We start from the raw sequence: 143,568 nt of genomic DNA, 5'->3' as shown, positions 1-143,568 counted from the left end.
GCAACTGCAAGTTAGGCAAGGCTCTGCCAGGCCAAAACGGAACCACTGGGGCTCAGACTTCCACCAAAAAAGTGTTCAAGCATGAGACAACCCTGGTGACAAAGTCCTTGACCTGCACATCCCTCACTCCAGCAGAGCCTCTGCTGAACAGCACCACAACTGCTGTCACGGCTTGCATGGCACAAGAACCCATGAGAAATCATCCTCGTGGGGAGCAAGGGTCTGGCTTGCTTGATACAGGCAAGAAAAGGGTGTTCACAAGCTCAAGAAGCACAAGAACAGGCAGCAAATCAATGACAGACCTTCAGGACCTTTTCTTGAAAGGAATCATCCTCTGCTCCTCTCTATCAGCTCCTGCTGAGTGCTCCCACTGATTGTGCTCCTCAGAGGACCTGGAAGAGTGGCTCAATCAAATCTCACCCAACATCACTTATTTTTCAAAAGATTTTAGACTTATAATCAAATTTGTGACACACACCCACCCCCACACACACTTTTCAAGCATTTTCCCAGATTCCTGGATGCTTTCACTTTACTACCCCAGCAGAAAGGGACATTTCCACCTGACACAAGTTAAGCACAGCAACCCTTGGTACAAGATTTTGTAGATAGCACACAGGGAGGGGCAGGATCACCCACTCTGGTGCCCACTAAAAACATTCTAAAACATCCTTCCAAGCCCTGCTTAGATCAAACCCAACTGTGGCAAAGTACACAAGGCACCAGGCAAAATCAAGGGGAAATACATTTAAGGGGAATTATCTGGGAAGCCAATGAGTACACATAGCAGATGCAGTTTGTCTGGGGAATCTCAGAGTCCACAGAGATCAGACACCCAAAACATGAACCCCAGAAACAGCTTACTCCCACCTATAATGTAGAAACACAAACAGCTTACTCCCACCTATAATGAAGAAACAGGATCCACCCTGTGCTCAGATTTCTGTTCCTTGCACCACCACCAGTGCCAGCAGAATTATCCTCCAACAAAACCCCATCCTTACCAGACTCTTCTTTCTGCAACCACTCAGGTGGAACTAACAGCTCATCTGCAAGGAATCTACAACCATCATCTTGTCCAAGAGCCACTTCAGGGCTGGCCAAAACTTGAAATGTGTTTTTAAGGCCATTGCCCAAATGTCCCTTAACATCTGACAGGCTTGAAGCAGTAGGCACCTCTCCAGGAGGGTTCTTACAAACACAGAAAGGTTGTTCCAGTGCTTGACCACCCATATTCGTGTCTCTGGACATCCTTTTCTAACGGTGGAGTCCAGAAGCAGGCACAGCACTCCAGCACCACCTCTAAACACAGAGGGACACCCACCTTTGTGTTTTTCCTGCCCAGGATGTGGTTTGCCCTCGTGGCTCCTATGGAACTGCTGCCGCACACACCCCCAAACCTTTCTGCAGGGCTGTTCCCCAGCCATTCCCCTCCCAGTTTCTTGTTAGAACTACCAGTTCTCTTGTCCCTCAACACAGTCCACAGCACCTACCAGTTTATCATCAGCAAACTCACTCATAGTGCATTCAGCTCCTGTATCCAGATCACTGATAAAAATATTGACCAGAACTGGGCAGGAATGTGAATCCATGCTGCATGCACCTAATGATTTCATTGTCTTTTAAATGCCTTTAATAGTGCCCAGTGTGATCCTCTCCATCTTATTTTCCCCAGGCACTGAGCTTAGGCTAACAGGGCTGTAGACTCCTGGATTTTCCCTCATGCTCTCCTTGTAAATTGGAATAATCCTGGCTGGCTTCCAGTCAGCTGGGACCTCCCCAATCTCCCAAGGCCTTTGTAGAGGACATGCTCCAGCTCCTTCAGTACTCTGGGATGAATCCCACCCAGCCAGGTCAATTTATGGATGTACAGCTGATGATAACTTGCAGCTGATTCTCGTTAATCTTCACGCAGCTCGTGGTGGGAGAGGTTGGTTGATCTGACCTTCCTGAAGGTACTTGCAGAGATTCCTCCTCTTCTACCACACCAGACCCTGCCCAGCTGCAGAAAGAGCAGCTCATCTCCTTGGTGGGCTCCCAGCACGTGGAATTCCTGTGGTTTGTTGTGTGCTCACAGCTTGGCAGGACACACCTCCCCATCCCACCACACGCAGAACAAACACTGATCCACACTGCAAGTTTTCCTTCCAGTAAAGTCTGGGAGCTTTCCTAACCTGACTTCAAATAGGCTAAACCCTAAAAAGGTGGGTTAGAGCACTACTGGCTGACCTGTTTTAAAATAAAACCATGAAACACAGTATGGAACTCATCCCTGAGGAATCTCCATGGGCTATAGCAGTCCCAGCAGGATGCAGCCAGAATCTGTGGACACTGAGAGCTGTGGAGAGCAAAGCCCTGATTCTGCAAGGTGTCCTTGGAGCCCCATTATTTGTGATTAATAAGGCATGATGCAAACACTTAGTTAAATCAGATTAGATCAATAGTACACCATGAATCACTTCTATAGGTTTCCTATAATATTTATATAGACTGCAGTTATCAGCAAGAATCTCCTGTAAAATTGTCTGTGATGAAATTTATTTGAAAAAGTACCTTTTATACTCTATTAAAAAAAGCAAACTGACTTTTTTATTCTCTCGTAGAGCCGAACTTCCCAGGCAAAAGCTCAGGGAACAGCATGTGGCTTTGCAAAACAAACATTTTGAGACTGCTGCCTGTTTTGTCACCTCCTGGAATGGGAATTCCACCTCCATCCCTGTTCCTCCTCAGCTTCTTACACACGTACAGTGAAAAAGAAATGTTTCAGCTATCTCTGCTCACTGTTGGGAGGGCACAGGAGTGTGACAGAGCCAGCAAGGGGTGGGAAAGCCAGCACACTTCCACACTGCTCCAGTAACGACAAAAAAACATCGTGGCAAAGATTTTCATGGGGTTTCAGAAACTCCTTGTGCACTAAATCAAGGCAGCGAATTTACAGCAAATTAATGAAACTAATTTTCTGACTGGAATCATCATCTGTGAATTATTGTGTCTTTACTCATTAAATAAATTATCTGTGTCTTCCAAGACATTAAGAATGCATCATAAATTACAGCCCTTCATAAATAATTTGCTTTTTGCCTGGGTTTAAATATAGAAGGAGAATAAAGCAAGGGTAAGACAAGAATACAAGAAATAAGAGAAGCAAAGAGGCAAAAAAAGAAAGCACAAAGAGAAGGGAAGAGAATGAAACTGAGAACAAAATGAGTGAAGAGAGGAAAAAAAACAGGTGAAAATGAAGACACATATGTCCAGCTCAGAAGGGAAGGAAATGAGGAAGGAGAAAAGGAAGTGAAGGATGAAAGAGGACAGACAGGACAAATAGCCCTGTGCAATTTTTCAGGTCGGTGTTAATTGCGACTCGGTGAACGTGGCAGGAAATGAAGCGCCAATATCCAAAGGCTCTCGTGACTTTTATAAATGATTTCATTCCCATTGAGCTTGTTCCATGTCAATGAGTACAAACATTCTGTCTGAGAGATCTCTGCAAAGGGACGCCAGCAAGGGAAACACACTTTGTCATGGAGCAGTGACAGCAGTGACTGAGAGGGCCCCAGATCTGTAAATGACAACAGAAGCCATGGCTGACTTGTCAAAGAGGGGCAAAACAACAGCCCTGGATTTGTGCTGTGGGATCCTGCCCCAGGCTGGGCCAGAGCAGGCAGAGCCAGACCTCATCCCTGCCCTGCCTCCAGCCTGGCTTGGCTCAAGGAGATGGTGCTGACAGACACAGCACCTGCACACAGCTGAAACCTCCTTGGGACACCAAGGTGATTCAGGTGCAGACCTGTGCCATATCCAGCAGGATTTCTGTCCAGACATCAGCCAGGACACTGGTAGCCATCCCTTAATGCTGAAGGATCACAGGAGAACCTGAGCTGGAAGGGACCCACAAGGAGCAGAGTCCAACTCCTGGCCCTGCCCAGGACACTCCCAGAGTAATTACAGCTTTTAAGACTTACCAGAGGCTGCCAAAGGAGCAGCCAAACCACTGTGACACAGCGGCCAGAACAGCTTCCTTCTCAGGCAGGCCCTTGGTTCCTTCCAGTTTCCCCCTCAGTTCAAGGGCCACCAGGACAGAGCTGGGCAGCAGCAGTGGCATCCCCTTCCTGCCACATTGCAAGAAATGGACCCAGGCCAGTGAAGAACAGGTTTGGTGCCTGTTTGCCTGCACTCTGGGAGACCATCTCTGCCTGGAGAGCATTCCTACGGAGTAACACCCTTGTCCTAAAAAAAAAAATCAAGAGCTGCAGTTTAGGGAGATTTCTGATGAGAAGTGGAATGAAGTTAGTACTCACAATGCTAGTGAAGAGGCCCGTGGGACACAGCACAGCCATATGACTTCTCACCAGCAGGTCTGAGCTCATTTGAGATGACCAGAAGTCATGCAGGAAAACTAGAGGAGCTCCAAGCCAAGCATTTTGCTCCTCAGTGGGACTCCTTAGCTCAGCACCACAGCCACAATGACCTTTCTGTGACCAGCTCAGAGCACAGGCAAACATCTGCCTCCAAAACCTGATGTGGCCATTCCCCTGCTGAGCTGCCCAAAACCAGCTGTGGTTTACACCCTGGCCTGGTGACACTGAGTGTCCTGTCCTACTTCCTGGGATTTGGCTGTGTCAGCTCTGCAGCCGGGCTGGGGACAGGGCAGGGTCACAGCAGCTGGCTCACCTCTGGCTCCCTGCAAGCAGAAGGGTGTTTCTGCAGGAAGCTGGAGGGTGGCCAGTCCTGGGAGCTCTTGGAGAATGAGCACAATGGCAGCTGTTTCCTCTTTGGAAGTGGAAGAGCTGTGATCTCATGATGTCATGTCACCGGTCAGGACAAAAGGAATGTTTTCCTCCTTCTTCCCAGCCCAAACCCAGCCCAGGGTACATGGAGCCTCAAAGTCTTCTCTGCAGCCAGCAGATCTGCTGGTTAAGAAGTAACAGCAACACCAAGGCAATGGTGAAAGGGAATTCACAGCAGGGTAAGTCCCAGAAAACAACAATGATCCAAGAAAACATCTCTGGGAAACTCCTGGCCAGGTGACAGCACACACAGCCTTACCACTGAGTCACACAGTGGGTTAGGAGGGACCTTAAAAACCATCTCATTCCAACCCCTGCCCTGAGCAGGGACACCTCTCTCTAGAGCAGGTTGCTCAGAGCCTCATCCAAGTCACAGGGCTTGAGTTTAAAGAGTGTATCTGAAGGATTTGGGTTTGAGAGCCTACCAGGTGTATTTGAAGCAACTCCATGAAGTTGCTGGTGAAGAGCTGCAAATGTCAGAGCCAAACACAGCACTTCTGTACAACCTTCACGGCACCAGAAACCTGCCTGCTGACCTGGGCATCTTCTGCCTTAAACTCCAGGTGCTGAACTCCCCATGCCATGCACAAAACATCCCTAAACTTGAACCACTGCAGCACAACCCTTCCTTCTGTTTGGATTTACCCAATCTGAAGTATTGGGTAAAAAATTGGATTTTCCCCATCTGGAAATGGTTTCCCCAACTCATTTGACCATTAGCATAGCAGCCAGGTTCACCACCTCGAGTCACCACCTAGGGATCCTGGTGCTAAATCAAACCTTTTGGGTGCTCAAGAGATCCTGAGCAATCCATCCAGGAGGCAGGAGAGAAGGGAAAGAAGAGGAACACAAACACCTCGCAGGAAGAAGGAAATAATTCATCTTCATCTCTTTCTGGGGGAGTTTAGCTGGGTAAGTGACCTCCACAAGCTTTCCCTAGCTCCCCACCATGCCTGCTCACAGGGCTGAGCAGAGGGGAGGCCATAGAGTGACACTCACCTGGAGCACCCCTCTCTTCCCTGGCCTCCAGCCAGCCTCCCCCAGCAGCACCCAGGTCATACAGCACCATGTAAGCTTTTCTTGGGAAAAAATGCTTTCCTTTCTCTGCCCACAACATCCACAGGGTCACATCACACAGGCTTTTCACACCTCTTAAACTGCACAATTCCCTCCCGCTTCCAACTTGGCTGCTTCTCAAAGAAAGGACCCCGAATCCCGTGCAAGCTGCAGTATAACCTGAGCCTGCCCTTTCCATCCTTTCCATCCCTGATGCCAGCAGAACACCTCCAACTCCAGCTGCTCGTCCCACACAAGTCCAGCTCCAACTCCCACATCCTCCTTCCCCATGCTGCTCTGATGTTCCTGCAGTCAGCCAGCCCTCAAGGGAGGTAACATTTCACCAACTCAAATAACTCAGGATGGAGATCAGCTAGTAATGGAAAAGTCTTTCCCAGAACAGTCTCCAGCTGATTTTGGAAAGGGTCAGAGCAGCCAGCCTAGATCCCACCACCTCCATGCAGTCAGCATCATCCCTGGAAATATTTACCTCCCTTTCCTTGGGTAAAGACCTCTGTTCTGCTCTCTGTACCCAAGGGCTCTGCAGAAGAATTTTTCCACTGCCAGCTCAGTCTGTTTTGAAACAAAAAAGGGGATTTTCCATCAGTTCCTGAAGCAACAAGTGAGTCCAGCCAAGTGCGAAGCAGGTCACCCTCCTCCTTCACACCTTTTCACACCGTGAGTTTCGTGTCAGGCCCGTGACAAGGGCTGGCCTTGGGGACGTGGAGGAGGCACTGTCGCAGCCTCTGTGAGCCAGCAGCTCCCTTCCCTGGCTCCCGAGCCAGCACACATCTGCCCCACAGCAGGAGCACCATTCCTTCCTCCCAAACCAGCAGAATGGAGAGCCAGAGATTTATGTACTCCGAGGTTTTTATGTGCTCTCAAGAAGGGCTGCGGAGGGAAAACTCCACCACTCACAAAAGCCTCCATCTGTGAGTTTATTTATCCGTGCTGGGAAGGCTGTTTATTCTGTTTCAGGGTGGAAACTACACTGGGATTGCAGCTTAATTGTACTGTTTGTTGAATTAATTGCTCTGTTTGATCGGCCTTTCTCCCATCATGCTTGGGAATGGAATGGCTTTGCTGCAATGTGGGAATGGAGAGGGTTGGAGCTGTTTCTCCTGGCAGCCAGCACACAGTGAGCAAGAGGGGCTGTTTTGGGGACAGCACGAGGTACCTGATGCAGACCTTGCTGCAGAGGGTGTCCAGGGAGGTCAAGCATCCTGGGAATAGGGTACAGGCCAAAGGCAGAGAAGCATGTGGATAGATAGGATGCTTGGTTGGCCTTTTGCTTCATTTTCCAGCTGATCCCTGCCCAGCCAACCACCCCAGGATCCATGTGCCCCAACAGTGCCCTGCTGTCCAGGCTGGCCCTTCCATGACTGGCAGCCTCTAACCACCTCTCCTGCAATGAGAGTGAACATTGTGAATTTTCCAGGTCACCTGATGAATCATGGGATGCAGAGCAAACCTCAGCATTATTTTCATATTGGAACATTTCTTCCCTCACTTTCATTCACTGGTTTTTTTTTTTCTTTTCCCTTTCAGGTTTTGCCAGCAAACATCCAGCTCGAGCAAAATCCAGATTGTTTCACATTCCTTTTTTCCACTTCCATAATCACAGCCATCAACTTTTTAGGTTTTGTTCCTGCCTCTCCCACTTCCCACACACACTTCCTTCTGCCCACTGGCCTTTGGCTGAAGCACAATGACCAGTGGCATTTCCCACACACATTTTTTCAGTTCCCCTCTCCCTCTCTCTCCAAAGTGAGTCAGGATTCCATGGGGATGTCATTGCTCCTCTGCCAGCACAGATGGGACACCTCTCCCTGAGCCACACCGGTCTGGGGAGCCTTCCCAACACAAGAACCAGGCACTAAAGGGAATCAACCCCATGGCCACCCTTCCCACCATGTTGGCAACATCCCAACACAGACTGATTTGTCCCACTAATTAGACATCCCAGTGGAGTTCAGGGAGTATCTCAAGCCAGGAAGACACAATCCCCGGAAGACCAGCCCTCCCCACCTAATCCTGCCCCTTTCCCTGGAACCTGCAGGCTCTGGGAATCTGCCTTCCATGACAGAGAGTGAGCTGCTGGAGACAGCAAGATGTTTCAATCAGCAGATCTCTGGTGTCTGAGGCAAACCCATTCCTTGCTGATAAGGAATGAATACTGTCTGTGTCTGTCCGGGTACGTGTTTCTCTCTCTCTCTATTTCTCTTTTCTCCTTCATAAAGCTGTCAGACCAAAAATAACATATTAGTGGAAGGAAGGAATGTCAGCTGTAATACAATAACGTGGTTGGGAGGCTGGGGGATGTGCGTGCCTGGCTGCTGTGCCAGAGTCTCTCTGTACTGAGCTATGGCTCAGGAGGGCCTTTCCCTCCTCCTCACCTTGTTCTCCCACCAGACATGGAAAATGAGATGACAAATAGGAGGGAGTGCTTATTCAGCACCATTCCACTGCCAAAATCCACCTGTGCTTGACACTGCAGGAAGATCACACCTCCCCAGGACAGAGACTGAGGAATGTCAGCCCACTGATAATTCACCCCTGAAAGTGCTCAAGGCCTGGCTGGACAGGGCCCTGAGCAACCTGCTCCGGTGGGTGGTGTCCCTATCCACGGCAAGGGGTGGGACTGGATGATCTTCAAGCTCCATTCCAACCCAAACCACTCTGGAATTCTGTGAACAAGGCAGACCACACCAGGCTCAGGCTGGGGCACTGACACAGGGCACAGCTTGAAAATCCAGTCCCCAGTGTTGACTGGAACAGGGTCTGAGACAAAACACATGCTAAGGTCACCTCTTGATTGTAAGGCCAGGAGGGCCTGATGCTTCTTCTCTGGCCTATCCAACAAGCTCCTGGCAAAATGCCCTCCATGGAAAACCAATGACACCTGAGGGACCACGTCTTGTTCATAGGTACCCATCACCTCAGGAATGGTTTCCAGCTGGACAGAACTGATTGCATCTCCTGCTTATCTGTTCCAGCATCCAGAGACCTCTGCTGCAAAGGAAAAGAGGAAATACATAAAGAAGGAAAAGCCTCTTGCCCCACACACTGTGAATGGGTGGGTCCCATTCTGACACCACCAGGCAGGAGCCCTCAGGTGTCAGGCTCTTCTCTCACCTTCCACACTTCAGGAAGCAGCACTGCCTATTCCAGCCCTTCCCACAGACCCACCCTGGGGCACAGCACTAACACATTTCACAGCAGCACAGGTCCTCCAGTCCCGGGCTGTGCCATGAACTGAAATGGCTGCAGGAGTGCCAGGGCTGGGCTCCAGCCCCGTGCCCTGCTCCGAGGGAGGCTGGTGCAGCCCTGCTGGCTGCCAGCCCACTGCAGAGATGTTCCTCCTTCCCACTAAATGCTCTCCAGTTCCTCCTCATTTCCTCCACCCTGCCACCACAAGTGCAGGACCGGGTGAACTGACAGGCAGGAGCAGGCACATGGACATCTTGTCCAGTGTCCAATTTGGGGATGTGCCAGACTGAAGGATAAGATTCCTACCGACAGCACATATGCAAATCAGGGCTCCTTCTGCAGTTTTTAATAGCCCAAAACTGATTTAACTCTTCAAACACAAAGACCAAAATCCCTTTCAAAATGTGTTACTGTTCCAAAAATTCTGGCTACTTTTGATATGCAAATACCAACCCAGCCTCCTTATAAAACTTGCCAAGTTCTTCTTCATTTCATTTTCTTAATTCCATCCAGTAGCACTGAAGTTGCACAGAAAGATGCAAAGTGTTTCTTCTAGCAGCTCCTAATTAATTCACTGCCTGCTCCATTCTGTAGGTTGTTTTCCAGCCCCCCTCCTTTTCAACCTGGTCAGTTGTTGGAGGCATCTGAGGTATCCATGAAAACTAATGGGGCAGGAAAGTCACTGTGATGACTCTTCAATTAGCTGGACAAGGATGTGCAGCGTCACGGAAAAATGTTTCTTCTGCTAACGAGAACTAACGATCCCTTACCTGGGGGATTCTGTGCCCTGATCAAAGAAGCCCAATCAAAACCTCTGCAAATTTCTGATTAAACCAGACAAAAGAGGGGAGAAAGGCACCAAGTCAGATGCTGAATAGATAATAAAATTCACTTCCCTTTTTCCTTCCCAGAAAATGGTAAATCTAATGGGCATGACTAAGCAGCTGTGAGGGAAGACGTGAACAAATTTGTAAAGCAAAGGGGAGTTTAAAGTTCATCTCATTTTCCCCTTCTGCAACATTGTCTGCAATCATATTATGATTTAAAGGCCACCTTTCCCCCAGTGGGAAGCGGGTGAGAAGGGTATGATTCAATTTTGCATGCCAAATGTGATGGGAGAAGGAGAAAGGCCAGGAGGCACAGGCAGAACAGCCACATCCCCTTGGCACTGTTAAATGTGTGTCGCTTTTTCCTCGAGGTACAGGGGGGGAAATAAAATAATGGCACAGTGGCATTTTCTATCTCAGTTTGTACATGGGAAAACTGCACCTTTCACTACTGGGAATGAAGCCAGAACAAATTCTGATTCAACCAACACCAACCTTGGGACACCCTGGTCCACCTTGAGAAACCCCCGGGAAGGCAAATGACAGCCCTGCCCTTTTCCAGGAGCTGTCACCGCTCCCTGCTGCATTTCCAGCTCACCAGAAAATGCTCCTGCTGCTGGGGGCTTGCACCTTTCTCACTTGGCAGCAGGATTAATCTCAGCTCCATGTCACTGCATTCCAGGGTGGCCATTCCCGGGTGGCAGTTGGGCCATTCTGCTTTGAGGGAATAGGAAAGGATTATCCCAGAGGCTGTAGAGGAAGGAAGCAAAGCAACATGTACCTCTGCCCAGGAGAGCTCTGCCTGCCACTCCTGGCCCCTAATTTCCTGGTAGGTAACATTTTTCTGCAGATTATGTCCAAGACCAAAGGTTTCATGTCAGTTAATGGTGATATTGAACCACAAGAAGAGAGGAGTAAATGGAGGGAAGGGGTTGTTTGCAGGAAGGGGAAGTGCCAGTGAAAGAGATTTAAGACGGGGTGACCTTTCAAGAACAGAGCAGATCTGGATGCCAGGGGGTCTCCACAAGTCCCTGACAGGAGGGTGCAGCCAGGGCAGAGGTCAGGCTCTGGTCCCAGAGAACAAGGGACAGGACAAGGGGAAACAGCCTCAAGCTATGCCAGGGAAGGCTCAGGCTGGACAGCAGGAGGAATTTCTTCCTGGAAAGGGTGGTCAGGCCCTGGAAAGGCCTGCACAGGGAGGTGTGGAGTCCCCATCCCTGCAGATGTCCAAGGAATGCCTGGACATGGCACTCAGTGCTCTGGGCTGGTGACAAGGTGGAGATCAAAGGTTGAGCTCAATGATCCTGGAGATCTTTTCCAACCTCAGTGAGGTTCTTTCTGGATATCTCTTGTCACTGCCCTTCTGCAAGTCCACAGGCAAGTCCCTGTGTTTGGCTCCAATTGTCCCTTCCCCCCATGGTGGGTTCACCTTATTCACATCATGGCCCTGCACAGGGATCCCCCTCATGCCAAGCACAGTCCAGGGTGTGCAATGGTCAGAATTCCCAGTGCCCACCACCCCCCTAAGGAATGCTCTGAGCAGCCACCAGTCCTCACCAAGAGGGCAACCCCAGCAAGGGAAAGAGCAGCTCACACTCCCTGGCTGCACACACCTGCATCCCCCAGCTCAATAAAACATCATAAAAGCAGAGAAGTTCCACGCTAAGCACAAATAGATCAATAGCATCAGAGCTGCTCTTAATGGCTGCCTCAGGTTTTTCATGCAACGCCTTCCAAAATGTCCAGTAGAGAGTAATTAATGACCAAACCAAGTAATTGCTTTCTTGATTTTTCTCAAAACTAGAATTCACTGAAAGAACTTAGAGCTTTACTGGTGCTACACAGTAAATTAATTCAGTAAGTGCTGATATTACAAGTCTGGGCTGCCTGTTAAAAAAACACAGCCGTGCTGTAGAGTCTGGCTTTTCTTGCTGTCTGAGGTAACCCTTTCCAGGCTGCTCCAGCTGCCTGCCAGAAAGGACAGGCTCTTCTGCACATCAACCTGCACAGATTTTGCTCCTGGGGGAGCAGCTTGTCTTAGAGGAGATGCCAGGATCTCACAAACAGGGATTAAGGCAAATTTTCCCCTCACAATTTGGGGGTGGGATCAGGAGCATGGGGGCTTCTCAGAAGGCAGACCAAAGCTGGAATTGGGACCACAGTGACTGCCAGATACCTTTGACCTGTTTTCATCATATCCATCGAGCAGGATGTCTCCCATGGTACTGGCAACTCCAGCTTAATCCAGGGACTTCTACCCCTTGAGGAGAGGTAAGAGAGGAACCAAAAGGGGTGACAAAATAGCAGCAGATGAGGAGCACAAAGGGAGCAAAGGGAAAAAGGCAGAGATCAGAGAGCCTGTCTGTCTCTCCATCACTCCTGGAGCAAGAGGATGAATGTGGCTCCAGTTTCCTGCCACATCTTCTATTCCATATGCTCAGTTTCTGCTGAATGACATCTCTGAAAACAGCCTGAGGTGTCACCTCAAAGGTGATCCATCACTTGTCAGCTGTGCCTGCTGATCCACTGCAGAAACCCAGGACACAGACTCCTGGCAGCCCTGGCACAGCCTGCACACAGCTGAAAGCAAACTGTGCAAAAAACTTCCAACATATCCATTTTTACTCCTTTATGGATCTACACAACTTCAGCCACCACCTACCCCCCACCACAGGAGGAATTGCATGTAGAGCTCTTCAGGGGCAGTGAACAGAGGCACAAACTCTGATCTACCCTCACACTGCCTGCCTGGGATGCTCACACAACCTTAGGCACCCAAAGAGGAAGAGGATGATGAGCAATTCAAGACACCCTTCACCCATGGCACGGCCCAGAGAGAAATCCACATAAAAGTACAGGTCCTAAGAGGGAAGGGGAGGTGCAAGTCCAAATCCTCCAATACCTCAAGTTTTCCTCACCTGGCCTGTCTTTCTCACCACAGGGCATCTCAGTTAGGGAAAGTTACCCCAACAACCCAAAATTTTCACCATCTGCAGCAAGAGACACTCATAAAGTGAGTATTGTGAATACATATGTGCCCTCATGAGAGAGAGGGCAAGACAATGAGCAAATTACTGAAGTAATCCTTCCATCCCCCCAGTAATGAATGATTTTTTTCCCCTGCTCCCAGGAGCATGGTTGTAGCCTGGGAGCTTAGCATTCAATCTGACATGGACCTGCAGCACACACTGCTAATCCCTCTAAGCACAGTGACAGCTCCCAACAAGCCCCTGAAGCAGAGGAAGCACCATGTTTCTTCCCCATCTTTCCATTACCATATTTTTAATTGGCTGTGAATATCCTTTTGCTTTTGTCAAAACATGTTCTGCTAAACCAGCTCTTCGGATATGAACAGGGGAGCCAGGAATGGTGAGAGAGAAGCCAAGAAAATCCCTCTGTAAATGAAGATTTGTGTCGAGGGAGGCACAGCCAGAAGGAGCAGGATCAGCTCATCCCCGTGGGCATCACCAGCCATACAAGCAGTCCTAGGATTGCAGGAGTCCACATAGAGGTCCAGAGATCATCAGCTGAGTGAGACAGAGCTTGGAGTACAATGAGCCAACAGGCAGTGCTACAGAGAAATCAATTTTAAGAGCACTGGAAGCAGAAGGCCCTGGAAGGGATATTCTGTCAGAGGGAAGAAGGAAGCAAAAGGAAAGAGCACACAAATCATGCTCGTGCACACAGGTACCTGACATGAGTTAGAGGCTTCTCCCTTGTTTCCTCTCTTCACTTCTCAAAGGAAAATGAGGTCTTGACAAAAGCTAAACTTTATGAAAAATCTTCCAATTTTCTGTTTCTTGCTTTTGGTTTTAAAGGAAATTCTTTCCCTTTTGAAAAAAGGGGGGAAAGACAACCTCTTTCTTCTAAAGAAAAACATTTTTCAGAAGGATGTCATGGAAAACAACCCAAGCTGAAGCTGCTGGCCAGGCAGGGAGGCAGGTTTCCCTCCAGCACTGTATTCCCCATGTCCTGGATCTCCCAGGCTGACTGCCTAGCATGGCCAGCAAGAAGTGTGAATACAGCCCTGAGCAATTTCATCAGACCCACCCTCACAGCCAGGCTCAGTAAGGAAAAATCCACTCAGTCTTGCAGGCAGGGAGGCTGGGACAGGGAGAGAAGTTGTGTAAATGCTCTCTCACACAGCAAATCCCACTGCAGTCCATGACAAGTGGCATATGGAAACCTCTCCCTTGCCTAAGCATCCCACTGAGCCCTTTCCCTTGGGATGGGGCAAGGAGATGCAGCCAGGCTGAACAGGCTCATGGCACTTTGGGAAGAGCCAGGACAGGGAGCTCAGAGGTCCCTGTGCTCATCCCAGGACAGACAGCTTTGGCTCACATCTTGGTCTGGTTTCCATCCTTAACACATCAACCAAAAACCATCCTCACCCCCACAAAAGGTCCAGTACAGTCCCCAGGGACACAGTGGGAAGTGACAGCCCTGATTTGTTTCTTGCTCTGCTGGAGACTCTGTGGGGCAGCAGAGGCTCTTAGATCAGGTCCCAGCCACTGCTGAGATGGCAACTGCAGAAAAATCAACCCTGACTTTGTTCACACAGTGAAATGGGGAGAAAACACTTGTGGAAAGAACCTGACAGAGAAAACACTTGTGGAAAGAACCTGACAGGGGAAGGATTCAAGGCCAGAATGGGTGGGACTTTGAGCAACCTCATCTAATGAAGGTTGTCCTTGCCCATCCAACCCTATCCCTGCAGGGGAGTTGAAACCAGATGATCTTTAAGGTCTCTTCCCACCCCAGCTATCCAATGATTACCAGCAAACACACATTTCCAGAAGCTTCAGTGTGTCACTTGCAAGCCCAGGGAGGGTTGACTTCTCTGTGTTTGAGTAGCTCTTCTTTTGTTCTTGACTTTTTTAGCACAAAATGATTCTAAATAAATCAGCAGTGCACAGTATGTGTGCAGAAGGAGCAGCAGGGCCACTGCACAAAGGCTCTGAATGGCTCAGTGTCCTCAGAGATGTGGGGAGCCAGCTGCTTCACCAGCCTGCTCCTGCAAGGTGATTGTCCTGCCCTTTTATTCCAACAGGCAGCCCCCACACTCATTTGTGGCTACTCAGCAAGGGCTGTACACCCCAGTGTGGGCTTGGAGTGTGCTCAGTATCCCTGCCCTGGCACTGGGCAGGAATCTGGGGCTGACCCAGGGATGTGACCCACAGCCAAGCAGAGTTCCCAGCTCCCTGAGTCCTTCCCAGAGCCCAGCAGCTGCTGTGCACCAGCACCCTCACAGGAGAGCTGTAAAACATGGAGATAATTCTCCTAATGTCCCCAGCATTTAAAGGCTGATTAGTGCTGCTTCTGAGAGAGCTGGGCCAGGGACTGAAGTGGTGTGAGACAGCTGGCCCAGGATTTCAGTGCAGGTGTCAAAGGAGATGCTGCCAGCACAGAGACTAGGCTCCATCCTCCTCCCTCATCTCTTGGCTCCAACCCCAAGCCATCAGGAGACCCGAGGGGAATTTACACACTGGAGATGTGAATTGTGCCCCCGCAGATCAGCTCCTGGCCTCCTCCTGTGCTCAGCAGAGTCCTGCTAAAACTGTTTTGCACAAGAGCAAGTTAAACAGCCAAAAATTTGAGCAGCTCCCATGAGGCCATGCAGGTGAGACCCTCTGTCACCCCTGAATGGGGAGGGTGGCCCTGCCACACGGGGGAAGTGACAGCTTGGGGTAAGTCACACCTTGCATGTGCCTGCTTGGGGACCAGGGGATCTTTCCAAATATCAGATCTGGGCCTCTGGGTGCAGTTAGACATGTTGAGGGTTTTCCCTTCACATAAGCCTGGAGAGGGAGCAAAACACACAGGGCAAGGAGGACAACCAAACCTTCTCAGAGACTGCTGCAGAGCACACCTCCACCAACAGTCACAGAGAGAAATTGAATCTAGAAATGGAGAATGGAAATTGGATATGGAAAACTTCCCAGCACAGAAGATACTTGCCCATCAGCTGACATGTCACCCAGACAAAGCTCCTCATCCAGGCTGCCAGCCCCAGAAGTAAAACAGGTAAGGCAGTATGTTACTGGAGAGAAAAAGGCCGGATCTGCCTTTTTGCAGAGCTGCCTGGAACAAGGACATGACTTCAGGAGCAGCTGCATTACAAAGCGGACAGCGTGTGCCCCGCAGCACGAAACTCAATATCCCCTCATCGGAACTGCAGACTTATCTTTGGAGGGTCTCTCCATCCTGGGAACACGTGCAGCAGGGCTGGCAGCCATCCCACCCCACACCTGCCCAAACACACATCTGCTCTGCATCACTGCAGCACAGAGCCCGACAGGTGGGCTTGGTTTGGATCTCAGCCACTGCCAGGGAGGATTTCCCCTCTGGGAGTCCCTCCTGCCCCGCTGTGCAGAGCTGGGGTGCTTGTACCTCTTGGGGTGCCCCTCATGGAATGACAATGGGAACTTGGGAAACAGTAAATTAATGCTTGAGGTTTCTGGTTGAGATTTTTTTAACCAAATCCAAGGCTCAGATTCTGATTCTGAGCGTTCAGCTCCTTGGAAATTTAATCCCTCTGCTGAAGCTGAATGCAGAGAGAAAGCAGCCAAGCCCACTAACCTGAATTTTCTGAGTGAGGGAAGCAAATCCTTCCTATTCTCCTAACAGAGCTAAATCCTGATCCCACAGAGCTTCTGAGCACAGCCCACCACTGACCAGGAGTCTGTCTGCCCACCCCCACACAAAGCCATTCCCAAACTTCCCCACCACCACCCCAATGCTCTGTCATGGCCCAGCTCAAGCAGCCAGGAGGCAGAGTCCTGCATTCAAGCACTTCCCACCCCAAGAGGATCCTTCTGTGGATCCCACTGCCAGCTGCTAAAGCCAACCAGCCCCTGGCACAAACCCCCACCCAGGGATTTCCAAAAGATGTGGGGTTTTCTGGAGATGCCAATGACAGCTCCGTGATGGCACAGCCAGATTGCTCTGCACTCAGGAAGACAGGTCAGGGAGCTCAGGGGATGAAACTAAATCCCCCACAACCAAAGCAATTACTCCCTCAGGCTTTTCTCCCTGGTATCCAGCAGAGGGGTGAGTGGGAATTGTTCAAAGCTGCACCAGGGAAGGTTTAGGCTGGACATCAGAAAGCATTTCTTTACCAAAAATGTGTTCAAACCCTGGAACAGGGCAGTTAACCTCTCAAGCCTGTCAGTATTTAAGAGACATTTGGCCAATGCCCTTAACAGAATCCCAGGAAGGTTTGGGTTGGAAGGGACCTTAAAAGTCATCTTGTTCCACTCCCTGCCATGGGAGGAACACCTTCCACTAGACCAGGTTGTTCCAAGGCCTGTCCAGCCTGGCTGTAACTTTTGGTCAGCCCTGAAAAGGGCAGGAGGTTGGACAGGATGAACATCATAGGTCCCTTCCAACTGGAATATTCTATCCCTTGCAGCCACCCCTGCTCCAGGGATTTTAGCACAAACCCAGAAAAGGAACAGTGAGTGGGGTCAGTCAGGCACAACCCAGGACATTCCAGGTCAGGTTTAGTCTGAGAAAGTATCCCAGGGGAGCCTGCAGATAGATGAGCAATCCACATACACCAGGAGCTGGGAGCTGGAACAGCACCTGGATTCACCTTGGGAAAGCTGCAACAAGGCTGAAAACCAAGCTAAAAGCATGGGGCACAGATCAAACCCAGTACACAAGCCATGGAGAGAAACACCCAGAGATAACAGCCTGTGGTGCCCCTGGGAGTCCAGCCCATGGTGCTCACCGCCCTCTAAGGTGAACCTCCCCCAGCTCATCCAGCTAAATCCAGGTGAAAGCCAAATACCAAGGAACAAAAAGAGAGGGGAGACCTGCACTTTCTAACCCACAGTTAGTACTTGGGATTCTCTCCAGATATTTCTATGCCAGGCTCATTTCCACTGTGAAAGTCCGAGAGGCTTTAAAAGCATGAATTTTTCCAGGCCTGGAAGACACTTGGTTGACAGCCCCAGAGAGAAATCTTGTGTGCACAGGAAGAACAAAGAAAACCCACATTATTTTAGCATCACTGTAGAGATACAGGACTCAGAGAATAAAGATTACCCAGGCAGGCCTTGGGAGCTCAGTTGAGACCCCTCCAAAGGGAACAATTCTCTTGCCCTACCAACTGCGCTGCCTCCCCTGCAGCTGAGCTCCTTCCTCTCTCACTGCCATCACTTCTCCACCTTTCTCCAAGCTTAAAAAACAGCTTCATTCTTCTGCAGCTCAGAGATTTGGCTCCTGACCTTACATCTTGCATCTCCAAACTACAGTCACCTCCTGCCTTGATCTCAGCTTCCCAAGCCATTTGGGAACTAGTCTGGGCTCTGACAACAGCAGCTTCACTCCATTTGCTTTTCTGAATTTATCTTTGAGTAACTTCCCTGAATTTTCTCTCCTGGAAACCAAATTCCTTCTTATTTTCCTTCCCTACACAACTACTCCAGAGTGCTGCAGGGACTGTTTACAGCCCTTGTGCTCTGCTCACATCCTCAAATCCCAGCAGTTAACCCAGAGGAGCCCCTTCCTGCTCTCTGAGCTCAGCACTCCTAGAAGCCAGGGCAGCTATAAAATTGATTTCTACAGTCCCTGCCTGCAAAATAAAGTGAGCCACATCTCCCCAACCTGCTTTAAGCACCTGGCCAAGGGTTTGCCATTTATAACTGATGGAGATGGGCAGCACCTGCCCAGAACCCATTTCCCCCTCAGCCATAAATCACCACATCTGGGAGGCCCTGGAGCAATTGCCTCCTCATTCCAGGGGCTGGGAGGGAGCCAGGAGATGGAGTTTGTACCAACTACTGGTGCCCCACATTTCCCAGCCTGTGCTCACACCCCAGAAGTCCTGACCTGCCTTCCCAGCTGCTGCTTGGTGGCTGAGGATGGAACCAGCTGAAGTTTGATGATCCCAGCAGCAGCTCCCACCCCCATATTGCAGCTGGACGAAACAAAACAAACCTAGTGAGTGGCTGATATGGGTGCAGGGAGAGAAATCACCACTCTGGGCACAGAGATGGGCTCTCCTCCTTCCCCAGAGTTCAGGATGCTAAATCTTTCCCTATCTGCCATGTCCATCACTGAGGCTCTGAGCCTCAGCAGCCAGAGATCTGTTTCCTATAAATTTTCTGCACAGTGCCTACAACAGTTGTAGTCTCTCTAAAATAATGATTGGAGGGTGGATAGAGGAGAACAAACAGTTCAGCTGAACAGTTTATCTGATGAATTTAACCTCTTCTCCTGTTCCTGCAATATCAGGTGGACAAATCCAATTTCCTCAAATGCATTTGTTGTTTGAGTTTATTTGACAAATACTTCCCCAAACAATTGCCTCTACATTCACTTAGCAAATATTTAAAATATGAACTGTGCTGTTTAGTGAATCCCCTGGCACTGCACTAGTCCCCAGTGGAGCAGAAAAGTTAGGTTTTCCCCAATATTAGTTATTTCTGCTTTTCAAATTAAATTTTTTGCCAGTTCTCATTCTGTTGCTGATAACACCAAATGATTTGGTGGTGCTTATTAGGAAAGGAGCTGGTCAGTTGTCTCCCAATGAAATTGAGTTTTCCTGGGAAGCAATAACCCATTGAAGCAGACACATTTCATCAGAAAGCCCCCACAATCAAATGACTTTCAGCAGCTGAGGAAAGGCTGCCTGGCAAATCCAGCTCTCAGAAATCCCTGTGGGTTGTTCTCCCAGGCTCCAGCCCTGCACTGGTGTCAGTCACCTGTCAGCTCCACATCTCCAGCTGAAAACTGGGATACTGGGGCTTGGTTGACTTCTTTGAGCTGGGGGAGCTCTGTGACAAGCATGACAATGTAAGGGATCCAGAGAAAAGCATGTCCCGGGCATTTTTTGCCCCAAAAGAAGGCCAAGGGAGCTGGGCTTAGGGACACTTCACAGTCTAATTCCCACCTGCAGATAGCAAGAAGCAGGAACCAGGGGTTTTCCAGCAAGAGGGAGATGGGAGACAGGAGGCCTAAGCAGAAACAAGCAGAGATAAACACTGGGTATAACAGCAGGTGGGCAAACGTGGTACTGGTTGCCCCAAGAGCCTGTGCAGTCTCCCATCCTTGGAGGCTTTCAAACCCTGCTCTGATCCCAAAGCTAACCCTGGTGCAAGATGATGCTGGACAAAAGACTTCCTGAGTCCCTTCCCACCCAAATCACTGCAATCTGTGATCCTGGGAAACCCTGTACAAGTACAGATCAAGTTAACAGAAATGAAGGTTACACAGAGGTGGAGGGATGTAACATCATACCTTGGCTAAGGTTTAGTTCTAGGACTGCCTGTTTATAATGAAATTTGGGGGGAAATAATAATAACATCCAGTTTTGGTCCAAACTGGACCAGAACCAACACTTGAAGAAATGCTGAGGAACAAACATCTGCATTTCAGAAAACTCAGCTACAAAGACTCATCATTTCAGACCTAAGGAAAATCAGTTTCCAGGTCTCATGATTACAAAGAATAACTCAAGAGCTTGAAGAGTTCAACCAGAACCAGAAGGCAAATAAAAAGAAATCACAATTCATTATTCATCAAAATCTTCACCAATCTGTTTTAAGACCATGTCAGGATATTTTAGCACTGCAGGTATCAATAGTGCTAAAAAAACCTGCAAATGTGACTTTGAAATTTGCCTCTTTTTTTGTTTTGTTTTCTGCCAGTGAAAATCTCATTGCTTGAATGTTCTTGGAAAGTCACCAGGGAAAGGTTGGGAATATCGCCCAAGCAAATTCACTTAAGAATTCAAACAAACACATCAGGACACAATTTTGCTTTTGTCACCCAGCTCTGAGGGAGAGCTTTCAAAACCCAGTTAAGGAGAGGGCAGTAAAAAAACAAATGCTTCATTAAACCTGGTTTTGGGCAGAGGAACAGCAGACAACCCATTACTGGAACAGCCTCTCCTGCTCTCCAGTCAACCAGGAGCCTTTGAACACAACATTGACTTGGACAGCAGCTCTTCATATCCCAATTATTTATTCTGCCACTCGGAGGGATGCAGCCAGGACAGCCCATCCTTCTAAGCTGTGTACCACTGTGGAAGAGGGAGGAATTTCATATTCTCATTCCACAAACTCCCACTCACTGCCAAGAGCGGCAAATGACACATGAGTACACCAGGCAGGCAGACAAAGAGAATCAAACAGGCTTCCAGAGACACCAGGAATTCCTTCCCTTACCACTGGGATACTTTTTGCACCCAGAAAAAACAAAAAATGGCAGCAGGGGGTGCCTCTGGAAGAGCATTTTCTGGTTCTTTTAACCTTCATAGCAGCCATGTCAAATGTTCAGAGCACTGGGTATGGGGAAAGATGAGGTGATGCACTGGGGTTTTCATTCAGAGCTCTATGGCCAGGGCTTGATTTTGGATGCAAATCTATGTTCCTTCCTTGCCTCAAGGGGAGACAAAGCACCAGCAACCTTGCTGCAAAAACCACAGTTTCTCTAGGCTGAGCTGTCCAAAAGTTTTCCTACAGAAAGCTGGGTTGTCAGCCAGGCATGGAACAGAACCATTCCTCTACCGAGCACCAAGACCTTCAGCTAAGGGCTCCCTCACCTCCTGGGAGATGTGAAAATGCCTCTGTGAGCCCATCTCTGGCCTCACAGAGCTAAAATAATTGGGATCTACAGCCTGAAATTAGATTTTTCCAATTCTCCATCCCTAGGAGCTTAGTTTTTGTTAGGTGGCTTGGAGAAGTCATGCTTAGTTCAAAGGGGCTGCAATTGCTCCCGGATGTCCTCTAATCCCTGTCTCCATCTCTGCCTCAGCTTCTCCTGAACACTCCATAATGGACTGGCTCACTCTGGCTACATCCTTTATATCTCTTTAGCTCTGTAAGCAGATGGAGTCGAGGGACAGCAGAATTTATGCTTCTTGCTCGAGTTGCAGCATGTCTGGGTGGAAATAAAAAATGGGAAAGGACAGGGAAATGGCATCATAACAGCATTTACCCCCTGGGCTTTAGAGCCTCTCTTTATCCAGGTAGTGCTTGTATTGTCAACATTAATCCTGTGCCTTCCTCCCCAGCTGAGGAGGAGCAGGCCCAAGGGATGGTCCTCCTCCCTAGCCCATGAGATGGATGGAAGGAGCTTCCAGAAGTGTGGAATACTCTGCTGACAGAGCCTGTGCATCAGTGCTGCTTTATACCAGCAGATAATCCAGCCCAGACCATTTCCTTCAGGGCATGCAAGGGAAAACCAGGAAATGTTTCTGACCTCTGAGGGCTTTAAAGGGAGAGAAAAGGAGGCAGAGGTATGAAAGCAAGCAGGGAGATTGACAGGGGCTCAGGAAGGAGCAGCATAATAGGCCCCTAAACTCTTTACCTTTCTCCACGTTTTGTACAATCGAAGGGGAGAAACAAAATGAGGAGAGGGAGGGAATTATAATGAACGTGAAAGCTTCCCAGATTAATTAATTACCCCTTTTAGTTTGTGAAAAAGGAGGCTAGAAATATCCACGTCTGCTCCTCTTGGAAGGCAACCCTGGCTCTTGCTCCGAACCCCCCCCAGCCCGCCTGTGCGCGGGGATAATTAATCCATGACGGGATGGATCCTGCCGTTCTGCCGTAAAAAAGAGATCTATTTCTCCTCTGCTTTCCCCTCCTCCCAAAGAGACATCTGAAACGGATCATGTAATAACTGTTTCTTGGATGGAAGGAGAGGTATTGTTCTCTTGCCGTGGAAACAATCCCAGCAATGGGGCCAGCCAGGAGGGAGCGGGGCCGGATACTTCACTCGGCAGCTCTTATGACATCCTGTATGGCAGGGCAGCCTCCAGGGGACATGTTTTGTGATGTCCTCTCTGCAAAGCAGCACTCAGGAGGCAGGGTGAGCTAGTTCTGACCAAGGGGGACAAGCCCAGACTGCTCACTAAGGTCTGTGGGGGCTGGAGGTGGCTTGCCTCTGTGGAGACATCCAAGCAGGCAATGGGATGCTCTACAGACAGAGAGGGGCCTAGAGTCCATCCCAACATACCCAAAAGAACACCTCTGACCACACCCTTCCAACCCAGCATCACAACACACCCAAAAGAACATCTCTGACCACACCCTTCCAACCCAGCATCCATCCCTCTCCATCAGGTGGGCTGCTCCCCACCTGGAATGCAGCCCAGGTGGGGAGCAGCTGCCTTGCACAGCTCCAGGCAAAGATCAGCCTTTCCACAGGCACCTCTCCTCCAGTTTGAGGCTTCTCTTTTGTCCAAGGGACCTGGAAACAAGCTGCACTGGACTCACCGTGTCCAGCTTGAATGGAACAGATCCTCATCCACCAAGTGTTTTTTATTCCTGGCCAGCCCTGCTCGCTATCCAAGGTGAGATGTTTCACTCACCTTTGTCACCCCCTGCCCCACACTCAGAAGGGCAGGAGCTCTCCTTTGCTGCACACACAGCACAAAGGCTGCTGCAGCAGGATATGGATTTCCCTACCCTCTCTAATTAACAAAACCTTGGGTGGACCAAAACCAGGGATTCCCTGAAGGGTTTCCCCAGGAGGATGGGGTGGGCTGCCCATTACCTGCCCAAGACCCTTTGCTCTGCGGGGGTTGGGTACCCATAAAACATGGAAATTGCATGACATCAGAGCTCCCCAGCACTGATCCCAGCATCCCATTTGCATCAGTTTATCAGAAACATTGCCGCTTGCTGCTCACATCCAAATATTCCTTGCATGGAGGAGCTGCTGACATTTATTCCTGAACTGCCACATTGCAGGAGCTTTGGCTAAGACTCCTGTTATATGGGAAGAAAGAAGGGACCTTGTTACTTGCTGAAGATAAGTCTTCTGCAGCCTATCAGTCTAGATTAGATTTGGGTCACTTCCTTTATTCATTTCCCTGGATGATTTTTTTAAGTCTCTTTCAAAGAAACACTCGGAGCTCAGTACAATGTTCTTGATTGCAACCAGAACTGGCTGAAAAATGCTGAACTAATTGAAAGAAATTTTCATTTTCATTCCTTCCTCAAAACATTTCCAGGGTTTCTGGTCAGGACTTGGAACTGTGAAAAACCCCCCAGACTCTGCTGTACAACAGCAAAAGCTTTTTCCACTGCGTCAGCAGCATTTCAAAATTCTGTGAGCTTATCTTAGGGCAGCAAAGTGACTTCTCTGTCTATCAAAGGCACAGGGATGTCACGACACCTGTGTGTTTTCATCACAACACCCCTCTAACAGACACCCAGCACATGGAGGAAAGTTCCCCTACCAGTTTTCCATCACCACATGCTCTGAGCATGACCTAAGTCTTCTAAGAGCAGTTGGCATCATTAATCCTCTGTTTCATGAGGAAACTGAGGCATGGGGTGGCAGCAGCTCCAACAGCACAGAATCATTGAATCATTCAGGTGGGAAAAGACAAGAACATCAAGTCCAGCCTTTGACTGAATTCCTCTTTGCCCACTAAGCCACATCATAAAGTGCCACATCTCCTAATTTTTCAAATACTTCCAGGAATGGTGGCTCCACCACCTCCCAGGGGACCTTGTTCCAGTGCCTAGCTGCTCTTTCAGTGAAGAACTTTTTCCTAATATCAATCCTGAACCTTTCCTGGAGGCAGAAATCTGTCACCAGGGGATCTCCACATGCCATGGCAGGAGGGTCCTACCACACACAAACCTCCACATCCTTCCCAAAGCCACAATAACACAGACCTGGCAAGACCATCTGTGCCTCCACCCCATAGCTTCCTCCTGGGGCTCTCACTGGCCCATTCCTCCTTTTCTGTGGCTCCCAGGAAGATGGCAAATTTCACCTCCAATAAGAAGCAAACCAAACAACTCCCACTCACAACACCCAAGCTCTCTGGCAGAGGGGAGAGGTTTCTGCATTGCTCATTTTCTGTCAAGTTAACACCAGCTGAACAATCTCCTTTCTTCCCTGGTGGTTCCCCCTCCCCTGCCTTTCTTTTTCCATTTCAACCACCTCAAGCAGAAGGCCCTCCAAGGCACTGGTGACTTCAAAGACACCAGGTCCAATGTGCAGCAAGTGATAAAAACCTACACAGCAAGCATTGAGCAAATTAATATCCCCTCCAGAGCCACCAGCTCTCCAGTCCCAGCAGCCCCATAATGAGATGCTGTACTGAAGGGGAAGGGGGGGCTCGGTGCAGAAGGGGAGATGCATTTAATGTATGCAAATTGACTCACATGCAAATTGCCACTAAGTTAAAAATAACGCATTGCATGAGGAGTCGGGTCTTTTAAAACATTTGTTTATTCATTAGGGTAATCTCTGTTATCAGTCACCTCTTTCCTTGCACATTAAGTGCTCAGTTTGAGGGAAGTTTGTGTATTACAGGTCTGGGGGGTAGCTGGGACTTCCTGCTGATCTCAACCACCACATAACTCCAGTTTTCTTCCCCTTCCTCTCATAGACTACAGGGGTTAAAATCACCCTTCCTCAGAGGGGAGATGCTCAAAGTGATCAACTTCAAGGATAAAAGTTGTCAGAGCCACCCAGAGCGGCTCTTGACAGCCTGAGCCTTCCCCAGGGCCAGACCAGAGCATCTGTCCCAGCTGGGCTCAGGGTGACCAAGCTGGATGGAAGGAACAACATCAACTTTGCAGCTTCCCTTCCCTCTGCTGACCAGGGATGGGACCCCAGGGAACATCTGGAGCTGTGCCAGAGGGTATTAAGTTGGATATCAGGAAAAGGTTCTTCCCCCAGAGGGTGCTGGGGCACTGTCCAGGCTCCCCAGGGAATGGGCACAGCTCACGGGAGTTTGAGCAGGGCATGGGAAGTGGAGTGAGAATGGGTGGTGGATGCCATTTCAGGATAATGGGTGCAGTCCTACTGCCAGGGGGTTATTCAGACACCAAGAACATGTGGGGGTTTTTTTGATACTGAGCCTTTGCTGCAGCCTTAGGAAGGGTCTCAGGTGGGATCTACATGGAGAGCAGTTCTCCATCCAGCCATGCTGGAATGTGTAAACACTTTGCAGTCTTTAGACATCCAAAGCCCTGGGAGATGGGAGGGAGGGGTATCCTCTGGACTGAAGCACAGAAGAAGCCCTGGTGTCCTGCTTTCACTGGGATAGAGTTAATATCTTCGTAGTAGTTAATATATTCACCACCAGTTGCAAAGGTGCAGAAGAAGAGTGGCCCTAGACAGAAGCTCCAGCCATCCCAAGCAAGAGAACAATCCAGAAAAATCTCTGCTTCAGCTGTACCAAATTGTCATGGCCAGAGCTGCTACAGCTGGACTATCTCCAGGTCCCAGAGGAGCATGTTCTGCCATTCCTGTTTTGATAATTTCATACTACTCAGCCCAGCACTGATGAAGTTACAGTGTTAGCACAACCCTCCAGCACCTGCCAATGACCAGGAACTTTCTTACTTCATTAGCTAACTCCACTCCTCTTGGGAACCTTATTCTTCTGTCCTGTGCATGTCAAGAGCTGTAAAAACAGAGACTAAAGGGAATCTAAGGACAGCAATAAGCATTACTCATTTTCCTTCAGCTGGAATTCTAAATCAACATTCAAACAGAGATTCACCCTGCCAAGAACCAGGACTCCTGCTCTGGGCAAAGAGGAGCAGCAGGGCTGAGCTCCCCTCTCCAAGCACTGCACACTGGGAGCAGCCTGCTCCTCCTCTGCCTCACCAAGGGACAGGCCTGAGCAGGGATGTTGATGGAAATCCCTCCTCACAAAAGCAAGGGCAGGTTTAAAGTGATTGGATTAAACTGCATTAACCTCTGTGGGGACATGGTCACTCCAGATTTAAGTGGCCATTGCTCAGTTTAGCAGGAGCCACTTCAATGTGACCTAATTCACCACCTGAGTAAATAAGGCAAACCAAATAAAGGTCAATGACTGTGAAGAAGTGGCTTCGCAGAGGAGAGTGACCCACTCAGAGCCTACCTATCAACACAGATTAACAGCAGACACCATCTCTCATTCCTCTGCCTGGAGCTCCAGCTTGGAAAAGCCACTGAGTCCTGGGTGGGAGCAGGACACCCAGAGTCAGGGGGTCATCCTTAATTCAGGCAGAAGCAAAGATCACAAGTCACGTCAGCAAGAACAAACTCTCATTTCCAGGAGCTCAGCCCGTGCCTCAGCCAAGGAGTTTCAGCTTGCCAAGAGATGGGAACAGAGAGATCTTCCCACACACAGGGATGTGGCAGAGCACCACACTGAGCTGCACCTCCCTCCAGGTGCCAGGTTATGGCCATCCCAGTTTGAGCTGGAGGAAGCTGAAGTTTGTGACCTGTCATGAAGATGCAAGTGATGATTAAATGGTAGGGAGCACCCCACAACACTTTCAACCTTCCCAATCTCCTTCACCAGGGAAGGCTGGGAGAGGGAGGTTCCTGAACCCTCATACAGAGGTGATGGCAAAACACCAAACTCAGCTGGAATATGGGGAATGGGAAATCACCATCAAAGCATGGGGCCAGCAGGCAGCAAAATGGGATTATGCAGATTCATGGACTGGAGATTAAAAAAAAAAAAAAAAAAAAAGATTACAGAAAAAGTGATTACAGGGACAAGACAGAGATACTTTTACTACACCCTTCCAGTGACTGGGGATTCTGGGCACAACTGGAATGGATGCTAAGAGAGACCATTCCTATTCTCTTTACAGAGCACCCATTGCTGCAGCTGCTGCTGGAGGCAGGGACCTGGGCGAGGTGACCCACTGCTCTGTCCCAGTCAGGCATTTCTGTCCCAAATGGCCCGACTTGCAGGCTGCTCCTGGCCCCAACAACTCCATGTCCACAGCTCCTGGTCCCCAGGCAGCACATCCCCACTGCTGTGGTGGGCAGGAGTCTCTTGTCTGCCCATCCAGAACAGGATGGACAACAGTAATTATTCATGCAACAGCAGCTGCTCTTTCAGCTTTCCCTGAGCTCAGCAAGTCAGATGTTTCTTCTCCCTGTGCCATCCCCCTCTCCCCACCCCGTGCTCCTTCCCCCCCCAGTTTGTCATTCCCAGTGACATGCCCCACTGGTGACCATCTCTTTCCGTCACCAAGGGTCAGGGTGAGTGTTCCTGCCAGGTGCTGCATTTTCCAGAGGATGAAGAGCAACTGAGCCTGAATCCTAACAAGCTGCCACCCCTCCACTGGGGTTCAGTGATGCTTTCCCAGTGTCAATCAAGCATAAACAGATTATCCTGCCTGGCCTGAAGTGCAGGGACCACCTCCCTTTCCCATTTGTGAAGCCCCAGCAGCTGCTGGTGAGAAAACATAGAATAATTGCTCTCCAGAACTACCTAAAGAAGGTTGGTCTCTTCTCCCAAATAACAGCCAATAGGAAGAGAGGAAATGGCCTCAAGCTGTGCTAGTGGAGGTTTAGGTTGGATATTCTGGAAAATTTTTTCACAGAAAGGGTGGTCAAGCACTGGCACAGGCAGCCAAGGCAGCAGGGGAGTCCCCACCCCGGAGGGATTTCACAGACACATGGGTGTGGCACCTGGGGACATGGGGCAGTGGTGGCCTTGGCAGTGCTGGGTTAATGGTTGGACTCAATAGCCTGAGAGGGCTTTTCCAGCCTAAAGGATTCTGTGACTCTCTAAGGAGCACCACTGGACCATGCGTGGTGCTAACCTGCTGCCCTCACGGCATGTTCAGGTCAGGGGTCCCACTTCTGAGTGTGGGAGCTTCTCCTGGAGCTCCAGGGCACAGCCCAGTCCCACCACAGAGCTCACCTGACCCCAAAGGACAGGTTTGCTCTCTGCCATACCCAACTGATCTGTTTCCCCACAGCTCCCAGCAAGAGCAGCTGCTGCTGCCCTGCTGTGTGGAGAGAGCTCAGAGCTGGTGAGGAATTTGTTTCCCCCTGAACTCCACATTGTCCATCCTGCTCTGAGTCCATGAAGGAACACACAGGCAGCAATGCCAGGCCAAGGACAGACCAACTCCTCCACTCTCAGCTGATTCTCTCTTTTCTGTTCACTGGTGCCAATGATCACAGGAGGGCCTGCAATTGAGACTGAAGGGTTAGAGTATGGTGAATTTGAGCTCATCCCAAATCAGGGAGCGGTGTCAGGAATTCCTGCATTCCCCGCAGGGTCTGTTCTCTCCTAGCATTGCTGAACAGCCTGGATATGCTCCCCAAATGGCACAAACTGGAATGCTTCCTAATTAACTGCATGGGAAAGGATAAAAATTTCCCTGCTCTTCCCAATCCTGCAGAAGTCAGGGATGTGAGGAAAGACACCAGAGCAGCAGAGATGGAGTGGCCATGGTGGAACATGTACCCACCAGCATGGAAACTCCAGCTTAATCACCTACATTAGGTGTCCATTTCCATGAGATGGAGCACACACACAGGGCCAAATAGCAGGGCCTGAAATTTGGAAACATCACAGCTCAAGGCACAGGGATGTGCTCTGTGAAACTCTAATTGCCGGATGTTGGGCAGGACTGTCAAACAGCTGGCACAGCCACCCTGTCACCTCCAGGCCTGCTGCTACCTGACCCGAGCCTGCAACCACAGCATCCCTTTCCAGACCCATTAATTGCTGCCAAACACTGCAGCGCTGGAGCAAGGCAGAGAGGAAAGAAGGCAGCTTGCTAATGCTCATCACATCCCCAGCCCAAAGCTGTGGCAGTGCTCTCCACCAGCCCCACACCCAATTCTCAGCTGCTGGAGGGGCTCTGATGTTTGAAAAGCTCTGCCCCTGCCTGACCTTTGGCTCAGGATCACAAGGTCACAGTTAAGGAGGCTCTGGGCTCCTCGTGGCTGTCACTGCTCCTTGCTGAAGCTGTTTCATCCCAGCTGCTCTGGTTGCAGGGGCTGTTACTGGGTTCAGGTCCCAGTTTTCCCTCCCTCTGTCCAGGAACAGCACATCCTGCTCTGGCAGGGAAATCAAGGCGCCGCAGCAGCCATGAATTATTGCTCACAAAAAGGGCCTGGTGCCCTGCAGCTCCAGGGTGCAGTGACCTCCATGAATACCTGTGCACACACCCCCTTTGAGGATTTGGTGTGTGAGCACCAAGGCTGCACAGTAAACCAGAGATTAATGCACAGCTGAGCAGAGCAATCCTAGGCAAGAATACAAAGCAGAACAAAGGCCTTGTCATGCCTTCAGTCTCTTCCCCACGGTTTCATTTATTTATTTCATTTACTTTGGAAAAAACTTCCTGTGCACAACTTCCAGCTTACAGCCCTGGCTTTGCAAAACTCCAGTGTGCAATAGAAGCCTCCTTCCTTTGCAGGAAGCAAATCTCCTGGAAAGCCAAGTCCCCAGCAGACTTTCCAGGCAGTCAGCACATTTTGGAAGCCTCTTGCTGCTTCCAGGGGGTCTGTCCAGGCAGAGCCACTCAGGAAATCTACCCCTTAATGCCAGTCATCTGCACCACGGAGGTGTAGAGAGCACCTGGACATTCAGCAAAACCCATTAAAGTCTTGGACCCTTGGCAGGAGCCAGGGAAGGCATTTTGGGATCACTCTTCCACCTGGCTTCAAAGCATGGCAAAGCAGAGCCAAGAGCAAGAAGGAGAGCTCAGCTGAGTGTGGGGCTTCACATCAAACCTTACCAGAAGGAGATAGTCAGAATCACTGAGTCATCAAGGTTGAAAGAGCCATCTAAGATCATAATGTCCCCAACACTGCCAGGCCCACCAGTGACCCTTGTCCCACATCCATGCTTATTTTGCCCTTCTCAGGGCAACCTCCTCCATGCCTTACTCTACTTACAGAACATTCTGAATGCAGGTGCTGTAGAGGTTTTCCTGTCAGAAGAAGGTTTTCAAGATCTTCTCCTTGCATCCAAACAGCACAGAATTACAGGATGGTTTAGGCTGGAAAAGCTCTTTAAGTTCATTGAGTCTGACTATTTCCCCAGCACTGACCCATGTCCCCAAGTGCCACATCCACGTGTCTGGCAGCTGTCTGCAGCACAGGTTGGGTGCTGGCAGGGTAATCCTCTGAGAGGAGCACAGAGATACAAACACACTTGTGACTGTTTTCCAAACAATAACACAGGGTGGAAAGCACCCTCCTGGATTTGGATGGTGGAGAAGCTTGATGCCAACACAACAACTGGGCCTGACCTCTTGACATTTCTGCAGGCTCCCCATTCCTGCATGGGGGCTGTCACTTTAAATTTGAATTGCCTGGGTATTTTCTATCACAACAGCCTGATATTTTTTTCCTCATGAAGAATAAATATTTACAAACCTTCACTCTCGCCAACAAAAGCATTCTGTTCCAGAATTTTCTTGGGGTTTTGTTCTGTTTTTTAACAGTTTCAGAAATCATTGCCCAAAAATTTAATTTCTCTTACTAAAACAAGCGAGGCAGTAAAAAGATGCACAAACCAGGGGAAGGATCACGGCAACTCTCGGCTCATGTTCAAGGGTTTTCAGTGGCGGGTGGAAAAATGGCTGAGAGCATCTGTAGGAAATGCAAAGGATAACAGCACAGTAACTCCAGCCAAGGACAGGTCACCAGGCTGTAGGAAATGTGTTTTCTTGGTAAACTAATGAGGATTCAACCACTTCATACAACATGAGGTTGTAAGCAGATGAAACAAAATGCGGCAGCACTGCTCTCCAGCCAGAAGAGCCAACTCCACATTCCTCAAACATCTCAAGGGCTTGCAAACAAAAGCAGAGCCCAGCAAAGCAGTGACCAGCTCACCCTTTATCCACCCCAAAGTCTGTCATCCCTAAGGACCTGGCAGCCCACCCACATGCAATGTCCTTGCCAGTGCAGCTCACTTCAGTGGGACGTGAGGGGGCTCAGAAAGGGAAGGTCAGGGTGGACACCTGGCTGAACACAAGCTTCCAGCACCAAGCTGAGCCACCCACACCCCCTGCCCAGTAGAGTACAAAGGGAATTATGTTTCACATCACTAGCTGGTGCTGGCAAGAACATTTTGTCCAGCTTTTGTATTCACACCTACCAAAAAAAAAAAAAAAAAAAAAAAGTCTTGTCAGAAACAGCAAGTTCAGACAATAGCTACAATAATAAATTTTGGGTGTGAAAAACCAGTCTTGAGGTGAGAACCTGAAAGAGTTCAGTCAATTCAGTTTGCTAAGAAGGTTAAAAAGCAACTTGACTGCAATCCAGGCATTGCTACCCAAAACAATGCTAGTGGCTCTTTGCTCTTGTTCACTGCAATCCAACAGCCGCAGGCTGGAGTTGCAATGTCCAAATCCAGACCTGAGGTGAAAATTGCTGCCATATGGGTCCACGAGACTCAGATGTCTTTCCAGAGGAGAGGTTCCTACTCAATTGACCACACAACCAAAATTTGGGGGTGTATCCTCCTGCCTGTGTGATGCTGAAGCCAAGACCACTCTTTGTGATTTCCCCAGAGTCCCACCCCTCATCCATCCTGGCTCCAGAGGTGATGCTGGAGAGCAGCTCAGAGCCTCCATGGGCTGCAAAGCCCAGGGTGAAGAGGCCACCCAGGTCTGGCTCCAGAGGTGATTCTGGAGACCAGCTTAGACCCTACATGGGCTGCAAAGCCCAGGGTGAGGAGGTCATCCAGACCACACAGCCACAGGAGCCTCTGCTGTCTGGGAGTTTGTTGTAGGATATCTCATGGACAAATAGGGACATGGCCATGGCTGAGCTGCTGGGGGATAGCCAAGGGATACCCAGAACCAGAGCAGAACTCCAGCACTTTTCCATTTCAGCCACTGCCAGAAGGGAGCAGCCAGAATGGGCAACCAGGCAGCTCCTGTGGACAGAGAGATGAAGAGCCTAGGCTGGGAGCGATGAGATAAATTCTGGAGATAGATGATTTATTGCATAACCCCCACAATATGGAGCTGCTTGACTCTATTAGGTGGATGGATGGCAGGGAATTTAAGAAGAGAAATAGATTTTTTACTCAGCTAATTAGCTAAAAAGGCTTGTCTGGAAACACGGGCCCCATTGTGTCTGAAGTCTGCTGACACACGGCTCAGAGCCACATTTTTCTTCCCTGTTATTACTCTGCCTCCCAGAACATCCCTCGGAGACACAGAGGGTGGGGTGGGATCCCTGCAGCAAACCACTGGCACCCAAGACACCCAAAAAATGTTAAAGTGACATAATAAATACCTGAGTTTATGTGTCTATACATAAATAGCTGCGTACACTTCCAGTTATATTCATGCACCTAAAGATATACACAAACATATTACTTATTAAAACACTGTATACATGTTAAATATCCATACACTAAAAAAAATAAACTTCATGAAAGAGCCAAGTTTGCCATCAAAACCAGTTTGCTCCCTCACATTAGCCTTCCCCATAATTTAAAAGCAAACTAGGGGCACCTGATGAAACAAAAGGGCTGTAGATTGAAGAGAAATAAAAGAAAAATATGACTTGACCCAGCACAGTCACTCCTGGAATCCACTACCCCAGGAAGTCATGGAGACGCACACCAGTGAAACAGACATTTTAAAGGACTGGATAATTTTATGAGCATTAATAACATTTGCAGCTATGCAAGCTAATAAAATGTTACAAGGGTAATCAAACTTCATGCTTCAACGTGTAAGTTGATCACCTGTGAGCGCTTGGAAGGAATTTCCTCTCTGGTGCTGTTGCACTGAGCAAGTAGCCAGCTGCACCACAGGGGTGCACTTTTAATAAAAAAAAAATTAAAATACTAAAAAAATAAGAATCAGTGTCACTGCTATGTCTTTGCTTGGGTTTCCTCCTTCTGCAATAGCTGGCACTCACCAGAGACACTGAATATCAGTGAGATCTTTGATGTTAACTTCCTAAGGTTTGCTGATGCAGTTTTGGGGAAGCACATCCAGCACAATCCAACAATAATATCACTTTACTCCTGGAGGGTTGTTCCTATAAGTTGGCAGCAGGAATTACACCAAGCTTAACCTGTCATCCCCACACCATGGATCCCACATGGACTTTTTATATTTCCATACTGGACAAGTTGTGTTGGCCACCTAAGCACAGGCTCTTCCAGTAACTCTGAGCCCCATCACAGAGGAGATCCAGGTATTCCCAGGAAAACCTGGCAGCTTTTGAGCTCTCTACCAATTCAAAACTATCCAACATGTTATTTATAACATCCAAGCAGCAACCTTGGTGTTTCCAGTGTTTTCTAGCCTCGGAAGTTAATGCCCTCGTAATTAATGAGCTGACAGCAAACACTGCAATCTGCTGCCACAAGCTTTGCAAAAGAAAGACAGACTTTGCTCCTGTGCCTACCCTTCTGTTCCAGGGAATCCAGGCTCAGTTCAGCCAGCTGGGGAGGACACTGAAGGGAGGATGGGACATAGCAGAAGCATCAAAATAAACCTTTCAGTACTAAATAACAAGCACAGTGGGGTTACAGATACAAATTCAAAGGGCTAGAGGGGACAAGGGTGTGCTCAAACAAGGGAGCAGCTCTTGGAGCCTATCCTCTCCAAAACAAAAAGAGAAAACAGGTATTGCATAGAAGGAATATTGGTAAAACACATGCTCTGGGCTCTCCACCATGGGCAGACCACAACAGGGTCTGGTGAGCTCTCCTGTGAAGCACAGGCCTTGGGAACACAGGATACAGCTCCCTGCCACACCCCTCCCCTCCACCATGGCTTAAACCTGTCACAGCACGTCACAGTTGTGAGGACCACAATATACAGTGCCACCACACAATTTCAGATAGCTTTAAGCATTTCCCCAAACAAAGTAACACCTTACCTCACCAGAAGGCTTCAGTCATCTGTCCATACACAGTAACATCACAGCACTTCAGAAGGCTGCAAGCATCTGCCCTCCTTGTTCTTTGTCCCAACCTTTTATCCCCTCCTGTTAATGCACTGCACCTGTGTGCCCTCTGCTCCCTTTGGTGGTTGGTCAGTGCCCCTGGGCACTCAGTGGCTCATTGCTGTCAGTGCTGCTCACCTGCTGCTCACAGCTGTAGCCCATTGGGGATGGGGCTCAGCCCCACTACCAACCACCACAAACTCTGTGCCTCCAAAACCCCTCATGTATCACCATGGTAAGCATACCTGAACCATCCACTAAATCCAAGCAGCCAACACCCAGGCCTGGCTTTGCTGCCTGGGCTCCTCCTGCCCTTGGGAGCACCTTTCCCTGGGTCCCAGATCCAGGGGTTGGAAGTGGCAATACACACTTTCCTGGGACAGGAGGAAAATGCATCTCATCAGAACTAAGGGGTGAACCACTTATCACCTGGGGAGGGTCATTCACAGATTCCTCTTTTGAGCACAAGGTGTGTTTGAAGGAGAACATGAGGATCCATTAACCAGCCTGGCCCTGAACAGTCCATGTTTCCTCTCCTTTCTATTTGTCCTTAGAGGAAAGCTGTTCAATATTCCTTTGGGAGAGAGGAGGCAAAGGACACAAGGATTACATGTGTCAGTCACCCTTTCAGTCCCAAACAATCATTCTCGCTGTGACAGTGTCCCCCAGGCCACAAAACCCATATTTTTCTGAATACAGAGCACTGAGAATTGCACTCACTGCCCTCCAAAGACCTTTCCAAATGACATTCCCTCCTCAGCCAGGACAGCATTTGGCCTGGAACACAATATGCCCCAGGAAAGCCATAACTTTTCCATCAGGAGAGGAAAGCACTTTAAATCACGGTGAGAGGAGCGCCGTCATCAGAGCCCAGAGCTGAAACCCCATGTGATGTCACACACATGAACCCAGCACGCTGACAACAGCCATGGGGTTTAGAGTTACAGGCAATAAAGTATGACATCATGATGACATCATGGAAGGAGAAATTCAATTCCCAGCCCAGGGGCTATCAGTTACTGCTTTATTCGAAAACCTGTCACTGTGTGCATGAGCAATGAGCAGAATCCATCATTTCCACAGGTTTTTATGGCCACCATAAATTTGGAACACTTAGGCCTCAGCCACCTCCCCGTGTCTCTCTGAGCCCATCTGTCAGTTCCTGCAACGCTCCCTCCAGATCCCAGCACTACAAATCCCATTTCTGGGAAAACCAAAGCAGCTCAGGGCTGCCATGAGATCACACAGATTTGGCTTTGGGGTGAGCAGGTACCTGTCAGCTCTGCACGTGTTTTCCCTCACTGCTGGGCTGACACAGCTGGATGCACCATGGACAAACCCTCTGACCCTTGCACAACCACTAAAAGCAACTTTAAAATCTGTTTTGATGAGCACTCCCAGGCAGATGCTTTGAGAAGATCTCCTGGTGCAGGCTGCCCATCTCACCCCTGCCAAGGCACTCAGCAATGCATGTTAATAAAGCATTAATTTCACAGATATTTAGCCGGTCACAGAGGCAGAGGTGAACATGCTCTCCAGTGAGGCAGGTGGAATATTTTGGGGTGTTTTTTATGATTAGATGATATCAATCTGTCTACTCTCACAAATATGATCTGCCTCATGTGGTCATACACACATTTAACTCAGTCTTCATAACACCTCAGGCAGCGATAAGGGATGGATTTCTCATAAGATTCCTGACACAGAAGAGGTGTCCTTTGTCTTTGCCTCTTTTTATTGCTTTTATTTCACCTGTTCCTGCAAGAAACAAAGCAGTGCCATGACCCAACAGATATTTCCTGAAGTATATCAGAGACTCTTGACTGTCATTTCCAGTCATGAGCAGGGAAACTTCTCCACTGCAATGAGCCCCTACTTCCAATTTCCTGACCTCCATAGCATTAGATTAGACCAGTCTGATCTTTACTAGATACCTTGAAAATACAGAAATGTCCTCTGCTCACTCCCACTCAGGACACAATTCCCCAAAGTATTAAAGAAAAATTTAAAAATTACCCATTTCCATCCACTGCAGCTGCATTTGTCCTGCTCCCCTCTCACAGGTTCCCTGCAAAAATGTCATCCCATGCAAAAGTGACCTCCCTACATTATCAATGTGATTGCCAGTCCCTTGGGACCTTCTAGATATCCTTGACTCAACCCCAAAATCCCTGCCCAGCATGCTTAAAGGTGGTGCCTTTAAGGGAGTTCAGCTGATAGACATCAAACACTATATCAAGTTATGACACATTTTTAACTGTTGTTGATGCCCAGAATAACCTTGTTGATGCCCAGAATAACCTTGTTGATGCATAATCCCCGACAAAAAATAAATAAAAGTCACAGTGACAGCTGGGCACAAAAAATTCAAGTTCTGCTAAGGATCTGGCAATATCAGCTGGATCATAACCTAGAGCAGAGTTCACTTCATTTTCAAGACATTTCATGAGACAGCCTTTACACTATCTCAGTTCATTACTTCTGTGGAAAGATCAAGGATAACACTGGGGTTTGGAGATGAAAGAACTTGGCAAGTCACCTTCTCTCAGGCAGTGAATAACCAAAGAAAAAAGCCACCTCTTTTTAGAAGGGCTGTTGGACAAGTCACTTTTGAGAGAGTCTGCTGGTACTTAGGGAGGGCAAGGAGCTGCTAAAATTCCTCACATAACCACCCCCTTCAGTTCCCAGGTCTTGCAGTCCCCAAATCCACTGTATCATTTCAGCTCTGCACCTCTGATTACTCGAAGGTTTTCCTGAAGTGTGACTGTGCACTAATACCCAGCACTGAGAAGGATTTTAAAATGCCAGTGAGTTTTTCTTAACCCAATTTCCACGGTCCCCATCAGTTACACACAATTAAGAGGTAATTACAGGCAGGTTCTGAGACAGCAGCCTGCGTGCAACATTCCCCCTGCCCAACGTGCCTAACACACCATGCAGCTCCACCTTCACCAGCCAGGAGACAGGAAAAATGGGAAAGGGATTGACTCAATAATCTGAGACTTGCTGCAAAAATGTTTCTCTAAGTTAAACATTCAGAGCATACACGACCAGAGCACCAGCAATTACTGGATTTGTTACTGCCTCAACTATCATGACAGGCATTGAAATAAATCTCATTTATATGACATACAATCTTCTAGAAATGCTTTTTTTTTTTTTTTTTAAAGAAATTCTTTTAAGATGTCAATGCACTACACATGGCTCCGTTTTGAGACCTCTCCAGACTGGAGATCAGACAAGATATACAAGCCTTTCAGCCTGCCAAGTTTCATACTTGTTAGGAGAAGCCTGAATTTGGAATTTTCTACTCAGTGCCTCCGTGAATGTGATTAAGGAAAGCCTCTTGCCACTAAACGTTGGCTGTGGGGATCCAGCTCCCCCTCTCCCACCATCCTGCAGCGCTCCCTGAAGGCTGGGCTCATCCAGACTTTCATGTTGCATTTCCCTCTCTAGCTCAGGCCTGGGTTGTTTCCCTGGAGCCTGAAGCACAGCCCAGATGTTTCTCCTGGCCCTGCAGGCATCCCCATCATGTCTGGTACCCCCCAAGCCCTTGCTCACCACACTGGCACAATCACAGCAGGCTGGAAGACAGAGTGGGCTGGGGAGTCTCTCAGCTGTTCTGGGCCACAGATGCCAAGATCTGAGCAGCAGGTCACTGATGTCCAAACCTGTGCCAGGGAAGGGTTAAGCTGGATATCAGGGAAAGGTTCTTCACCTAGAGGGTGGTCAGGGTTTGAACAGGCTCCCCAGGGAATGGGCACAGCCCCAGGGCTGCCAGAGCTCCAGGAGCATTTGGACAATGCTCTCAGGGATACACAGGGTGGGATTGTTGGGGTGTCCTGGGCAGGGCCAGGAGTTGGACTTTGATCCTTGTTGGTCCCTTCCAGCTCAGCCTATTTCATAGTTCTATGAAACTCAAGAGCATCTCCCTCAAAAGGTCGTGCTCCACTGGCATTCCTGAAAAACATGATCTTATGGCAACAGCTTCACCTTCACATCATTCTTTCCTTAAACACTTTGGAAAGGGTCATTGGGGCAGATGCTATAGCTGGGAATCATCACATCCACCCACCAAGCAGCAAAGAAAACCACTTGTTACCTTCCTCCCCTTACGTATCGCGCTCCCACAAATTACAGCTCAATTAGGCTCTCCTAGAATCCATCAAACAGCTCCAGGAGAATGTGGTCCCAGCAACTGCCTCTACAGGCAAGCTGAGGCAGTAAATAGAAAGGGCTAATTGGGGAAGGGGGGAGATGCTGTTTCCTGATGTAAAAATAACTGACACTTCCAGGAAATAATGGTATAAATAGAAAATTAAGCCATTCCTCCTCCAAAAATATTTCATAATTATGTGTCATAAAAATAATTAGGTTATGGTGAATTAGTACAAATGTTTACAACAAAATTGCCATGCAAAACATTATGGGTAATAACATGCTAATTGCTGTAGAAGCAAAAGCTGATTATGTTTCAGCAATATTAAAAGTTGCCAACTCAGCGCTACCATCCAAGCTCCGACATCTCTGAGCAGCACTGAGGACACAGGGAGAGCTGGTGAGGAGAGAAGGACATGGCAGGAGGGCAGTCTGAGCCCTGCCCTGCCATACACTTCCTGTGCTGGGTGGCAATTCCCAGAAAGCTCACACCAGGTAATCCTCAGGGAGCACTCCCGGAGGACGAGGCATCACCTTGGCTCCCTAGTAAGACTAAGGGAACCTGGAACAGCCAGGAGGGGACTGGCTGGGGCTGCCCAAGAGGTAGCTGAGATCTAGTCCTGCACAGCCAGCTCCCAGCCAGAACCAGATGGGATCTGGATCCTGCTCTGTGCAGATCCTGTTCCATGCAGAGCAGCTGCTCTGCCCCACAGCAGCCAGCCAGGCCTCCAGGACCCCATCCCTAAGCCTGGGCTGGATGGTGTGAAGCTGAGCTGATGTGCATTTTTCACCCCAAGGCCCTGCAGGGTGGATCACTCTGTCTCTGCACCTGCTCACTGCCTGGCACATCCCAGTTCTTCCCATCGCTTCTGATATAGGGACATTTGTAGAGGGTGATCTTGTCCCCCAGTGAGTTACAGCTGGGTCAGTTGCTGAAGATTGGAGGTGGGCCTGATCTTAACAGGCCACACCTGCAATCAATAAGAACTAGTGCTATATAAGAGTAAGGAAAGAGGAGTGAGGGGAATCAGATTACTGTGAGGACCTGGAGAACTCAGTGTGTAGAGGAGCTGCCTGTATCAAGAAGGTATGAAGCTCTGATAATATGAAATCCTCGTACTATGATGATGATGATAGGACCTTTGTCATCTAAGACAACAGACATTCCTCATGTTCCTGCCACACAGCTGTCCCAGAGGGGTCAGGTCCTGCCACCAAAGGATGGTCACAGCCCCTGGCCAATCCCAGGGCAACACCTGCCTTGCTCTGCCTTCAGTTCCCTCTGCCCAGCAGGTTCCACAGGTGTCTGAGGGTGAGCTGCTTGTGCTGGGAGCCTGCCACGGGATCTGTGGGATCTACAGCAGCAGCAGACTCTGCCTGAAGATGGCTTTTTGACAGCATCAATGGCCTCCTGTGTGTAGGAGCCAAGCTGTCTGCACACACATCTCCACAGCTCACCCAACCCAATGATTTTTGGGTTGGATCTCCTTGATCCAAGATGTCTCAGGAGAATTGGGGTCTGAGTATTTCTAGAGCATGGGCAGAAGTTTTTTACACCTGCCCATAAATCTGTTTGGTTCCTTGTCCCCTTGTCAGCAGATGTGGCAAACTGCTCAAGGGGAGCACTGGGTAAAGTTAAAGGTGTGAATTTAAAGCATACTGCTTTAAAGTTAGGAAATCCCTGCAGACTGTTCTCACTCAGACCTGATGTGACATTAATTGGGTTTACCAAGCTCATTTCCAACACAAATGCCGATAAACCAGATTACATTTCAGTGGGGGTGTTCACACAGAACTTCAAACTTCAACATCTTTTAGCTAATCCACTTTCTCAGTAAATTTGCCTTAAACCCTCCTAAGTGTCCCATATTACAGTTTCTCCTGCAGGGGAGTTGCTGAGTTGTACCATTGAAAACTTCATCATCTTTGTCCTTGTTTTGTTAGGTTGGAAATAAGTATCTTTCCAAAAGGCAGAAATTCCTCATTCCCCTTTTAGCAATGCCTGGAGCCGAGGCAGTTCTCAGACCATTACAGACTTGGGAGAATTGTCCCAAGAGCAGGTGAAGCCCATCCCTAGTGGGAGATGTGCCTGCCCACGGCTCGGGGGCTGGAACTGGATGATCTCTCAGGTCCTTCCAACCCAAACCACCCTGTGATTCTTTGTGTGGACCCCTGACAACTCTCCAAGCCCGGCACATCTCCGCAGGCTCCAGCGATGACCCTTGTGTGACACCGCGGGCACTGATGCCGCTCCCGAGTTTGCAAATACTGGATGAAAGGTGCCATGGAAATGGTGGGGTTTACGTCTTCTTTTTTTTTTTTTTTTCTTCTTTTTTTTAGACAAAGCGTCGTTTGAGATGCTAATTGGGACGCTGTTTAATGAGAGGCTGGGCGGTGAATGGGCTCGGAGCCGCTCTCTCGGCGCGGGTGCGGCGCGCTCGGAGCCGACCGTGCGCTGCGCCGCGCTCATTATGCACCGAGTCACACCGGGCAGCTCCCGGCAGAACGCTGAGACAGAGGTAAACCACTGTTTGGAAACAAAGGAGGGCTCTCTCCATCCTAATTAGCTGCAGGTTGCAGGGAGCAGCGGCGAAAGGCGAAGGTCACTTCCCACAAGGCTCGGCTCGGGATGCCAAAACACCCACTTAATTCAGGCGGCTCGGCGGGCAGAGTCAGACCAGAGCAATTACACTGCCTGGATTTCCCCACGGAAGGGTTTAACAATGCAACTCTTGGAAAGAAAGGTGACTGCAGGAGCTCTTTATTCTGCCACCTCGGAGCAGGGGGAAGCGCAGCCCACCGCGCTGCCGCTCCGGCACTGGCACGGCTGTGTCTTTGTGCCGCTACACCAGGAGCCGAGCTGGGAAGGCCGCCTTTCTCTCGGTATGCTTTCTCTCTATTTTTAACTTGAGAAGTGAATAAGAGTAAATTTTAACATTTAGAAACCAAAGACAAAAAGAACCACAAACGTGAAGACCCTTTGGAGTGGGTTGAGTTCCCTCTGAGTACTCCCAGTTTTCTTCCAGATGCTGCCGGTGAGAATTAACCTTTAAAGGAACCATCTGAGCATGAGCCCTGGGAGCCTTTTTGGGAGCAGCAGCTCCTCTGCAGGGGTAGTCCTTGCGTGGCTCAGCCCAGGGATTCAGCTGTTCTGTAAAACGGCTCACTGCACCCCAGCCACCTCACACAGACAGCTCTTCCAAAAGGTCAAAGAGTCTTTTTTGCCCTCAGCTGACATTTCCTCCCTGCACACACCGCGGGTGATGTGTGACCACATCTGCCCTCCTATCGCACCTCTCACAACTCCCCCTTCAAAGCATCTGCACCGCCCTTGGCACCTTCTGCTGATGGCAGGAGCAACTCCCGGGGGGCTGTGCAGGAATAAAACCACCTTCATCTCTTCCAAAGACTCCAGAACAGGGAATTTTCAGTGGGAAAGAAAGACTGAGATTTTTCTAAAGTTTTTATTTTTAGCCTGATAAACAAGGGATGCAGACACCATCTGGATCCCCCTTCAAAGGCTTCAGATCCAACATGTTGTCCAGACCCTTGTTCCCTGTTCCAGCTAACAGCAAGTGATCACCAGCACATACCGGGTAGGATCCACCCCAATTCATCCTTGGGTGGGAAAAACAGCTCCAGCCAGCAGCTCAGCAGGAGGCAGAGCAGCCATGGGATTAGTGCAGCTTTCTTTGACTCATTTGTGAAATACATTTCAGATCACAACCTAGAATCCTAGCTCTTCTTTCCCTCCAACATGCTCCATGCTTTTCACAATCCTCCCCCAGCATAGAGGAGTCCAGCAGACTGCTGCACTCTCCCAAGCTTCCCACTCCTGAGCCACAGCTGCCTTGTGCTCCACAATCCCTCCCTTGATGCTGGACCAGAGATGCCCAAAACATCTTTCAGAGCTGCAATCCCCCCTTATTTCCTCTCCCAGCTGCATCAGTAGTAACTAATACTGAGCACTGGCATTACAGGGCTTTCCAACTGTTTCCAAGCAGCCCATAAAACAGCTGGCAGTGCTTGAGAGAGCTCTGGTGTCTGTGTGTCACAGCCATGCCCACTGTTCCCAGCACAAGGAGCAAGCTGGCCCTGGCACAGGGCTGGGGACACATTGGGTGGATCTCAACAACGTGCCAGTCCTGCTAGGTCACAGGCTGGCACCTATCCTGGCACATCTCTTGGCATCAGGCTGACTTTGCAGATCTGGGTGGCTGGAGATGAAAGTTGGAGTTTTCTTGTTCAGGAGATGTTTCCAGGTCCTTTCAGAGAGTGCTGAGACACTGTTTTAGATGCAGGTCTGCCAGGAACAGAGATGTTCAGTGGAGAAGGGAGGTTTTCAAGCAGGTGTGTATGGCTCTCCACCAAGCTGGAGATCCCATCATGCCTCCCTCATTCCTATTAAAATGCTGTTTGTCCTCTGGCTGCACTCCCAGTGCCCCCTGGCCACAGCACTGGCCATTGTTCCCATAGGGATCCCATGGGGATGTCAGCAGCTGCTTCTATTTCTGGAGGTCAGGTTTGCTCCTCAAACCTCTCCCAAGTGATAAAACCCTCAGTCAGATGAAAGCATATCAGTACCACCACCATCCCCACCCCCAGCACACAGAGAAAAAACACACCTTTCCTTCCAGGTCTCCCTGACTCCAGGTGAAATTTGATTATCAACCAACACTCACATGAACCAAAATGCAGCCAGGGTCCCCTGTTTGCCTCTTCTCCCTGCTGAAAGCTAACTCAAAAAGTCACCAAGCTCATCACAACCAGCAATTCACAAAATTGGCCCCCTGCAACTTCCTTCCCCTTGACATTCATTGCCTGCAGAGCCCAGATGAAGAGCTGATATCTCTTCTTTTCTCCTCCACACCTCCAGAGCCTCTGCTCCAAGAAGTTTGAGCTGCTCCCTTCTTCATCCGTTCTCCCCAGCCCCACACGGTGCTGGGAGATCACTCAAGAGACAAGAAGCTGCTCAGCTCACCAAACCTCCTCCAAGCATTGCACAGGGCATCTGCTCAGCACAGCAGCCTGTCCCAACTCCATTCATGCCCTTTCTTTAGTGCATCTCTTGCCCCTACCTGGCTTGAGGAGAGGAGACAATTGCAGCCCAGCTCCCTCCCTTTGCAGAGCACCAGAGCCAGGGAAGACCCCTGGTGGATTTTTTCCAAGGACAGTGCTGGTAGGACACGAACACCAACAAGGAGCATCCCACAGTGGGCCAGCACTTCCAGGGATGTTCCTACACACCTGATCCACAGCTGCTGGAAACCACCTGGACTTCCACCTGCTCTCCTGATGGAAAACACTCTGCCTTCTGTCTCCAGTCCTGCAGGTGGGAGGAGATGCCCATGCTCAGTGCTCTGCTGGCCAGCACAACCCTCCTTGTTGAGGAACCTCAGGAACGCCCCTTCATCACCACCCACTCCTGCTCCTGAGCAATTAAACCCTGTCTGCCAGGGCTGGGCAAGATAAATGGTGTTTATTGGGATGGCTTTCCTGTGTGCCAAACATAAAACAAAATGCCAATCAATAGAGCTGCCTCACCTGATGGTTTTATTTCTCTTCTCCTCCCGCCCCCACTTTTAACTTTGCAGTGCTCTGGAGCTCTCGGCGGGGTTTGCACCGTGGTGATAAACCAACAGATCCTCATTAACCCGTGGGCAAGAGCAAGAATTTGCCTTTTCTCTCTCTTTCCCTTTTCCCTTTTTTATTTTTTTTAAAAACTCTCCCTCTATCAATATTTGATGAGGGTAATTTCAAAGACTTGTTTAGTATGATCTCCACATAAGGAGTCCTTGGGAGTGTTTATCACGTTCGAGGTATAATTACATTCAAATGCTGAGACACAGTTGCCAGGGTTACAGCTGCTGGTGGTTCCTCTAGCTTTTGTGTGTCTGGGGTTTCTCACCGCCCTCCGCACACCCCACGCGCTCCCCTCCTCTGGGGAAGCAGGGGAGGGGGGTGGATGGGAAGCTCAAGGAGCAGCCAGGGCAGGTCACACCAGCACTCCCAGCCTGAAGGAAAGCCAGCATTCCCTTCAGGGTGTACCAGTGCAGGGGTTTGGGGTCAGGGATGGGGTAGAGTTGAGCAGGGAGTTCAGTGTTGCTGACAAAAATATTACAGTAAATCCCTCCAGCCATTCCCTTGGGTGCTATCACTGGGGGAGGAGGGAGGTTTAGCTTGGATATCAGGGAAAGGCTCTTCCACAGAGTGCTGGGGCACTGCCCAGGCTCCCCAGGGAATGGCCATGGCCCCAAAGCTGCCAGAGCTCCAGGAGCATTTGGACAATGCTCTCAGGGATGTGCAGGGCAGGATTGTTGGGGTGTCTGTGCAGGGCCAGGAGCTGGCTTGATGATCCCTGTGGGTCCCTTTCAGCTCAGAATGTTCCATGAACTCAATGAACCTCAATGGCTGCAAAAGCTCCATGGAAGGAGAGGCAGCAATGCCTTTCCTTCATCCCTGGAATCCCCAAGTGAACTCTAAAGAGCCAAGGCATGAATTGCCATTGACAGAGGCCTGCAGAATTCCAAGGGAGAGGTCCAATGCTGCCAGCACTGGGACCTCCTTGCATTCTCAGCTTTCTCCACCCTGCCACAAGCTCCTCTGGTCTCACCAGCCCAGGATATTCTCCACAAGAGGTTCATGGTGCTCGAGGACACCAACTCTGTGTGTGCCAAAGTGGGGACACAAACTGCAGCTGAGACAACACTGCAGCTTAAACCTGGCTTAAAGGAGATACACACAGAGATTGGATGGATGGATGGATGGATGGATGGATGGATGGATGGATGGATGGATGGATGGATGGATGGATGGATGGATGGATGGATGGATGGATGGATGGATGGATGGATGGATGGATGGATGGATGGATGGATGGATGGATGGATGGATGGATGGATGGATGGATGGACGGATGGACGATCTGGGCTGTCTGCTGGAGATCTGGTCTCACACTGCTGGCCATGCAGAAAGAGAAGGAGCTGCCAGCTTGAGCTCTTTGCTGCCACTTGACCAAAGCCCAGCCCCAGCCCAGTGCTGTGTGTGTGAAGCCACCTGACCACCAGAGCTGGGAGCAGCCCGTGCCCCAGTCCCTGCTGCCAGTGTGGACCTACTGGAATGTCCCCAAGACTCTGCTGTACTGGGAAAAAATTAAAACCTGAGCATTTTCACCCCAACAGCACATCCCATCCGTGCTGCAGCAGCGACTTGGAGATCTCCAGGCCAAGGGCAGTGCTTAAGGAGGCACTAATACCAACCCTCAGGGAAGGGGCACCCAAGGATGAGCCATTCCCCACTCCTGGCCAGGCTCTGGGGCTATACTCAACCTGCCCAGCCAGATTCACCTCCCTTCCCCAGCCTGCAGACAGGCAGAGGCTCAGATCCTACCTGGCAATTCCTGGACAGCATCAGTAAATGCAGTTTCAGTCAGTAAATGGCAGCAAGGAACTGGGATTGAATTGCCTTTGTTCTAGTTCCAATTTTAAATAATATGAACCTTCCTACAATAGGCAGTGTTATCACTAATCCCCACAGTTGAGCCTGAAATAAGCTTACAAACCATGCAGTAGCACTGTGGGAAGAACAATTATTCCAACAAAGGATGGAGAGGGGAGGAAACAACCATAAGCTCCTTGGATTAGATGGAGGGTGAACACAATTGTTGTCAATTCACAATAAATAAATAATTATTTTTTTAAAAAAGCCACCAAAACACAAAACAAACAAACACCAAGAACAAATACAGTGTGAAAGCCCAGTAAAGTATTCACAATTATTTCAATGGAAAAAAAAAAGGTACCTCCTACAGTCAATAGGTTGTAAAACAAATTCAGATGGAAGCTATTGCTTACCCCTAAATCAGCTCTAATGCACTGGCAAATGTGATTATCAGCATTCTGCGGGGAGCAGCAGCATCAGCATTCATTCCAGGTGTGCTCAGTGAAGGCTCTCTTGGCCACAGGTTCATTTGTAATTATTAAAATGCACCTTGTTAGCCATGCAGCAAGTCCCAAATTTCTGGGCAGCGGCACATGCAGTGTTTGCTTTAATTTATTCTGTGCAATTTCTGCATTATTTTACTGTGTCAATGCCACAGTGCAAATGAGAAACTCCATCTCAAAGGCTGCAAAGGGAAGAGAGCTGAGCACTCCCTGTTACTGGTGACTTTGAGCTGGCATGTCCTTTGTTCCTGGGGAAAGCTTTTCATCAAGGACAAACAGCCAGAGAGCTGCCCGCCACCGTGGCTGTTCCCACTGCCACAGGTGGGAAAGGGACCAGCTCAGTGCCTGGGTGCACACCAGGGGGAAGGCAGTAATGTAGGGAAGGGAAAGAGTGGGTATCACCCAAGGACTCACAGCAGTGTGCTGGTGGGCCAGCCTGTTATCCAGAATAACAGCAAATACACAGAAGTGACAGAAAAACAGGGAAAGAAGACTTAAGATAGCTTGCAGCATGAGATATGAGAGATTACAAAATGGTTTTGGTGGAAAGGGACCTTAAAGCTCATCCAGTTCCACCTCTTGTCATGGGCAGGGACACCTTCCACTAGCCAAGGCTGCTCCAAGTCCTGACCAGCCTGGCTTTGGACACATCCAGGGATGGGGCAGCCACAGCTTCCCCAGGCAACCTGCGCCAGGACCTCACCACCCTCACAGGGAAGAATTTCTTCCTAACGCCCCATCTAAATCTTCCTCTGGCAGTTTAAAGCCTTTCCCTCTTGTCCAGCAACACCCCTGAGCCCCTTCTCTCAGGGCTGCTCTCCATCCTGTCCCCATCCAGCTATTTTAGAGCCCAGGAGTGCCCCAATCCAGATGCAGTACCTTGCACTTGGCCTTGCTGAACTTCACCAGAGGAATGCAGGATGCTTCACCTCACTTATCCAAGAGGAGAGCAATGGCAAATCCAGGTGAGAAACCCTAGAGCAGGTCTGCCTCAGCTGGAACCAGGAGCTTTTGAGGAGAGGAGCACCTGGGCACAGCTGCAAGGGAAGATAGGGTTCAGCATGGGGAGATAGAGAGTCATGGGATCCAAAATTCCCAAAAATGCCCACTACCATCCTCAAAGGAGAGGGCCAGGTGGAAATCTGATCCTAAGGATTTTTAAATATGAGGTAGGGAGGATGAAGACATTGGGATGAGGGTCCAGAGTGATGTAAAGAGCACTGCTTGGTGGCCTCACTCCCAAGGCAGTGGCACCAGGCATGCCACTTATCAGGGGAAGGGAAGGGGATTGAGGTGAGCACGGAGCATGTCTGAGCATTCAAATTACAAGCAGGGCTTGTAAGGGACAGGATCTGACATTTAATGCCTCTGTTTGCAAAGTGCTTGACATTCACGATAACAGGAGCAGCACAGGCAGGCGGGGAGAGCTCTGCATTCCTGGGAAAGTGAGTGAAAAACAGCCTGGTTTTCCCTCTCCACTGGCTGGGAACATCCCTGGGAGAGGCAAAGGCTGTGTGCCTCATACAAACACCTGCAGCACCCCTGGGATGGGCTGCCTGCAGACTCCTGGAAAAGTCACCTCATCCCCTGGTGTCTGAGCTTCCCTCCCCAGCAGATGGATCATCCATCCCTCTCACTGGATCCACAGGAGATGTGCCACATGTGTGAAGCACACACCCAAAGCAGCCAGGCTTTGATCTTATCTGGGGCTCTGAGGAGCCATTAGAAGAGAAATAAAGTTCAACACTCAGTCTTCTCTTGGAAATCTGCAGACTGGATGGAAATAACTTACTTTAAGGTGCCTCTCCTGACAGCAGTTCAGGGAGGGAAGAGGGGAAATCAGAGTTACAGCTAATGCCTGGCAGGAGCTGGAGGCTTGGAACCAGTTTTAATGCAGGGCTCAGCATATAGGTGCCACCACTGGTGTGGGCAACTGGGTCCTCAGCCTAGAGGTGCCCAAGTCCTGGGAGGTGCCCAGATTGTCTGGACAGGGCTTAGAGCACCTTGGGATAATGGAAGGGGCCCCTGCCCATGGCAGAGGTGGGACTGGATGAGCTCTGAGGCCCCTTCCAGCCCAAACTATTCCATTATTTCCTTCCCCAGGACAACTCTAATCCCACATTGGCCTCCAGAGGTTCTCCTGGCATGGCTGGAGAGTGGCCTGCAAGAGATCAGTTTCAGGCTGTCCCCCATTAGTCCCAGGTTTTACAGGGCAGGGCCTGGCAAAGCTGAGCTCAGGAAGGCTGATGACAAGACTACTCAGTATTGACACAAAACAGTGTTGTCACCACGTGTGAGCACTTAATTCCACTCTGGTGTTAAGGGACTGTCCAGCACAGAGACAGGGCTTGTGTAGTGGCAGGGGAGGGGACAGAGCCCAAGGTCCCCAGAGCACAGCACAGATCCTGCTCTCTCAGTCATCCATCCAGCCATGTCTGCTCTTAATTACATTAAAATAACACTCTCCCACCTCATTTTTTATTATTAGAAATGAACAGATTTAAAGCATTTCCCCTCAAATTATGGTTCACCTGAGTAGATAATTAAAGGAGATACACTTTTATGTATAATTACGCCTACTTCTGCTGCTGTATCAGGGCTTCAAAAATATTTGCAAAACAACTCAAAACTTTTATTTTGTCAGTGCAATAATTGCTGCTTGTCAGGGCTATCGGTGCCAGCATCTGCTCAAACAGGAGCAGCATCTCACAGGCAGCCTTGCTGGGAGAGGGAGGAGTGTGGAGCTGCAAAGCATCCCAGGAGATCTGCTGGCAGAACAGCTGTGCACACCCTGCCATGGAGCCAGCACTGAGCTCACCCAGAGAACAGCTCCTGGAAAGGAGAAGGATGTTTGTTTGAGTTCTGTGGGGAACCAGGAGGCTGGAGGGAGGATGTTCAAGCTCCTGGCCTAAGCAGTGCAAGGTTTCCCATCCATCAGGTTGTGGAGACCCACAGGGGCAAATCTCCACACACTGCTGGATGCATCTGGATTGGTTTGGCACACTGAAAGCTCAACACAGAATCAGAATTCCAGGATGGTTTGTGTTGGAAGTGAGCTGAAAGCTCATCCATTCCCACCCCATGCTATGGGCAGGGACACCTCCCACTATCCCAGGTTGCTCCAAGCTGACCTGGAACACCTCCAAGGATGGAGCAGCCACAGCTTCTCTGGGAAACCTGTGTCGGGGCCTCCCCATCCTCACAGCCAAGACTCTCTTCCAAAAATCTCACCTCAGCCATTCTCTCTTGTCCAAAGCCCCTCTCCAGCTCTCTTGCCCAGATCTCCTAACCCTGTTTATCCCCTCCCTGCATTTGGTGCTCCAGCAGAGGAGCTGCACCTATGTGCAGTGGCAGCACCCACACCTGGGTGCAGGAGTAGAGGGGTGTCCATCCTCCTGACAGGGACAGGGAATGGCTGTTTCTGCTCCTCAGGAGCTCCCTGAGCCCCGGGGATGGAGACCTGGCCACCTCTGCCAGCAGAGAGGAGTCCGGGCACTGGTGGTTGGTCTGTGTGGGATTCACATCCCCTGAACCTGAGAGAAGCAGTGAGAGAAGCAGAGAAAAGAATGATCAAAACAATTCTTATCTCATTCTCTGCTCCTGTGTTGTGCCAGAGTAGAATGCAGTATGGAGATAGTTCACCCAGAGTGATGGTTTTGTTTCTTTGGCCTGTCAGGGCCAGCTCTGTGTGTGTGTGTCGGGACTGTCGCCTGACAGTCACGAGATTCTGTGCAGTGGAGTTGAGTTGGGTGCTTGTGCCCGTTCAGTTCAGATGAAGTGTAAAATAGTATAGAATAATACAGTATAATAAAGTAATTAATTAGCCCACTGATAGTCCTCCTTGTCATTTCTCCTGCCGGGGGGGTCGCGTTGAATCCTATAGTCCGGGGAGGGCACCGGTCCCTCCGGGCACCCCGGGGGTGACACGGCACAGCCCAGCCCGGCCGGGCTCATTAATTAAGGCTCGGGGTAATTAGCAGAGCTCAGCGAGCGGGGCAGCGCTCGGCACTGCCAGCCCGGCCCGTCCCGGCCCTGCCTCACACCCCACAGCAGCCACCGAGCCAATTCTCCCTGAGGGCAGAGCCGGGAACTCTCCCTGAGGGCAGAGCCGGGAATTCTCCCTGAGGGCAGAGCAGGCCCGACACCTCCTCCGCTGCCCTCACAGCCCCGGTGAGGCCGCCAGGGCTCGGCAGGGGATGAAACCTGAAGGAAAGGGGCCCAGAAGAGGCTGTGGGGATACGCAAAGGAAGCAAACGGGGACAGAGCATGGGAAAAACGTTGCTGACTCAGCACAGCGAGGCCATCTGAAGAGCGAGGGAATGTGGGCAGGATGGGGAGCCTGGAGGTCCCAGGAGCTCTGGAGGGCAGAGAGGTCCAAGAGAGCAGCAAGGAAACACCTGGGGCACCTGGTGCAACTGGAAGGGAGCAAAGCTTGTCAAGGAATGCCTGCAGCAGCAAATGGGAAAGGGGATCAGGCTAGGACAGGGTGCTCGTGCACCCTGGGCAGCTCCTGGTGGGCCCACAGGTAATCCCAGGGATGCTGTTACAGCTACAGACACACCTGAGCTTCACAAAATCCACCAGTTTCTCCCTGACTTATAATCACAGAATCATGGAATGGGCTGAGTTGGAAAGGACCCACAGGGATCAGAGTGCAACACCTGGCCCTGCACAGACACCCCAACAATCCCACCCCGTGCATCCCTGAGAGCATTGTCCAAACTCTCCTGGAGCTCTGGCAGCCTTGAGGCTGTGCCCATTCCCCGGGGAGCCTGGGCAGTGCCCAGCACCCTCTGCGGGAAAAAACTTTTCCCTGATATCCAGCCTGAACATCCCCTGCGTTGTCCTGGGGGGAAACCCCCAATGGTGGATGAAGCTGCTGAGGTGATTTTGTGCTGCCTCTGGTTACTCTTGTTTTAAGGCACTGCCTGGTGAGCCTCACTGATCAAACCAGGAGCCACGTCAAGAACCAGCCCTGCACAATCTCCAGCTGGACCCCAATTTGGGGCCTGGCTGCCTTCCCAGAGTGCACACACTGCAGTCCCCTGGAGGGCCACCCACTGCCACCCGTGACATTGGACCCACCTAGCACTTTCAGAGCCAAGTGACCAAACAGACACTGAACAGAGAAGGAGAGGTGGGAGGATGGAGCTGCAGGGATGAAGGCTGAGCAGGGACCAGCAGCATGGGGCCAGCACCAGGCTGGACAAACTCCCCCGCTCTGTGCTGGGACACCCAGAGCCAGTGGCCACTGCTGGGTGCCAAACAGCCCTGGCTGTGGAACACCAGCTCTGCAGGCCTCCCAGGACTCCCCTGGCTGTGGAACACCAGCTCTGCAGGCCTCCCAGGCTGCTTTGAAGTCCCTAAATCCACACTTGAGCTAGCTGTGTATAGAGAAGATAAAATACCCCATCTCCCTCATAAGGGCATGGAGAAATAAATTCATTAGTGTTTATAAGGAGCTAAGAAACTCTGATTAGAGAGCCAGGGAAAGGGCCCATGAGGGAAATGAATAATTTGGCATGCAGGAAGAGGATGGTAAATAATGCATGGGCTGCCGTGGCACCAGGAGAGGAAGGGCTGGGGAGCAGCTCTGGGTGTGGCACAGGGCCAGGCAGGGAACACATCCCCTCGGCTGGGGTGGGGAATGCACCTCCCAGCCCTGCCTGGCACTTGAACGAGGGCACGTGGGCAGAACTGCTGAGCCTGCCTGGGTCTTGAGCCCGGATATTGTGGAGTTTTGGGAAGCTTTTCACTTCCCATGTTCCTTCAGAGGGGCACCAGTATCTCCAGTTGGGTCTGCAAGCAGCAGAGGCAGTCCCCAAAGCTGGGGTGACAGCAGAGACATTTTCCCACCTAGGTTAATTCCAGGGCACCTTACAGCAAAGCATTCCCACTCCTCCAGGGCCAGGTGCGTGTGAGAGGTGTTTCTGGGGGGCAGGTCCTGCTGGAAAATATCCTGAATCCTCCCCATTGCTGAGGGCAGGGGCAGAGGAGCCCAGCTCAGAGCACAGGAGCAGCTCAAACATGTCCTCCCATCCTGCCCAAATCCCAGGAGGTGGGATTAGCACAGCCAGCTAGGTGAGAGTGTGTATCTGGGAGCCTCCTGGAATCCTAGGAGGGTTTGGCTTGGAAGGGACCTTGAAGCTCATCCAAGCTCCCACTATCCCAGGTTACTCCAAGCCCTGTCCATTCTGGCCTTGGACGCTCCCAGGGATGGGGCAGTCACAGCTGCTCTGGGCAGCCTGTGCCAGGGCCTCACCACCCTCACAGGGAAGGATTCCTTCCCCATGTCCCATCTAACCCTGCCCTCTGGCAGTGGGAAGCCATTTCCCCTTGTCCTGTCCCTACATCCCTTTCCAAAGTCCCTCTCCAGCTCTCCTGGAGGCCCTTTAGGGGCTGGCAGGGCCTCTAAGGTGTCCCTGAAACCTTCCCTTCTCCAGGTGAACACCCCCAGCTCTCCCAGCCTGGCTCCAGAGCAGAGGGGCTCCCTTGGGAGCATCTCCATGGCCTCCTCTGGACTCATTCCAACAGTTCCACATACTTCTTATGCTGGAGGCCACAGAGCTGGATGCAGCACTGCAGGTGGGGTCTCACCTGAGCAGAGCAGAGGGGCAGAATCTCCTTCCTGGGTGCTGCTGGTGGCTTTGGGGCAGCAAAGGGGGCAGCTGTGCAGGTTTAATCAGGATAGTACCTGAAATTCAGCTAAAAGAACTGCCTGGAGTAAATCCTGCCCTGTCCCCATCACCCTGGAGCAGAGGGAGGTTGTGGTGTCACTTAGGAGGGGTATGTGGGGTGACCACAGGAACAGGAAGGAGCCATGTGACAAGAAAGTCACAGGAGGTGACTTTCTTGAGAGCATCCCTTAAAACTTCTCCAGAGGGCCTGGAAGAGATTTCAACACTGCAGCAGCCTCAGACCAGCTCCATCCGAGCCCTCCTGGCTCTGCAGCACTGCTGAGCCTCCCTGGCTTGTCCTCCAGGAAAATCCCAGCACTTTTAATAGGCTATGAGGCATCTCCAATAATTCCAGCAGATGCTGCCAGTTAATGTGGGTTGGCACAGAACTTTATCATCGGCCCATATTGCTCCAATTACAATTTAGCCTATGGTCCTCTTGGGCTCATCTTTTATTTGTCTTTCACTGCCAAGTGTGGGAGGGAGGGAGGGGAGGTGGGAGAGGCCAGGGGATGTGTGTCTGACCTCTCCCTCCTTTCCTGCCACATCTCTGCACAGCCAATACATTCCCAGCCACTCTCTTCCCATGGGAAGGGCTGACCTTGGGCCAGAGCTGTGCATTGGAATAAGAGCAAGAGTCTCTCACGAGAGCGCCCAGGGAAGTCCCTCATTGCACCCCATGGAGCTGAGCACAGTCCTGGCTCAGTTTTCTCCTTGCAGCGGGGTAAATAAGGATTTATTCCACTGCCAGGCTGGAGTTAGGCTGGCATCACTCTGCTGTGCTGGAGCGCCGGGTGCGTTGGGATTTCTGGGAGCTGCTGCAGGGTAATCAGAGCCAACACTCTGCTTCCATTTTTCAAACCTTAGAGCCATGAAGGAAAGATTTTTCATTCTGAGGGTTAGGCTCTGTTCTGGCAGTGACAGTCACCTGTGTCTGTATTGAAAGCTCAGGGAAAGTTTCTTTGGATGCTGTGTGGCCTCATAAATGACATCTTGCTCCAGCTGGGACACAGGCAGAGATGGTGACTGGTTATCCCCTGGGGGAAATCAAACACAGCCTCCAGAGCCTGCGGCTGTATAAACCTGAATCAGGGAGTGAGGGCCTGTCAGAGACTGGCTGGCCATATCCAGGCTCTGCCAAGGGGCTTTCAGCTCCCCAGGGTCCTTCAGAGCCCTCAGCAGAGCTCCCCCAGACCCTGTTAAAAGGCTCTCCGAAGGCAAACTACTTCAGGAAGTACTTCAAGCACTGCCTGTAAATGTCTATTGGTTACTTAAGGGGAAAACCTCATACTGACTTGTGTGAAGGATACATCCTCCCAGCATCCCAAATCCCAGAGGATTCAAGAAACATGAACACTCATTTAAACCACACCAGAAGCCCATTAAATCAAGTGCCTACTCAATTAAGGACACAAACAACTTCACCCTACCCTCCATCAGCTGCTGCCTATTTGCATCTTACATATCCAAAGATGGCAGAGACTCCCTGCTTTCATTTGTTGGGATGGGCTTGGCAAAAAAAAAAAAAAGCCATGCAAAACACCCAAAACTACAGTTCTGTCCCTGTGTGAAGTGTGTGGCAAACCTCACTGTGGTATGGAAGTCTGGGGCAGTGGAGTCCTGCCTGCAGGGACCTGGAGCAATCCCCACCAGCACATAGAACTCACTCACTCAAAAATCCCTGTAATAAAGACATCCCAGCTCTAATGGCCCTGGAGAAGCAGAAAGGACTTGGAAATCTGACAGGAGCCAGGAGAACACCCTATATCAACACCATCACTGGTGGGACAATCACAGGATGCCAGGGACCGCAGGGCTCTGCCAGCCCCATCTACAGCTGAAGCACTGCTTGCCTCCCTACTCAGGGCTCACCCCAAAACCCCAGCCATGGGAACCCCTAACCCCACCTCCAGAGCTCTCCCAGTAGCAGCTCCCCTTTCTGAACCCCAAATAACTCATTGGTGGCTGCATATTTTTAATTTACAAAACCTTTAGCCCCTGTTTCAGCCCCTGTTGTCAGCTGGAGGATGGTCCCAGTCTGGCAGGACCAGCTGCTCTCAGCATCACCTAGATCAGAGAATCAGAATATCCTGAGGTGGAAGGGACCCACAAGGATCATGGAGCCCAGCTCCTGAGCCTGCACAGGACCACCCCAAGAGTGTGTGTGACAGAGCTGGACGGGTTGTGTGATTGATCCCAGCAGGATGAAATGCCCAAGTGCAGGCAATGCACGAGGAAGAATCCATTTTCCAGCCATCATTTACAGTAATCCTTAAGGAAAGCAGGTTCAGGACGAGGTGCATGGACAGGCTCCAGCAGGACTCGGGAAGCTCGGAGCCAGCAGGGACGGCACTTTGATCCCAGGCAGCGCTTCCAGCGCGGCTTCCCTGAGCCATCGCCCAGCAGGGCTTTGAAAGGCGCTCCCCACAAACAGCCGCGCCAAGAAAACTCCTTCTCCCGGCTTTTTTGCTGCGAGCAAGCTCCGATAGGGATCGCCGAGAATAAAGTCACTTCATTTACAAACCGGGGAGCCAAATCTGATAGACATCAACATTCGAGGTAAAGTCAAGGAGCGGTGGAGCGCTGCCAGCTCCCCAAATGAATATTCATGGCAAACACTCCCCCAGCTCCGAGCTGAAGAGAAGCCGGCAGCAGGAAGGCTGCCCCTGGGAAGGGAAAGGCGAGGGACCAGGCTTATTTCATCCTTTTTATTGAGTGCAATTTTCTCTTTAGTACAATATTCTCTGAAAGATACTGTTACAAACTCCGACAATTTCAACACAATCAACAAATTGGGGAAGAAGGGGAGGGGGAGAGGGGAGCAAAAAAAAATTCCAAGGGTTGAAATCTTTTACAGACATCTCACTGGTTATGTACAGGACAGGGTAGGGCTGGCCCGGGACACGCCGCGGCTCGGGGGGACGGGGACCTGGGCGCTGCGGGACCTCCCGGAGCATCCTGGGCTGGGGAGCGGCCCCTGGGGCCCCTTCTCCGACGCTGCTGCCCCGCTGCAATGCTGCACTCCACGCCCCTGCAAGGCAAGAGGAAGACGAGGAGAGGGTGAGAATAGACACGTCCAGAGCTCAGAGAGCCACGCGTCCTTCCCCGCACCTAGAGAAACCCAAAGGCTTCTTACAGCACATCCAGCACCTCTCAATTTAAAAAAAAAAAAAAAAAAAAAAAAAAAAAAAAAAAAAAAAAGCAAGGATTAATTAATATGCTGTCAGAAAAGTGATGATTTCACTGAAAGCTCTCCATTTCTCTTCAGGGAGAAAAGAGATGGAATTCTTTGTGAAGCTGAGTTGCTTTAGGGAGTGGAGGCTGGGATGTGATCTTGGGGGTGGGAGGGTATCGGGTATCTGTGTCCCCCCGCAGCCAAGATGCCTTTCCACCCCCTCCCACTGCTCCCCCCCACTCACGGTGTAAAGCAGGAGCAAACCACAAGGCACCATCAAATCGCTTTTTCTAATGTAACAAAAATAAAATATCCCCATTTTCTCTGCTGCCAGGGGGAAACCAAAAGGTCTGGGAACCAGAGGAGCAGCCCCAGGAGCACCTTTTCCACACCCTATAACCAACAAGTACCACACAGCAGCAAAATGCCATTATTTAGCTACTTTGGAGAGGCAAAGATGCTTTTAATATACAATTGCACCTTGGAAACATAAAGGCAGCACATTAAATAACAAAGCAATTGACTGCTGGGTCCCTTTGCCAGGTCACAAAAAAAGGGGGCTCACTGGCTAATTATTGCTGGGCATCTCTGTGCCTCTCCAAACATACCAATGCTTTCAGAAACCCACCCCAGCTGTGCCTGACATTTCACTCCTATTAAAATTCATCATTCTCCTGAATGGAAATAATTTTTTTCTTTAGCAAACCCAGGTAGTAATGAAAGTTTTATTTAGTAATGTAATGTTTCATGGGAAAAGGGGCAGAGAAAAGGGAAGAGAAATTGAGATTATCTTTTAAAAAGGGAACTTGAGCTGGGGGGAAAAGATATTGCTGGCTATTTCTTGGGCGTAGGGGGCCACTTTTGGTGCCATGCTTGGAGGTTTGGTCTCACAGCTCTCGTTAACGTTAGTGGGATCAGAACAGCAAAACACTTGGAAAAAAAGCTGTAACAGAAACACGACTGATGTAAGGATGCTGAACTCGCTGCTAGAGCCGGGCGGGTCCCGGGGGCTGGGTGGAAAGAAATCCCCGCCACCCCATCTCTGGTGGGGTGGCGGGGATTTCTATCGGCTCCGGATTCTGCCACGTTAAAGACGGACTCGAGCATGGGTCCGGCCCCGGGCGCTGCTCCCGGCCCCGCCACCGCCTTCTCCCGCCGCATTCCCGGCTCTCAGCCCTCCTTCCCAACCCGCCCGGCAGAGCAGAGCTGCCCAAGGGTTTGGGGTTTATTTTCCCTGGGGAACCCGCGCCCTGCCGGGGGTGGTGGCTGCAGGCTCGGCTCTCCCACAGCAGCTGCAGCCCTTCTCTTCGTCGGGCAAAAATGATCCAGGGACAGCTAAGGATGATTTGTGCCGATCCCAAAGGATGGATCTCAAGAGACCCGAGGGACAGGTCACGAACAGCTTGATGAGGATTGGGGTGGGGGGGCTGGGGGCAGCGCAGCTCATCCACAGGTACGCAGCCACCGAGTCACCCCCTCATCCCACCTCCTCCTCCTCCCGGAGCGCCGGCGTGGGAACCCCTGCGAGGCGGGCAGGGCTTTGATCTCAGCCTCCGAGTGCTGCCGTGACACAAATAGCAATGAAAAGGCCACGTCTGTGCGGCGGAAGGAGCTGTCGAGCAGCGTGGCTGGGATGCAGGCACCGTATCACCCCCCGGGCCTCTCCCTTTCCACACTCCTGGGAATGGGCAGAATTGCAAATACCCAAAATAATCAAGGATGGGTGGCTCTGCAAACACAGCTGCTGTGCCCGTGTGATGCCATGGAAAAAGGTGGGAATTGGGAAGGATGGAGGCAACTCTGGGAGTGACCCAAAGCTGTCCCTGTATCCTGCAAGCCCCCCCTGAGCACCAGCCCAAAAGGAGTCTCATCTCACCCCCTTTTCCCTGGGGCCTCCCAGAGCCCCATCCCCATCCAGGCACCATCAGAAACATGACATGGCACTGCCACCCAGTCACTAACCCCAGTCTGAGCCCCTGACCACGGCAGCCTCTGGCTGTCTCCCAAATATTTAGGCTGTGGAATCTGAAGAGTTCAGCCAAAGCACAGTGGAGAAAAACAAGTAAACCAAGCAATATATGCACATTCCACATCTGCTTGTCCATGGAAGCCCCACAAGGATGTGATGTGAGGCTCACCTGGCTCCTCAGACAACACTTGCCATGGGCTGCACCTCCTGCTGTCAGTCCTGCTTGGCACTAATTAGCATTGATAATTGCACTGATGGTGACCATAATTTTCCTGCCCTCTCTCCCTACCTTCACACAAGGGTTCAATGGCCTAATGAGGCCCCTGAGGATAATCAGAGAGGAGCAGGTTCCCCCACCATGATGGCAGCTCCTGCACAACATGAGGGGATGGGAGAGCAGAGAAGGGAAAGGCACAGCCCAGCTGCTGGATGGGGAAAGCTCCGAGTCTTGTTTACTTGGGGACACAGAGAAAAGTTCACTCCAATTAATTTTTTTAAGTGGACGGGCGTTAATCCCCCTACACTTATCTGGAATTAACGCAGCCTTAAGGAGATTTTTGCCTAATCCACTTCCACATGCGCCCCAAAAGGGCACTGTCTGCTTTGGGAAGGAGCAGAGTTCAGCTAATCCACTTAAAATTCACAGGGCTGGTTTGTTCAGATTAACCTCCTCCAGCATTAATCCTCTAGAGACAGGCCAGGAGACCCCAACACCATCCTGCCTCTGCCACTGACGGGGCCACCCCCTCCATGGTGTGTCACCTGCAATGCAGCTGACCATGTGTTGGGGTCCACAAGGACACGGAGATGTCCCCAAAATTGCCACTACAGCAGAACAATGCAGCGGGGTGGGACAGCCAGGGGCTTTGGGGCTGTTTAAATTCCAATGCCCAGAGGAAGGAGAGCAGGAGCAGCAGCAGTGCTTGGACACAGACAGGGAGAAGGGGGCAGCTTTGGGGCTGTTTAAATTCCAATGGCCAGAGGAAGGAGAGCAGGAGCAGCAGCAGTGCTTGGACACAGACAGGGAGAAGGGGGCATCTGTGCCCCCTGGGCTGGAGGGGTGCTCACAGTGCTGGTCCGTGGAGGACAGCCAGCCAAAAGTGACAGTCCTGGGACGCCACCCAAGTGCCAGCAGCTCTGACAGCCCAAAAAGGCACAGGTGAAAGGCACCATGGTCACCAAGACAGGTGCACTTCCCTCCCCAGCACTGATCTGCTGCTCTGACAGGAACCAAGATATCACACTGATTGCCATGGATGCTCACGGTTCCCATCTTACATCTCTTCCTGCCAGGCAAAGCAGAGGTCCTCTCCTGAGGAGAGAAGCTCCCTTTTCCATGTCAAACTCTGGTAAGGCAACAGAGCCCATGAGGGCCCACTGGTGGAGATGAGCCAGCAGATCTCCCCTGAGACACAGAGCCAAACCCTGAGAACATCAAAAATGGGAGAGCACAACCCAACAGCAGCTCCCACACCTCCCAGACAGGCTTTGGAGGAGATTGAGCTCAGCTGGGAGAGGCAGAGCCATTCCCCCATGGCAGGAGGGTCAATGATCCAAGATGATCCCAAAGAACACCTCCAAAACCCCAAAAAAGGAAAAACATAAGGCAAAACAGGAGCAGCAAAGAAATCACTGATGGCATGAAAAAACTTGCCACAGGAGTCCTGTCAGTGTGGAGCTGGCTTCCCCCCCATCATCACTCAAGAAGTTTCTGGAACTTCCAAAATTCTGAGGAGACTCACTAGGAATGATCCAAGTACTGGATCACTATCCACCCTGGCAGCATCCTTCACAGAAGAGGCACCACAGCAGACAACAACCTGACCGCTAAACCCCCCTGCAGCTCCTCATGCAGCGGGGACACTGGGACAGCAGGGATGAGCAGCACCTCATGGGTGTTGGAGCTGGTTGTGACTCCCTGGGCCCCACCCTTTCCACCAGGAAAGGAGGACAGGTGGCCTTGGAGCTACAGAACATTTCTGGGTCTGTAAATCCATTCCTCGTCTCGGAAGCTGATTGATCCTTTTTTTTTTAACTCAAATTCAATGTTTAAGAGTAATGATTTCCAAGTGAACACAAAGTGGCTCAGATATATCGGCAGTTTTTATGGATCAGAGGCAAAAGCCTTAATTCAGACCTCAACAAAGGGAAACGTGTCTGTCCCCATCTCAGAACAATGGCAGGGGCTGATGGCAGTGCAAAAAACCTTTCATGGGTGATGCCCAATGATTTATCCTGGAACAAGGACCAACTGGGATGTTCCCACAGAGATGTCCTTGGGATGCAGGCAAACTTATTGCTGAGATTCTGCAACTCAACCCCTTTCTTCTCTCTGAATCAAACAGCTGGAAAAACAGAAAGCAGAAGAGGTCCTACGAGACTCAGGCAAGGGGGAAGGATGGCCCTGTTTTCTCCTTGGCAAAGGAGCATTAGAAGCACCAAGAGCTGACAGGCTCAGAAATAATGGTTTGAGATCACTCTTATTTAAAAACTGGCTGCCTGCTGTTTTCATTGCAAGCCCTGCTCTGACTTGCAGAAATATTTAAAATTAAATATACATAAGTGCTTTCAAAGAACTGTTAATTTGAAGGTCATTAAATGGCATAAAATACATTCTTTTTTTTTTTTTTCTGGAAAGAGGCACGTAATTATACCATTAATACATGCTCTTCTTCCGCATTCAAGCCTCAGAGATGCAAGGGTCTTGGGTGCACCTTCCCTGGCAGAGGCACCACATCTCCTTTTAATTACTGCTGTTGAGAAGCTTGCTGCTTCTCCATCACACGCAGGGATGGGGCTGTGGAAAAAGCATGGAAAAGCCCCAGGGGAGAACAACGCAGCTGAATTGCAAATGGGGATTTTTGGGGGATGAGGGAAGTAACAGCAGGGCTGGAAATGTGGAGCCACTTGGCAACACCCAGTCCAGTTGTGAGGAGGATCTTGCCCACTGCTTCTCACAGGAGACCTTGGGCCAAGCTCAGAGCAGGGGTTTGGTAGCCAAAAGTCCCTTTTTTGATTTAACACTCTGTGCAAAAAGGACAAACCAACCCAGGCACACACACAAAAAATCCCCTAAAAAGACACAAAAGGGTTGAGGTTTTTACAGTTGCCATAGAAATGGAGAGAAGGAGATGATGACTGCAGAGCACAAAGTGAAAGGCCAGGATCAGGGTGACGGTGAGGTGGGCTCACCCGGGCACGCAGCCACATCCATGCATGGATATTCATGTGGAATGCAGCAAAAGAGCAAGGCACTGTGACTGAGCTTCACTCATGAGCAGTGGCAGGGGTCAGGATCCAACCCGGCGGGGTCACCAGCAATGGGCCCCTCCCAGCACTTCCACATGGCACAGGAACCCATCAGGACCCTGTGTGATGCATGGAGCCTAGCCCAGAGGAAAAGCCTGTGCAGTTGGTCCTCTTTGATCCAAAACTCCTTTTTATTCCCTTTAAACCATAACTCTGCAGGCAGAAAACAGCTTCTGAGCCATCCCTTCTCCTCTGTGATCAAAGAAAGGAAGTCCAACACCAACCAGTTTGGATCAGATGTGAAACTGGAGTGTTCATCTTTAAACCAAGGAAAAGGCTCTCACCAGAGCAGGAGCAACAGAGCAGCATCAAAGAGGTGCCACCCAAGTCGAGGTGAGAGCCTCTTCCTTGGCATCAAACAAAGGAAAAGGAGGAGCAGGTCAAACACAACACTGCTGCCACGGCCAGGCAGGGATAGCACTATCACTTCCAGACAGGAAGGTTTCACAGTTTGGAAAACTGATTTTATGTGGAAGAAAGGCCTCTAAAGTAACAGAATGGTCTGTCAGAAATCATCTGAAATTTTTATGCTGGTTTTTTTCAATAAAAAGCAAAAACCAAACACGGCTATTTTGGACTTTCCCCTTTGTTTTCCACTAACAGACTGATGGCCTTTCATGAAATCTTCTGGTTGGGATAAAATGATTTTCATTGAAAGGCAAGAGAACAGGTGGCTCGTGGTGACCGTCCCTCAATTATCACCTAGACAGCAACTCCCTTGGCCCATGATGTCTCTTCACTGCAGGGATTTGTTTGAGCCCACCTGCATCCTCTTTGCTCAGCCCAGAGCATCACCAGTCTGCTGCTGGGCTCTTGCATGACCCTGGAGGGGACACATACCGGTCCCAGCACAAGGCCAAGATGTAGGGACAGCTGGTTAGGAGTGGTGGCATATGGGAATCATCTGCTCTGACACAGCTCAGGAGACATCAGATGTTGGACAGCTGGGAAAGGGCAACAGAATGGAAAGGCCACCAGCCCTGGCAATGCCCAGGAGCACTGCTGGTGGCTCAGAGCCAAGGAGCATCATGCCTGGGAAATGGAACCAAGAGGGTCTTGGCATCTCTGATAGCACCTGAGCACCCAGACAGCCTGTTTGATCCCTCAGGGATACTTGATCTGCTGAGTGGGATGGGCAGGAGTCAATGATTCCCATTTCATATTCATCACAAAATGGCCTCAAGCTGTGCTAGGGAAGGTTCAAATTGGACACCAATTCTTTCATTGAAGGAGTGATTAAACATTGGAATGGGAGGTGTTGAAGGAACAGTGGACATGGCACTCAGTTCTCAGGACTGACAAGGTGGGGATCAGTCACAGGTTGGACTCGATGGCCTCAGAGATCCATTCTCACCCTGTGACACTATAGTTCTGCATTAAAGGGTTTACACTAAACCAGGGTTGACGTGGTGTTCTGGGGTAGGGACAGCAGTGAGCAGGCAGTAGCAGCTGCCTCGCAGGTGCTCACAGGGCTGGCAATAGCGGCAGGGGAGCCATAAAGGTGCAGTATTGATATTTAGCCTGTGTGGCTGTCACTCGTTCCTTTAAACGCCTTTAGCTTCCTTCTAATAAAAGAGAAATCATAAAAAAACCCACAAAGGACCCTTCAGTGCCAGCGAATACCAATGTGGCGGGGCAGCGCATTAGCATGCACGGCGCCTGCTCCATCTGCATGTTGTGTTCCATGTGACAACATCCCAGAATACAGATTTGGGCCACCAGCATCCCGAGAGGTATTAGCAATCCTCTATCAGACAGGAAGAGGAACAGTCCCTGCTGTTGTAAACAAGGGGGGGTTTTTCTCTGCCCCTTTCTCTGGGGGGAGTTCAGTGAATTGAAACAAGCTCATTCCTGCATCATGTTAGTTCCTGTTCTTCAGCAGAGCACGGGTCACCTGCCTTGGGCAATGGAAGAAAAAAACCTGGAGGTGTAGAGAGCACCCCAAAGGATCCTTCACCTGCTGGTGGTGATGAACCATGAGCACAAACGTGTTCCTCATGAACCACCATGAACTGAGCATATGCTCCTCATGGGACACATGGGGGTCCACCCACAGAGGACCCTGACAGCCCCAATAGAGGAGGGACAGTGTTCCCACTCAGGAGATGTGGACAGGTGCTGGCAGCAAGCAGAGCACAGGCTTCTCTCCTTGTGTTCAGAGGCAGACAGCAAATTTGGTGAGGCATTTCCAGGCATAAATGGGAATGTGATGGGGCAGATGGACATGGAGCAATCCCATGGTGTAGTTGGATATGGGCAGCCCCATGGCAAAGAGAGACATGGGGAAAAAACACAGCCCACGTGGGCGTGAGCCATCCTCACAGCACTCATGGACACAGGACATCACCTTGGCACAGACAGACGTGGGCTGAGAAGTAAAGCAGCCCTTGTAACACAGCTGGACATGGGGCATCCCTGTGGCTCAGGAACACCCCCAGGACATGGATGGATGCAGGACATCCCCATGCCACAAGCAGATGTGGCATATTGCCACAGTGGGGATGGAAGAGTGAGAGGGATGGAGGGTGAGTGACAGAGGATCTCTATGTATATATGAGCCACCACAGCACCAAATCCCAGCTGGGACCTGCAGCCCCTGAGGCACAGCCACAGCCAGCTCATGCCACTGCTCCGCCACCACGCGGCACAGCGCCAGCGAGAGCACGGTGATGGATCATTGCAACTCATACACAGCCCTCTAAGTAAAAGCCTTATTAAGAGTTCATTCGTTTTATAAACTCCTGGCGCGATCCGCAGGGGAAGTCAGATGGCCCAGACTTACAATATTCTGGGTAAACACTGAACACGTGTTGGGCAATTTTAACCGGATCAATTTGCCTGGGAGACCAATGGAGGAACCAAAAAAAAAAAGAATAATAAAGATCAAATTAAATATGGGGAAACATCCACTGGGAGAGGCTATAAAGAAGAGCAGAAAAATATAGAGCAGGACGGATGGATGGACAGAGATACACAAGACACTCAGACCTACCTCTGAAGCCATGAAACCTAAGTCCATAAATCAATATCAAAATCCTTAGGTCCACAAGATGGGGGAAAAAGTCCTCCGTAGCCATCTTCCAGACATCATTGAGGCCCTGGAGACCTGAGCAGTCCATTTCCCAGAGCATCTCTCCTCCTCCAGCAGCCACCAACCCAGTCACAGCCACGCGGTGGCTCCTCCAGTCCCATCCCATCCCCACCGTGCCGGCCGGCCCTTGGCATCCTCCTGCCCATGTGCAGGATGCTGAGCACTTCCTTCTTCACCAGGTGCTTCCAGGCTGCCTCCTGCCCCTGGGGGCTGTGGGTACAACCCCTGGCCCCCCTGGGCCAGGGACCGGCCGGCCGCTGGTTGCAGGGTCAGCGCTGGTCTTCGGTCATGGACAAGCAGCGAGTCCACGGAAGGGTGACAACATACACAGGCGCACAAGCGCGCACACACACACGGGAACACCTCTTTCCATTTTCCAGGATGGAGAGTTTGTTTTTTTTTTTTTAAATCCTTTTTTTCCTTTTTGCAAAAAAAATGCAAGCAAAAGAGAAAAAAAAAAACCAAAACCCAAGGTTTTCTATTGAAGGTACATCTCTTCTTCAATATGAAGACATTAACTGGATTGAGTCGGATCCCCCATGCAGTGGTCAGTGAAGTCCTTTGGTAGTTGCCGGAGCGGCACCCGGGTGGGATGGCAGGGAGCTGCAGAGACATCTGAGGACGCTTCCACCCAGTCCGTGAGCAGAGAGGGGAGCGGCGTGAGCCGGGAGGGCCAGGGCAGGGAGGAAGGGCAAAAGAAGAAAAAGGAAGGTGGTTCTTCTGGACAGGATGCTCCATCTCATGCCTCTCCCCTCCCCAACAGCCCCTTCCTCCTTCTCAGTTTTGACCACTGCTCACTGGTGGTGGGATTGGAGTCTGGTCTCTAGGGTTTGGGTTTGCTTCCCCAACGCACATTGGTTTGTCTTCATTGTTTTTTATGATTTTTTTTGTTTTGCTTTGCTTTTTTAAATATATGATTTGTACATATTTATATGTATTTATACGCTGTCCCCCATGACATTGGTAAGTGTGCTTCTGTTGGTGAGGAACGGAAGTCACCAGTCAGAGGTGAGTCCCAGGAACATCCTCGGGCTGCAGTGGCAGTCCCCAGGCAGTGGCGGCTCCTCTGGCAGCGCTGCCCCGCGCCAGTTCCTCCCCTCCCACCTCTGCCCTCCCCGGCCCCTCCCCGTGGGACAAGGGATGTCATGCCATCGAGGTCGGAGACTGGCTCATCTGTACTCGCATGGACTGCACGCTGTTCAGGATCTTCTTCTGGTGCCCGGCCAAAGTCACCCCTATTCTCAGGAGGTCTCTGGAATACAGGCAGACAGAGGAAAGTCAATGGGAAGCTGAGGGTGGGGAACCTGTTTTGCTGTTGCTAAGGGACCTTATCACTCTACAGCTTCCTGAACGGTGGTTGTAGTCAGGGCGGGTTGGTCTCTTTCACCAGGCAGAACCAGAGGACACAGTCTCAAGGTGCGTCAAGGGAAACATAGCTTGGATATCAGGAAGAAGTTTTTTACAGAAAGGGTGATGAAGTTCTGGAATGGTCTACCCAGGGAGGTGGTGAGTCACCATCTCTGGATGTCTTAAAGACAGCACTCAGTGCCATGGTTTAGTTGAGGTGTTAGAGCATGGGTTGGACTCAATGATCTTTAAGGTCTCTTCCAACCCAGTAGAGGTAAGCTCAGCTGGAACATCCACAGAGCTCAAGTATGGCCCCATGAGCATCACTGAAAGCAGTGAGACATCCACACACTGACCCCCAAATAGTGAATGTGGCCACCTTCAGATTCTGAGTGACCAATCTAAGGGATGCTCACACCTGTCCTTTGCCCTGAACTGACCTCCCCACCTCCCCAGCTGGGCAGCACCCTGCTTTTGGGCGGCCCTGGCATGGCCAACTCACTCGGATGTCATCTGGGCCACCAGCTGCAGGGAGGTGAAGCCAGCAGTCAGGAAGCTGTCCCGGTACTGGCTCATCTTCACAGCACTCAGCCAGTCATCTACTGAGGTAAAGGCAGTGAAGTCGGGGATGGAGCGGTCGAGGAGGGGCTGAGAAGGCCTGAAACAGGAAACACCGCTGGAGACAAGCCTGGCTGGCACCAAGGGGCTGCCCTGCCTGAGCCTGGCCAGCACACAGACACACTCCCCAATCCACTCTCAGTATCCCTGTGCTCCCCCCAGCACACACCCATGGAAGGCCATGAGGAAGGCCTGTCCCATGAGAACACTGCTGTGCCAAGCAGTGCTTTGCAAGCTCACACGTTGTATTCCAGCTGCAGGAGCCACAGGGATCAGGCGTCAGCAGAGCAGCCACCACACCCAAATGGTCACAGACAATAAGAATCAATAGCAAAGAATTATTGCCGTTGCTTGGCTGAAAACTGCGTGTTCTTTGTCTGACTGTCAGGCAGAGTGAAGACAGAACCCCCCCGCCCCCATCTAAGGATTTATGGATCCTCGAGGCGCTCGGGGAACCTTTCCCCATGGCATGGGATGGTGGCAGGGAGCATCCCCACGGCCGGCACTCACACAGCGGTGATGGTCGCCACAGTTTTGAGGCTTGCCGGGTTGCGGATCATTTTGTCGAGGGTGTTGACGATCTCGGTGAAGCGCGGGCGGGTGTTGCGGTCCTTCTGCCAGCAGTCCAGCATCAGCTGGTGCAGGGCGGCCGGGCAGTCCATGGGCGGCGGGAGCCGGTAGTCCTGCTCGATGGCGTTGATGACCTGGGGACGGATGAGTGAGGGGGAAAGTGGATGAAGGGATAAAGGACTGGGAGGGCTCCCGGAGCTGCTTGGGCAGGCAGAGGGGCTGCAAGCAGCCAGGAAGGGACAGCCAGCCCGGCTGATCAGCAGCCAAGGGAGCGGGAGGAGCCGGGTGCTCCCCGAGGTTAATCTGTGCTCTGATGCTCCGCGGCTGCAGTTCCTCCCAGCAGAGAGCTGCCACTCATTATCTCGGCGGATCTTGCCAGAGTACAGCAGTCACACTTCCAAAGCTCCTTCCCCGCTCGTAAACCCTCTGAACATTTTCAAAGGCTCTGCAGCTTGCTGAAGTCCAATTACCAGCCCACTGGCTTTTCTTTCCAATTTCCCTCCTTGCATCCTCTCACTCACCAGCCTGTTTCATCTCCAAACCGAGTGCTCCTGAGGCTCCAGGAAGGAGCAGAGAGCACTTCAGGCAGGGATTTCTTTTGGGAATGATCACCCACCCCCTGGCCCCCAGAGCAGTGTGGATGACCCCCAGGGCTTACATCTTGGTTGGACATGTCCCAGTAGGGCCTCTCCCCGAACGACATCACCTCCCACATGACGATGCCGTAGCTCCAGACGTCGCTGGCCGAGGTGAACTTGCGGTAGGCGATGGCCTCCGGTGCTGTCCACCTGACAGGGATCTTGCCCCCCTACAGAAAAAGGGACTTCAGCTGAGAAATGTCTCCCTAGACAGAGGAGGCTGGATGCCCATGAGTGAGGGTTAGGGCCATTCCACACACCTCAAACCATGGTTTCCTGGGGACCCCCACCAAGGAACGGGCAGGTGGCACCTGATGGGACGAGGAGGCAGGAGCCAAAACAACTGCATGAATGTATCTGCCTAAAATGGCTTAGCTGAACAAAACAAATGGGTTTATCCAAGGATTTACCCCATTGACTGACACCACCCCACTCCAGCTGCCGTGCAGGACCCAGCACAACAGTGGCCTGTCCCCAGGTCCCTTCCCAGGGAGTCACCAGGTGACAAGGCTAAGCACAACTGGGCTAGTGCTTGTTATAGATGAGGAGCCACAGGCATCCCCATCCCTTGGCCTTCAATGGAAACAAGGATTAACTAAAAGCATCCTCTACAGATTCATCTGGACTCCACAGCTGCCAGAGGGTCCTTCCAGCCCTACGTTTGGAGTGGAAGGCAAAAAGCAAAACACCTTTAAAACCCAAAGGAAAGCACTGGTGTAGGAAAGTGCCTTTGGCAGTGAGCTCCTCATTTCTCCCAAAGGCTCAAAATAACACTCAGCATCTTAAGCCACCCCTCCAAGTCAGGGCAGATCCTAGGGCCAAAGGCCATGCCAAGGGCGCAGGGATGTGAGGAGGAGCAGCATGCACAGAGGGATTGCGCCCTGGGAAAGCTCCATAAAATAACCACAAAAAAAGCCAAGGGATAAGGAAAACCACAGACACACATGAATTTTCTGGGGGCAGGACTGCACTGTGAATCGTTTAGCACAATCATTTTCCACAGCCTTTCCGAGGACGCGTCAGCCGCTCTTGAAGGATGAATGGCAAAAAATTTGATTTGAATAACTACAAATGGAGAAATTAACTGCTAGGTTGTTTTTCCTGCCTTTTCCCCAGAGCGAAAAGCCTGCTGTGGGAGGCAGAGTGATGCAATCGCAGGCACAGCATCACTTCCCAGCTGCCAGGGAGATCTATTATGGCCTAAATTAAATAAAAACACAGATGAGATAATCTCTTTTTATCTCTGAAGGTGGGGAAAAGACTAATTCATGCCTCATCTCAACAGCTACTGCTGGGGTCTTTGAAGGAAAAATAAAAGCTGGGTGTCTGCTCAAAGGCTGCTGCCTACAGGAAGGGTCTGGGCAGGGAGTGGGGTAGGTCTGGGGGGAACAGGAACATCCCATTGAGCAGGGCAGGGACAGGGAGGAGCTGCAACTGGGCCAAAACATTGAGTCAACCTTAAATGCATGTCCCTGGCTTTCCCATTTTGGCAGCTCTGGAACTCAGGCAGAGCTCAGCAGCCCAAGGAACTTCTCTGGCAGGAGCTGGTGCAGCCTCGTGCCAGCACCCACCTCACACTCTTCTATTAATCCATTAGATGAGGCCAGCCTGCTGCTCATCCCTTTCCCCTCTGATCGTCCTTAACATCCCTCAGGGGCTCACAAGCAGGACAATGGCCACGGTGGGGAGCTGGGAGTCCCCTGGGGTAGCCAGGAGCAGGGGGAGAAGAGAGCTGCTGTTACCTACAAATGAGTTAATTAAGGAGGAGAAGAATGGCTGGGGAATGGCAGAGCTCCCGTTAGACTTGGCTCTTTAATTTATGCATGGAACAAGTTTTCAGCAGGAAAAAGCAGACCAGACTCAAAGCAGACCAGACCCAGTGCACTGGGGGAAGGGGTGTTAAAACACCATCGCTGCGCTGCCAGGAGATGCTGTGATCTCCCTGCCTCCCCTTCCTGTCTCTCCAGAGACTCCTCTGTGCACCTTTCCTCCACACAGGAGAGGGAAGAAGCTTATCTGTAAGCTGCAGAAGGCAGAACGGTTCTTAGGGAGGAGGGAGGTGGCAAACTTCTAAAAAGAAGGAAGAGAAAGGAGGGAAAAGAGGATAATTTGTGGAAACTACAGCCAGGACCTCTGGACCATGAGCCCTCTGTGGTGGGGACACTCATGAAGTACTCCCACCCATGGCAGACTGTACACCCAGCACCCTCCTCCCAGGTTCAGCAGGTGCAGGACACAGGGAGTGCTGGGCAGGAGAACATCCTGCAGGAGGTACCTACCAGGGAGCTGGTGTAGGTGGGGTCAGACGTGTCGTCCTGCAGGTAGCGCGAGAGGCCAAAGTCGGACACTTTGCACACCAGGTTGCTGTTGACCAGGATGTTCCTGGCAGCCAGATCTCGATGCACATAATTCATCTCCGCCAGGTACTTCATCCCAGCAGCAATCCCTCTGAGCATTCCCACCAGCTGGATCACTGTGAACTGCCCATCGTTTTGCTGCAAGCACAAAGAGCAGGCACTGGGGTGAGCCTGCAGATCCCACAGTGGGACCAGGGCCACTCAGGAGGATGCTGCACCTCCCCAGAGGACTCCAGCTGCCCCACCTGATTACAGCAGCAGTAAGCACCCCAAAAGACACATTTTGGAAATGTATGGCACACTCCAGCCAGCTCCCAAACTAAACAAACAGGCTGGGATTTACAAACAGGACACCAACATCTCATTCCCAAATCCCACAGCCCAGGTGGGCCCCACCTCATGGGGAATCACTTCCGAGCTGCCAGGGAGATCCATTACAGCCTAAATTACCCGCAGGAAGGAGTCCAAGGCGCCGTTCTCCATGAACTCTGTGATGATCATGACCGGTCGGCTCTTGGTGACCACCCCTTCGAGGCGAATGATGTTGGGGTGGTCGAACTGGCCCATGATGCTGGCCTCGCTCAGGAAATCGCGGCGCTGCTTCTCTGAGTAGCCAGCCTTGAGCGTCTTGATGGCCACGTAGATCTCCCGCTTGCCTGGCAGCTTCAGGCGCCCTTTGTACACCTCTCCAAACTCTCCTGTGAGCACAAGGGGGAAGCGTGTAGGTTGGAAATGACCTCCAAGATCACTGAGTCCAACCTCTGATCAATCAACACCAGAGTACCACCTCCATCCTCCACACTAAACATTGCAAAGAGCAAGGAGACTTTGCCCAGCTGAGAAATGGCAGCCAATTCACACTTCAGCAATGCTCTCCTCTACAAATCTGCCCACTGTCCTCTTTAAAAGGGCCAGTGTCTGCTACTGGGAACTTGTTTAGGTTTGCAACCTTCTTCAAGGTGACAGAGCCCAACATCGACACAGGCAGCCACCTGTGCAAACCCCCACAAGGAGGATTTGCAGGGAAAGTGCATCCACATTTAAGGACTATCTCAAATATCAGGTGTCAGTATTGTTAATCTTGGCTGCCTTTCTGCACATCACTTATCTTGGGGTGGGAAATAATTGGGCTGTTTACATTGCCGCTCTCTGATTTAAAATACAGAGAATGCAGGAGGGCTTTCACTTCACCAAAGCAAAATTTGCCTGTGGAGGGATTACATTTAAGCCATGTTTGCAGCCACTCTGCTTTGATAAGCAGCAAAGGGCAGGTGATACATTGCTGAACTTGATCCCAAACAAACTGACTCATTGCTTCCTCACAGCTTCCCCTCCCTGGCTTCTCACTTTCTCCTCTAAGAGTATGACACAGTTATTTAAAAATGGCAATAAAACAGCACAGATGACACACATACGCATGTGTGTGTATATATACATATGCAGGGGAGTATGGCACAGACTACAGTGAGGTCAAGCTTTTTTCTTGTTATCTCATGGAAAAGCCAGGTGGAAAATCCCAAGAAGCCCTATGGTCAACCAGTGAATACATTCTTGGAGCCTTTCCCCGCTCAGAGGAACTTTGAGGGCATGAAACAACCTCATGTCCACCGTAACCCACCACAAACCCAGGAAAGCCTGATGTTTCAAGGCTTCATTGAGGCCTTCCAGGTGAAGGACCACGTGTGCTCCCCCACAGAGTTGCTCCAGGTGGGTGCACAGCCACACAGGAGCAGCAGAGAGGGAAGGATGGGCTATAGGACACAGAGAGACCCACCTGCCCCAATGACTTCTTCAATCTTCACAAAGGACACATCAATCTCCTTGGCGAACTCTCGGACGGCTTCGTTGGGGTCCTCGTAGGTGAAGGGGTCGATGTAGATCTTCATCCCTGGAGACCCTTGTCACAGGGAAGATAGGAACAACAGCAAAAGGGAGAGAATTACAGAAACAGAGTTAATAGAATTGTTTGGGTTGGAAGGAGCTCAAAGTTTCCTCCATACCATCCCTCATGAGCAGGGACACCTTCCACTAAACCACTTGGCTCCAAGCCCCATCCGACGCGGTGTTGAACAATGCCAGATGCAGTGGATCCCCATGGTCTCTGGGCAGCCTGGAAAACCAACAGCAGTTGTACCAGGGCCAAGAACCAGAGACCCTTCTGTCCCCACACTCTCCACTAAGTGGCTACTATCTCTGTACTCACCGACCCAGACCCTTATCATCCCCCCTTCAGGCCACCAATTCACCCAACTCTGCCCTGCACTCCTCTCCCATTATCCTTCCTCCTTCTCCTCCATGGCAATGGGAGCAGTTACAGACCTGAACTACAGCACACTGGCTTTACAGTGAAGGCTTTACGAGGCTCCACGTGTTAGTGAAGAAATATTTATTTACCCAAAAAGGCCTCTGATGGCTTTGTGGCTGCTACTAAATTGACAGAGTGCAGCAATTATAACCAACAACCGGTGTGGATCCGTGAAATACGCCTTGGCTGGACGCCGGGACACACATGTGGTCCCAAGCCTGAGGCAATGTGTGGTCACAGGATCTGGCCACGCTGCAGGGACATGCAGAAAGTGGGCTCTTGCCCCTTTCCAAGGGGAAAAAGCAGAAACAGGTCCCCAGATATCCCAAATGGGTTTGCAGATGTCACGTTTGGATGGCAGGGGCTTACAGAGCTGCCAAGAGCACAGTGGCGAGGCACAATGAGGACACCAGTGTTGCAGTGCCACCCAAAAGGGACCTGCAACGGGCTGTGGTGTCCCCCTGGGGAGGTCAGCTTCCTGTGCCATTTCTCACCCAAAAAGGGGACTGTGGGTGGCACAGCAGCCCCCCAAGATCATCTCTGGAGGACACCAGGAGGGACATTGCTGCCCAGTCCCCTCCCCAAGGTACTTCGCCCTTATAGGGTTTAAGAGCCCTCAGTTACACCTCTCAGGACCTTTCCATGGCCATGATCCCATCACACCAGTGCTTCCCAGAGTCCCTCCAGAGCTGGCATACACTTGGATGCATGGACCACAGCATCACCTCTGCACCAAGAATCTAAATCAGCTCCCAGCTGTGAAATAATTCAGGAGGAAGCATGAAAGCCTCACAGTGGGCACTGCTAGGGCCAAACAGCCACCAGGAGAGAGCTGTGGGGCACTGAGGACTCAGGAAGGACCAGGCAGGAGCATCCTCACCCCCAAAAGGGGCCTTTGGGGCACAAGTTCTGCACCTCGGAGGCAGGGGAGGCTGCAATGAAGCCATCTGTGCATCTCCCACTTCATAAATCCCTTTATGGCTCTGTCTCATACACTTTAACTGCCCCATAAATTCTTTTACAAGAGCAGCTGATGCTCCAGCCAGGATTACAAAGGGATTTACAGGATCGTAACAGAGACTAGCTCACTGATCAAAATATTGAAAGAACAGAGGAGAAAACAATGCCCAAGTTTCCTCTTCCCTGCCAACACAGGCTGGTTTTCAAACACCCTCTGATGTGTCCATAGGCTCACTAATTGCCACGATGAGCTCCCCCCTCATCCCATCCAAATGAGGAATTGGGCACCTAAACCCACTCCTCATCTGTGCCAGTATTAACCCCATCTCATCATTCCCACCCCAGCAAAAGCTGGGTGAAATTCCAGGTACTGGAGTGCACCACCGAAGGCACCCATGGTGAGCCCACCTGCAAAGAGCTTTGTGCTCTTAAAATCATCCCAAGAATCCTGAAAACTGGATTAGGCCATTTTTCACTACTGCAGACATGGGCAAATTTTTTACCACTCTTCCAAAGTTGAAGCGCTCTGCACCATGACCCTGACTCCAGCAGCCAATTCCTCCTGGCATCATGCTTCCTTAGCAATAAATATCATGGGGACAGAGAAAAACCCTTCCTGTTGACTGCTGGTGCTTCAACAGGGCATTTTTTTCCTCTTTCCCCACTCTCAAAGCTCCCAGTGAAGCAATGGGAAGGATAAACCACAAAAAAATTACACCCTGAGACACCCCCATTTCACCCCAAAATCCACTTGGAGCACTCTACCAGCAGCAGGTGATCCCAGGGGGCTGCTGGAGGGATGGCAGAGCTGTGCTGGGAGGCTGTAATTGCTGTGCCACTGAACACATGGTGATTTGTTCCAGAGGATGCTCTCATTACTCCATTAGTTGCTCACCACAAATTTCCCACCTGTTTTGCTCCAGCCTCTGCACTGACAGAGTGCCCAGAGGCTCACTAACCTTGACAGGGTATTGCTGGCACCCTGGATTTCTGACACCAGTCATCACAGCCCTCAGGTTTAGAAACACAGGACAGGCACATGCTTCAAATGCTTCCCTGCCTAGGCTGAGCATCCTGAATTTTGGGGTGCTTGGAGCCAGCTAGGGATGCATATGTAGTAGGAAATGCTTCAAAACAGGGGGAAAATGTGAAAAATCAGTCTGTCTGCAGCCTAATGTGAGTTTATCCATCAGGCATCAAATTAACCTTGCCCTGCCCCCCACAGTGCAACAACATGGAGAAAAGAGGGAGGAAAAGCACAGGTCTGCCATCACCCAGTGATGTTTGGAAAACAGTTTATTGTTTGCCAGGAGGCTCAGGGCCCCCCAAAGTGCTGCCACCGGGGTCTAAAGAGATCCTGTGTGTTTTGCTTTTTTGGCTGGGTTCTCCTGCTTATCTCTACTCCCTCTTTAGCTCTCTCCAGCCCTCCTGTTCTTCTCAGCCAGGCTGACTGCTCCATCCCCATTCCTCCCCTCTGCTCACCCATACTGCTCCCTGCCTTCCCCACTCACCCTTCCTCCATCCCTGCATCCCACACCTCTTTCCCAAAAGGAGGCACCCAGGACCAAGATGGTTCTTCCCACAAGCAAACTGTACCTGGGAAGCAACTCTAGGAGAGTGTAAGTGGGATTTACATCCCACAAGGATGGGACATGGAAACCATGGACACCAAGAAAATCCTGGCCCCCAAACCTGCTCTTTATTTTCATTTGCAGTGCTGGCTGCTGGAGGGGCACCAGAGCAGACATTACACACAAATACATCAGAAATTAATTCTGGTGCACAGCTCCACCAGCCACAGAGGTCTCCTAGGAAAAGCTCAGGCTCTCCTAATTGTTTTCCAAGGGAATCAGCAGCCCAAAGCCAGTTAAACATTCCCAGTCACTGGCTGCACATCCTTCCCAGAGCAAGCATCAGCCACACAGCCAGGGCAGCAGCAATGCTAGCAACCCCAGCCAAGCTCCCAAAATCCAGAATCCCTCTAACAGCTCAGCATCAATCCAGACCCAGGCAGAGCCTGTGGTAGGAGATCAGGGGCTCACCTTCCCTCTGAACACCACCTTTCTCCCTTCTTTCCTCCTTTGGGACTCTTCACAGCATCATCAGCCCATCCCTTGTCCCCTACATCCCCCTTGCCCCTGACATACCCCTAAATCCATCATCATTCCCCAGATCCATCATCATTCTCCAGATCCCTCTTGGTACTCTTCTTTCCCACCCACAGTGCTGGACCACTGCAGCCCGCCCTCCCCCACACCCTGACAGACACATGTGGAAATCTCCACTCCCACCCTATGGTCCTGTCCATCTGCCATGGGGCTCCCACCACCCCCCAGTCCCCCTTGGAAGGGGAGAAGTGGGTGCAGGTTTGGGAGCGTCTCCCATTTGCTTTTCCCACTTTCCCTGCTCACCTCTGCCGGTGCTGTAGTGCTGCAGTTTATCACTGTACACGGCCTCCTTGCTGTAGGCACGCTTCCTGGGAGAACAGGGGAGACAACAGCCAGGATTCAGGCAGCAGCAGATGCTGGTGGCCCCAAACCACTCCCCTGCCACCAACACTCCATGAGCAGTGGCATCGTGCTGCTTCCCCTGGCCACATGGATCTTCCCACCCCACCCTTTCCACCCCTAATCTGCACCTTAGCACCACCCCCTTCCAGGGACACTGATCCCACAGGGACCCACCTGCTGCAGACGATGGAAATGGCCACCAGGGAGACGATGAAGACCACCCCGGCCGCTGCAGACCCCGCAATCAGGGGCAGCTGCTCTCTCAGCTCTGACTTGTAATCGTCTGTGAGGGAAGAGGGATGGGGTCAATCCTCCCTGGCACCTCACGGAGTGAGAGCAGCCCTTGGGAAGGGATCCCCTCTGATCCCAAGGGTGCTGCTCCCAAGGCAGTGGGACAAGGGGGGTCAGCTGAGTCAGGGGATGAGCCAGTGCCAGGTTGCAATGGGTAGGATTGCCAGGCTTGGCTCACACACCTTTGGCTTAAAGGCAGGGGTTAAGCCAGTGTCATGTTGAAATGGGCAGGACTGCCAGGCTTGGCTCACACACCTTTGGCTTAAAGGCAGGAGAGAGAAGATTCTGGAAGTAACATCCAATGTGCGTGGGCCCAGTTTCCCAAAGAGATTAGGTTTGCAAGGTGGCTTTGTCCATGGCTTTGGCATTTCTATTTCCTCAATAAATTCACGTATTGAGCAACCTGATCTACCAGAAGGTGTCTCTGCACATGGCAGAGGGTTGGAACAAGATGAGATTTAGGGTCCCTTCCAATCCAAACCTTTTTGAGACTCTATGATTTAAACCTGTTGGCCACTTACACCAATTTTAACATGGGGTCTCACAGACACAAAATTCCTACACATTGTAGGAAAGGAGGAGAACACCATTAATAAGCAAGCTAGCCAGAGAATGCTGTGCCAAGACTCCACCCAGATCAGACATCAGAGAGTTCACACAATTTATATCAAAGTTCATACAATGGTGAACTTTGGGAGTGAGGCTCAGGAGAACCTGGGAACCCTCACCACAGGTCTGCTTGTAGGTTTTAATATCTCAACATGAGACAAGTCCTTCTGCAGAGCCATGGCACCCACAGCATCCCTTCCCCACCAAGCATCCCTTGGAACCTCCTTTGTCTGCTCAGCCACCCCTGCATCCTTCAGCAGCAGGCTGGGGTGAAAGCCAAGGTAGCACTAGGAGGACTGGATATGCCTGGGGGAACTCCAAAAAGCTACAGGCACCCTCCATGTGTCTCTCCCATTTTTCCCTTCCCCATAACTGGTGTGGGTACTCCCAACAGGCAGTATCCAGTAGATCTCACATTCCTGGGGCTTCTACAGCATTCCAGAAATATCCCTCTCTCCAACTGCTCCATCAAGGTCTGCCAGGCTGTACCAGCAGCCACATGCAAGGGTTAAAATAAAACTCATCCAAAAGAAAGCATTTATCTGTATTTTCTACCTTTTATCTGTATTTTCTACTCTGCAGTTAATTACTGGCAACTAGATTTATCTCTTGCATGCTGCTTAAATCCTGAGAAATTCTCATCTAACAATCAATTATTATTTAATAAGCTACACAATCCATTCTTATTAAATTTCAATTAATTGCTTATTTGAGGCAGGATTTTTCTTCTCGCTTCTCTAATCCTGAATATTTGAGGCATTGGAGGGGGGTTTATTAACATTTCCTTCCCTTTGGTCACCCAGCATGGTTTTCCTCTTCCCACCCCAGCTGGCACTCAACATGAATGCATGCTTGGGGTGACCCATTTTAGGGAAGAAGAAAAGCCTTAGGAAAGACAGGCAGTGAGGCTGGGAGCCATGGATGTCACCTAAACAGAGAAGGAACCACACCAACAGCAACAGGGAATGGGCTCTCAGCTGGCCCAGGGGTAGAAGAATGCAGTTGTTTTGGTTCACCAATTCAAGATTTCCCCAATTTTGAAATTTCCCTAAATTCACTAATTTCACTTCCCTAAATTTCCTCCCATTCTGAACCATGACACAGGACCTGCTTCACTCACCAACTTCTGGATAAATTCTGAAGCTGGGATTAATGGAAAACACTCCCATGAGTTAGCAGTTTCTAAAGGAAGCCAGTGTTTGTGGGTGCAGGGAAGGGCTGGGGCCAGAAGAAGCCATGAAGGTCATGAGCTGGCCCAACACACCCCTCTGGCATGGGAAATCAGCCTTCAGATGGGTCTGACCATCCCAGCTTTGCCCTGATGGCTCAGATGGACTCCAAGTATCCCAGACTCTTCCTCCAAGAGTCTACAACCCTCCACCCATCCCATCACACCGTGCCAGACCCACAGCTGGTGCCAGGGGCATCTGTCCCCACAGCTCAAGGCAGCAGAGACAGAAATAAATAGCAGGGGAAAAGCTGGAGCTGGGAGATTGAGAGCGGATCGCTCCTCCCGCCGGCGGTTAATGAGACACCGCTGTAAATCACCCGCTCCTGCCACGCTGCCTGCTGGGACAGAGCTTTGTGCACACAGGCTCCTTCCATCCCATCAGAGCACGTGGAGACACTGCCATGCCACTGGGACAGAGCTTTGTACACACACAGGCTCCTTCCATCCCATCAGAGCACGTGGAGACACTGCCATGCCACTGGGACAGAGCTTTGTGCACACAAGCTCCTTCCATCCCATCAGAGCACAAAGCTGGAGGTATCACCACGCCACTGGGACAGAGCTTTGTGCACACAAGCTCCTTCCCTCCCAGCAGAGCACGAGGCTGGAGCACCCCGGCCGCACTCACCGTCGGTGAGGGTCTGGAAGCACATCTTGCCGCTGTACTTGCCGTAGCCGGCCACGGTGCGGGCGCGCACCTGCACCACGTAGACCATGCCGGGCCGCAGCCCCTCCAGCCGCGCCGTGTTCGTCTGGCTGCGCGCCATGGACGAGTTGTACTCGTTGTGGTCCTGCGGGCACCCAGAGAGAGCCACCCTCAGTGGGACAGGGACACTGGGAGGGCAGCGGGAATGCAGCCCAGCTGTCCCTGTTGAGGGCGGGGATGGGTTTTGGCTGAAGGGGGATAAGGGAGAGGCTCTGGTTCTGTGTCAGAAGCGTCCCCGACTCAGAGGATCCCACAGGAAAGGACGGGAGAATTGGGATTGTTCAGCCTGGAGAAGGCTTTGGGGTGACCTAACTGTGGCTTTCTAGTATCTGGAGGGAGCTGCAAGAAGGGATATTTATAAGGACCTGAAGTGACAGGACAAGGGGGCATGGCAGAGAGTACATTTAGGTTGGATATTCAGAAGAGATTCTCCCTGTGAGGGAAGTGAGGCCAGAGCAGCTGTGGCTGCCCTTGATCCCTGGGAGTGTCCAAGGCCAGGCTGGGGCTTAGAGCAACCTGGGCTAGTGGAAAGTCTCCCTGCCCATGGCAGGGGGTGGAATAAGATGAGCTTCAAGGTCCCTTCAACTCAGGACATTCTATGATTTAATAAAACAGGACCCATGAGGAACTGGGGAGGCCCCTGCAGCATGTGCCTCCCAGGCAGCCCCCGGGTCCCACCAGAGCAGGGAGCATGGAGTAGCAGAGGGAAACAATAAAATCATCCAGAGCAAAAATAATTTATGAACAACAGATTCCTCCTCTTCAAATGATTGACGTCCTTGTGCATTTCAGAAACATCCCACAGTTATGGAAACCTCATGTCCCTGCCCACAGCACGGGGGTTGGAACTGAACGAACTTTAAGGTCTCTTCCAACCCAAACCATTCTGTTATTCCACTAAACACCATAATGTGCCCTATGAGACCCTGCTCAAGCAGGTTCAAGGGCAACTCTCTGCTGAGATCCCCAGCCCCTGCAGTCCTGCTCTGCTGGCACAGGTCCTTGGCCTAGACCTGGCTGGAAACCTCATGCGTCTCCACTGTCATTTTTTACCACGTTCCCCAGTGCTTTGCTGGTAAGAGGCTGCTGGTGAGATCATCTAATTATTCATACTTAGAGGAATTCATTAGAGCTGGCGAGACACAGGAGAGATGGAACAGCTTGGACCAGGCACGGTTCATCGCAGGGGTTGGAAGCGTGACCCCTGCAGGACAGGACAGCTGCCAGGGACAGCACCATAGCAGGCAGTGACCTGGGTCAGGGACAACCTCCATAACCTTCCCAGGTCCTCTCCAACCCCCTCCCCTCCTCCTGATGCCATCCCCATGATTCAGGTCCCTGCTCATCCTAGCAAATACCAGAGCCAAGGCAGCCACAGGCACTGGTGTGCTGGACAAATGCTGCCACAGGGAAGGAATGGCTCAGGTCAGACAGGGCTCTGAGCAACCCGACCTAGTGAAAGGTGTCCTATGGCAGGGGGGGTGGAACTAGCTGAGCTTTAAGATCCTTTCCAACTCAAGCTGCTCTGTGACTCCGGTTCTGTGATTTAGCTTCTGCAGTCACAACCCACTCCCACCTTCTGGAGGCAGCTCAGGTGACCTGGTGCCTGTCCTGCCTGCCCATTCCCAGCAGAGCCTGTCTCAGAGCCCATTGCTGTTGCCCCTGCCCCGATGCCCCAGCCCAGCCCCCAGGGCAGGGCTCCCCTGGGCTCACCGGGGCCGGCCTGGAGCCCACGGTGCTGCCCACGTCGGGCGTGCAGATGCGGCTCAGCTTCTCGTAGTAGCGGATCTCGTAGTCCAGGATGATGCCGTTGGGCTGCTCAGGCTGGGGCCAGGACAGAGTGATGCTCCTCATGGTGGCACTCACCTGGTGCATGATGGGCACGGTGGAGGGGGCTGCCAAGGAAGAGGGGAGCGAGGGAAAATTAATGGAGAGGGGTGGGAAAGTGGCCTTGCAGGGGGGGAAATCCCCACGGCATCCCAGATCTCCCATGCCTGTGGTTGGATTCCCCTCGGGAGCAGCTCACTCATTAGCAGTGGGAAGACTGGCATCTCAGCAGTTTTACATGGAAGCAGAACAGCAAGTCACTGAGGGAATTCTGCTATTTAAACCAACTGCTCCTTTTAATTAGGGGCCTGGAAATCCTTGGTGTTCCTTCTCCCTGGGACTGCTTGCTCCAAGGATGTCTCCCATGGTGGAAGAAACACAGCAAAGCTCTCCCTACTGAGGCAAACGAAGGTTTGGTGACAGGGTCCAGCTGTGTGTGACATCTTTTGCTGTAACAGCCTCTCTGGGGAGCCAGCACTCAGCACCCAGGGAGCTGTACCACAACTGCCATCCCATGTGCTCTCAGACATGGGATGTGGGAGCAAAAATCTGCCCACCCTGAGGACAGTGACAGAGAACCAGGGCAGGGACATCCCAGCCTAACTTTGGCTCCAGAGAAGCTGCTGGGGCTGCTCTTAGGGGCTCTCAGGGGATGCTTATCCTCAGCACCCAAATGTGCTTCTCCCAGGAAAACAGCAACACTGTCCTTCCACCATTAAAGGCATTGAGCCACTAAATCAGTCAGGAGACCCTTTTCCAAATGCTTTGTGCCCTCCAAGCTACAATTATAAGGGGCAGAGCCAGCCAATACAGCCCTAATCCTGCATTTAATCCTATCAAAAGAAAGGTATCCAAGTCTGTCCACACCCAAAGGGGCACTGGCATGTCCTGTCCACAGAGTCAGCTCCCAGTCCAGCCATCTCTGCCCTCCTCCTCCCCCTCACCAGGCCTACAGTGCTGGGCAGGGAAAATGCCTCCCGTGTGTGAATCCAGGGAATACCTGAACCCAGCACAACCAGCCTGGGGCACAGGCTCATGCCATGGAGGGAACCTGGGGGTGGCAGGAGCCCCGTTTCTGATGGTTCCAATGGAAGATGTGGATAGTTCAGCACTGCCTTTGTTTACTCAGAATACTTAATCCTGTATTATTTTTTTAATCTCTCCACATCTGCTCCAGGAATATGCTCGTGGGCTGAAATTAGGCACTCAGATTGATTGCTGTTTTATTAACTCCCATTAGTTTGGATAGGGCTGGGGAAATGCTTGGAAAAACCCTCTGCAAAGCCAAAGAGATTTTAGAGGGAGAGCACCAACGCCATGGATATCCCTGGTGAATTTCCAGCCCAGCATTTCCATGTTTGTAATCAGCCTCTGCAAAACAAACAGGGACCACTGGGGTACAGACAGACAGATGAGGGTGACCTGGCTCTTCCCACCTTCCCATGGTGGGAGAAGAGCTAAGAAACACCCCCAAAATCCACCCCAGGAAAAAAAAAAAGCCTGAAAACAAGAGGCAGGTTTGGCTGTACATGGTTCAGCAGGCAGTGATGCCAGCCAGGCACAAGTGTAGATTTGTATTCCTTGGAGCCAGGAGACTGAAATATTTACACTGGTTTACACTGAAATATTTACACTGAAATATTTACACCAGGTTTCTCCATTGTGCTATCCAGAGGGAGCAGGATGGTGAAGGCTGCCTGCCCTGGCACAAAGCAGGAATTCCCATTCCCCTTTTAAACACAGAGCCCATGGGTTTCCATCCCCTCTGATCCTCAGGGCAGCCCAGGACCAGCTGCCCCCTTGCCATCTGCACACCCACTCCTCCAGCATCCCTGTTTGACCCAAAGCTGCTCATTCAGCTCCTGATGCCTGACTGGGGACAGGAAAGGGAGCAGGGGAGCCTGGAAAAGGAGACATGAGGAAAATGATGGGAGAGGGACGTGCCAGAGGAGACAGAGCCTGCACTCAGCCCCGGAATGCTGCTCCCTCTGTGCTGTAACACAGTCAGTGTTTTAAGGCTGGATTCACCCCATCTCCCTTCTCCCAACTGGCAAAATGGTGATGCCATTTCATCCCCAAGCAATCTAGAGGGGGATAGAAGCAGGTGTCAGATAACCCTCCCACCCTGCCCAGGGCACAGGCAACCCTTCCCATCCCCATTCCTCTTCCTCCCTCTTCTCCTGGCTGTTCTCCCCACTCAGAGCTGGGGGCACCAGAGCCATCACACACCCTCACACCCTGGGAGCTTTTCCTTTTGGACCCAGAGCTTGCAGCTGGCACCAGGACAGCCGAACTCCCCGGCACCACCCGGACTCACCGGCCTGGTTGGTGGTGATGTTGACAGAGACGTGCTGCTGAGGGAAGGGGCTCTTGCTGGACACGCCATTGACAGCCTGGATCTCGAAGGTGTAGGGGGTGTGAGCCCACAGGTTGCTGATGAAGACGCGGGTGTCGGTGAGCCCCAGCTGGCGGGGCACGAAGTCCACGTTGTCATCGCAGCGGGAGCAGGCGCGCCGGTCCGAGCGGCATTTCTTGCACACGATGTTGTAGGTGACATCGTCCCGGCCGCCCGTCTCCCGCGGCGGGTGCCACTCCAGGATGATGGACGTCTCGTTGACGATGGAGATGACGTTGCGGGGACCAGATGGGACACCTGTGGGAAAGGAGAGGCACTGAGACAGGTCCCTGCCCTCCCACAGAGGCTCCAGCACAGGAAGGACACCCCAGGGCTCTGCAGTATCCACACCTCCTCCCTCAGGAGGGATTTATGTCCACAGCTTTGCTTAGCTCAGGATCAACTTCCCACATTGGCAACACCAACCACCTGCAATGCAAACAAGTTTCCCAGATGGAGACAACAACTCTTGTGGTATTTTTGGGGTCCCCCATCGTGGAAAGGAAAGATGAATCTGACTTCATGTTTTTAAAAGGCTAATTTATTATTTTATTATACAATATAATATTATATTAAAGAATGCTATCCTAAAACTATACTAAAAAATAGAGAAAGGATACTTACAGAAGGCTTTAAAAGATACTAATGAAAAACTCGTGACTCTCTCCCTGACGCAGCTGGACCGTGATTGGTCATTAAGTTAAAACAACTCACATGAAGCCAATCAAGCAATGACCAGCTGGTAAACAATGTCCAGACCACATTCCAAAGCAGAAAAACACAGGAGAAGTGGATCAATAACTATTGTTTTCATTTTTCTCTGAGGCTTCTCAGCTTCTCAGGAGAAGAAATCCTGGCAAAGGGATTTTTCAGAAAACATTATGGCAACAAATTCCCATGCCACAAACCCACTTAAGCCTCCAAAAAAACTCCATGTAGAATGCACACAGATCCATCCATGAAGTTGGACCCATTTTAATCCCACCAGGAGATACTGAGATAACTGCAGTGCTCACATGGAGAAGCACCTCGAGCAGATTATCCCAGCAAGAGAAAAATCACTTAGCCAGCACCATGGAGAACCAGAGAAGCAGCAGGAGAAGAGAGAGTCAAAAATGGAAAGTGGCTATTAAGGGTTCAATATCTCAAGCTGGAAACCCGGGAATTTCGCACCATGGAGGAAAGCCTGCACCATTCCATGGTTTGCAAGCAGCTCCCATGTTGGACAAGAGATGAAAATTGCATTGATCAGAGCTGCCAGGAGCCACTGCAAATGCTTCAGAGGATGGGAATTGAATGCGCTCCGATTGCAAGCGCTGCCGGATCGGGGCTGCAGGCCCTTCAGGAGGAACCCAGGAGAGCAGCCCTGAGGTACAAACACACGACTGCACAGACCCACGGACTGATCTGGGGTCAGCCAGGATGGCTCCGCAGCCAAAACCACAAAATTCAGCTGCTTGGTTATACTAAATAAGGAAAGCAGAAATTCCTCATGCTGTCTGGGCTGGGGGCTGCACTTCCAAGAAAGAAAAAGGACTTTGCCATGATACAGGGAGCAATAAAAATGATGGAGGACTTGACCTGCAAGGAAGGGTTAAGAGAGAGAAGCACACTCTGTCTTGGGGAAACCCATCCCACGGGAGCCCTCCTCATGTGTGTGTGCCAGGGAACATCGTTAGGGCTGTGGATAAATCAGCCCTGTTGAGTGGCCAGGGATGGGCTGGACAGGGACAGATTCATCAGCACCATGGTGACATGGCTGGTGGGATGGAGAGGTCATTCTGCATGGAGACACTCTGGGAGCCTCTCTAAGCTGCTCCCATGGATAATGCAGATGAAAGATTTTGTTAAAATGCCCAGAGAAATGGCAGCTTTAAAAAAAAAATAGGATAATATTATTCCATTCCCTTTAACCCTTTTCCTCTTTAGGAGTCAAAGCGTCTGTCGTGGAGCAGCCAGCAGTGCAGCATCCTTGCTGGAAAGGGCTTTCCTGTACCTGAGGCACCACAGCATTACCAAGCTCCCCCATGCTGGAGATGTCACAGAGAGTTACAGGAGGGTTGTAGGGGCCACAGCAGGGACAGCAGCAGAGAGAAGGACCTTGATTCCCCAGGGGAACAAGGCTGCAGGACTCACAAAGGCTCAACAGGATCGATATGAGTGAGTCACCCCCAAAAATCTGCAACCTGTCTCACCAGCCTTAATGCAAATCCTCCCTCCATACCTCAAGCAGTTAGTATCTTTTCAAGAAAAAGGAAAAAAACCCTTATTTCTTCCCTTTCCCAGCAGCAAACTGCTGCCTCCCCAGATTCCTCCCACTTTAATTGCAGCCCTTTCCCTCCTCGGCAGGGGCCCAGGAACTGCAGGGATCACCCTTGGAAGGGTTCCAGTCCAGGGCACAGCCAGTAGCTCCACAATGTTATGTACTCCTCTGACACAGAGAAACTTTGTGGGTGAACAGATGGCACCTCAGATTGGAGCACTACAAAATCAAGCACTGACAAGAAGAAATAAAAATCAGCAAAGAGACTTTTTTCCTGTATTGCTATAGCACAGCACTGTTGTAAATCAGTTATGTAACGAGGCATAATAAAGATCTGTAGATTATCTGTAGTTGTGCAACCTGCTGAATACCTGTATGAGAGCTCAGGTGATCCAGCAAAACACACAAATCCTTTCCTTGTTTCCTTGATGTGTGCTTTGAGCACTTCATTTCCCAGCACAGAGGTTCTGGAGCATCCGTGTGCTAAAGCTCCACAATAGGCTGGTTCAAGGGCCTGGAGTCTATCTGGGGGGACTGAGGCCTGAGTTTCCAGCAGGCTGAAGAGCACAGCAGCTCTTTCCTCTCTCCTGGGCTTTCTTCCCACCAAAAGAGAGGCTTGAGGACACTGCTGCCGTGCCAGGCAGCTCGGGCAGGCAGCCGAGCAGCGACGCATTGCTGAATACCAATGCTTAATGCAGCCTTCCCCCTATTAAAAAATACTCCATCTGCAAGACTATGAACAAGACAGCCAGAGCAGATAACTTTAAATCCCCATTTATCCTGGAGACTATCTCCCTGCCATCACCACCGCTGCCTGGGTAATGTATAAATCCCAGAGGCTGCCAGTAAGGTGGGATGTGGAGCCACCCCATCCCTCCGCCTTGCCCACCCAGCCGCGCTCTTCCTCCCATCCACAGCGGGGACGAAAATAAAACAAACTCTACATGGATTGAGACTTGATCCCTGCTGCTGCCCCAGGAGGGAGGGGAGGCCCTGCAGCCCCCAGCCCCAGCCCCATACTCACTGGTGCAGGCGGCGGCGGGCGGGTCGAAGTCTGCCCGGTAGTAGCCGTTGCGGCAGGCGCAGAGCGGAGAGGCCTCGGCGGTGGAGCGGCTGTTCGGGGGGCACGGCACGCACAGCCCCGCGCCCTGGCTGGCCTTGAACGTCCCTGCAGGGCAGGCTGCAAGAGAGAGAGCACAGCAGCTGGGTACTGAGCTGTTCCTGGACAAAGGGGAAAGCAGGTCCTGCCCTTGGAATGAGGTGGAAAGGAAGGAGAGGAGAAACAGTAAAGCTTCACACTTGTAAATGGGGTAGAACCTACCCGTAAACCTAGGATGGCCAGAATTTTCCATGTTGGCTGTGGATCATTCCTGAAGCCACTAGAAAAACACTGCAACCACATGGCAACAATCTTTAGCCAGGCAGAGCAAGGGGACTGCAGTAGCTGTTTTGCTCCTACTGCTTGTACCCAGGCAGGGATATGGCAGGGGGCTGTGGGACCCCCACCCACAACAACACCCATGGGGACATGGACAAGCAGGGGCATGACAGCTCCTCTTCTCCAGATCAGTCCCTTTCCACCACCCCCAACAGCCTGGCTCAGGACCCATAGTTCTTTCTCCATGCAACATTTAAATATTTAATTAAAAAGTCGGTGTGACACCCATGACAGTGTGTTATGGGTTTGTCCTGTTCATCCCTCTCAGCCTGGGGCTGGAGCTTCCCAGCCTCAGAGTTCACTCAAGCAGGAAATGGCATCTAATTCATAACAGAGAAGATGTTCCAGTTACAGTGAGGGTTTAATCAGCCACAGGGGAGGTTTCATTAATCAACCATCTCGCTGCTCTGTGGAGAGAGGGTGAGGATGGAGTGACAGGGATGGGGTCCCTCATCTCCGCCCCACCCCACCCATCCTCAGCAATGGGCACTGATGAATGATGCTCATCCATCCCTGACATCCAACAAAACCTGATGGAACCAAAGGCTGCAGAAGGGAATCATCTGTATTTTGGCACACGTACCCAAGGGATCAGACATCCATCCAGCCCAAGACAGACTGCTCCTGGCCTCACACCAGGGTGGTGCCAGCCCTGCCCCTGTGATGCCATCCCCCAGGGCACAGCTCTGCAGAGAAACACCCGACGTGTCTCATAAACACGGCGATGATTGAGATAATGGAAAGTGCCTCTTAGCCCCTGTCTGCTGCATCAGGATATGAGGCATCTCCTAGCAGCCATGAAGAGGAAATTAATAGGAGCAAGCAGGAGTAACCACTTTGATGCAATTTCCTTGGGAGATAGTGGACCATCTAATCTTTATTGGAGCCCTTTAACCTGTCATTCAAAACTCATGAAGGCCTCCTGCTCACACAGCCTTCCCAGATATTAACAGATGATAGAAAAGAATAAATCAAAACAATATTTTACAATTTTATTATTCAGAAGATCCCCCCCCCCCGCCCCAGCCTGAGGCACACAGCTGGCTGCAATGAACTGTCTCTTTGCAGTGACCCTGACAGCTGGGTGGGGATGTGACATTCCAGAGGAGCCAGCCACCATCTCCCACTGCCCTTCCTCTCCCCCATCACAGGAGGACTGCTGAGTCTCCACATCCCACCACAGCCATCCCATGCATGTGACATCTTAAGGAAGAACTCGGGGCCATAATCCAGCACCTCATGCAGTGTGCACTGAGACACATGGGGTCACCACACAGTCCAGAGGGTTTGAGGGGACCTTCAGGATGCTCCACAGCAGAAGGCAGAGGGATTCAGATCCTTCCCCAACACACACAGCCCTATTCCCATAGCAGCACAAGGAGGTACAGAGTTACACAGACACACAGGGCAGGAGACAAAGCCACAAGTGAACACCAAGGTTGGGAGAGCATCTCCAGCTCCTCACCTCTCCCTCTCCACCATGTCCCAGCAGCCTTGTGCTTCCAAAGGAAGGGGGAGCACCCATGGGACATGCAGAGGGGGATCTATGGGCTCTGGAGCTGGAGAATGTGTCAGAACACAACTGAAACATGCCAAATTCTTTGGAGGAACAGGAAGGGGAGGGCAGTGGTACCAGGGAACAGCCACCTGTGTTTTAATGGAAGAGGATGGAGGAGGGAAGGAGGATGATGAGAGGATTGCAGTGCTATGAACAAGCCCCAGTTTAAAGCTTGAGGGCATGTTGGTGGGTTGATTGGAGAGGTTTGTTAATGTTTAATTACAATTAATCCAAGTGACACTTTGTCAAAACACCTGAACATGGCACCCTGCACCCCAGTGTCCACAGGTTTCCCTTATCACTTCACCCATCCACAAATTCCTGTAATCTGCAGGCACGTGGCTCTTAATTGCTATTATTACCAATTAGCTTTTCTCTCCTGTAATTACACTGTGCTTGCCTAAAGCCTCCCACAGTTTTGGAGAGGTGAATGCCTTCTCCTCCCTCCCAAACACGCTGTGGGTGCAGCACTCCCCTCTGGCTGCTGCCCCTGTGTCTCCTCTTTCTGGGGGAGCTGAACCATGAACCTCATATCAAAAACACAGCACAAACCCCCAGGGCCCTGCAGTGCCATGGTGGGATCCATCATCCTTCACATGGCAAACTCACAGTCCAAGTGCAAGGCTCAGATGGAGCACTCGAGCCCAGCAGGGAGCAATAAATCACCCCACTAATGGCCAGTGCAACATTTGCCCTAATTTAAGGGCTGCTCCAAGAGCTTCCCAGAGCTGGCAAAGTCTGCATCCATGACAGTGGGTCAGAAAAGTGCAGGATGAGGCTCTGCCTCAGCTTTCCCTGTGGGAACAGGCTTTTCTGCCAGTGCCCAGGCTATGGCACAACCTGCATCTCTTCAGCCCGGAGGAGAATTAATTGATTGTTGATTATGGGGGCTGGATAAGATTAATGATGTGCTTAACTATCCATTTCCTCACATTTAGGCACCAGGGGTGTGTTTGTAAATGCTGAGGCACAGAACTCATCCGTGCTGCTCAGCAGGGAGGATGCTCAGCACTTAACCCCCCCACAATCCAAAGCTGCCCACGGATCCATCATCCTGCCTGCACACCAGGAATGCTGCAGATCCCAGGTGTCAGTTTGCCAGCAGGACTCCTCTTCCAGGGCTGACAGGTCTGGGGGTGGGAGGGAACATCATTGAGGGGCTGGTGAAACTCAGGCTTCTTGCAGAGAGATATCATCAGTGGAAGTTTGGGGGAGAAATAGCTGCAGGTCACTGTCACATCCAAGGGGTGATTGTAAGGACATGGCCACAGGGCTGGATACAACTGGGAACTCCCAGCCAGAGCTGAACCTCTCCTATCCCCTCTCAAAGGCTTGGAGGAGGGATGTGTCACATCTCTCATACAAGGCAAACACTCAGTGAAGTCACCACAAAGCTGTGTCCCCTCTGTCACTTCCCTCTGCAGCTCTGGGAGTCACAGAACATCAGAACCTGGGAGATACAGAACCTCAAATATGCTGAGCTGGAAGGGATCCCCAAGGACCATCAATCCAGCTCCTGGCCCTGCTCAGACACCAGAACAATCCCACCCTGTGCATCTCTGACAGCATTGTCCAAATGCTCCTGGAGCTCTGGCAGCCCTGGGGCTGTGCCCATTCCCTGGGGAGCCTGGGCAGTGCCCAGCAGCAGGATGGATAACGGAAGCACTCGTGGCACACAACAGCACCCTGAGGGTTTTTCACTGCTCAACACTCTCCTGTATCCTGCATCATTGTATTCCAGGTGCCAGGAGTCCTAGAAAGAGCCAGAGAGAAGCAGATCTCTCAGCTCATCCATCCCTGCTCCTGCCTGAGGCAAGCCACCATCACAGCCTCTGTGGAAAGGGTGCAAGAGTGGGGATATTCAAGCATGGGGGTATCCAAGCTTATCCAAATCCTCTCAGTTAGCACCTGGAACTTGCACTTTTTAATTACTCTCTCAGGGAAGCTTAAGTCAAAAGAGGAAAAAAAAGAAGAAAGGAAGAAAAAGGAGACATTGCCTCTACATTCACTTGCTCTAAAGCTCCCTGGGGATGCAGAGTGGCATTTTTCCTTCTCAGATTTTAAAATAGGAGTTTCTCCAAGGAATTACAGATTCAGCAGCGATTCAGAGAGCCCTGACCTGCCCCAACCCTCACCAGCAGCCAGCAAACCAAGTCAGCAGTGCCTCATCCATCCCATGCCCCTGTGTCCCTGCTCTGGCAGAGCTAACCCCATTTTCCAGGTAACCCCAAATTCACACTTGGTTTGGGTTCCCTTTTGGCTCCAGTGCTTTTCCAGGGCAATCCCTGTGTCTTTAAGGACACCTGTGGCACTCTGGCACAGCAGGTGATGAAAAGCTGTGTTAGAAGCAGCAGTGCTGCACAAGATGATGCCCTCAAGCAAGCTGGAGGTGTGGAGAGCATTGTCAGCTGCAAAGGCACTAAAGAGCCTGGATGATCCAGCCTTGCTCCAAAAAGACCTGTGGAAGCACCAGCAACACCCCTGGGAGATGGGCAGCAGGGTTTGAGGACAGCCCAGGTCAGGAAAAAAGGAGAAACTGTGGCTCACAGCATTTGCAGCCTGCCACTTTCTGCAAGCAACAATTTATCTTTGAGAAAAAATACTGGCATCTCAACCCAACACCTTGTGCACAAGGCTCATAATTTTTTGATGAAACCCCCCCAAAAAAGGGAGGCGATGCTTGCTAGAAACCCCTTGTGCATTTCATAGACACCACGACACAGAACCTATCTTTAAATACATTAAAAAATAAAATAAGAAAAAAACACATCCATTTTTCAGCCTTCAAACTGGTTAGCCCCAGAGATGGGTGCTTTAAAATGCTCTCCTTGCCATCCTGCTGTCACCCTGAGTGGCCAAGGTGTCAGCTAGGACACCCTCCCAGACACTGTCAGCTGAGAGACACCATCCAGGGGAATCAACACCCACACAAAACCGTGTGCCACAGCAAAGTGTCACTGAGAGGATGCTGTGACTACAGGGGCAAGCACTTGGCACAGCTTCCCAGGGCTCCCATTTGCCCCCATGACCCCATGTTCCCTGGGGGGACACACACAGACCCCGAGCTGCCACCCACTCCTTGCATTTGGGCTTCAATGCCTTTGATATGATGATGACAACACAGGCAGCAGGTTGGGGGGAAAAGCAGCAGAATTGGGCAGGTTGTCACCCACAGGCAGAGGCTGTCATCTCCCACCTTCAAAGGGTGACAAGGGCGCTGCTTTCCCACCCTGCTTTCATTCCCCTCCTTATCCTCCCTGCACACATCCAAGCAGGGAGCAGGCACGTGGTGCCAGAGGTTTAATTGCATCCCTGCATGGTGCTCTCCTGTCATCCCTTCCCTCCTGCCTCTCTGTTGGGGAGGGGGCTGGCAGGTTGTTTTGTGAGGATTCTGCCCCCATACCTACTTCTTAATGATGTGATTGCCTTTTATATTAAGCCAAGTGTTTCTCCAGGAACATCTCAGCCTGGCACAGGGAGCCCAGTAGGCAGCCAGCAGTGCCAGGGGGTGCTCTGCCATGCCACCCTCCACCAGGCATCCACAAGTTAATCCTGAGAGCTTTCCATACTGGGAGCAATGCCAAGCCAGGAGAGCTCGGAGGGTATCTCCATCCTGCCTCCCTGACCATGCCAAGAAAGGAGAATCAGCCCTTAAATACCCCATCAGCCACCAAATCCCAGCATCCAGGCCTCAGTGTAGGGAGCAGAGTGCAACCCAGGTGGAGGAACAGGGAAGTCCAAGCATTCCCTGAAGCATCCTCCTGCTCCCAAGGAGGGAGCTCAGCACAGCACAGGGACCCCAAGCCATGCCAGAAACCAAAGCACACAGGGACAGGATGTCACTGTCATATTTTCTGAAAAATCCCTTTGCCAGGATTTCTTCTCCTGGGAAACTGAGAAGCCTCAGAGAAAATGAAAACAATAATTATCTGGTTTGCTTCTCCTGTGTTTTGCTGCTTTGGAATGCGTTTGGACATTGTTTCTCCAACATGTGAATTGTTTTAACTTAATGACCAATCACAGTCAGGCTGTGTCAGGACTCTGGAAGGAGTCACAGTTTTTTCATTAGTATCTTGTTAAGCCTCCTGTAAGTATCCTTTGTCTATTATTTAGCATAGTTTTAGTATAGCATTCTTTAATATAATACCATAAAATAATTAATTAGCCTTCTAAGAACATGGAGTCAGATTCATCATTTCCTTCCTGCCACGGGGGACCCCGAAAATACCGCACACAGGACAGCCCAGTGGAGCCTTGTCCCCAGATCCTTGTCCCAAAACCTCTTTTTGGTGCAAACTTCTCCATTTTGTAGCCAAACACACAAATTTTGGATCCCCCAGAGATGCTCCTGCCTCAGGGCCATCTGAATTACAAACAGCACCCACCCCATTGTGTTCCCTTCTTTCAGCACTGTCTAGGCAGAAAGTCATGAGATAAACTCATGAGATAAACATGAGCTTCCCAGCATCAGGGCAGGCATCCTGCAGGCATGGGCTCCATCTCTCCCTGCTCCACATGATGCAGCTGCTTAATTAAACCAGCCCTGCACCTCGGGAGGAATAGGCTTAGATCCGCCTTGGGACACATGTAAATTAAAGTCAGAGCCAGCCTGCCATGGTTTATTCATGGAGGGAAGTAAAATTCAATGTGGTTTTACCTTTCTCGGGTTTTTTTTTTTTCCTCTGCTTTTCTTCTCATGGATGAGAAATGAATTGGAGCAGGGCAGGATTTCAAAGGTGCTTGCAGGGAGCTGTGCAAGGAATATTAGAGGCAACAGGACTGAATGCATCCCTGTTCACCTCTCCCAAAAACCCAGCCCTCACCCCAGAGGAGCCAGAACCTGGCTGATGGAGCAAGGTGCTCACAGACTGAAATGCTCAGAGTAAGCCCCACATGCTTCACTGGAAGCAAAATGCAGCCCATGCTCACCCAGAAGCAGTTTTCCCCCAGAAAGGCTTACTTGGAAAAATTAGGGGTCTCTGGATGCAAGGGAGCTTCAACACCAACTGTTTAGGTGACATCATGGCCCCAAACGAGGAGTTTCAGCCTCGAGCAGGGCAGGGAAGCAGCTGGTTCAGGCTCCCACGTGCCTGGCTGCTCACTGCCTGCAGCTTCCCAACAGGTCCATGCTCACCCATTTAATCACCACTCCGGGCTCCACTCTCTCTGTTTTTCACGGCTGGGAGGATTTTGAAGGTCTGAAGAGAAAATCTGCCCCAGATGGATGGGAAGAGAAGAGCAGGCACGCCCTAGGCAGATGGAGCCGTGGGGCTGCCAGCTTGCCACAGAGCAGGGAAGTCACTTCACTCTCCAAAATAGCCAGAGGGGGGGAAAAAACCCAGCACTTGTCATGGCCATTTTTCCAAATCACTGTTCTCCCACTCAGGTTTTGTTGTGTTTTAGTTTCCACTTGGCTCCAGGCTCACTGCCCAGTCCCATGCCACAGCTCCCCAACCACAGCTCCACTTCCTTGCCATAAACCAGCAATTCTGAGTGATCCAACTGAATAAATTAATCCAACTCCAGACAATTCACACACATACACAGGGAGGGTCACAGCAGAGAGAGCAGCAGACATGTGGCCATGGCAGTACCAGGCACAGGCTGCTCCTCACTGCCCCAGCTCATTAGTCTGAGTCAACAAATGAAAGGGGGATGAAGCTGTCATCAAGGATTTGATGCTATTTAACCTCCTCACATTCTTCTTTAAAAATAGATTTAGCAGCTGCAGCCTGACCTCTGCCAGGGCCAACATCCCTGCAAGCAGGAGCTTCCAGTGCCTAAAGGGGCTCTGAGGGCCTGGAGTGACAGGACAAGGGGGAAGGGCTTTACATGGACAGAGGGCAAGGTTAAACTGGATATTGGAAAGAAATTCTTGGGTGGTGAGCCCCTGGCACAGGGTGCACAGAGAAGCTGTGGCTGCCCCATCCCTGGAAGTGTCCAAGGCCAGTGCCCCACCATCATCTGTCATCCACAATGAAGCTCACAACAAGTTTGGAGTAACAAAATGGGGGACTGAGATTGAGGCCAGGACTTATGTCCCAAGAGATGCTCTACTCCCAACTCCAGCCATCAGGCCCCATGGAGAAATATTTTTTTCCCCTCATGAACCACAGCAATGTGAAACTCCAGAGTTGCCAGACACAGACTGGAAGAGCCAATACTTCCACGTGCTACCTAACCCAGGACATTGTGTTCACCCCTCAATGCCTGCATGAGCCATCAAGCCACCTCATCAACAGGGAAGTGAAAGGGCACAAAAATTCCTGGAGGATCTTCAGGAGAAGTTCTTTCCCAGGTCCAGAGCTGCTGGCAGGGGCTGTGGTTAGAAGCCCCCTGAAAAAAGATGCATCTTTCCTCTGCAACTAGGGATTTTGGAAACCACCAATGTGTCTCCAGCCCCTCTTCTGACTGGGAAATTGGGGTGGCATTGCCACTGGGCTCCCCAAAGCACAGTCCCCTCCTGGCTGGAAAGCAAAGACCTCCCATCCCTAACAGGAACTAATTAGGCACCTCTTCCTCCTTCTCCAGCTCATGCCACGCAGTGTCCCCTCGATCTAGAGAGCATCAAGTGCTCATTAATTACATCTGAAGTGGTTCCTCGTTAGTGCTGACACCGTGAAGGAAGAGTCACCCCAGGATGGGGCTGGGGAGAGTTTCAGCCACAGGGCCAGGCTGGCACAGACAGGGACATGGGGACACACAGCTTCCCTGTGTCCCTGCCACAGCACTGCAGGACATCGTGCCTCGGGTCACGCTGGGGTGGGGAGATGTCCCAGCAGGAGGGGAGCCCTGGGGGGCTGTGGTTTGGCTGACTGCTCAAAGATTATGCCCAGGAATAGATTTGCCATGGGAGGACATCCCAACCAAGGCACATTCCTCATCCACCCCAAGAGTGCCAGGCAAGGAATTAATTAGAAAAACAATTAAGAGAGCTTCCCAATGAATATTTATAGCAGAGTAAGCCATAATTACTGTTCCTGGGAGGAAAGGCACCCTCCTACCCAGCTGCAGAGAGGAGAGAGGACACACAGCACCGACAAGGGTGGCACCTTTGAAAAGCCCTTCCAGCCAAACCATTCCAGGCTTCCATGAGTCCCACACTGGGTCACCCCTATGGCACAATGGGGAGGGCAGGCAACCTGCTCTACAGCTCCTGGACAGGAAAGAACCTCCTGCAAGCAGTGTGAACACTCTGGCACTGCCCATTTTGGTGCCACCACTGGGGACAGGACAGATGTTCAGAGCAGCAGGGTGGAAGAACACTCACTGAGCCCACCTCTAAGCCCAGACAGCTTCTCCCTGCCTAAATTTCCACCTGTGTCTGTGCTGGTGATAGCAACAAGCAGGCACAAAGGAGTGGTCTCCTCCATCCTCAACATCTGCTACACATAAGTCAAAGCCACCTGAGACTGCAGGGATTTACTGTACATAGGCAGCTCTGGAAGATTTTCTTAGCTGTGAAACATAATTTGCACCTTGGGCTCTCTAAGAATAAGTTGTCTTCAATAATAACACACGATTAAGAGCTCAGGAGCAGATCCGATGTGAAGCAGGAGATCTGTGATAATCCCAGGTCTCTCCTGCCACCCCTGCTTGCCTGGTGTGCTGAAACAGAAGTCCATGGTAAAAACAGGAGATTTGGGTTTAGCCAGAGAATGACAGCCCCTGGAAACACCCAGAGAACCTTTCTGCCATGCCCAGAACCATTTCAAACTCCCTGTTTTGTATTAGTGCAGAACTCATAAACATCAAAGTAATCCCTGCTTGTGAGGAGGGTGACCAGGTTCCCCTGCACCATGGACAGGACAAATGCCAGTGAGCACCAACCCCTACCAAAGCTACGTCCAGGGCCAGGGCAGATGTGTTGAGCCTGGATGCAATATGTACTATAATAAAGCACAAAATAAAAAATAAAAGTGTAAGTCAATATCGTGTCTCTCCTCAAGGGCAATTTCCTCTGTGGGCTGCAGACCCAGCAAAGCTGCTTGAGCCAGGAGAGAAATTCAATTCATAATTCCCCCTGTATACAATTCTCCAGGATGCCCCTGCTTTTACAGACGAGTTTTAGGTACCAAAGTCCAGAGACCAGACCTGAGGCTGCAGCTCTCCACCTTCAGCTTGGCACACACTTCTGTGCTCCACAACTCTCCCCCAGCACAGCACGGAGACAGCCAAAATACACAGAGCATCACCACACCATTTCAGAAGGCTTCAAGCCCTACAGAGCAACACCTCACCACTTCAGAAGGCTTCCAGCATCTGCCCTTCTTAATCTTTAGCTCAGCCTTTTATCCCCTCCTGTTAATGCACTGCACCTGTGTGCCCTCTGCTCCCTTTGGTGGTTGGTCAGTGCCCCTGGGCACTCCAGGGCTCGTTGCTGTCAGTGCTGCTCACCTGCTGCTCACAGCTGTAACCAATTGGGAATGAGGCTCAGCCCCACCCCAATCACCACAAACTCTGTGCCTACAGCCCCTACCAGAGCATCATCCCAGGGAGGCCCCAGGGAGGAAAGAGATGAGGAAAGACAAGGACAGCATTATCCCAGGAATTGCTCCCTGCTGCTGGGAGCCCAGCCATGCCCAGGCAGGACGCAGCCACTCTGAGAGCACCAAGGTGACCAGCTCCTACCCCAGCTCACAGCTCTCCTGCCTCAAATCCATTTCACACAATAAATGTGACACAAGCAGATGAGTCCTGGGCTGAACACAAAAACAAAGCAATGAAGTTCCCTCCGTGCCATTAATGAAATTTTCACGGCTGCTGCTGGAGCCTAGGGTGGGAGAACAGCAATTCCCCCCTGGGGTGGGTGCAGAACTGAATTTGGGGTGCCCACAGCTCTGGTTTGATGCTCCCACAGCAAAGGCAGGGAGGTTCCTTGGCCGTGAGTGCTGCGCTGGCTGCAGACGGATGGGTTTTCCCATGGCTCCTCCAAGGAAGGGCCTGTTTGAGAGCGTGAGCCACGCTGTGATTTAATCTCCCTGCTCCCCTCTGCACGCATCCTCTGCCATCTGAGGCACCAGGCATGACAAATGGCCCCCTGTACCACGCTCAGAGCTGGCACCCACGGCACCGCTCCATTTGTCACCATCCGAGCGCGCGGCGGGGCTCGAGAGGGCAGCAAATGAAAACCTCGCATTCTGCACTGATCACTTCTCCCTCGTCCTAGCGGGCTCCATCCTTCCTCAGCCCGGTCCCAGCTGGAACATCCAACCCACACAGGGGAAAGCAGGGCAACTCCCTCCACCTGGGCCATGGACTTTTCACCACTCTGGGGTCTCTCACTCACTAAAACATTATCAGTGAATGGCTGTTTCCCCCAGCAGGGATTGCAGGACACCCACAACTGCAGCCCAACTCAGCTTCCAAATGATGCCTTGCACAGTGGAGTGGTGATGAGTTATCTCATGGCTTGAGGGGGGAAAATCCATTTTATTATTATTATAGAATCACAGAATCATTAGGTTGGAAAAGCCCTCCAAGGTCATTGACCCCAAACATTAACCCAGCACTGCCAAGGCCAACACTAAACCACGTCCCCAAGTGCCACATCTACACAGCTTTCAAACACTTCCAGGGATAGATATTCCATCACTTCCCTGGGCAGCTTGTTTCAGGGCTTGGCAGCCCTTTTGGTGAAGAAATTTTCCCTAATTCCCAATCTAAACCTCTTGAGGCCATTCCCTCTTGTCCTGTCCCTGTTCCCTGGGAGCAAAGCCCAACCCCCCCAGCTGTCCCCTCCTGTCAGGGAGTTTTGCAGAGCCAGAAGGTCCCCCCTGAGCCTCCTTTTCTCCGGGCTAAGCCCCTTTCCCAGCTCCCTCAGCTGCTCCTGGTGCTCCAGCCCCTTCCTCAGCCAGGGTAAAAAACTCCTTTTTATTATGTTTGAAATTATTACTGTTATCCTGCTGGGAGAGACACTGGCCCCACGGGCTGTAGGGTGCAGCACAGCCCCAAACACGAGTGAGATTCCCACCCCTTGGCAAGCAAACCGCAGCAAGAAGAGCCATTCCCAAAGGAGCCCTCTCGTGACTGAAAAAAAAACAACCAACAACCCAACAAAAAACAAAAAGGAAAAAGTTATAGAAAGGCTTTAAAAGTCCCTGGCTGAGTCACTGGGTTTGCCAGGTGCTGGCTATTTGCAAACAAGGGTGAAACAATGCGGCTGCCGGACATGGGCCGGATCTGGCGCTTCCTTGCGGCTCTCCCATTGTCCAGGAGAACAATCCCTGCTCCTGCTGGACAGCAAAGGCAGCAGGGTGAGAGCCAGGTCTCCTGGGCTGGGTCAGTGGAGAAGGCTGGCTAAGATGGGTGGGTTTCACAGCCCACTGCTGCAGGGATGCTCATGAAGACCCATGGAGCTCTGCACCCCAAAATCCCTCCAAAAATTAATTTTCCCAGGGTCTACAGCTACTACAGGAAGTTTCCTAACTGGATCATTAACAGAACAAGGGTTTGGAAGCAGTTTTATGCCTCCATTTGCAAACAAGGGTTTGGAAGCAGTTTTATGCCTCTAGTCACAAGGAAAGACCCTTAGGTGAAAGGGAAAATCAAAGGAGGATTTTTCTTCCTGTTTTAAGGCTGGAATCAATGTTATCAACACTCAGAAGTTCTCATGGTAGGGAAGAAAAATACATAAATGGCCCGTGGAACAATTTAAGGAGGAAAAAAATTGATAAGCAGGAAAACAAAGCCAGAGATGGAAGCTAGTCCCTAATCCCTCTGAGGTGACTGCTGTGATGGTCCAGCTTGGGAATCCCAACCCTGCCATTCTCACTTGGCCCCCACTCACACCCTGCCTGGGGTATTTTCTGTGTTTCTCCCTTTTTTCTCCTTCAGACGGGTCTGGATCACAGGGATGATTTGGGGACAGGGACAGGGAGTGGTGGCTGTGGTGCCCAAGCCTCCTCCCCAACAGCAGCCAGGCCTCATGGACCCTCCCCATCCCTGTGCTGGGGGAAGGAAAAGGGCCTGAATCCATCAGAGGCACATTTGGGCTAATAATGTCTAATTAAGAGTTTCATTAAAACCCATCACACTCATTAGAAAAAAAAGTTAACAAGGTTTTCTGGACATTTTCCTTGCAAAATTATTACGGAGGTTAATGGATGCCTTCACTAAGGCATAATTTAGGAAAAAAATCACACTTTTTTTCTTTTTCTCTCTCCTTTTTTTTTTTTTTTTTCCTTTGTGATTCCACTGTTTCTCCTCCACAGTGTGGCCGTGGTAAAACTGGGCTGCCTGTTCCACCCAGTGGTGGAAGCCGGGAGATCGCTTCCAGGCAAAGGCAAAGCCCCTCCAACAAAGGGGAGCATCCCTCCCTCCCTCCCCCAGCAGGATTGGGCAGGAGCTGGCAGAGCTTCCACTTCCCAGCACAGCCTGAGCAGGGAGAGCGGCTTGGGCTGATGCAGGATGGGAGAGGGGCAGGAAACTTGATATTGTGCCAAAAAACAAAAACAAAAGGGGAAGGAGAAAAAAAAAAAAAAAAAAAGAGAAAGGAGAGAATGGCCCATTTTGAGCAGTCAGAGGTTTGTAGATCAGCTAAGCCTGAAATAAAACACCCCCTGGACATCTTTGCTGCCATTCTAAAAGCAGCTTTTGGGATGGTTAGTGGGGTAGTGTGTCACAGTTCTCCAAGCCCCAGGGAGCAGAGGCACAGCAGTGCATAGGCAGGAGGAGATCCACAGCCCCAGCGTGCTGACTGTGCCCAGCCTTGCTGGGCAGGAGGAAAGCTTGAAATCCCAATTCCAACCCTCAGGGAAACACTTTCCCTAGAAAAACAATTAAATCATCCTGAGCATCACTGATTTCTACCCAGCTGCCAGGCAGAGACCCCAGTGTGCATCAGCTGTTTGTCCACAGGTTTGGAAAGGTTTGGGAACAAACTGGTTGTCCTAAGCCTGGTCCCCAGTAAAGAGCTTCAGGAAGTGCTGTTGTTTCTTAATCCCAAATATTTATTTTTTGTCCCCAGCCCTTGTTCTACCTGGCCCACTCTGGGATGCTGCTGGCCCCATCCCGTGCCTGGCTAAACCAAATCCAAGGGCAGGTGGAAGGAGAGAAGGGCAGGGGAAGCACTTTCTTTTTACCTCTTTGTTTTTCCCCTCCTGTTTTAGAGGATAAAATCTCAAAAAAAAGATCACTTGTAAGCCAGGTAAGCTGGAATGAGATGGAGTGGTGGGGAGGAGAGAAGTCAGCACAGAGGCTGGAAAGAAGATGATTTCCATATGGGCATATGCATGGACCAGCAGACTGGAGAAGAAATAAAAAATTAAGCCATCTTGAAAAGCAAAAAAAGCCTTTTCTGCAGCCCCTGCCAATGCCTGGTGTGCTCACCCTGCCCCAGGCACCCAGGCAGCTGGACATGGAGCTGCAGCACACTGGGATGGGATAGGTACAGCTAAAGGCATGGGGAGCAGGGTCCTGCGTCCCCATGACCTACCTTGCTGCCATTCACACATGGGACAAAACCAACATCACCTTCATCACCAAAGAAAACCACTCCTGGGCACCCCAAAATGGTGCAGGGGCACCAGGCTGGACCATGGAGCAGGGAAAAGGCAGGCAAGGGCATAGCCAGAGCCCAAAAATTCCCAGTTCTCAAGACAACAACAATTGCATTGGGAAAATTTGACTATTCCCTTGTTTTAAGCGATAGCAAATTGTTCTACTGCTAATTGCAGAATGTTTGCAGTTATTTAAAAATCACTTTATAAATCACATTGTTTCCAATCTTCTGTGATGGATAAGGAGAGGGAATCAATAATTATCACCAGGGCTGCTCGGCAGGAGGGGAGGATAACAGGGGAACCAGCATGGAGCTGCTCACTCCTCAACATTCAAGGTCAGACCTGCCCCTCCCGCTGCTCCTTTCCCCGATCCATTCCTCCACACAAAAGGCAGAAGGGAAGGACAAACAGGGAAAGGAGACAGAGCACTCAAAGGGATGAAGGAGATGAGGATAAACCCACAGAGAGCTTTGGCAAAGGCTGGGCAGAGCCCAGCAGGTGAAGAAGGATGGAGGACATGGCTGGAGATGGGATAGGGGAGCGGCTGCTGAGTGGAAAGCCAGGGATGCCTGGAAGCGTTGCAGGCACTACAGCCCAGCTTTGCTCTTGGTTTGTGGGGTTTGTTTTGATTTTTTCCCCCGGCCAGGTCAGATTTCCAGCTGCTGCAGCAGACAGGCAGCAGCGGCAGATTGGAGGCTCCCGAACCCGCCAGCACAGGAATTTGCCAGGAGGGGAAAACTGAAAGTGAGACAAGGCCGGGAAGCAGCAGGACTGCTCTCTCACCCCTTCTTCCTGAGTTTATAAATACAACCTAGAAATTCAGCACAAAGGTAGTTCAGTCCCAGACTTTTTCCTTCTCCGTGCGCCCGAGTTAGTGCCCGGCACTGGGAAGGTCGGAGAGAAAGCCAGCGTGATTCCAGCAGACAGAAACAGTGCCCAGTCCTCAAACTCAACAGGGATGAAAGCCAAGAGACACAACAGCCAGCATTCTAGTGAGGGGTTCCTTTGCCATCATCAGGTTTCAAACACCAGGAGAGAAAGGGTTTAACAATCTTCCTCGGGGAGAAAAAGCAAAATCCACCCAGCCTGCTTATCCAAGGTTTTCCCCGCCTCCCAGTGATCCCTGCTGCCACCTTCCCTCCCACCTCCTCCCCAGCACCATGATGCATTGCCCCTTGACCACACAAGGAAGCCATAAAGCAGGGCTGAGGGACAGGGCAGAGCAAGACAAATGGATTTAATATCAGCCCGAGGAGAGTGTGGGCTCTCTCGCACACCAAATGAATTATTCATTTGGGATTCAGGCAGAGCCTGCATCTCACACTGACCCACCGCCCCTACGGGCACAGGGTGTCCAACAGGATGGGCTGGGCAGTGCTCTGGGTTTTGGCACACAGCTGAGAGCTGTGACAGGGAGTCTGTGCCAAACCAGCCTGGGATGGGAACAAATAACGGGGCTGATCCCCAAAGACAATTCCCCTTCTCTCCCATGCCCACCCTGGCGCAGTGGAGGTAGCAACCCCCATCCCTCTGACCCCAAAACAGGAGGATCATCTCCTCAGGGCTCTGAGTACCCCCAGCGAAGATGACGTTGTGCCTGTGCCTCCCTCGAGCCCTAAGTGCCACTAAAAGCTGGGATTAATGAATCCCTGAGTGGCCCAAGCTCCACTGTCAGCACGAACCCGCTCCATCTAATGGCCCCATGATAGGCACAGCCTTCTTCCCAGGGGAGCAGGGATGAGACAAGCTGGGGGAGCCAAACCATCCAACCCTATCTTTTCCCCCACCACACAGGAATTAAGCCTATTTCTGCAGTCTTCAAATACTGAGGGATTTTCTTTTTTTGTTGTTCTTTTTTTTTTCTTTGGTGACAATTCCCACAGGCTTGCTAAGTGCCTCATCTCAGGCTGATGAAGGCTTGGAGCAGATGTCAGGAGTATGTGCTTCCCAGGAGCCAGGGTGCAATCCTGGCAGCTTCCCTGCCAGGCACACCAGGCAGAGGAATAAAACCCCTTCTGAGAAAACAAAGTCAAACAGAAAACCAAGGAATTTTTATTTCTGAACTTTGCAATGTAACACCTCCTGCCCACCAACCTTCATGAAGGGCAGCAGTGGGCTTGGGTCTTCCCTTGCCAGCTCCAAGGCCCATGGGGATACAAGGAGGAGCTTAATGGCCAATGAAATACCACGGAGCCAGAGTCCAACCCAAGGTCAGATTTCTATTCAAACACAGTTAATTTTCCAAAATTCAAGATATTAACTCTGGATCAAGCTTTTAGGAGGGGTTTTAGTGAACTTCCAGGGGATGAGGGATATATAGGACTTGGATTCCTCAGCAGCATTGAGCAGGGCTTTCAGACACACAGGTCTCATTCAATCCCAGCCTCTTCTCTGTCCTCCTGACATGGGAACTGGAAAATTCTTGAAGCTCTCCTCCACAGACAACATCTTACCAGCACCCATGGAATCATCAAACAGCACATTCCTGTCATCACAGACGTGCTTGGTGCCATTTAACACCTGCTTGCCCTCCACCCACAGCATACTCTGGTGCCTTTCAGGATCCTACATGCTGCCAGTCAATCTATAAAGGATATTCCTACTCCAAGGAGCTGCCAGGATCCCTTAATCTTCCCCTCAAGCAGTCTGAACACAAAGCACACTCCCCATGCAAAAGCAGAATGCTCACCAGGAGCTCAGCAGTTTCTCCCTGGGGATCAGTGCTGAGGAGGGGGAGCCCAGCTGGAGACAGGCACCAGGGCACAGAAAACCCAACAAATCCCCAATTTCCTGGGGTCTGCTTGGTGTAGCTTTGATGGCCTGAACACTTCACAGCCCTGCTGGAGTTTGCACAAGGAATGGAAATAAGAAAAGCCATGGAGAGGGGTCTAACACCCACTCTCAGCAGGTTTGCTCCCATGCCCCTCGTCCTGGTGTTGTCAACCCTCTGCCCTTCCCCAAGCACTGAGAAGGTGCATCACAGTCCTCCCAGGGGTCAGGAGCACTCAAGACCCCACCTAACTCCAGCTGGCAGATGGGTCAACACCACCAAAACCCACACTTCTACATTGTCACTGTTTTCCTCCATTTCTGGCAAAGTGACATTACTTCCCAATTCCAGTGTTTAGCTAAAATTGGTATTTGTTTTCCCATGATGAGAAATGTCATTTTGCCACACAACCATGTGTGCTTTCTGTGTGTTGGTTCAATAGCAGAGGAACGTCCGCCAGAAACGCTCCGTTTGCAGAGCCCTCCCTCTGACTGAGAACTTCAGCTCCTCAAAGGAATCTCCTGCTGGGAACAAAACCACCCTAAAGCTCAACCACGAAACTCATAGGAATCCCCCAGCCATGCTGTTTGAGAAAGGATTCTGGGGGTTTCCTGGTTGTCAGAGCCCTGGCACAGGAATGTGTCACCGCCCCCACCTTGGCCAGGTGCGAATGAGGCTTTGCGTGGTGAAAGCCTACACAAGTTCCCAGGTTTAGAGCAAACTATCAAACCAGCTTCTCCACAGCCTGAATCCCAGCTTTGCTATTTCCACACATCCAGAGTTACAGGTGGAGAAGAAACACCTTGAGGGGCTCCCCAAGGAGCATCACAGCCAAGCCTGGTGGTACACACATTCCTCCACCTGCATCAAAAGAGATCCAAGCTGAACCTCTTCCCATCACAACCTGCCAAACCAGCCCTTAAGCACTTCAACCTTCTTCTTCCCAACCCTTCCTTGTCAGGATGGTGTTAACCTTCCAGAAGCTGTTTGGATAAAACATGGTGAGCAAAAAGCCCCACCCTCTCCACTCCTTCCAAGCAGCATGCAAAACCAACACCTGAATTAGGGAGAGAAGAAGGAAAGAGTGGCCTATAGAAAAAAACCCCAACACTCCAATGGAATTTGGGAAATATTCACCACAAGGGCAAAAGGAGAAAAAAAGTAGTGAGCACTGATTCCATATTTATAGCCTCACACTGCAGGACTCCAGCAGGCAGCAGCACACGTGGCTGGGGAACCCAAAAAGCAGTACAACAATTCCAATTAACACAGAGAATTGCGCGGCTCTGCCAGGGAAATAACGAGGCAGACGAGGACAGAGCCTGTCTGGCGAGTGCAGCACTTTGAAGGCACCACACCACAGAGGTGACTTCCAGCAGGGTGGCAGCAGCACCAGCACTGCCACACTGCTCACCAGGTCTAGCCACTGACCAGAGCACGCCAAGAAACCAGAGCTGACCACTGCTCCCAAATTCCTGCCCGCTCCCTGGAGCGAAACCACCTCAGGGGAAGTACTGCCTACCGCACAAAACGGTTTGTATGGGGACAAAGTTTTTGCCCTAAAACAAACGTAAAGGGCTTGCTGCCCAAAGCCAACCTTACCTTTGCAAGCCACGTTGTTCTCGGGCTCGTAGCCAGCCTTGCAGGTGCAGCGGCCGATGGGCACCATCCACTCGCCGTCGCCGTTGCAGTACAGCTTGATGGGCACGTCCACCTCCTCGGCGTTGGGGATGCAGGTGCCACGCGCCGTCACCAGAGACGTGCTCTCCGCACCCGTCATCGTCTCCGGGAAGATGGCGAAGTTCTGCACCACGCTGGGGCACTTCTTGAAGAAGACCCTGACAGACAGCAGAGACATGCAAGCCCCGTAGTCCTGGAAAGCCAGGTAAAAGCCATTGCGGGTCAGGGGCCCGAAACTTCTCACTTCCGTGTTCACCTTCATCAGCCGGCCCCCAAAGTCCACCTGGGAGAAGCTCTCGTCAGCAGCGATGGTGTCCACTTTGAGGTAGGGTGCCTCCGTCCAGAAGGCGGACTTCTTGGTGGCAATGACAGAGTCTGTCTCGTAGTAGTAGAGGTTGAAGGTCTCCTTGCAGGAGCCGGGGACGTTGGGGAGGCTGCTGCAGTCGCGCACAGTGAAGCGCATCTCGGTGTAGATGCGGTGAGCCCCACGCCGGTTGATGAAGGTGGTGAGGAGCCAGTTGTTCTGGTTGGGCTCGAAGACGTTGCACACCTGGTACGTACGGATGGTGTTGAGGTTCTCGTCGTAGCCACTGACTTCTTCCCACTGCAGAAAGGAGCGGGGAGAAGTGGTGAGAAGGAGGAAGAGGGACCGGGCGATGGCCACTCGCCCTGCACAGGGCAGGGCTGGGAGGACAATCCCAAAGCTCCGGAGGAGATGAGGAATGTGGTTATGGGCACACAACGTGATGCACATGCAGAAACACCAACCGGGCAGGACAAGAGGAAATCCCCACCCTCTAACCTTCCATGCCTCTCCCCACTGCTCCCAATTTATGTTAAAATGTCTTTTCCATGGGCAACTGCCTTATCTGCCCTGAGAGGATGTAAAACTGGGAAGAAAGATGGCCCAGGCATCTGGAGGCAGGAGAGAAGGCAGCACATGAGGCTACAGCTTCATTAAAGGCCGAGCCAGCACGTGGGCTGGAGAGTGAGCCTGACCCCAAGCTCCCGGCACAACGGGATCATTTCCCCCGGCAAAGAAAACCAACTAAATAAAACATTACTGCTGTGGAGAGAGGGAATATAGATTTGCAATTCGATTTATAGAAGGGCATTAATATAATCCAGGCTACAATTTCAATTAAGGGACAGCGGCAAACTGTGAACAGTCTATGATGGCATTAGAGTCCTACAGACAGATTTATAACCTCATAATCCATTCATTTTAACTAATCCATGTTTACAGTCTCCTCATAACAGCATTATTCATATGGCAATCTTTAAGCAGCTCCCTCAGTATCAGGGATAATTTCCAGGAGCAATGCTGCAGCAGCGTTCACGCCTGTGTTTACACAGGGCACAACGGGTGATGCCACCCTGCCCTGTCACACTGAGTCCTGACAAGCTGATGCACCTCAACAACCCTGAAACCTCACAGATTTTTCCCTTCTTCCCTTTGCCATTGAACAACCACATTTCTCATCCCCAAGCTTCCCTCCTGTGAACCACAGCCTTGATGTAACAAAACACAGGTTTTTGTTTTGTTTTCAAAGCAGGGTCCTCCTCACGCTGCCAACAAGTGCAGCAGAACATTCACTCCCAGGCCCACCTACTCAGCTCTGCTACACTTAAGCCAAGATCAGAACTCAAGGTTGTGCATTGTTGTTAATCCATGGTTACCAAACCAGCAATAAAGCCTCCCTCATCCAGCCCAGTGTTCTTCCTTCTCATCCCATGCCAGGAAAATACTGCAAAACCCCCTCCCTCCCCTGTGCACAAGGCATGGGGATTCAGTGCTCCTTCATTACCCGACACCTTTTCAGAGCAGGAGCTGTACAATGGGGATTGCCATTGTTTGCTGCTCCCACCTGGGCTTTGCATCACAGCCCTGCCTCCAATTAAGGCCAGACAATGAGCTCTCCTCCAGCATTAGCACCAGCCCCACGGCTCCACTGTCCTCACTGCAAGAATCCTCCTCTTCATCCTCAAAAACCTCAGATCCTCAAAACTCAGAGCCTAAACCTGCCAACAAAGGTTTCCTGCATTTAGGAATAACATGAAATGCCCTTGGAAATCCCTCAGTAGAGTCCAGGGTCAGATCCTGGCACTGCCTTGTGCATCCCTTGGGTTGAGCACTCCAGGTACCAGGTACTAGGAGCAGCAGGTCCCTGTGGCTGGAAAGATCCACAGTGCCAGCAGGTGCTGCCACCAATCCTTTAAAAGCAATAAATGCATCATTTTGATGAGATACTACTAAATAACTCACAAGGAGCTGGGGTTTAATTCAATGTTGTTCTCTGTCTCCGCTAAGATTTAAAGCAAGTCCATCAGGAAGAGCAGAAGGAGAGCCCACATCCTGCCACAGCCCAGCCTGGGAGACCACAGCCCCTGCAGCCTGGCTGGCATCAGACCCCAGCATGAACATCCACAGCCCCCACCCTGAGCCTGGGTCAGGCCTGTGAGCTGGGGTAAACAGCCCCTCTGGGAGCTCAGCATGCCATGGGGAGATGCCACCACCCAAAGGGACCCAAAATCCTGCACAGAGCCCATGCCAATGGCAACCCAGGGTCAGGAGAGGTGGCTCATCAAATCCCTGTTCCTCCAGCCCCAAGAGAGATGAGAGCAGCTTCAGAGAAGGAGCTGACACCCAGCAGCTGCCAGGAGCCTCTCATCCTGTCAGGAACAGTGTGACCAGCAGGACCAGGGCAGTGACCACCCCCTGTGCTGGGCACTGCTGGGGCACTTCCAATCCTGTGGCCAGTTCTGGGCCCCTCATGACAAGAAGGACATGGAGGGGCTGGAGCATGTCCAGGGAAGGGAACAGATCTGGGGAAGGGTCTGGGGCACTAGGAGAGGCTGAGGGAGCTGGAAAGGGGCTCAGCCTGGAGAAAAGGAGGCTCAGGGGGGACCTTGTGGCTCTGCACAACTCCCTGACAGGAGGGGAGAGACAGAGGGTTGGGCTCTGCTGCTAGGGACCAAGAGACAGAACAAGAGAAAATGGCCTCAAGCTGTGCAAGGGGAGGTTTAGATCTGATATTAGGGAAAATTCCTTCCCAGAAAAGGGTTGTCCAGCTCTGTCACAGCTGCCCAGAGCAGTGGTGGAGTCCCCATTTCTAGAGGGATATAAAAGCTGCCCATACAGCTTTTGTGGCACTTGGGAACATGGGTGGTGGCCTTGGTTAATGGCCTTGCCATTAACCCAGTGCTGGGTTAATGCTTGGACTTGATGGTGTGAGAGGGTTTTTCCAACTTAAAGGATTCTGTGATTCTGTGATTTTTGATAAAAGACTTGGTATTTTAAATACTTTGTGGAAGATTTAATACACACTACTCCTGTAAAGCAGAAGCCTCCCCAGGAACTCTCAGAGAAGCGAGAACTGGGTGGCTGCAGGGAGGCACAGAGGGATGGAGGCATGCACACAGTGGGATGCAGGGATGGAGCTGGGGAGGGGTTTTACAGAGCTGCTCTGCAGAGGGTGAGACCACCCTGCCTTACAACACAAGCTCCCTGCCTGCCTTGCACAGGCTTTCAGTGACAGCAGCTGCAGGCAGCTATTTATATCCTGTCTCCATCACCTGCACGTGCCCCTCCTGCATTTTTCCAGCAATTTATCTGGGCCCAGAATTTTTCCAAAGCAATTCAGCAGCAAAATACCCCAATTCAAGGGGCTCTAACACGTCTGGAGTGGATTTCATGCCTGCTGCAGGTGTGGCCCAGCTTTGGTGATGGTGTCCAAAATTTCTTTTGCAGACTTGGCCAAGCCAGTGACACCCAATCAAAGATGCAGCCTGGCATCCTCTCCCCTCTGGTGCCACATCCTGGAGTCCCCAGGGATGGGCCCTGCTGCTGCTCCCAGCCTGCCTGTCCCACCGTGGTGCCCATCCATCAGCTCACATCCCCTCCCACCCACAGCTCCATCTCTCACTTTTCCTGCCAGGAGAATGTGAGTCAGGTTATTTTATGCTTCCATTCCTCAAAGGCTCGTATTATATAAAAAAGATGTTTTAAGTGCCTCAGGGTGTTTGGTTCCTCATTACTTCATAAAAGTGACATTAATAGCCAAGGAAGAGCACTGCCGAGTGCAATTATGGATGATGTTCCAGGTATGAAAGCTGTTTGGAGCCTGCTAATGTTTCCTAATTATAAGCCTTTTGGCACAGGGAGAGGGAAGGCACGAGCAGGGGGATGGAGAGCAGTGATGGGGCTGAACCCTTCACGAGGAAGGAGGACAGGAAGGGAAAGAGAAAGCATGGAGATGGAGACAAGCTCCCTTTTCACCAAGCCCCAGGACTGGCTCGGGGAAGGATGCTCAGCCTGGCTCAGCCATGCCCTGGCACTCCACACCAGCCCTACGGGGCACTGCTGTTCCCAGTGTGACTCCTCTGGCTTCCCATCAGCATTTCACCCCAATAAATAGTGGGGTTAAAAGCATGGACCTCCCCTAGATCACATAAGGCTCAGCTGGACAAGTGGAACTTACCCCTGAAGGTGGGTTGGCGGTCCAGCCCAGCTCGGCAGTTGCCGTCCGCGTATCCATCAAAGTTTCTGAGGAAACAGAAGGAAAGGAAAGTAAAGTAGTTATTCCCTAAGTTTTCCATTATTTTATAGCACAGAGATGTGGGAAAACACTCAGTTGCTTTCCCAGAGCAGGCACCTGACCCTTGGAGAGCTCAGGAATCGACAGGTGCCCTAATGGACGCAAGGCAGTTTTGCTCTGGAGCAAACGGTGCAGGACAAGACTCTTTGCAAGGAGTCATGGCCTGAACCCAGCTCACACTGCCAGCTCTGACCCTTCCCTGCCCAGGAAAGGAAAATACTATCACCAACACAAAAAAAACCATCCTAAAAATCAAAAGATGCTGTATTTCACAGAGTCACATCATTCCCTACTTTTAGACGTAAAACAAAAAACCAAAACAACAAAACACAGCAAGAATAATAGCAAGAGCAACACCATAAAGAAACAGATGGGGAAAACCCTCCAGGTTTTATTTATTTGTTTGCAGCAAGCAGACATGCAGATTAATTGCCTCAATTCCTGCATCCCGACCAAACAGGAGGAGATGAGCCGCTGGCAACTGGCAGAGCTGAGCATCCCCAGTCCCTCCCCTTTCCTGCTTGGTCCCAGGTACTCACAGCAGTGCCAGGAAAAGAGGTGCAACCAGAGAAATAAAGGTCAGGAAATAAAAATCAGCCCAGGAATCTGTGCTGCCGCCGGGCTGCTGCTTTTTAATCTCTCCAGGGCTGCTGCAGCAATCACAAGCGGGAAGCAAGGCTCCGATTAATCTTCCAACCCCTCCCTTCACCGGCCGCTCCAGGATGCGAGGCTGGAGAAGCGTGACCAGGAACTCCCCACCCTGACACGAGCGATAAACGCTCCCAAAACCCCTCCCAGGGGTGAGTGTGGCCCCGGGACAGGGAGAGCAGGGCAATTCCCAGGCATGGAGTGAAAAGGGGCTGGGAGCTGGCAAAGCTTCTGCCCCCCAAACAGGTCTCAGGATCCTGCAGTGGCATTGCCAGGGGTGTTCAAAGCCCACAGCCCTCCTGCTTTTTGCACAGTGCCAGGCTGCTCCTGCTCACTGTGCCCTCAGAGAGGAGATGTTTCACTCCTGCTCCACTTGGGAAACAGAAAACCGTGGTGACCTTCACGCTGTCACACGTCACTTCATAGTTTGGTCATTTTCCATTTGGCAGCTAAAATGAAGTATCCCAGCTGCAATTCCTCTCCAGCCTTGAATTATGGAATCCAGGAATGATTTGGGTTGGAAAGAACCTTAAAGCTCATCCAGTTCCACCCCCTGCCATGGGCAGAGACACCTTCTACTAGCCCAGGTTGCTCCAATCCCCATCCTACCTGGCCTTGGATACTTCCAGGGATCCAGGAGCAGCCACAGCAGCTCTGGGAAGCTATGCCAGGGCCTCATCACCCTCACAGAGAATGATTTCTTTTCAACATCCCACCTAACCCTGCCCTCTGGCAGTGGGAAGTCATTCCCCCTTGTCCTGTCACTCCATCCTTTGTCAAAATGGGGCCAGGGGCTTGGGCTCCGGACCTCCAGCAAGGTTCTACTCTCACCACCCTTCACCTTCCCATCACCTCCACACCTTCCTTCCCTTCCAAAGAGCCCAGCCCCTAATTAAACAGCCATTAATCCTTGGAACAGCCCTTCAAATGAGCAGGAGGATGTGCACAGGCATAAATGGATGTGGAGGAGGAAGCCACAAACCATGCAAACGTCCCCCAGTGCCCCTTGCCAGTGGGCTGCCTGGCAAGGGAGGATCTGAGAGCCCCTAAACACTTGGTGTTCTCCCCCAAAGCAAACAGGGTGTCCTTGTGCCACACAGGGGAAACTGAGGCAGCGCAGAACAGGGAGACACGGGGACCATGGCCAGGCTGGGACCCAAGCTGGCTCATCCACCCTCTGTGATAAAGAAGGACAGGCTCCATTACAGGAAGGGCACTTCTTCCAAAGGCTTATTCAGAAAGGCTTTTCACTCCATCATCTCCCTTCCTGTCCCACACACTCAGAGCTTCCTTCCCCAGCTCTGACAGAGGAATGCACTTTTGATAAAGCACAGCTGCCCTGCGGGACGGCAGCACGCGAGGACCAGCTCTGCTCCGAGCTGATCCTCACCAGGACCCCTCCCAAAGCCTCACCCCTTCCCTCCTCCTCCTGAGGTCCTCCCCAAAGGCTCCACATTCTGGAAGGAAAGCAGGAAGGCACAGCAGCAATGCTGAGGAAGACCTCAAAATAACTAAGTAAATAAAGAAATTAATTAACAATAAATGAATAAATGGAAAGAAACCGCAGGGAAGCTTTCACTTTGGACATTTCTGGAGTCCCTGGGTGATTCTGTGGCCTGTGACCAGGGAGGTCACATTCTAGAAGCTTCTACCACAGATGCAGAGCTTGTGATACAAAATGTGGAATATGTAAAATTTTCTTAAGAAAGGCTGCTTATTAATGTTTGATCTTCATAAGTTTCAATCCTAATGAACAAGAAAGGAGATTTAATCTGTGAAACAGCAGCTCACAAACTCCAGGTGATGTCCAGGTGTTGGAAAGAAATTCTTTTTAGGGTAGAATTGCCTTGCTAAGGTCTAGGGTTCCACATGTTTCAGTGGTCTCAGTCCTAGGGGGGAACATTGACAATGCTTGGGAAGGATGTGTGTGATGTGCCATGATAGTGGGCACACAGAATTCAGGACTTAGAGGCCACAAGGACATTTGGCAGAACCCCAAAAATAAGGAAGAAACTGATAAAGCCAACCCAGCAACTGTGCTGAGATCAGCCCCAGCTGGGTAAAAGGTAATTCTGGCAGGGGCAGGTCATGACCAATGACTCACAGACCACTGACCCAAGAAAACACTGACCCAAAAGAGAAAGACTGGACTAATTAGCATGAGAAACAAGATAGTCATTAACCAACAGAAGATAGAATATTGATTAATAAGAGAATATTGTAGCCAATAAATGCTAATTCTTTTGATTGCTAAAATATATAAATAGTAAAAAGCTTTGATAGTTGGAGTGCTTGAACACCACCAAGCACCCAGGCTTGGGCAACTCTGAAATAAATAATCAATGTCTCTCTCAAGTGTATAATTATTGGCTTGCTGCATACTGGATTCCATTTTTGTGAACAACATTTGCACTTCCATGGCTCTATATTTCCAAAGCAATTTGCAAAGCAAAGAAAAAAGGAGGGCTGAGAGCCTGACCCCCTATAGACCATCTCCTGCACAGATCCTGTCCCATCTCCCAAGGGCACTGCCATAGACAAGATCTATAAACTGGAAAAATGGTTAACTTGGGAGTTTTTTGTTAAATACAATAAGATGGTTAAATCCCCCCTTGGAGCTCAAATTCCTGCTGAGTTCACCCAACCCTGTGACTGCAGAGGCACTGGCATCAGAAGGACATGGCTCAGCAACTTCCTATTGACCTCTCCTATTTCCTCTTGGAGGAAACCTTGGCTTTTACTTAATTTTCTGGTATGAATAAGTGACACTGTGACCTTGGTGGGGCACTTATGGCCAGGCTGCTGGGGGCTATGGCTGGTGAGCTCCCTCCTTCAACAGGAGAGGGTTCACAGATCCCAAATCCTCATAAAGAAATGGGGAACAAGACAAAGATCCCAGCACCCACATCTGCAAAATATCTCTACAGGCTGGGGGACACAGGATCAACCCCCCACCCATCCACCACTTGGGATTGGGCAAGGAGGAAAGGCAGGGAACACTGCTAATGAGGGGATTAGTGCAGATCAGTGCCTGAGCAGCCCTAATGAGTGGAGAAGCCACATGGACACCTTGCACCTCCCATCCCACCTGCCTCGCCCTTCCGTGAGGACCAGTCCTCGTTAATTGGCACGGGGTATTAATTAAACCCCCAGGGGGAGATCCTTTCCCTGCACCTCTGACATCCAGCACAGCATCCCTGTGATCTGTGCCACCTGGATCCAGCAGTCCCACCATGCCAGCTCCGTGCCCAAGACACTGCCACCCCTTTCCCTGCCCCAGGCTCGCTCCTCCAGCATTTCCCTCCACACCTGCCCACCTGCACGTGGGCACAGCAGGTACCTGGGCGTGCTCTGATATCAGGAGGGAGCTCAATAAGTTCACTGGGAGAAGTCTCTGGGCTCAGAAACTCCGCTGGCCAGGCTGTGACAGCCCAACTCCTCATTAGGGAGAGAGGAGCTCTGCTACCGAGAGCTGAGCTCTCTTGGAGTGAAGAATCTTCAGCTGTATACAGTAGATTTTCTTTAATGGACACATTACTTTAAACTAAGCCTTCACCATCTGTTCCAGTCCCTAATTATCAATACAAAAACAAACGTCTACTCACAATTACACTCGTAACAAGTAAAGATGCCAGCAATTAGAATGCACCAGCTTCCCTGTACCGAGCAGCGCATCCATCTGGGATGGCACTCTGTGATCCAGGCAGGCAGGGCTCGCTGCTGTCCCAGGCTCCCCACACCCTCCTGGGCAAACCTGGGCAGAGATGATGCCTGCGGCAGGATAAGCTGCGCCTCAGAGGAGTGAAGGATGGGCTGGCATCCTTCCAACAGCAAGGAAAAAATAAGTTATTTGGGCGAGAATAGCCTTCATCTCACACCAGCTGATGCCGTCTTGCCAACCACTCTTCCCCGCAGGATTGAAGCCTCTTCCAGAAAAACCTTTCTGAACTGTCCAAAATGAAGCAGAACTTATTTCCCAAAACTCCCAGACCAAAACCCATATTTCAGAGCTCCCAAGGGCAGGTTTTTGCCAATCATGCCAGGAGAAGGTGTCACTTTTCCCGAGCACGATCTGGCTGCAGGCAGAGACAAACAAAGGGAGAGGGCCAACCCAAACTAACCCAACCTGGTCACGTTTTCATGCTGTTGTCTGGACAGAAAGAGATACAACAACAAATTTTCTGCTCAGGGAGGCCACAAAGACACTTCTGCAAGTGCATCACTCCTCAATAATTGCCTCGGGTCCGTCTCCCGGAGCAAGGAGCAGCAGCTCTCTCCCTCCTGCACGAAGACAACGGCAGGAACCAGCCTAAGGCACTCGAAAGCAAATGCTTGGGCATATGTAGAGAGACACAGACTTGTCTAAGACAACCAGGAGGAAAAAGATAGAAATTAAGCAAAATAAGGAGAGAGGAGGCTTGATAACAACAGATGGGGAGAGGGAGATTTGGAAAGTATGCCAGCTGCTGGAAATAGGCCCCCCATGATACGTGGGGAGCAGGGAGGTGGGTGCTGATAGCTGAGCCTTTGGAGGTGGGGGAGATGGGAGGCCAGGGCACACAGGGCTCAGGTCTGGGGACCTAAGGATGCTCCACAGGTGGGATCCTCAGAGACTCATCCTGAGGTGCCTCAGTAAGTGCCAATGGGATCAGCACAAAATCCAGCCCCAGAGCACACCCCTGGGCACCCCCAGCCCCACAGCGTGGTTTTCTGAGGGGAACAATAGCAAGACTTCTTTTCCATAAGGAAAGCACTATATTTTCCCCTCTATTTCACTCTCATAAATGCCAAGCTTGCTTCCTACCTCTTCCTACCCTTCCGAGCGCTTCAGCAAAATCAGCCCAAGGCGAACGCACAGCTTGGGAAGCTTCTGTCCAAGTTTGGTGACATTACCAGGGAAAGGGAATGACAGGGAAACAGCGCCAAGATGCTTTATTCTCAAGCCTGGTGCTAAAGAACATTAACTGCTATGGTATCACAAGCTCTGCCTCCCCAGGGCTGCTGTGACTTCAAGCCATGTCCACGTGCAGGTGGCACCATGGCTTCCATCACCATCACCACTCCATACACTCGTGGTGTGCATCACTCCTCTCAATGCCAATGGAAGGAAAGTCCCACAGGTGCCAGCAGAATAATCAGAATTTAATTCTCACTGTTCTCATAGGTTAATTTATCCTCCACTCCACTCTGGTGAGATCTCACCCGCAGCACTGTGTCCAGCTCTACAAGGACATGGGGCAGTTGGAGGGAATCCAGAGGAGGCCAAAAAGATACCTGGAGGGATGGAGCAGCTCGGCTATGAGTTAAGGCTGAGAGAATTGGAATTGTTCAGCCTGGAGAAGAGAAGGTTCTCATACATTTGTGCTTCAGTAAACAAAGGGGCTCCAGGAGAGCCGAAGAGGAACTTTGGAAAAGTGCATGGAGTTACAGGACAAGGAGGAATGGCTTCAAACTGACAGAGAATACATTTATGTTGGATATTAGAAAGAAATTCTTCCCGGTGAGGGAGATGAGGCCCTGGCACACGTTGCCAAGAGCAGCTGTGGCTACGCCCAGATCCCTGGAAGTGTCCAAGGCCAGTTGGATGGGACTTGGAGTAACCTGGTCTAGTGGAAGGTGTCCCTGCCCATGACAGAGGGTGGAACAATAGGAGCTTTAAGGTCCTTCCAACCCAAACCATTCTGGGATTCTATGATTCCATGAAAGCATTCAAGCACACACCAGGAAGCTGCCTGAGTAATTCCAGGTTCCTCTCTATGACCATACTTCTAACCAGAAGTCCAGGGTTGCCTGTGCAAGTTTTTAACATATCCTGAAATTTAGACTAAGCTGGGAAAAAGCAGAAGCACAAAATCCATACAGCTCTGTCACAGGGATCAAGGCAGTGAGCTGCTGGAGGCACATCTCACCCAAAACGTCTCTTCTGCTGGGGGACTCCCCATTTGGTTCCTGCTTGGAACTGCGAGGGGAGCGCTGCCGTGGCGGAGCCAGCACAGCTCCTGCACAGCAGGAATGCTGTGGCATCTCCCAGACGGTTTAATTACAGCACTGGAGTGGCAGCAAAGGTACGAGCGGGATCAGCCTCTCCCCTCCAACAAGAGCTGCTGCTCTTCACAGCTTCCTGAGAGCGCTGACTTCCCCAAGCCTCTTCCAGCATCTCTGCGCTTTCAATCAAAAATATTACAGCAACAACTAATTACGTCCCATCATTCCCAGGGCTCTCTGCCTTTAATGGTGCATTTTGCTGCTACAGAACGACGGTGGAACGGCTCTGGAAGTGCATAACGAGCTCTCCCCATCAATCTCCCGCGGGTTCGTTATGAAGGATTACCCACCGAGTAACAAACCCAGCCAAGGAGGGGGAGGATGCGCTAAACAACAACAAGTCAACACAAAATATTGCCTTCCTCTATTTTAAGGGTCTGTGCAAACCTCTCAGGAGAGAGGAGCAGCTGAGCCTGCTCTGCAAAGACATCCCAGCCATTGCCAGCATGAGGAGATGTGCGGTGGCCAAAAAGGCCCTCACTTCCAGCTGGAAAGGGAAGGAATTTCTATATATCAGGCGAGAACGAGTGTGCTGTGTCAATTTGTGATGGGATGCATTAAGCTGTGGCTGCACAGCACAGTCCCGGCCTCCTCCGGGATCCCCCGTCAATGCCATGGATTTCAGCGAGCAATGAAGATGCATCGCAGCAGGGCAGGCGATAACTTAATGAAGCTCAGATTTGGGGGTGTTTGCTCAGCAACTACAGAACAACTTTATCAATAAAGCGCTGCCTGCTGCGCCGCGGGATGAAGCGCTCTAATTGCAAGTGGCAAACACTCCCCACATCAGGATACGCTAAATTGAAATATGCTGGTTCATGTGCCTGGGAGCACCCAACCAAATACCTGCTCCCATTTTTGCAAGCGCCCATGCATTCATACACACGCACGGCAAGAGAAAAACCCAAACCAAAAGCCCAGCCAAAAAAAGTTCAGGGGGTGATGCAAAGTCAGGACCATATGGACCAAGTCCCTTTTACAACTCTCACTCCACCTCCAGCCCCAGCATCTCCCCTTGGTTTCCAGGATCCAAAGGGACTTGACCCAGCGTGGGTACGTGATGTTGGACAAGCTCAGAAGAAGCCATACAATCCATTTATCATAATCCTACCGAGGAGAGAGACAGTAAATCAAAGAGGCAACCCGCCTGCAAATAAATTACTGAGGGGAGGGAGAGGGGGAGAGGGATAGAGAGGAAGAGAGAGAGAACTGCAGAGGGAGAGATAAGGGAAAGGGAAGGAAATGACAGAGAATTACCAAAAAATGCATACATCACAGGAAAAAAACAAACAAAGGAGACCAAATCAAATGGAAAGATAAGAGAAAAAAGATAGGGCTTTCAATACCTTTTGTTTTCTAAATTGCAAACCTATTTTAGAAAATTTGGAAACAAGTTTTCAACTATCAGGAACTCATTTGCTCCTGTCATGACAGAATCAGTTGCTGATATCATACTTTTATAATTGCACACAGGCCCTGGATACCCAAAATCCACACACACCATATGCACAGGTCACTGTCCATACATAATCATTTACAGCTTGGCAACTCGAAGTCAAGCAGCAACCAGGGCTGAGAAAGCACTTTAATAAACACCCTGCACACCCCCCAAGACAGACCCAGCCATGCCAAGGGCCCATTCAGGGCAGGCAGATGATGCAGCTGTCTTTCAGGAGAACAGTTTCCAGAACAACGTCACTATGCATCTAAATCCCCATCCCTGCTTTCTCGAGGCTGGGCTGCCAGCAAACCTCTCAGAACGCCACAGCCTGCCCCAGAAATCACCATATGTCAGGCTTGGCATGTAACTCACTTCATCCTCCACAAGATGTGGAAGAGGAACTCAGCCAACCAGGGATGGGCAGAGACTCTCCCAGAAACCTTAACCTCCAAAAATCTTTGTGAGGCTACCTCAGAAAAGGTCCAGCTAAGTGATGGAGGTCTGGTTTGAAGAAAAGATCACTTAGGTTGGGCAGAGCACTCATCTGCTCTTCAGTATCCATCAGGTCAGCCCTCAGGAGCACAGGGCAAAGCAGATGAAGGCTGAAGGTCAGGTGCCTGAGGACACTCTGTCCCTTGTCCATGTAGTCAGGTGGTTCCAGCACAGCGGCCTCACCTCACTGGACTCTCTGGGTGTATACCAGCTGGCTTGGACACCCATTTCACTAGCTGAGAGGACAAGGAGGATCCCAAACCCCAACCCATCATATATCCTGGGGTAGCGCCGAGTCTTGAGAATAATCCAAACATTGTTGGGTAATAATACCAACAACTTCCTGTTTTCCACTATTTTTCCATAGCTCACATCTTGGTCAACATCCAAACACCCACATGGGCTGCATGTGGTGTGCTCCAGCCAGGTTCAAAGGAAGCAAGTGAGGTCACCCTTAAGAACATTCTGCCAGGAGCTCCCCTCTTGGGAAAAGGGAGCTTCATCACCCTATCAGAAAGCAAGGAACTCCAAAAAGAGATAAAAAATAATAAATACAAGCAGCATGTGAGATTTTGCAGACAAGGGCCATTTGAAGCCTAATGAGTTCTGTGGAAGTGGGCTCCTTATCAGCTGGGATTCCCTTGGAAATTAGAGCCTCTAAATACAGAATTAGTCATCTGAGAAGACAGAACTGCCATAAACATCAATAGCATCTGCAATTACACGTGCTAGGATGAATTACAAGGATACACAGTCTTCATGCCTGGATCCACGGCACCCATGGGATTGCAGGGGATCTCCCAAGCAGCGGGCTCACATGTGTCTTACAGGGGCACGTGCTTGACTCCAAAGCCAAGTTCCAATGCTGGAGTACAGTGGGTGCACTGAGCTTTGGTGAATTCATGTGCCAGACCTGTCCCCGCCTTTCCCCACAGCTCTCCTTCCCCGCTGGATTTATTTTGCCTTACTCCAGGGTAGCACCGCCTGTGAGGAAAACTCTAAGAATCAAAACATTTATCCTGCGTTTCCCTACACGCCTTTATCACATCTTTAGAGATTCAGGATGAGTCACTGTCTTGGACCATGTTCTCCAGAAAAGCTTCACGTTCGCTACAAAACCAGGCGTCTCACGGAGCCCTAAATCTGAAATGCCAGCCCTGCTGTCAGAGAACCCTCGCACCCAGAGCTGCACCTGGCACCGTCCAGCTCCTATTTACTAGATCTTATTTGAAAATGTCACAGGGATTCTGCGTGAGCCACAAACATGACAGACTGCTCAGAGCAAGCACTGCCAGGGGACTCAAGCTTAGCCCGGGCACAACTGTTCCCAGCGCAGCCAAGGGCTTGGTGCTCCCCCAGTCACCAACACTTTTCACCCCAGCACAGCCCAGATGCAGCGGCATTGATCCTCTTTTTTTTAATGCAGCTTCTAACACCTACTAAAGCCTTCTGGGGGGCCAGCCAAAAATTTCACCAGTAAGTAAGAACTAAAAAACAGAATTTCTGGTCCACCCACGCACAGGGGATCTCAGGGGGAGAAGAGGGAAAGCAGAAGGGCGAGAGTGGAATCGCACTGGGATGCTCCGGCTGCACTGGGGATGACGAGCGATCCGCAGCTGCGGGAGCAGAGCCGTCAAGGGGAGGAGGTGCAAATATTGAACCTCAAACGGAGCAAGCTGCAAAAGTGCCGGCGCCCGCGCCGCCCCCCAGCCCGGCGCCGGCCGTGCCGAGCATCGTCTCTCCGGCTTCTGCACCATATGGAGTCAGCTCCGAGTGCAAACGAGGCAAAGAGCAATAAATCTGTGCCGCCACAGCAGCACACGGCTGCCGGCAGCGCAGGGAAGCCTCCGTCAGGGCACGGATGGGATGGGGAAAGGCTCTGCCTGCATCCCTGAGAATGTCTTGGTGGAGAAGCCCATCACCCACTGAATCCCCCCCACCATCAGAAAAGGACGTGGCAAAGCCAACCGGTCCATTGGAAAGGGCAGAGCACCCCATCAGCAGACCCTGCTGGGTTCTTTGCTCTGGCTCCACATGCAAATGCTCTGGAACTCTCAAAATGCGCTGGAAACTCGTCCTGGGCTCTCCCAGCTTTGCCTTTTTTTTTTTTTTTTCCTTCTTCTCCACTTTTAGTTTTAGACAAAACAAGCAGCAGCCAGGATCTGTAACCATCCTGCAACCTATCCAAAAAGCTTCCCTATCAGTCTGAGCCGCCTTTAGGTATGTACACACACAGCTGGTCTGGTGAGTGTTTGCCGAGATCTCCAAACACCCATTCACAGCTCCAGCAGGCCAGTGGGGCTGGGTTAAATCCTTGCCCAAATTCACCAACAATGATGAGCTACTGTAATCACCTTGCAAGATGTTCTTCATCCACAGGGGTTCAGGACCCTTTGCTTTAAGCTCATGGTGCATCATCCAAATAGTGCCAGAAGCAGCAGGCAAAAAACTGCTTGCCCCTCAGCTCATGCCAGCACAGAGACAGCACCAGGGATCCCCCCATGCCAGGAGCCTCTTCTGTGAGAAGGGAAGAAACACAAGCACTACTCTAAGTCAAGCTTAAATCACAAGATTTTGCTCAGCGCCATTCTTAGGCCGAGCTTATCCTGCAAGCTGCAGTGCCCGGCCGAGACGCTGCACAGCCACAGCTCCCACAGGCCCTGGGGGTGAGAAAGGGGAGGAGGAAGAGGAGGATGCTGGCAGGAGGTGCCACTTGGCAGGCAGCCTGCCTGGCACACCCCTGCCTCCAGCCCCAGCGCCTGCGCAAGCTGGGAAAAGGCTCCAGCATGAGGACGGCCATCTGCGTGCCGGGAGCCGCGCCAAAGCGGGTTCAGGGATTATTTCTGCCCCTCCTCCTCAGGACAGTCTCCTTCCCAAATGCTGACTTTACACACGGGTGACACCTCACCAAAAAACTTCAGCACAATTGCAGGAGGTAACCAAGGAGAAGTCCCCCAGTCAGCCAGCCCAGTCACTGACCAAAGCCCAGGAAGTGCCTGCAGCCTGCTGCAGGTGAGGGATGGTCCCGGCACAACCAGAACAGCTCCATTTCATGCAACACCAGCTCTGCTCATTTTTAAAGCATTGCTGGTTGATGATAAAGCTCCCCTGAAGCTCATCTCCATACCCACCTCTTCTCCTGATGACGGTGACCCATCCTCCCTGATTGTGGTTTCCTTGCTGAAATAAATCACTTTAAGTGCACATTGTGCTCAGGGTCTCATTACTGTTCATCATCTTCTGCGCAACAGAGCTGTCACATCCTCGCAAACTCTGTCACCTGGGCGACACAGGAGCCATTTGGGAGGGCAGGCAGGTGGGAAAAGAGTACCCAGGGCTTGACAGGGTACCATCTTCCCATTCCCCTCATCTGCAGTGTTTGAATAGTGGGCTTGCACCCCTCATGGCACAAAAGCAAGAAGGAGCAACACGTGTCCAAGATGGGATCAGTGCACCAAGGCCCCAGATGGATGGTAGCAGGAGTGGCACACACACCTTGATGGCTAAGAGGGCCTTCCTTCAGGGAGTTATGTCCCTGCTAGAAAATCTCCTCCAAAAGAAGTGGAAGAAATTCTCCTCCCCCAGTTTGGAGGGGAAACATCTAAAGAACGGAAGAAGGAAGAGCCAGGCACGGGGGCAGCAAGATGATCACAAATCATTCTCCAGGTGGATTCTAGGCAGCACCCACTCATCTGTGATAAGCTGCCTCATCACAAATGGGTGCTTCCAACTCCACCAGGTTGCTCCAGATCAATCCAGAACAGAAGACTGGGTCATGCTGCACACAGTAAATTAAAAGTTCTTTGCCAAAATCCTACAAGAACCCACCGGGCAACAGCAACACAAAGGCACCGTTTGCCTGTCACATCACTTTTGAAAGGCAAACACTCAGAAGGAGAGAAAGGGAGTGATTAAGGCTGCTGCTGCTGGGTTTTTATCAAGGACAGAGTGTAAGTTCCTCCAGACTCTGATGGCCAGTGGTCCTGGGAGGGCAGGGAAGGCCATCTCACACAACCAGGAAGGAGCTGCTCACCCATAGCCATGTGGCCAACTCCTGCATCCCTGTGCATCAGCACAGCTCCCTGGGGAAGAGGCTGTTTCCCAGCCTGATGTTTGGGAGGCTGCAAAGCTTTGGATTTCCTACCAAGTACTCAACACCTACAAAAATCCTGGAGCGCGGCTGTGGAGACGACACGCTGCTCTCACACCTTCCTCAAGTTCAACATTTGTACTTGTCTAAACTCTTCATCTCACTCATCCCATCACAGGAAAACACCTCTCACTGCTCTGGTGACCAGGGCAGGAGAAGATCCCCAGAAATGTAAGTAGGAGAAAAACCCCGCAGATGCAGCAGGAGAAGACCCCCAGACACGTCATCCATCACTGCCAGGAAGGATTCCCCAGGTGGTCCCTGGGGCTCTGCTCAGCTCTCCCAGCATCCCACCCCAGCATCCCAGGCATCCTGCTGCAGGCTGGAGACCCCCGTGCCCCCTCCTCGGCCAGGGCACTCACACACATGTTCGCACACGCCGGCACGGAGCGGGAGGGGAAGCCAGGCTGCAGGAATAACACAGGCACACAAACAAAAGAGCACAAGCCATTAATCTGGGTGAACCAGAGGAAATGAAATCATTATGTCTGCAGCTACAACATCCCGAGGAACAAATTTCCTGCCTGGATAATAAATGGATTCTTTTGTTTCACATTGGCCCCAGCCACGTGACTCTCTTGGCCTATTCCTCATCCAAAACATCTTGCTGTATAAATACCCAGACGGGTTTGAATTTCAGCTGCTAAAAATATGTTTTAATTATAATAATATATAATAATAATAATAATAACAACAACAACAAAAAATCTGGATCTACAGGCTCCCCTCGCCTCCTAAACAACCTCTGAAGACTTTCCAGCAGGCAGGCAAGCAAACAAAAAGTCCCAAATTGCCAAAAAAAGCTGAACAGTACAAATGCAGCCTTTAAAAAATGACTGAGGCACCTGAAAGCAGCTCCAGGTTAATGCTTGCAATAAATAATCCCTGCCAGAAAGAAAAATGACGGGTGCATGAAGATTTGAAGCACAATGGCCCAGAAGTATCTCCTAAGCACCTCCCAGCAGCAGGATGGGACCAAAGCCACAAGGCATATCAATGACAGCTCCAACTTTGGGACTGTGCAGCTTTTCTTCTGAGCCAGGTTTTCTTCTGGTGGCTCACTAGGGCTTGGGATTTATCCATTGCATGGATGGGGGGAATGCAAGATCTGGCCTCCTCTGGCTTGGCAAGGCGCTCCTCAGCTGCAGGAGTCTCCAGGGATGCAGACCTTGAAGAGAGCTGTGTGAATGACCGGTTCCAACCGTTCCTTTAATCTGCAACTCCATCACATCACTCACTTAAAACCACGTTTGCATCTAATTGCATATTTTGCTTCTGCTTTCAGCTTCTTTTTGCTCGCCTTCCCAGCTTCACCAACACATTGCAAGCACTGCAACAAGTTTCAAAACAAGAAGTGGTTTTGAAGCCAAACATCAAAGCGTCTTGGTGTGCAAAGTCTATATTGTTTGGATGTTAAAGAGAGACCTCCACACAGGGAAACAAGCTCGAAAATTCCCTCTAGCTAGCAGGCAGCCATGGGAAGAAGATCCAATCAAGTCCACCATGGTCACATACAGCTCTTACTTGGGGCTGGACTTATTCTCCATCATCCCAAACATCCCAGCACCCAATTACTTCTCTTCAATTCCACACACACAGAGAGGAAACCTCTGGTGCATCACACCAGCAGAACCTCAATTTTGTTTTCCTTTTAGGGTCATCTTTAATTCCAATTATATTTTGGATGCTGGGGAAAGCATCCAAGAACAGTTGCTGCCTCATTTCTGTTGCTTATCGTCACTGCTACTTCAAGGAAGGGGAGGAGGAGAAAAAAAGAAAGGGAAAAAAAAAAAACACAGTCCTTGGAAACTAAATATTTACACACCCACATAAGCTAATCCCAGCAGATCCAAGGGTGGGAAGCCTATTTAAAAAACATCCCTAATTACTTTCCCATTTTAAAGGGAATAATCTGGCCATTAGCTCGAATGCTTTACTTAGGTAATCACTTATTTTTCAAGAGGAATAATCTGCTGGTGTGTGCACAGACAGGACAGGGGACTGGGAAACCATTTTTATGTTGTTTCCTCAAGTACAGCTGCTAACAGCCAAGTGGCACGGAGGGGCTGATGGAACCAAGGGGAGTCAGGAACTCAACACAAGCCACCCTTGGGAGGCCACCCCTGGAACATGGACAGAGCCACCTCATGCCCTGACACCGTGCCAGTCCCTGCATTGCACCTCAAGGAAACTGTTGGGAAAAGGGGGGATTCTCAGGGCAACATGGGAAAGAAAAATGGGAACAGACACCAAACACCTCAAAAGGCCATCAGTCCCTTCACAATGATGCTCTGGCAAATGCCCCCATCCCTCCCAGCAGTGCCAGGAGCAGGGAAACACAGCAGGTTGATACTGCAAAACCCTGATTTATCAAGAGCATCTTTCAGTCCCTTTTTGCTCTTGTATTAACAAAACATTCTCTTATCAGAAAGTGGCTTCTGCTGGAAAAAAAAGTCAGTAATCCAGACATAGGGATGTACTGAAGGATTCCTAAAGTAACAGCAAAGCAAAGAGCAGCAATTTGCTAATTGGCTGCTCGAGGAAAGGGCTGGAACCCTGAGGATGGGCAGAAGTTGGATTATAAGACACGCACGGCGGATCATTTAGAAAGATAAAACCGCGCTCGCTCTGCCGCAGCCAGCTATTAAAAGTGGAGAATGTTATTTCAGGTAATAAAGAGCAGGACCTGAGGACCAGCCTGGGAATTCAAATTTACAACTTGTATCAAATTCATCTGCTGTAAAACTCCACCTAGTTTATAAGTTTCTCACCAACTTCATAAAACATGTTTTATTATTATTGTTTTCTGACTCTCCTGCCTTAATAAAATTCCTCTCCCAGCCTTGTGTGGGTGTTGCATTATAAACATTTGCACTTTGATTCATTCAAGACTGCAGAAAGCTTTCAAGGTAACCTATTAGGAATACTCTAAATGGTTCAAAGACATCCCAGTTTCCCCCAAATGCTGCAAAGCTTTAAAGAACAAAATAAAAACGTGCCTTGCTGCAACCCACCTCCAAAAATCTACTGGGCTGGTGACTCAGGATATGGGAGTGACCACACAGGCCAGCCAGGAGGGGTCCAGAGTGGGAAAACACACAAGTTATTGGGGCACAGGCTAAGGTGGGCACCCACCCATCATGCCCCAAGCCCCCTCAGCAGGGAGGTGGAGGGACTTATTAACAAAAGATTCTCCTGGGGATGATGTGAGTGCATCCCACTGGTAGGAGGCTGGCAGACCACTTTTGGGGATGCTGCTGAGTGGTTCCCACTGGTGGGAGGCAGCTGGACTGTTTTCAGGGATGCTGCCAAGTGGTTCCCACCGGTGGGAGGTAGCCAGACCAACTTCCCACAAGTTAAGGAGCCAGCCATGCAAAAGCAGGAATTTCCCCAGCCCTGAATAACCCTGGCAAGCAGAGCCCAGCACTGGAACACAAAGCAGGGCTGGAGGGAGTGTCCTTCTCAAAGCAGCCCCTTTTCTCCTGCCTCAGCCACAGCTCCTGAAGTTCAGGAGCAGCTTTCCATGGCTTGGAGCAAGCTCTGGAGGCAGGCTCTGAGCAGCCTCCCTCCCGTGGGCACGCAGCAGTGCCGCCAGCGCGCCAATAACCCACGCACCCGAGAATAAAAGCTGAATTTTACAGGGATACTGAACACAATGAGCTCGTGCCCTCGCAGCTCCCATCAGCCAGCAGCCACCTCCTCTCCTCCACCGAGCTGGCTGCAGCATCCAGGGGTCAGGGGGCACTGCCAGCCCATGGACAGAGCACGGGAGGGCTCGGCCTGAGCTGGGTCCAAAGAAAAAGGCACTGATGCCTTTAATTCCTGCACAGCTGCTGCTTTTCTCTGCTTGACTGAGCAAGAGGGAGGTTACCTGGCACAATGCACACAGCTCAAGGAGCCACACACCCCTCCCCAGGAAACACAGTACAGAACTGATCCTCCTTTATTTCATTACACCAGAAATTACCACTTTACAGTCCATCTCTGGTCACAATAACCTCATTGTATGTGACTTCCCAGTGCCTCTGTTGAGAGCCTGATGGTCTCAAACATCTTAGACCCCCACCAGCAATTTCAGCCCAAGAAGCAAAGCACAGACAGCAAAGGCCAGGAAATTCACCCACTTGTGTGGAGCTTCTGGAGAGCTTCAGCCAAACTCCACAGGCTGGGGGAGAGCTCTGTGCTCCAGGCTCACTTGCAGCCAGGTCATGCCCATAATTTCCAGGACTAAATAAAAACTGCTTTAAAAATAATCACAGCAGAAGAGCAGGGATGGAGTGGCCACGAGGTGAGGGCAAACACACCTTTGGAGCAGCCTCTCCAGCTCCATGGGTACATCATGGGAGGAAAGGTCCTGGACTAGTCAAAAGCATTACAAGAAGCACTTCCGACAGTACAATTGTGACAATTTTGTTACTTCCTAACACATTTGTTTCAAATGAAAAGCAAAGCCAGTATCAAATGGAGCACTGCAAGAGCATCCCACTCGTGCTCTCTCCCTACAGGCCCATCCTCTTCCTTGGGCATTTGGAAATAAGAAGCTGCAGATTTTTGGTGAAAACACCAAGGTCAGCCCCAGACTGCCTCCAACACATCAGGCTGTCTCCCTCTCAGTTTCCCCCATTCAGAGGGCAGGGAATGCCCAGAGCAGACCCCCACAGCTAGCCCCATTCTCCTCCTGCCCCCCAAGGACAGTGTTTCCCTTTTAACTCTTCTGCTGAGTTCCCAGTTTTCCTGGGGAAGATGTAATTCACATCCCTCTGCCTGTTCCACAGTGATTTAATGTCTTTTGAGCAAAATGCAATTATCCCCATATCAACAGGGCCCTAGTGAGGATGATAATGAGGCGGCTCCAGCCCCGCAGCTACGGAAGTGGCTGAAGCCAGCGGAGCCCTCGAGTAATCAAAGGCCCATCCCTGGCCTCTGATTGCTGAAAGAAAAATGAAAAACCTCCATAAAACTTCAAACACGGCCCTTCCCTGCTCCATGCCTCCACCTGTGGTGTGGTTTCAGCAGCAGGGGACAAGTGACCAACAGCAGCTCCGGGTACCCCCAGGTTCATCACAGCCAGCTGACCTTGGGTGTCACCTGCCAGGTCACCTCCAGCAGAGGGAGAGCAGGGGGGCATCGACCTGCTGCTCAAAGCAGACACAGCAGCCCTGCTTGCCCAAGTTTTGGGGCTCAAGGAGAAGCAGCCCCCACCCTGAGCTGAAGGTGACCTGCCCAGGACACACACCCCCTGCTCTGTGGTACTCACACACCCTCTGAACGCAGAGAAGCAGAGAAAAGAACGATCAAAACAATTCTTATCTCATTTGCTGCTCCTGTGTTTTTTGAACATGTGGAATGTATTGGAAGATTATTTACCTGAAGGGATTGCTTGATTGGATTCTGGTGGACATTGTTTATGTTAATTAGCCCATCAGGTCCAAGCTGTGTTGACTGTCCGGTCAGCAGACAGCCACGAGTTTCTTCAGTTTAGTATAACTCTTGTTAGTGTAATACAGTGGAAAATAGCTATAGTATAATATGGTATAATAAAGTAATTAATTAGCCTTCTGATATCATGGAGTTCTGCACATCATTCTTCCCAGACATTGGGGTCACCCTATTGTAAATACAATACTGCTCTGCCTTGCAAACAGGAAGAAAATAGAGAAGGGGAGGGAAAGATGTGGATGTGCAATAGGTCTTGGGCTTTGCAGGAGTTCAGAGGCTTTCTGGGGGACAGCAGACCCAGGAGCAGGGAGCATCCAGTGGGCTAAGCTGCCCATCCTCTCATAAAAATAATATATAGTCAGGCAAAGACACCAAAACCCATCTGTGCTTGGAGCAATCCAAGGAAAATGCTGGTTGTGTTTGAATAATCCAAAGTTTGGTTCCCAGTTGCTGTTGGGATGTGGCACATTGAGTACCAGCGCATTAGAGAGGCAGGTGGGATGAGAGAAGGGCTTTTGAGGAGAGACTATCATAAAACAATCCTTTGAAGTTGTCATGAAACCCCCATCAAGGATGGCAGGAAACAGCTGGAAGTGAGGATTTCCACAGCCCCTTACCTATTCCCACCCTCTACTTTCACTCACTGCAAAAGAAATTAAAGCTTCATCAGCTCCAACCACCAGTAACCCTGACTGGATGCCTCCCCAGACAATAAACATTTCCTTCACTAATTAATGAGCACATACCTGAGACTCTACTAATGCCTAATTACTTGGCCTGGATATTTCAAAATTTTAAATAAATAAATAAATAAAGTCCTAGAATTCCAGAATGGTTTATATTGGGAGAGGCCTTAAAGATCATCTTATTCCAACCCCTTGCTATGGGCAGTGACAACTTCCACTAGATTTTAGTAATAGCCTAAATAACCTCAATACTGTTAAAAATCACCAAGATTAACTTAATACCATTATTTTTTCTCCCCCCATCCACAAAGGCCTTGAAAGGACTCATCCTGCTTAATAAGGGGAACGACTGAGAAGAGAAAAAAGCAAATTAACACTCATCAATTAACTATAACTAATTTTAACCCTCACCTCCTCCAAACAACTGCTTGCCAGAACCATCCATTGTGACATCCGTGCACAATATGGAGATGCCAACCATGGGATGCTCTGGGACTCCCTTCCTCCCAAACCAAGAGCATCCCTGGTTTAAGTTGGAAGAAGTGAGGCTGAAGGACACTCATCTTCCTTGTCCAGGGCTCAGCACAAGCCCCTTCCCCTTTGAACTGTTGCCTCTGTGATTTTTCACTGCGGGGCTCCCAGCAGGAACTTATTAAAGCCAGACCAAAGCACGTCTTGCTTTAATAGTAATTAGGTCACCCTGGGTTGTGGGCTTAGCAGGCAAAACTATAATTATTTAGAAACATCAAGTTTAAATGCCAAAGAATCTTAATGGAGCTGAGCTAATTAACCAATTTCAACTAAGTAACTGATTAGCTTAAAGAGAAAAAAAAGATAAATCAATGATCATAGACAACAACATTTTCCTTTAACAGCCTTTCTTGCAGCAATTCTCAATTGCACAAACTGAGCCCAACAACCCCTGCTAACCAAATATTATTGTAATTAAATATTCAACAGAAAGCCTCTTCAATTATTCAAAAGACTGATAACACTTGGTTATAATTGGGGTGGTGGGAGAGGTTTCCAGAAGCAGGGATTGCGTGCACCACCCAGCTCCGGCCGCTGACGCAAACCCACGGCTCGTGGCATCAGCACAGGGCACCCCTCCCTCCCGTGCCTGGAACCAACCTGGGGGCAGACGGATGCTCTGCAGCCCCGATGTGAGCAAACAGACCAGATGGTGCACAGGCTTTCTGGATTCCTGTTATTAGAGCAGAAATTTAGGGGACTAATGGCCAGCTTCCAGGTTTCACACCGTTTTCCAGTGGTAGCGTTATTCCCCTGACAGAGGGCTGGGATGAAAAGCAGGCCCTGGTGTATCATTATAATTCACTAAGCAGCATTACCATAGGAAATTACAAATTAGCTTTTCAGCAAAGGATACGGACGTATTTAGATTAGCCATAGAGAAACTACAGAACCTTCCAGCCCATTCATCAAAGCTCTTGTAGCTCCAACTTTCAGGGAAATGAAACAATAATAAATATTGAGCAGGGAAAGTTAATCTCCCCTGAACGCACTTCAATAATTCAAAAGTTGTGAGAAATAAATAAATTGAGCACAGATCCTTTTGTGCCTACAAAACACGTGTCCTGTTTTTCTCACTATTTCTCATGATGTGACTTGGTGGGAAAATGGATGGTGACCAAAATAAAAGAGCTCCAAAAACTCAGCTGCGGCTGTGAGCAACATTTACAGAGAAGGAGGGAGCCCATCCATGCTTGCCACTTATCTGGAAAGCTATGGAGCTGATTTGGGCAAGAGTTTTCTCCCACTGCCCCTAAGGAAAAGGCTGTGCTGCCTCTACCTGCTGCCTGCATCTGCCGTGTGTCCGTTCCCTTCCCTGCACACTCCCAGGCAGCCTCTCAAGCTGCTCATTTTTGGAATATCTGCGGGCTTACCCCTGAAAGTTGAACAATGCAATAACCAGCTCAGGGTCCAGGGGCCACCCAAGGTCCCAGCTCTTTCCCGACACTACTCTGCCATCACTCCATCCTTTCCCACAGCCTTCTGCTCTCACACCAACCTGGGACCTCTGTAAGCAACAGTCACTCCAACCTTCTACCATTCCAGGAGATTCCTTCCCAAACTGCCACCCAGCCAACATCCAACCTTAACATTTACCTTGCCCAGGTATTGATGCATGCATCAACCCTTGGGAGCTCTGTTTGCAGCAGAACAAGGTCAAATTGAAATGTGCTTTCAAATCTTAAGGAATACTTGGGGAAAGCATTCCATCCCACAACCCCAAGTATTTACCCAACCTCACTGTGCTGTTAAATGGCTCCTCACACCAACACTGCCTGTTTAGAGGGAACAAAGCACCACGGTGCCCTTTGGGCAGCATCACACAGTTTTGGGGTTCCTGCAGCAAGCCCTTGCCATGTGTGCTGAGCTCGGGGTACTCCCAGCTGGGAGAGGTAAAAAAGCCCCTGGAGCTGGTTGGACTGAGCCAGTGCAGGGCACACACACCACAAGAGCCACAGCCTTGCTCTGGGCATCACCTCCATCAGCCTCATCCCACAGCACTCCCACTGTACCAGGACCGGGTTCTCCGAGATTTGCTGACCTGATTGGCATCAAGTTGCCCACTGCCCAAGGTACCACTTCCCCCTTTTCATCAAATCTGAGCATTTCTTTAGCTTACAGAACCCATCTCTGCTAGAAACATCTATTACTCAGCACTGTAGCCTGGATCCAGATCCAGACCAACATATTTGGCCTCTTTCATAATCCAACATCCGTATTTTCTTCTGATTTCTAAGGCAAATGGAAGGGTTTTAGTCCATCCTGTTATGTCAGGAGCTGCACCCAAGATGGGTGAGAGGACACCTAGCAAACCCTCTGGCAGCTCATGCTACAGCAGTCAGGGCTGCTTAACACATGGGAGAACATGCAGCACTCCAATATCCAAAAGAACAGGGAAACACAATCCCCACCTTCTCCATGAGCAGAGATAACAGGAATTAGTCAAAAAAAAAAAAAATTAGCAACATAAGCACCTGCAGTGTCAAGCCCCTTTTCCATGACTTGACAAAACACCTTCCCTTCAGGCTGACAAGATCTGGGCTCACTCTTCATGCCAAGAATAAGGGTTTTTCCCTTAGGGCTTTCTTTTTTCCCTCAGTTAGTTTGAGCAAAGAAAGCAAGAGTAAACGGACAGCTGAATAGTAGCACTTTCAAATTCCCATGAAGGTAATCACTTGCATTTGCAAATTCCCTCCTGAAGACTTATTTCTGGCTTCTCCTTGAGAAGGGCTCAGCTTGGGATGGAGCAGCTGGGCAGAGGTGGGAGCCCACGGGGTGCTGGTGCTCGGGGAAAGCTCCCAGCCTGCTCAGCACAGGCTCCGCTCCGGCGCCTGCCAGAAGCACAGGAAGCCCAAAGGATGCCTGCAACAGATGTGTGCATCCTGAGCCAACAGGGAGGAGAGCAGGGCAGGCATGGAGCACGGAGCACGGGCCAGGGACGTCCCTCTCCAGTCAAACCCCATCCCTGCTCCTTTCCCAGGCAGCAGCTCTGAAGCCGGTGGGTAAACAGGGGAAGAAAGCTAAGCCAGATTCACAAGCCCCAAGCAGAGCTTTCCACCTCCCTCCTGTGCTCTGCTTATCATCATACTGCAAGCACAGAGAGAAAAACCTGGGGTTTAAAAGAGCAGGCACGAGGCAGGGAGATGCTGGAGAGGAGAGCAGGCCAGGCAGGTAAAACAGAGTAGGTGGAGGAGCTGCACCGAAATGGTCACCGGCCCCATCTGACCTACCAACAGCTCCAAGCCGAGTTAAAACACGTACTGTCAGTCCATTACCACCCTCTCTATATGCTAAATGGATTATATTTGGTTCAGCTAACATGAGAGAGCACGCGAGCGGCTCCTGAGTGATTGCAGGGTGTGGGAGAGACAGAGTATTTGGTGCTGTCATCTTCTCACATCCTTCTTCCTCTTTGCAAGCCACAAAAAAAAATTATAAATTATTAAAAATATCCAGGGGTCCAGCAGAAAAGGGTCAGCTAAGCCACAGGATTTAGTAAAAAATCAAGGAACTATAAAAAAAGTCAGATAAGTGACTGTATTACATCCAGGTTCGCATGCCACAGGCAATGAGTTAGCAAGGTTTTATGGAGAATAACGAGGGTAGTTTGGAGGCAGCTAGTGCCCTGACTCCAGCTGCATCCTCCTCCCCCTCCAGCCGGGTCCAGACCCCCAGACGCCTCCCCCACGATCACAGGAAAAAGACTTTTTGTCTCGTTGGCTGATTTGGGACGCGGGGAGCCATGCCTGGCTCAGCTGCCTCTGCAGCCCAGGGCAGAGCAGGGCACCAGCCACGGCGGTGCTGTCAGAGAGAGCTGCTGGCTAATCCAGCCTCGCGATGCTCCAGGGGGAAAGCCAGACGCCAGGGCAGGGCAGGTCCTAGGACATGCTCCAGATCCATTAGAGAAAACCATGTTACAATCTGGCAAATTCAACCTCTGTATCAAGAGATCCAGTAAGATTTAAATAAACCCTATTAAAAGGCATTGTCTTTATATGGCCACATCATTAGACTCTCGCCTTAACTCCAAATCGGATTCGATTGCTCTACCTCAGAAATTCCCCATGCAAAATTTTCCCTGATATCTGAGATCTCTCCTAGGATACTACTTTACTATCCAAGCAATTTCCTGAGCAGAGTAGAAATATCACCCCTCCTCGACAGGTTCGGTCCTGGGCAGGGACACTGACTCTGCCAGTGCTCCCAGGGAGAGCCCGGGCAAGCTGGGGAACATCCCGGGTGACACCCAGGAGTGCCCTCGGACCAGGAGGGAGCCGAAGTCTCCCCTCCAGCCGCAATTCCAGCAGCGCCTCAAGCCGCTGACGCTGCGAGCGAAGCGCTGCTAACAGGTCTTGCCTCTTCACGTGCGGCGAGCAAACCGCGCTCGTTGCATCACGCTTCGGCATGGCACCAGCACTCCCACCGCCAGCTATTCCTACAGAGATGGCATGAGGCAGCCCAAGAAATACGAAAGGCAAACACGTGTGTCAGCCAAAAGCCAGCGGGAAGGGGATGCTGCATCGAGCGGGCCTGCGATCCAGCAGCAACGATCCAGCAGCCGTGCTTGCGAGCGGAGAGGAGCTGCGGCCAAGCCCCAGCGGAGCAGCATTCCAGCTCCCGAACCAGCTCCTCGCTGCCGGAGCTGAGCCGGAGTCTCCTGCCATCAGCTTCCAGTTCAGCCACAGCCATACTCCTATTAAAAGCCCCCGAGGAGGGCCCAGCCCCAGGCCGGCCGGCCGGCATCGGTTTGAGATCCCGAGCATCATCTCCCGCACCCCGCCTCTCGCTGCTCACAACCCCGGGGCTGCACCACGGTCCCTGCCCGCAGCCACCGCTCCGGCGCTGGGCAGCCCCTGCCACGAGCTGCTGCTGTACCAGCAAAAAAGGTGGCAGTGGCAAAATAAAGAGAAAAAATAATCGAAGCGATACTTCAAGAGCCGTGCCGGGCAAGGAGCAGCGACACAGCACCAAGGCTGGGGCGGGCTGGCTGTCCCACCAGGCCAACCGCCCGGAGCCTGGGTCCTGGCCGCAGGCACCTTCCTGCTGCCCAGCAAATCCCAGATGGGAAAAAGATCCCAGCCCACTGGCACGGACCGTGCCGAGAGCACGAGCACGCACCTGCTCCGTGGCTCCATGGCCGAGCAAAGAGTCCCCGGCTCAGTTTATCCCCAGAATGGAGACCACCTGCCCACGGCTCCTGGCGCATCCATCCTCCGCTGCGACGAGGAGCGTTGGCAGAGGCGGCTCCGCGCACCGCTACGGCCCCCGAGGCGGCCCCGCCGCGGCCCCGGGGACCAGAGGAGACGCCGACGGGACTCCAGAGACGGCCCCACCGCGTCCCCGGGGATCAGAAGGGACCTCAGAGGTGACCCCACCGCGGCGCCGGGCAGGGCTCCGCAGGGAAGGAGAGCCGTGGGGCTCACCCTCCACGCGGATGCGGGCGGGCTTCTCCTCCATGCCCGGCCCCCCTCCCGAGAGCACGGACTGCCAGCACCGCCCGCGGGCCGGGGAACCCGGGCTGGCACAAGAGGCCAGGGCCACGGGACCAGGATCTAGCGCGGTGCCGGTGCCCTACGGCGGGGGAGTAGCTCCCTGCCTGCTCCCCAGCCGCAGACGCCGCGGGCGGCGCAAATACCCTCGGCTCAGCATCCCACCCGCTCCCGGCAGTCCCGGTCGCCGCTCACCTTCCACGGCGGCCACGGCGGCGGCCAGGCAGAGCAGCACCACCAGATCCGCAGCCATCGCCTCCTCGAGCCCCGCAGGCGTCAGCCGCTACCGGCGGGCGGCCGTGAGCGGGCATGGGGGGTGCGTCCGCGGGCCGGGTGGCTCCGGGGCAGGGCGGGCCGGGGCCGCGGACGGGACGGGCCGGTGGCAGTGCCGGTGCCGCTGCCCGCCCGCCCGGGTCACATCGCCGCCGCGAGTGGCGCGCGCGGCCACGCCGCCGCCGGCCCCCGCCGCCGCCCGGCCCCGCCCCCGCCGCCGCCCCGCCAATCCCCGCGCCCGCCCGGCCACGCCCCTACCTCAGCTCCGCCAATCCCCGCGCCGGTCCCCGCCTCGGCCACGCCCCCGCCCTCCGCCAGCGCCCGTGCGAAGGGGGACGGCTCCCCCTGGCGGCCAAAGGACGCCCCTCACGCCGTGTCTCCCCTCAGCGGGACCCGCGACGGGGCGGACCCGACCCCCGCAGAGCCGGGACGCGGCAGGGGACGGGCGGCGACAGCAGCGGAGACGCGCCGGCGGGATCACAGCGCCGCAATCCCGCTCCCTTCTCTCACCCCCAAAAGGAATCTGGAGAGAACCGTCCGCCCCACAGAGACGGGACCGCTCTGCCCTGCCTCTCCCAGCGTGGCCGCTCCCCTCAGGCTCAGGCACCGCGGCCGCAGGGGTCGGGCACAACGCGGGGCCCCCTCAGCCTCCTGCCTTCTCCTTCACCGAGCTCACCCTTCGCTGGGCATCACTCCGGGCGCCGCCGCCACATGGGCACCCGGGAGCAGAGGAGCAGCGGCCTGGCTCGGGGAACACCGGGATGCTCAGCCCCTCAGCCGCAGCCCCGTCGCTGCCAGCCGAGGGCCGTGCCCTGGTACCCACAAGGTCAGCCAGGAGCGATCTACACCCGCAGCCTAGGAAAGGAACCATCCGGAAGGATGCTCGCCCGGTCCCGCTCACCGCACGCACCGCCCCGGTCAGCCTTGGCAGGGCTCAGCATCCTCCGCTGCTCCGCTGCCCACCCGACAGCAAAGCTGAGCCCGGCCCGCCTCGTCAGGGATCCGAGCACACGCGGGTTAGGGAAAGCAGCGCGGGCAGGGCAGGCAGCACGGGCTCATTCCAGTCACGGCCGCACGCCACGGTGGGACCAGAAACCCTGCAGAGACACCGAACGCTGGAAAATCGTCAGCTTTTCAGGGAAAGAGCGTGCAAAAAACAGTCAGAGGTGCCGCGGGAACAAGAGTTTTCCTTTTGCGGTTGTGCAAAATGTATTTGAAAGCAGCTCCTATTCAGCTGAGCAAATAACAGAAAAAATTGCCAAGAACCTTCTGGCTAAGTTTTAAGGAAATTTGCTTTCATCTTGACAACCCTTCTTCATTTCCTTCCCATGAATATCTCAGCAATCCAGTTTACTCACTCAGAGGATCACAGAAAGAAAACTGTGAAGTAAATGTCAGTATTATTTGCATCTTTATCCAGTCTGCCATAAAAGCAACACCATGTTATTTATCTGATCTAGCACAACTCAGTAACAGCTCAAGTATAGAATATTCATGATGTGCAAAGCAAAAAAATGTTAATCGTTTGAGAATACAAGAGGCGCAGAGCTGAGCCTGTGTTATCCAGAGAAGTGCCTCATTTTGGGGAGGGGGGGTGGGGTCCTCCCAAATAATAGTTAGCAACTGAAAACCTTGCATTCAGAAACTAACATTTGACCAAAAAAAGCCTGACAATTTCTGTAGGGTAAAAAAAAGAATAATACATCAATATTCTTCTGATTTCTTTTCAGCTGGCCAAAGAGTTGGCTGCGCTGGGTGAAAGCCAGCTGTGTTTGTTCAAAATGTTTTCTGTTCTGTCAGCCCTGCTCCGAGTCTCCCAACAGCAAGGCTTTGCTTCTCCTGGAGGACACATCTCCAAAAAAGCTCTGGGGGTGGGAGTGGGAAGGTGGCAGCATCCTGTCACAGGGCCACTCTTCCTTGCACACCCATTGGGATTGTCACCACCTGCCCCAGAGACAATGCCCACCAGTGTCCCCTTGGAGGGCACGTCAAGGGCATTAAAGCCTGATGGGTTTTTGGGCACTTTTTGCTCTATTTTCCTCTCTGATCCAGCCATGTGTGGGAGGCAAGCACCCCACAGAAGGCAAAACCACCCTCTGGGCAACCAACAACCTCCAGTTCTGCCCTCCAGGTCCCTGTGAGGGAAGGACATGGGGCACAGACCTGCTCAGAGCAGGAGCAGCCCTGCAGAGGGAGGGCTTTGGGTGGTGCTGTGCCCGGGGTGCACGGCCGGTCCCTCAGTGCTCACAGCCCACAGCAGCGCATTGAGATGGTGGCAGTCTGCTGCCAGAATTAGTGCTGTCTTAATTAACAGCTTTGCCTTTGTTCTCAGATGCTGCTTCAGGAGATGCCAAAGCCTTTGTGGAGGATGAAGATCTGGGATCCCAGTGAAAGGAAACATCAAGATTTATCATATGGCACATCACAGATCTCCTTCTCAAAAAACTCTCGTAACCACCTTCGAGAGCAGAGGGGTCACAGCCTGCGCCAGTCCCTGTTCATCCCCACCACACTGGCTGTGACAGGAGCAGCTGAAGTACAAACATGAATCCCACCAGGCCATCCTTATGCATCTGGTGGCAGGAATGATGCTGCAAAGGAGGCTCTGGAGGAGTCACCCCAAATTTTTCAAGCTGGGAAGCAGCAAGCCCACACTCTGGGAGCCTGACATCTGCAGTGACAGTAGGTGGGGGGTGACCAAGGCTCCTGCCCTGCACCAGAGCTACCACCCAGCTCAGACCAAGAGCTCACTGGGATGGTGCCCTTGGTGGCAGGAGAACCCTGTGAGCCACACACTAATGTAGGAGCAGCTCAGAGCAGAATAAAGGTCAAACAAACCTCCTCTGCATCAGCCTCACAGAGCAGCAGAGCTGGCAGAGGACACAGGAGCCTCCCCAGCCAGGACAAGCACAGAGCTAAAGCAGCCATGACACTCCCGGTTTATTTTCCAAGCCGAGGCCAGGCCTGCAGGGAGGGCAGGAAGCTTTTCACACAGTGCAGCACTGCTCCTGCATCCCTAATCCTGCCAAGGCAGCACAGGCTGCTCCCAGCAGCTTGCCTGTGCATTAATTGTAGAGGAAAAGCCTGCACCTACAGCATTCTGTCAAGAGTCAGAGCCTGGTAAATCCTCTCCCTGATAAGAGAGGCAGGTCCCTTCAATATTCCAGCATTCCAGACTTGTCTGTTGTGCACCACGTAACAAAAGGTGGGTGAGACAGGTAACAAGGGCAATGCTGGCAAGCAGCATCCAGCCCCTGCAGCACCTTCTGCGCAGTTGAGACCCTTCCTGTGAGTCTAAATAAATGTAATATGATGTAATAACATTAATTAGCAGCATTAAATGTTTAGTGTATTCAAGGCACAACTCAGCCACTTGGCACAGTGCAACCCAAACTGCTTACTGTTCTCCCAGGGGAAATAACCTCAGGGAGACTTCTGGGTTTGAATACCATCGGGAAACTGGAGGGAGAGAAGTTATTGTCCTCTCCAGGCATTCACAGAAAATTCAGGTGTCTTATCAGAGCAGAAGAAGCTGTAGAAAGGACAACTCCTTTGTCATGTGAACAATTTGAGGACTAAATTGAAGTGAGACGTGAAGAAAAAGTAGGTGAGATGAAGGTTAATATGGAAACCAGAGTGAGAACAGAGGGAGCTGGGGTATGGAAGAGTCTATTAATTCCCTGGGCAAGAGATGCAGCCTGAGCCGGGCCACAGAGTAACTCCTAGCACTGTACAGAAAGATAAATTGCAGGTTCTGCTGGTGGAATATTCTGTTTATTAAGTTCCAAAATAGGAGACAGTTAAGTGCCAAGTGCCTCGAGCCTCTTGGTGCCTGAGAACATATTAATCACTGGTGGGAGCAGTGTTCAGGCAGCTCAATGTCACACCAGGCACCACGTAACAGGATGGACATGCCACACCCTCCCCTCTACACTGCCATGGAGATGGGGAAGGAGGCAGGGAAGGAACCTGCTCCTCTAGCAATGGACAGCAAAGACAGATAAAGATCAACAAGTTCTTTTAGGAGCGAAAGAATTCACTTTGATTCATGGATGCTGCAATTTCTGCTACCTGGCTTTTCCTCTTAACCGGGTTTTTCAGGGCAGTTGCAAGTCCCAGCAGACCTGCCAGCTGTGGGACAACACAAGCACAGATCAGCCATGCCACTTTCTCTTAGTTTTCCCTTTCTTCCAAAGATCTCCAGGTGGAAGGATCTCTTTGTTCCCTTTGAAAGCAGAGGATTAACAAAGGCAAATGCAAAAGAGAAAAACAAAAACTCCTTTGTCTGAGGATGGATGACATCTTTTTATCTGTTTCTAATCTAGCTTCAACTTCCATTTCTTTAGGAGGGGAAAAAAAATCCAAAGATTAAATTTTATGCCAAGGCAAGCTATAATAAGTGACAGAAACACTCCATCTCCGGGGCCCTGCTAGCTCTGTGAAGTCAGAACATTCACAAGGAAGAAAGCAAAATATAGACAGACAAACACTTTCAATGGAGATTTAAAATAAAAACTCTCCTCATGTTCCAAATGCAAAAGCTACAGAAAAATATGTCGCTTCTCCAAGGAAATTTCATTATCTTGAAGAGAAATGCAATTTATCTTTGGAAGCTTAAAAAAAAAAAATATAGCAGGGAGGGGAACCTGCCACAAGAGTTCCACTTTATCTCAGCCTTTGGTTTCTTGCAGTCTGAGCCATGTTCCCACATCTGGAAGCACACAAAGGGTGGAAAGTTTTAAGGTGCAAGTCCATCCAAAGAAGGAGGGAAGAGGGAAAATGGTCCAGCCCACTCCATATCTGCTGCTTCAGGATCCCATTCAGATATTTTCCTACTGAAATTACACATCAGAATGCAAAAAGCTGGCTTGGATCAGGTGCTCACCTAGTGCACAGGAAACTTGCCATTTTTTCCTGCTTTATCATGATGAATTTCCAATTGTCACCTTGATCAATGGTCCCATGAACACTATCATAAGGATAATATGATTTTTCCCCCAATCCTATCACTCACAGGGTAATTACATGGCTGATTGCACTCAAGGGCAAGAGCGTGTGTCCTGCACCCTTACACAGAGCCCACAAGGGCCTGGTACTGCTGGCATCACCAGGGTGCTAACAGCAGTTTTTCCCAGGTAAAAGGAGCAAAACCAAGAATTTTCAAGGCTCAAAACCCACTAGTCACACATACAAGGCAGTGAAAGTCTCAGCAGACATTGCAGCCTTCCTACTGTATTGATCTCACAGACACAGGAGGTGAAGGCCAGAAGGACCTACTGCACCCCTGGCCTCCCTGCACAGCCCAAACCTCACACAGCAAGTTCTGCCCTGATCATTTCACTGCTTGCAAGAGAAACCTGCCTCCCAACCAGGTCTTTACCAAGCCACTGCTTTGATATCTCAGGGACACATGTGAACTGCCCCAGCAGTGTCCCTGGGCCCCTCTGAGCAAAGATCACATGTACCACAGGGCAGTTGGCAATATCCAGGCAGCCCTTCCCACAGTCACTCCCAAGGGATCAGCTGCCAAGACCACGAGATGGCAAGCCACGTCCTGGCTCCCATCATGCACATCCTCCTGCTCAGGCACGGGCTCACAGTCATATGAGCAGCAGCTGAGGGACCTGAGGAGGCTTAGCCTGGAGAAAAGGAGGCTCTGTGTAGAGGGTGATCTTGCAAGCCCAATGAGTTGCAGCTGGGTCAGTTGCTGAAGATTGGAGGTGGGCCTGATCTTAACAGGCCACACCTGCAATCAATAAGAACTAGTGCTATATAAGAGTAAGGAAAGAGGAGGGAGGAGAGTCAGATTACTGTGAGGACCTGGAGAAGTCAGTGTGTAGAGGAGCTGCCTGTATCAAGAAGGTATGAAGCTCTGATAATATGAAATCCTTGTACTATGATGATGATAGAACCTTTGCTAAGACAACAGCTCTGGGGGGACTTTCTCATACTCTACAACTCAGCAGGGTGGAGCCAGGCTCTGCTCCCAGGGAACAAGGAACAGGACAAGAGGAAGCAGCCTCAAGCTGTGTCCAGGAAGGTTCAGCTTGGACATCAGGAGGAATTTCTTCCCCATAAGGGTGGTCAGGCACCTTCACTGAAAAGGCTATGCAGGGAGGTGATGGAGTCCCCATCCCTGGAGGTGTCTAAGGAACTCCTGGATGTGGCACTTAGAGCTGTAGGCTGGATGATGAGGTGGGGATCCTTCACAGTTTGGACTCTGATCCTGGAGGTGTTTTCCAACCTCAGTGATTCTGTGATATGCCTGCCAGTGACCTGCACATTCCTAGCTCTGTTCCATGAATCTCCATCCAGGGAGGGGAGGAAGGCTGCTTTCTTACAGGAAGGAGGACAGATAACTTCCAGGGACAGGATAAGCGCCCCAACCTCAGCTCCCAGCCCTCCACACCACAACTCAGGATGTCCACACACTCCCAGAGCCACACACAACTGCAATTCTTAAAGCAGGCTGCTGGAAGAGGGATAAGGGAGTCCTCGCCAGGCTTGATTGACAGAAGACATCAAGAACCCTTCAAGAGGGGATTTGAGGGAGTTTTGCATTTCAAACAGGCAGAGGTTTACCCAGAGTGAAGAGGGAAGCAGCCAGGCTGCTGTTTCATCGGTTAACATCTGGCAGCTGCAAAGCTCAGAGATAATTCTGCCTCCGTCCTCCAGAGAGTTCGGATCTGGGAGGGATGCCAGAGATGTGGCAACTGGGAGGGGATGAAATTCCTTCATAGAATCCAAAACAGGCAGTGAAACATCACAATATTCTTCCTCCCTTTAAGTAAGTGACTCTTTGATGCTGACTGAGCCTGTGGAAATGTTGGTTTGTTTTTTTTTTTTTGTCTAAGTGGAAGCAGGAGGAGAACAGAGAGGGCAATACAGGTGGGGGGAGAAAAAACACAGAAATAGGGTTTTTTTTTTACCATAATCAGACCTTTTTGATCAAAGCCTGCAAAGACTTTTGATCAGGGTCTGCAAAAAAAGCTTTTAATTGTTACCTGTATTTCTATTTTCATAAAGACAATAAGGACATCAAATTATTTCCATTTAGAAATACCAGTTTACAGAAAACCAAGAGGAAAATATGGATATGGATTAAAAAAAAAAAAAAAAGGAAGCTAGAAGAGATCTTTCAGCCAAAACTTGAAACTTATTCAGAGGTAATTCTGAAAATTAGCTGTCATGTGTTATAAAGTTTGTGTAAGACCATCATTTGTGACCAGATTGTTTCATTGTGGTCACAAGGACAATCCCCACCTGAGCAGCATCCTGTGCTCTCTATCTCTCTGCCAGCTTTGCACTTGGGGTGGCTGCAGCCAGCTGGGGACAGTGACAGTCCTCACCAGGAATGGGCAATACAGCAGCAAGGCAGCTCTTCAATTACAGAGGAAATTGTCCTAATGAAGCCTGAACACATATGCCTCTCTGCAGGCGTTTCTCCGGTGTATGCCACAGCTCATCCCAACCCCTTTGCACATCCCTGGCTCCAGGGCATGGATGGAGGAAGCAGCTCAGCAGGGCCATCTCACAGAGTGGCATTGGAGGTGAGTCTCCAACTCCACACCCGAGCACGGGTTACAGGCACAGTCTGTCCCCACTCCTACATCTCAGCACACCCTGAGATCCCCAAGGCTGAGCAACAGCGGCCAGATTTGGCCATGGATCTGCATGGATGCCTCAGACTGGGGAACGGGCTCCAAACAAATTTGGGTAGCACCGGAGCAAGGAGAGCTGCTCAGGGCTTCAGCCTGAGCAGCCATCTCCTCTCCCCATTTACTCATCAACCAGGGCTGGGGCCAGACACCCCCTTTTTGCTGCTGCCCGGGCTGGGAACCAGCACCCCTTGTCCCCTCGGGCCACGCAGGTGGCTGAGGTTTTCCCCCACCAACCTCTGGAGGTCAGCAGCCGGCAGCACTGGGGCTCCGCACTGGCTGCCGCTGGAGAGAAATAAAACCCGGCCCAGGAAAGCAATGGAACTCGGGGAAAGACCCGGTGGCTTGGACACAAGATGCTCTCTACACACCTTAGGTGACCCCAAAAATTTGCAGGGGCTGGCACATATCCTCCCTGCACTGCTCTCCTTCCCTGCAGGAGTGCAGGATCTTCCTCATTAATAGGAAATGATTAATTTCCAAAGCCTGCTTTGCCCATTTAATATCTTCAGGTCTCATGCCAATTTGTCCACAAGTGAGCCCCGTTCTGGGGAAAGGAATGAATCCCCATTTCACTTTGCCAGCCTCCAATGTCATTTGCTCATTTCATGTCTGAAGGACGCTACAGCAAACCCTTTACAGCTAAATCATTACTGATTTTACAGAGGTTACAAGTT

The 143,568-nt window shown here is 51.1% G+C and overlaps 1 protein-coding gene across 1 annotated transcript; it reads right to left on the bottom strand.

Moving 5' to 3' along the window:
* Nucleotides 1-56,015: 56,015 nt before the first annotated feature.
* EPHB1 (EPH receptor B1) lies at nucleotides 56,016-135,290 on the bottom strand. Its single transcript, XM_030227046.2, has 17 exons — nucleotides 135,156-135,290; nucleotides 109,923-109,987; nucleotides 105,364-106,045; nucleotides 86,517-86,672; nucleotides 83,152-83,487; nucleotides 80,721-80,902; nucleotides 78,930-79,092; nucleotides 76,345-76,453; nucleotides 76,072-76,136; nucleotides 72,170-72,292; nucleotides 70,846-71,093; nucleotides 70,318-70,533; nucleotides 68,059-68,208; nucleotides 67,341-67,534; nucleotides 66,715-66,870; nucleotides 64,767-66,117; nucleotides 56,016-56,352 (listed from the first exon to the last, which is right to left on the bottom strand). The coding sequence occupies exons 1-16, from the start codon at nucleotides 135,211-135,213 to the stop codon at nucleotides 66,009-66,011; spliced, it is 3,012 nt and encodes a 1,003-aa protein (XP_030082906.2). The 5' UTR covers nucleotides 135,214-135,290; the 3' UTR covers nucleotides 56,016-56,352; nucleotides 64,767-66,008.
* Nucleotides 135,291-143,568: the final 8,278 nt, after the last annotated feature.

Source organism: Serinus canaria, chromosome 9 (genome assembly GCF_022539315.1).
Source record: "Serinus canaria isolate serCan28SL12 chromosome 9, serCan2020, whole genome shotgun sequence".
In the NCBI taxonomy this organism is placed as follows: Eukaryota; Metazoa; Chordata; class Aves; order Passeriformes; family Fringillidae; genus Serinus; species Serinus canaria.
The sequence above is the reverse complement of the archived record's forward strand: the minus strand, read 5'-3'. Positions and strand labels throughout refer to the sequence as shown.

Bases quoted from the DNA above. Each gene is read 5' to 3' on its own strand.
- EPHB1 (XM_030227046.2), bottom strand. From the start codon at position 135,213: ATGGCTGCGGATCTGGTGGTGCTGCTCTGCCTGGCCGCCGCCGTGGCC. The intron at 83,488-86,516 runs GTGAGTATGGGG...CCTTTCCCACAG, and splicing joins GCCCGCCGCCGCCTGCACCA to GTGTCCCATCTGGTCCCCGC. The intron at 67,535-68,058 runs GTAAGCCCTGGG...ATCCGTCCCCAG, and splicing joins GGGACATGTCCAACCAAGAT to GTCATCAACGCCATCGAGCA.